The following is a 144,179-nucleotide window of genomic DNA, read 5'->3' as shown; positions in this document are numbered from 1 at the left end:
TGCAAAATAAAAGCGAGTTTTGTTAAACAGTTCTGTTCTGCTGTCCTTCTGTGCTCCACCCACCTACATGGACCGTTACAGTAAGATTTATTCCTAAAAATTTGAATGAGAAATTCAAATGGTATGTGGATTCCATGAACGATTTCACAAATTTTCAATATGCGTGCCGCCTGAGACACGGCACATGCCAAGTCGGTAGTCCAGCTCCTGCCAAACATGCTGCAGCATGTCTTTGGTAACAGTCTTTTCTGGTAATGGTGCATTTTTAGAGAATTCTCTGATAAATGCATGCTGCACAGTTTTGTTCGACTGTGTTTGAGTGTACTCTAACACACAAAACACCTTTTTTCCTAGTGAATGTCATTTCTATACCTAAAAAGATAAAAACAAAAAAACAAACACAAAATTTTGGCCTGTTTCCACACATGCTGTTAAAATTTGAGGTCAATTGAACAATAATTGGCAAAGTTATTAGTTTGTGAAATTATATCAATTTTTTTGAAACACCCTGTACCATTAGCTATACCTTTTACCTAATGTGTTACATTTTTATTGATTTGGCAAGGTGAGAAAATGAACAAGTAGTCAAAATGAGAGCAAAAGTTGATATGAAATTATGCTATATGTAGAATTACAAGTTATAAAATGTGACAAAAAATTGACATATTAAATATGGCACTGCATGACAATAAAGATAAGGCAGAAGAGTCACTACATATGAAAACAAGTGGGGTGGGATGTGGATTATTCCAATGAATAAATGTAAAGTTTCAAACACTGACAAGCATTTGAGAGACAAATCTGATGAAACTGATGAGGATATTGGGTGTAGGTTAGACAAGGAACATTGAGAATTACTAATGAAAAGGCAGGGTATCTAAAGCCTTACATGTGGCAGGGCAGGGCTATGACCAAACCAGGAAGTGACTAAGATCTAATAACAAAGATGTGACATGCAGCATTAACAGTAAGTGTGACTATGACACACCATGACCATGGTGCACAGAGCAAGAGGACACTGTTCACTAGCTAGCTAGCTAACTTTAACAGAAATACTTTCTACCTTCATTTTATTGACAGGAAAATCCAGTCTTTTGTATTGCACATTATGATATCCTGAGCTAAATACACTGTTTATAGTTTAATTAAAAGAATATTTTTGTTCTCAGTTCCCTTCAATGGACACATTTATCAGACAGAATCTGAGTGAGTGGAAAATAGAAAATATCATTCCCAAGTTGAATGCAAGTTAAACCTGTATGGAAGTGACTTGGAGGGATTCGGAGCATGAAAGCTGTTTAAATATCTGTTTACTACTTTTGTAAATAATTATCTGGATATTTTGAAATGTAATACGAAATTAAACAGGGGTTTTTTTTTTTGTTTTTTTTTTGTTGTAATTTTATTATGATAGTGCCAAGACTGAAGTTCTTCATCCAGGAGCACTACAGTATTTTTTTTTTTTTTGCAGTTTTATCTAGACAGGTTATCTTAAACCAAAACACCACTTTATGGTCCATTATCCTGTTGCTATCAGGAGGTTTGGGCCTGTTGTTCAGCTGTGGGCTCTGTGATTTGAGACTAAGCATGGCTGTATCTAAAGATTGAGCTATGTTACATGTAACTTGAACAACATATGTAAAACAATAGCCTACAGGTATCAGATGCTGCTATGCTACAACTTCCTCTCATGTAATATTACTCTGAACTTAGAAGTTGGTGCTGGATACACAACTCTTCTGGGCTCTATTGAGGGTTATGATAGCACTGAGCATGGATTTGAAGCATTACCCCTTTTTCTATGCAGCATATGTTCCTTCTTGGGTGGACTGGAGGGGCACTGAATATAGGCCTTGAATGATACTTCTACTCTCCCATTATTGTGATGGTAAGCCTCAGTTTGTTGTGACAGAGCGCATTGTATCAGTAGACTCCTCCATCAAATTGATTGTGAGGTTGTATGACGGAAGAGGATTTAAGAGACACAATTTTGCTTGCTGTGTGTCACCAGTATTTAAGCTTGATGTAGTTGATGTGAACTCCCTTGATGACCACCATGTTGTAAAGTCATACAAAGAGGGTGATTATAAATGTTATGTTTCCCTATCTGACAGGCTACTTTAAATCCTTTTTCTCTTGCATTATAGTTTTATGTAGTTTTGTGTTCTTGGCTAAGAATAATTTTAGCCATTCAAGTTTTTGATTGTATATCTTCCTGTCCATTTCCAACCAAGACTGACACTGTCATATATGGTACTCCTGTCCTCTGTTGCACATATTGAGACTATATCTGTTGCCCAGACTAAACAAAAATCTAGAAAGACTCAATGTTTGTTTTAGTAACCTAATTAACATAAAATAAGATCATACTGAATGCATAGCCAGCACCTTTGTTCTGAAGCTATGACTGTTAAATATTAAATCTATTCCATCTAAAGGGCTTATTGTAAATTAAACTATTACTGATCAGAAGTTTAATGTACTGTGTTTAACAGTAACTTGGATTAAATGAAATGTGTATGGAGCATGAAATGAAGCTACTCCACCCAGATACAGTTATACATCACCTAAGTGGCAGAGGAGGAGGCACTGCATGATGAATAATAATATTCTAGGTGTCACACAAAAACCTGGACATGAATTTGACATATTTGAAATTCCCTATACTTACATAACATTTAGCCACCAAAAAAAAAAAATCTACCTAAGTTATTGTCCTAATTATTATTTACAGACCATCATGGACATATTCTGAATTTCTTAATGAATGTACAAATTTCATCAAAGAATTACTTGTTGCAGACCTTAATATTCATTTTGGTCATCCACAAGATTCACTGAGAATAGTGTGTGTGTGTGTGTGTCCATTCTACAACATTGTAGATTCAGTAGGGGTTAATCGAAACATAAAAGGACCCACCCATAATGCTGGACATACTCTTGATTTAATACAAGTTCAGATTAAGTATTACATTACATTACAGGCATTTAGCAGACGCTCTTATCCAGAGCAATGTTCAAGAAGCACCTGGGGAGCAACTGGGAGTTATTTGCCTTGCTCAAGGACACTTCAGCCATGGATTTTCCTGCTGGTCCAGGGAATTGAACCAGTGGCCCTTTGGGTCCAAGGCTGCTTCTTTAACCTTTAGGCCATGGCTCCCCCATGTATAGAAAATAAACATACAATATCATACTTCCACATCTTGGCTCATTACCTCATCTCATTTAAAATGTGTCTTATTCATCATGTATGCACTTCACATACACTACTGAGTCAAACATACATTCACATCAGTGACTATACAATGTACAAAGTTTTATCAATAATCTCCCAGAGTTTCAACCTTGATTGGATAACCGCCTGTCTCCACAGATTGGGAGGACCATGATGCCACGATATCTCCAGGTCAAGGTGCAACATTTATATGTATATTGTTACTTCTTATGGGAATAGCATGGGGCCTTTCACACAAGGTTGATAAGCTGCATCTAGCACCAAATCCAGTGCTTCAATATTTCCTCATTTGCGATTTATCTTTCACTAATATTCCCCACTGGTCAGAACTATTTTCAAAATTTTACTACACTATGCTTGAAAACTTATCTTTTCCATGAACATTTCTCATACTGCTTAAGCTTTTTTCCCCCCTCACTCCTAAAAAGTGACCTTGGGATTGTGAAAGGTGCTACAGAAATTTAACTTAGTTATTGTTACTGTTTTCAAGTATGGTGGGAGTGTGATATAAACATTTTCATATTTAATTAAATAACTAATCATCCTAAATTATTTAATCACTGATGGGTAGCACAAACTCAGTGGAAAAGACAGCAGGACCTTCTGATGCAAGTAATGAGAATAAGACAGGATGGGTGGGATGAAGAACATAACATTCCTCAGACGATTACAAGTCTCTATTTGTCATAATCCACCCACAATGAATGTTTTCTTTTTGAGTTTTTCTTTCTATCCTTTCATAAAGAGTTGCTTTAACTGTAATGGGCTATAAGTTCAAAACAAATTAATTACACATTCAAAACTGTAAATTTATAAGCACAACAGCAAATCAGAAAAAGGAACAACACAACCAAAAACATAACAGGTAGTTCATGAATGCAAAATCAGGAACATCATTTCTATAGTTTTTCTCAATTGCTTGAACATACTTAAACATGCCCCATTTTCTAAGAACCTAAAATACAATCCCAAAACAATTCACTCAACCCATCCCAAATGCAAACATGAAACCCCAAATCGTTCACTTTTACATTTAGGCCCACTTTACACGGGGACGGTCTGAAACAAAAACGCAAAAGTCCGTTTTCGTTCTCACTTTTTTCCGCGTCTACACGACCGTTTTCAAGGAGGAAATCTGCGTCTATACGGTGACGCATAAATGTGTGGAATTCAATTGGATGTTGTAATAGAGTGTGCCAAGTGGATGGAGTAGTCAGTCAGAATGATGAGCAAAACAAGGAAACTATTTTTGTACAAAAATAGTTTTCTTTTTATTCTTAAGCCGGCAGTTAACACAAACAGGACAAAAAAAAAAACAAAACACTGATGACAAAACCAAACAAAAAAAAAATTTCTGGGACAAAACGCCCACACAAGCTAGGCTACTCTGGCATTACTCACACAGAGCTCAAGTCATGCGTCCTCTCCCTGCAGAGGCTGTCTCCTGAATGAACAGTGCAGCGCATATTTAAAAGACTACGTCACAGTCTTAACACAATTAAAATCAATCAACACATCTAGACAGATTTTAACAGTTCTAAACATTTTCACTGCATGCATTACACTCCTACAACAATGTGCAGACCTTAAATATTACAATAAACACTTACGTAAGATTTTTAGACCATTTCTCTCCGCTCTAATGAGCTGCTTTCCCGCGCATCGCGGAAGAAGCCTTGAAAAGCGCTTTCAGACCTGCATTCTGGTTTGGTCCCGCACCCGGAAGACTACAGCAGGTAAATGGCTACAAACATTTCTGGCTGATGTTAGATAAACTCTAGCAGAAAAGGATTCAGATGTTAAACGTGCGCACTTAATGAATCTTTACACGCTATTGTTTATAGTGAAAACTAATAAATGCTTGCGCTGTTTAAACCTGTGTCGCGTCTTTTACTATGAACACATGTACCAAACATTTCAGGTTTACATATCTAAAAGTTGTAACAAATGTACCCGTAACAAAACATACTTGTAAAGCCCCCATTACCAAACCCACAACAAACATACAACACAGATTGTATTTGGAATGTCTTTGCAACTGTGGTTTAGTCCATTGCACTTGACCATTGAAACATGACCAGCGGGAGGAACCGCTGTTTAGTGACGGACGCATTGCGCTCTGTCACAGATGTGCATGCCAGGCGGTGCTGTGAAAGACCTCCGCTATGTCTGCACGCATGCGCAACGTCTTCCGTCTTGTCTGATTTGCACATCTGCGCCGCGAAAACTTTGACTACTCTGGCTATGGTAAGTAAGAAAGTAAGTAAAAAAGTAAGAGCATACTATACCCGCCTCTGTTCATTAACGGTATATGCAGGGCCGTCGACAGGGGGGGACAACCGGGTATTTTGTCCCGGGCCCAGGCATGAGGGGGGGCCCAGAACTGGTCCCTCATGAAGATGGCATTAATCATTCTGTTTCATTCACTAGCGGCTCGTTAATAGGGGCGATTTGGGCGACGCACTCCCAAACAGGGAGGGAGATTTTTTTTTTTATCTACCAACAGTAATGTCATTGTCCAATCAGGTTAAGGTCGCGCCTGGTGTAGCCACGCCCTTTTGGGGCGATTTCTGTCAGGTTCAGATTTGCCCCAAAATCTCCCATTGACACTAATGGTACGTAGGTTTTTTTTCGAAAATCCTGCTCCCAATGCATTTTCTATTGGGTTTCATGTGCTCGCACAAGCAGCGTGCTTACGTCATACGCCTGTTGCGCCGCGCAAGTGTTGCCAGATTGGTTTTAAGTGTTGGCGGGTTTTGAACATAATTCTGGGCTGGAAAACGAAACTTGCGCGGGAAATGTGTGAACATTCTATGAAGATGGCGGCGAGTGTTGAGTGCAGCAATACGATAGCGTCTCTGAAAGAAGTTCCCTTTAGTCGTCGTACCAATGAGGAGAAAACGGCAATCAAACAGCTAGGACCTCCTAGACCGAATTTAAACATCAAGCAAGTGTCTACGAAGGGGGAGAAGACCGACTCAAGAGGTTTTAACAAGAACTGGTACCACCGGAAAACTTGGCTAGCTGGCTGTGATGTAGTCAATGCTCTTTTTTGCTCCCCTTGCGTTCTCTTCCACCCTGGAAGTAGCACAGCAGACGGTACAGTGATATCTGATATTTGAATTTACTAGGCAAAAGTTGTTTGTGTGTGTGTGTTACCAATGGCAGTTTAACATTGCCATGTTTTTGTTTTACCAATGGCAGTTTAACATTGCCATGCTTGGAATATTTCAGTAGCCTCAAGTTCTCTCTGACTTGGTGTAAATTAAGCATATTTTCAGTTTTTATATATTGTACAGTATATGTCTTCATTGGAGCCAGCAGCACCTTACCTTTTTTCCAACTTGTTAAGCCAAGTTGCACTGACTACAAAACCTTGTGTAACCTTGTGTGTGTATAGCTAAATAACTAAAGCCTTTTGTGTTCATTGACATGCTTGTAATACTTTAAATTTCCTTTTAAGGCATGGCTTTCTGGAGGAATTCTTGGGGAAAAAAGCTGCAGAATTTATTTAGAATTATTTGTTGTTAAAATGGTGCAATTCCATATAAAAAAAACCCACATAATTAAGCTGCACATGTTTGATGGTTATGCTTTTCTTCATCTTTTTCAAAACTTAAATAAACACTTGTTTTGGATTTATATCCTGCCACTTTAATTGCATTCTTTAGAATTGAAGAAATTAGAATATGTTTATAATTAAGAATTTGTATCTACTTATTATAGAATACTGGAATAATATGAGAAAATAAATGAGTAATGTAATATTAATTGATTGTGATGCCAGATGTTTTGCTTTGAAGGCTTCACAATGAATCTTCCTTAGTTTTAGCCTGGCAAGCCAGACTAAATGTGAATATTTGCCACTCGTAGGCAAAAATATTTTTGGCCGCTAGGCGGGTGGGTCTAGTTTACTAGGCTACCTTAGTTTGCCACCTTTAACTTGTTCAGTGTTGCCACCTATTGGAGAGAAGAGATATTGTCTATATTGATATCTGAATTTACCAGGCAAAAACAAGTTCGGCCAATTGATTTGCTACCTAGGTCAATTTACTTCAGTCCTGTGGACATTTATGGTCCGTGTAGACATAACGGGGGAAAATTGCCCCCCCGAAAAAAAATTCAGGAGCCGCCACTGCAGGAGAGGCTCAATGGGCTGGCTATGCTCTCTATAGAGCACGAACTTGCAAAGAAGCTGGACTTCAATGACCTTATTGACGACTTTGCCACAGCAAAAGTCCGGCGCATTGCATTTCGCACCCGAATAGTTGCAGACTAAGGAAATGTTCAAACTGTAAATATGTTGAAATGTTGAAATAAAATGGTTGACTGTTATAATGGGCTTGGAATACCTGTTATTTAAGGGTTGGAGTGAATGGAGACTGTGAAAAGAGGGGTTGGGTGTGGGTGGTTGCTGTGTGGCGATGTGCGTGCGCGCGTATGTGTGTGTGTGTGGGGGCACTCGGATTATTTGGGGGGGGCCCACTCAGATTATTTTGTCCCGGGCCCAGCCAAAGCTGTCAACGGCCCTGGGTGTATGTGCAGATTCGGTATAGATGTTCGAAGGACTCCTGGACGTTTATTAAAGCTGCCAGAGCAGCTTGAAGGTCCGTTGGATCGATGTAATCAGACATGCTCTTACTTTTTTACTTACTTTCTTACTTCCCGGGCTGGCATGTACAGTATATGACATATGTATGACGTAAACGCATACCTGACGTGAGCAGATCTGAGCAGAGTTTCGCGTATTGGGTAGTTTAGACGGATATGCAACGGGGGCTGTTTTTAACTTATCCACTTTGGAAGGCGTTTTCAATTTTTTCCGTTTTTCAGCCTCGGAAACGCCGTCCCCGTGTAGACGAAAGGCACTTCTGATAAAATATTTAGTCGTTTTTACCCGACAGTGTCCTCGTGTAAACGGGCCCTTAAACTAAAAATTTCAATCGAAAGTTTACACACACATGTAGTGCACCCAAAGGTGTGTGCATACATGTCATACATGTCAACCTATACGGAATGTCTGTATTTTATACGGATTTGATTCAATAAACGTAGTATACGGGCGTACAAATAAAGTTATACGGATTCTTTAAAAAAACTTCAATATTTATTTAGAGCTATAATCAATTCCCACGATGATAAGAGCGCATAACATTTACAAACGTACTGTACACCACAGACAGCACAAACGGCCAGTAAAGAATCTTATGAAATCGCGCGTTATCTTGTGGTAGCGAGACTTCATTCCACTTTTGATCATGCGCACACCGCATTGCGAGAATCCCGCCAACCCGGAAGTAACATTTTGTCTGAAACGCGTATTTCCACCTGAGCGACTTTTACTAGCGACTGAAAAGATTCTGAATGGGCACTCCGGCAAGATCAACACAGACACTTGCTGTGACATGCAGCCTAGTGAGGTATTGGTGCAGACTGCTAAAAAAGCTGTCATGGAGTACAATTCAGAACATTAGAGTGACACTTTATGTTTTTGTCAAACATTGGAGCTTTGTATTATTCTGAAGGTTTATTGTTATTAATATTGAATAAAAAGTAACTTGGATATATCATTGTTAATTATCATTCAAATTTTAGGTAAATTATTTTAATTTGCATCTTATATGGATTTTATAAGGGAAATACGGATTTTGGAGGTTGGTTATACAGGTTTGATTGACCAAAGGTTGACATGTATGACATGTCAACCTATACAGAATGTCCGTATTTTATACGGATTTGATTCAATAAACGTAGTATACGGGCGTATAAATAAAGTTATACGGATTCTTTAAAAAAAACTTCAATATTTATTTAGAGCTATAATCAATTCCCACGATGATAAAAGAGCGCATAACATTTACTGTACACCACAGACAGCCAGTAAAGAGTCTTATGAAATCGTGCGTTATCTTGTGGTAGCGAGACTTCGTTCCACTTTTGATCATGCGCACACCGCATTGCGAGAATCCCGCCAACCGTGAAGTCATAGACATATAAACATAGACGCCACCTTCTGCGTAGAATCATACGTCATCCTCGCCGCCATATTGGATGTGGCAAAGTGGAGATTCTTCACCCATCTCTGGTATAGCGTCTAGACAGTAGCCGAGAATAAAGATGCCTCATTCATGTGCTGCGTTTAACTGTACCAACAGGTTTACCGTCCAAACGAGTTCACATGGGATTACCTTTCACAGGTGAGACTGGAAAAATACTTTTCATTGTATTTGGTCATTATAACGTAATTTTACGAACAGATTTTCCTGACTAATACGCTGATAACACTTTGTGTTTTTGTCAAACATTGGAGCTTTGTATTCATTCTGAAGGTATATTGTTATTAATATTGAATAAAAAGTAACTGGGATATATCATTGTTAATTATCATTCAAATTTTAGGTAAATTATTTTAATTTGCATCTTATACAGATTTTATAAGGGAAATAAGGATTTTGGAGGTTGGTTATACAGATTTGATTGACGAAAGGTTGACATGTATGTGTGTGACTACATTTATGTTAATTTAATAAGCAGAAAAAAATTTATTTTGAGGGTTGAATATTATACCCACTAAAGTATGTGACAGTCGGTATTTTATTTTTCATGAATGTTGTGAGAATGATGGGAAAAATGTAAGCAGCACCTAGGCGGAACCTTTGTGGCAGGAGCTGTTGCAGTTTGGATAGCCTCAGGTGTGGCCTTCTGCCCACACCCCAGATACAATTCGGACAACAGACAGAACACTCAGTGTCATCATTGCTGCTACATTTTTATCTGTTTTTACTGATACATACTTTGTTCATGTGGTACCACAGTCTGGGACCCATAAATTCTGGGGGCTCATCCAGGATCTCGTGCCATCCAATAGCAGAGGGGAGCAGATCCAGTGATTGCAGAACCACGAGGCCAAGGCGAGGTGACGTGACTGCAATTGTGAAGACAGCCAGTGGGTGTCCAGGAGGGGAGATCAGAGCCAGACGAGGGTCCTTATTCTTTCAAGGGAACTGCACTGCTGCTTCTTCAGACCTGTGCATGTCATGTCCACTACACACAAACAGCTCATGTGGGGCATTAAAAAGAACTTGTACAAACTCTTAAGAAGAGAAGCTTACCAGCTTGCAAAGGACATCGCAACTGACAGGCAAGGAGCAACTGACTTGGAGTCTTCTGATGAAGAAAGTTGTGTGGACTATATCCTTAACTATATGCAGTCTGATGCCTTACTTAATTCTGAAGATGAGGGTATGGGTCAGTTGCTAATGTTAAATGACTTGGTGCATAACATCATTGAGAATCAAGATACACTTGTCATCACAAATGGGATAACACAGCAACATGAGACACTCACAGCCATTCTAGCAGATCACACCACACTAACACATGCCAACAGCAACACATCAACAACCAGAGACAGTACTACATGTCCAACAGGTGCCTCTACAGTTCATACTACACAACACCACATTAACCTCAACACAGACACTACCACTCACAGTGTAGACCAGCTCCAAGTAATGCATGAAGAGCTGGGCAAGAAGCTTCAACATTACAAGGATGTGGCTAGTACACCTCATGGCAGGCAACACAGCCTAGTTGAGCCAACATTACACCAGCCATCATGTCTCACACACTCCAGGGGTGACATCGAGAAAATGATTTCTCCTAAGGACCTACCTTATCTCCAGCATAGGGAATTTAAGGTACTGTACATGGCAAGGCAAGGCAAGTTTATTTATATAGCGCATTTCATACACAGTGGTAGTTCAATGTGCTTTACAGAGGTAAAAGCAAAACAGTAAACAATAGAAAATAAAATTACATAAAATAAAGGGGGAAGAAGAGAGAAAAAATAATAAGAATTAAACAATAGTAGAAATACAATAATAAAATGAAGTAAAAGTTCAGTAAAAACAGCAGAATAAAATAGAATAAAAGTTAAGTAAAGTTTAAAACATGCAGAGACTGTAAAAGTTAAGTAAAGTTTAAAACATGTAAAGATGATACAGTATTTATCAGTTAGCAGAAAGCATCTGAGAACAGCTTGGTCTTTAATCTAGATTTAAAGCTGCCAACAGCAGGAGCATTTTTAATGTCCTCTGGGAGTTGGTTCCATAGCTGTACTGCATAGTAGCTAAAAGCTGCTTCACCACACTTTGTTTTAACAACAGGCTTTACCAGTAAATTTTGCTGCTGCGATCTGGTAGATCTGATTGGGTTAGGCTGCTGCAACATATCAGAGAGGTAATTGGGCCCTGTATCATTTAAAGATTTGTACACCAGCAGCAATGCTTTAAAGTCAATTTTGTAGCTTACTGGAAGCCAGTGAAGGGACCTTAGAATTGGAGTAATGTGCTCTGTTCTTTTTGTTTGTGTGAGAACCCTAGCCACTGCATTTTGAACCAGCTGAAGTCGTTTGATGGTCTTTTTTGGCAGGCCTGTGAAAAGGCCATTGCAATAATCAACCCTACTAGAGATGAAGGCATGAATAAGTTTTTCCAGATCATTTTTTGACATAAGTCCTCTTAGTTTGGAAATATTTTTTAGGTGATAAAATGCCGATTTAGTGATTGCTTTCATGTGACTGTCAAAGTTTAGCTCGCTGTCAATGAAAACACCAAGATTTTTAACCATATATTTTGTTTTAATCCCCTTTGTGTCAAGAATAGTGGTAATCCTGAGTCTTTCATCTTTTTTCCCAAATAGAATTACTTCTGTTTTATCTGTGTTCAGCTGAAGAAAATTTTGTGACATCCAGTTGTTGATTTGGTCGATACACTGGTAGAGACATTCAAGGGGGGCATAATCATTAGGTGATAGAGCAAAATAAATTTGGGTGTCATCTGCATAGCAGTGATACAAAATTGAGTTGTTCTTGATAATTTGTCCAAGTGGGAGCATATAAAGGTTGAATAGTAATGGTCCAAGGATCGACCCCTGGGGGACACCACAGGTCAAGGACATTGATGTTGAGGCACAATTTCCCATGGTAACAAAGAAGCTTCTATCTTAAGTATGATTTTAACCAGTTGATAACTTTACCAGTCAACCCAACCCAGTGTTCAAGTCAATATAGCAGTATGTTGTGATCAACAATATCAAAAGCTGCACTGAGGTCCAGTAACACCAGGACCGATGTTTTGCCTGCATCAGTATTAAGACATATGTCATTTATAACTTTAATCAGCGCTGTTTCAGTGCTGTGATTGGCACGAAATTCTGACTGAAAGTTATCAAAACAGCTGTTTGATATCAAGAAGGCAGTTAATTGATTGAAGACAATTTTTTCAAGGATTTTCCCAATGAATGGTAGATTTGATATTGGCCTGTAGTTGTTCAATACTGAAGCATCCAGATTATTCTTTTTAAGTAGGGGCTTTACAATGGCTTTTTTCAGGGACACAGGAAAAATGCCAGTCTCTAGGGATGTATTTATGATCTGAAGCACATCTGTAATTATAAGGTGAAGAACAGACTTAAAAAAGTTGGTGGGCAGAATGTCCAATTCAGATGTTGAGGAACTGAGATTTTGTACAGTTTTTTCAAGAGTCTCATAATCAATCAAACAAAATTCTGACATTGTGTTGAAATTGTCTGTCTGTGTCACTGGTGATTGCAGCTTTTCAGTTATTTGCAACTGAGATATATTATGAGCAATATTCTGCCGTATTTTATCAATTTTACCTTTGAAGAAGGATGCAAACTCATTGCATTTATTAACTGAGAGAAGTTCAGGTGCTAATTGTGGTGGGGGATTAGTTAGCTTCTCTACTGTTGAAAATAGCACACGGGCATTGTTCATATTCCTGTTGATGATGTTGGAGAAGAAAGACTGTCTTGCTTTACCAATTTCATAATTATATTTACAAAGCATCTCTTTATGGATTTGATAATGGATGTGAAGTTTAGATTTGCGCCATTTTCTTTCAGTCTTCCTACATTCTCTCTTTAGCAATTTAACAGCTGGGTATTGCTTCCATGGTGCTTTCTGCTTGTCATTGACTCTTTTGATTTTGAATGGAGCAATATCATCCATAATTTGGGTCATATTTAAATTAAAAATTTCCAGTAAGTCGTCTACAGAGTCTGACATTTTAGTTGAGATCTGAGAGAGAGCTTGCTCAAAGAGAACACGTGTTGTCATTTATGACTCTCCTACCCATAGTCGTTGAGCTGTTCCGAATGTGAGGGGACATAGAAACATCAGAGAAAACACAGAAATGATCAGATAAGGCCAGGTCAACAACAGTAGTAGAAACAGTAAGACCCTTTGTGATAACGAGGTCAAGGGTATGACCACGAGAGTGGGTCGGTCCCTGTACATGTTTGAAGTTGTCAATAAGTGCAAGTAGTTCTCTGGCATAAGTGTTTTCAGGATTATCTACATGCAAGTTAACATCCCCAGATATAATAAGACAGTCAAACTCTAAGCAAATGACTGACGACAGTTCACCAAACTCTTCCAGAAAAACTTTGGCTGAATGTCTCGGAGGCCTGTAAATAGTTAATAACAATATGTTAGGAGAGCATGTAACAAGTGCACATAAGTGTTCAAAGGATGTAAAATCACCAAGTAAGGACTGTTTACATTGAAAAGAGGCTTACATTACAATGAAAAAAGGACGAATTTGTGAAATCGTTCATGGAATCCACATACCATTTGAATTTCTCATTCAAATTTTGAGGAATAAATCTTACATTGCTCAACATTAAGCCTGTTCAGTTTCATTTGCCTAGACTATGTAGTTTCTGGGATATTTACACCTCAAATTATATCAATTTTTTTTAAACACCCTGTATTAGCTAAATGTATGGTGGCCTGGATGACTGACTTCTGTTTTTGATGTGGGTGATTTAACCTGCTGCAGTGATGTAGCATTAAAAAAGAAATTATCAGATCAGAGTTACTCTTTAACTTAATACTTTTCCAGATCAGACATCCAGATTGCCTGAAGTTCAGTCAACATTCTTCTGGCAAAACAAGAGGGGATATGAGATGAGTAACCATATAAATACATTTTGAATCATCTATGATCACACCTCTTAATGACAGATACAGTCTCCACCAAAAGTATTAGAACAAGGCAAAACTGCTCCAACTCCTTCAAGTAAGATGGGTTGTGTTGGTGTACAGCAAGCTTCAAGTTATACCACAAATTCTCAATTGGATTGAGATCTGGGCTTCGACTAGGCCATTCCAAGACATTTAAATCATCTCATCTCATTATCTCTAGCCGCTTTATCCTTCTACAGGGTCGCAGGCAAGCTGGAGCCTATCCCAGCTGACTACGGGCGAAAGGCGGGGTACACCCTGGACAAGTCGCCAGGTCATCACAGGGCTGACACACAGACAACCATTCACACTCACATTCACACCTACGGTCAATTTAGAGTCACCAGTTAACCTAACCTGCATGTCTTTGGACTGTGGGGGAAACCGGAGCACCCGGAGGAAACCCACGTGGACACGGGGAGAACATGCAAACTCCACACAGAAAGGCCCTCGCCGGCCACGGGGCTCGAACCCGGACCTTCTTGCTGTGAGGCGACATCGCTAACCACTACACCACCGTGCCACCCGACATTTAAATGTTTACCTTTAAACCACTCCAGTGTAGCTTTAGCAGTATGTTTAGGGCCATTGTCCTGCTCGAATGTGAACCTTCATCTCAGTCTCAAACCTCTGACCAACTCAAACAGGTTTTCCTCCAGAATTGCCCTCTATTTAGTGCCATCCATCTTTCCTTCAAACCTGACCAGCTTTTCTGTCCCTGCAGATGAAAACGAGCCCCACAGCATGATGCTTCCACCACCATGCTTCACCGTAGGAATGGTGTTCTCAGGGTGTTGGGTTTGCGCCACACATGGCCAAAAAGATCAATTTTAGTCATCTGACCAGAGAATCTTCTTCCATGTGTTTGGGGAGTCTGCCACATGCTGTTGGGCAAACTCCAAACGTGTTTTTTTAAGCAATGACTTTTTTTCTGGCCACTCTTCCATAAAGCCCCACTCTGTGGAGTGTACAGCTTAAAGTGGTCCAATAGACAGATACTCCCATCTCCGCTGTGGATCTTTGTAGCTCCTTCAGTGTTATCTTTGGTGTCTTTGTTGCATCTCTGATTAATGCCCTCCTTGCTCGGTTTGAGAATTTTGGTGGGTGCCCTTCTCTTGTAGGTTTGTAGTGGTGACATATTCTTTCCATTTTGCTATAATGGATTTAATGGTGCTCTGTGAGATATTCAAAGTTTGGGATATTTTTGTATAACCCAACCTTGATCTTTACTTCTCCACAACTTTGTCTCTGGCCTGTTTGGAGTGCTCCTCGGTTTTCCTGTTGCTTGCTAGTGTTGCAGAGTCAGGGTCCTTTCAGAACAGGTTGATTTTCCAAACATCATGTGACACTTTGATTGCACACAGGTGGATCTTAAATCAACTAATTATGTGACTTATGAAGTGAATTGGTTGGACCAGCTCTTATTTAGGGGTTTCATATCAAAGGGAATGAATACCTATGCACACTTCAGATTTCATTTTTTTCATATTATTGTTTGTTTCACAATTAAAAAACAAAAACAGGTTGCATCTTTAAAGTGGTAGGTATGTTGTGTAGGTATGGTACTAACCCCCCAAAAATCCATTTAAATTTCATCTTGTAATGTGACAAAACAGGACAAACACCAAGAGGGATGAATATTTTTGCAAGACAGACAGACAGACAGACAGACGCGCATATATATATATATATATATATGCGTGTGAGTGATTACTACAAATACAGAGGCTTTTATGATTTTTCTTATCCACTATAGTCAAAAAAGATATAAGATCTCAGTATTCAGACTCTTGCATACTTCCCTCTCTTGTCTGATTTTATCTGATTTTATCTAATTTTATCTAATTTTATCTATTAGCATTACAGGCATGTTTCTATTGTGTCGCTACGATGCAGTGAACCAAACTCATATGTAAATCCCACTCTAAAGGGGCATGCCAATGTAATGAGTAATAGCTGACTAAATTTAGCATCATAAGGAGTACTATAAAAACAACCAAACTGGTCATTATTAAAATTAATTTCATTTATTCAGTTTCTCGTTCTTTCAATATTCATATTGCTTCACAGACAAAACAAAGGAAAATTTCAATACAAAATGTAGTACAGTTCTTTACAGTTCCCTGTGTATGAATAAATGTTTAATATGTCCAGTAGATCCCAAAGAGCTTCACTGGACTCCACAGATACGTATTACATATTAAATGATAAAGGCAGAAAAGATAAAGGTACCAAGGAACCAAGTAACAAGGAAAGCTTTTTCCTGAGATTGCACTATGGATAATTTCCACTCAAAAGTAAGGGGAATGAAGAACTCTTCTATGAATTGATTTGATGTGACTTGTTTCTCAAAATGGTCACTAAATTTGTCACTAAATTTAGATAAATTTATGTCAGAAGCCAGTGCCACATGAGGCTTGTGGTTTTGGCATCCTCTAGTGGTGAACAAAAAATAATTACTGGCCATTTCAGTAATATTTTACTGGAACTTTTATTGGTCTGGTTCACCGATTTTAAATGCATAGGTATACCAGTGTGATTCTTGTTCTTGATCTGGTGCCGTCCATTGTCTGAGAAGACCACCAGTACAGCATCCTTAGGAGAAGCAGAGAGAGAGAGAGAGAGAGATTTCTTTGTCATAGCAGTATCGTGAAATTGTTACTATTGACAAGTTTTCACTTATAAAAATAATTATGCACGAATATAACACATGATTACCAACACTAATAGATGCATATCTAGAGAAAATTATGTAACAAAGGAGGTGTGACATCTTCAAACACTATGCTGCTGCCTTACTTAATTTTTCCTGATTAGGGATATAAATCTTTAATGAGAAGCCAACACAGAACAAAGTAATAATAGTCTGCAAAGCTTTTCTTTGTGGACTGCATACAAAGATTTCTTTTAAGTGAACATTATGTTACACTCAAACTAAGCTTGACATTTAAGTGTGCTTATCTATTCCATGAATTTGATGCACACTGAAACATCTCAGTGTATACAAGGGGAAGATGTGCTGGAAACTTTCATTTTAATAGTACATAGAGAGCTATTTTCAGAAGTACAACCAAAACATACAACTAGTTTTAAATATATAAGTATTTCTGTATATTTTTTAAGCCCCTTCAGCCCATCATCATCTTTCAGCTGCTCCCGTTAGGGGTCACTACAGCAGATCCATCCATCCATCCATTATCTGTAGCCGCTTATCCTGTCACTACAGCAGATCTGTTCTGCAAATTTGATTTGGTATCGGTTTTTCATGGGATGCTCTTCCCGATGCAACCCTCCCCAGTCTATCTGGGCTTGGGAGCAGCACTAAGTATGCACTGTCTTATACAACCCCAGTGGCTGGGTACTTTACCTAATCTGCATGTCTTTGAACTGTGGGGGAAACCAGAGCACCCGGAGGAAACCCACACAGACATGGGGAGAACATGCAAACTCTACACGGAAAGGCCCCCTCGGCCATAGGGCTTGAACCTGCAACCTTCTTGCTGTGAGGCGACAGTGTTAACCACTACACCACCGTACCACCCCCTCTTCACCCCAACATATGTGTATTAATTTGCAGAATTCCATGTTTGAATTATCATTAACTGTGCATGTTATGTGTATTTCTATGCACCACATTCAACAGAGGATGATATTAAATTACACATAATGCTGTTTAATCATCTGCTTAGTTCTAAAATATTAAACATGGAGGGTTGAGTCCTTAAAAAGTAGACAATCCTTTTCAACATGTCAATTTAAGTTTTAACACACATACATGAACTCATAGACACCCACAATTGGCTAGTGTCACTGTGACTGACAGGGAAATCCCTCCTACACAGATTAAAATTTTGCTCTTTTGGACTCAGCCTTGGATGGCTTGCTTTTCTATTCCACCACATGGAAAACATTATTCCAAAAAACAAACAAACAAACAAACAAAACCCTAATGAGCAAGGTGTGGTAACAGTGGCTAAATAAATAAATAAATAGCATCCTGAAAAAAAAAGTGATTAAAAATCTTGAGTGAAACCATCTGTTAAAAGTGGGAATTTAGTATTTTCTGGTTGAAAAATAGTAAAGGGTTAAAAGTTAACTTAGTGAATCAGTTCAAACAGAGTAAAGATCTTAGAGACTGTTTACACTTGGTTTTAAAATACACCTTGGGTGATTGGGTCACAAGTGGAAAGTACTAAATCCATATGTAAACAACCACCAAGATGCATTGTAATTCAATCACTCAAATCACTTGCCAAGGTGGTCTGGGAAGCATTTGACCACATATATCATTTGTAGGGTAAATACTAATGCGTCCTGATGCATCCCCAAAAAGGATATATCTGGAAACTACATCATCAGTGCATTACATTAATAGCATTTAGCAGACGCACTTATCCAGAGTGACATACACCAAACCCAGAGCAGCCTGGGGAGCAGGTGCCTTGCTCAAGGGCACTTCAGCCATTCCAGCTGGTTCAGGGAATCGAACTAGCAACCTTTTGGTCCTAAAGTTGCTTCTCTAACCATTAGGCCATGGCTTACCCAATGCAGGATGTGGTGGTTGTTTTGGTCACAGTGTGCCAGCACTGAAAACAATGGATAGGAGCTCTGATGTACATGGTTGGAGTGCAAGAAAATAATGAAGGTATGTTGCAGGTTTAATGGTTTTAACATAACTGTGTGTGGCCCTTTGATATTCCAGTGGAAGTGGCATAGGCAGTAATGAATTCTGAACACAAGTGGTCAGCTGGAAACTGTGGAGACCCATGACAGGTGTAAATGGTGATGTGTCTTGGCTGTCCACTTGTGAGCTGGTCACCCAAGATGCATTTTAAAACCAATTGTAAACAGGGACTGAGATATTACATTGTTTGGTGTGGCAAGCATATCAAAAAATTGTCAAGAGAAAACTGTTTATAATATACATAATGATAAATAGAGAGAAGAACTTGAAATGTAATAAATGCTAAATGAATGATCCAGAAAAGGTTTGAAATTGATGCAAGGTTTGGCAGCTAAGCAACTAATTATAAAACAGATTATAGCAAGAGTGTAAAAGGGAGGTGTTGATTGTCTATGGTCTTGTGTTACACTTTGGTATAACTATTTCAGACTTCCTTTTCTTAGCACTCTGTCACACTACTGTGCAGACTGTTCAAATCTGGCCAACATACTGACAAATCTGGACTGAGCATTACCCTAGAGTGAGGAACAGCACCAATAGCAATGATGTCAGACAGATGGTGAGGAGGGCTGGACTAGGCAGCCTCAGCAGTGAAAATGAAGGTACAGAGGGCAAAAGTAGAAACTGTCCAGCAGGTAAGAGAGCGTTATCAAACACATCCTGCAGTTCTGCATGACCAACTTCCTCATTAGGGACAACTGGGAGAGAAAAAGCTGGAGTAAATATTCATATGGAGGAAATTCTATATATGGTCACTTATTCATATAGCAATGCATAAAAACAATTGAACTCTGTTGGACATAACAGCTGAGAGTTTATTTATTACCTCCACCAACTTTGTTGGAGGAGGTTATAGTTTCACCTCCGTTTGTTTGTATGTTTGCTTGTTCCCAATGTAACTCAAAAAGTAGTAAACGGATTTTGATGAAATTTTGAGGAAAGGTGGGCCATGGGCCAAGGAATAATTGATTAGCTTTTGGTGCAAATCCAGATATTTATGTGGATCCAGAATCCAGATACTGTATGTATGTGGATCCAGGATTTTTTGTCTGTTCCAAACATAACTCAAAGTAGTGAATGGATTTTGATGAAATTTTGAGGAAAGGCTGGCCATGGGGAGCCAAGGAAAAATAGATTAGATTTTGATACAAATCCAAATATGTGGCTTGGTGGAGGTATGCACACTACCGAGTGCCCTTCTGGTTAGAGTACATTTATTAGTAAAGCAAACTTGCAATCCTAGTTAACCATGAATTTTGTAGTATTAATTTTCCTATACAACACAAACAAAATTATAATAATATTTGTGATAATAATAACAGGCACTACAGTATGTTATAGGTTTACTTGTAATGCACACACTATACAGGGGGCTGCAAAAGTAGGTATACAGTAATGAAAAACAAAACATTCGCACAAAACATTATTTTATTGATTATACAAACATATCAATAATAACATATCAATAATAAACATATTAATCCCTCAAATGTTCAAACTGTTTGCCCCTGGCATTCACACACTCCACTAGTCGAGTGTGGATACCCATGCATACTCTGGCACAAAGGTCTTTATCAGCATGAGTTTCCTGGTAAGTCTCCCATATGAACTAAATCATGGCATCAACAGAACGTGGCTTGTGTGCGAAAACCCTATCTTTTAATGAATTCTAGTATTAAATGAAACCTAGCACCACTATTATAATACTGGTAATACTGGAATAATCCTTACTGTATACCTACTTTTGCAGCCCCCTGTATATTGAATCCCAGTGCTCTACAAATAATACACAAAAGCACGCCAACAATGAAACTGATATAGAAAAAAGTGTCAACATTTATATTCTGCTTTGTCATGCATTTAGTTTCAAGTTTACAAATCTCCTGCTAACAATGCAATACCCTATGGCACTTGATCCTTAGTTTACTACCTGATACTCATGTGTTAAAACTTACATTCACACTAGTGCTACTGAACAATGTATGAGAAAACTACAAGTGAATAAGAATCATGAGTAGTATGCAAACTACTTAAACTCAGTCTCAAACTCATATTTGGATATTCAAACTCCTTGTTTCAGTGTGATGATGGCAAATAAAAAAATAATTATTCTTGTTTGTTGTTTAAAAAATAAATCACTCACAAATTGCACATCAAGATCAGATTAGGTTTGGTTCAACTCACAATGGAAGCAGGTGAAATATACACTGGGAATGTTCAAGTATTCAAACCTGTAACATGAAAGTAGATGCGGACTAGTGAGCGCTCCTGGGAAAAGATCTCGCACTGATATGTACCCGAGTGCTCTAGTCGGGCTGATGGTATGGAGAAGAGCTTATCCATGCCAACTGTCACCTCCTTAAACTGATTCATCAACAGTGTCTTGATCTTAAAGGAAAAGTTGGTAGTCACATGAGGAAGGTTTTTCTACAGACATTTAAAAAATTATATCCTCCTATTTGACTTGGTTAGTCTTGACTTTCTTACACAAGAATTAATTGGATTCTGTGCATTAAAAACTGACAATTGAAAATGTGGTTTATAAATTGTAAATAGTATATATCATAATAATATAACTTTCCTTACCTTTGCATACCTCCAAACTATCTGTATGTCACTTGGCAAAACAAATGGCACATGACACCACATCTGAGTTCTATTGTTTTCCAACACAATGATTTCCTGCACTATCAACACACAAATAAACATAAACATTACACATATAGTACAGACAATAGGTAGGGCTTCTTAACTTGTCACATAGCAGCAAGGCTTCCCAAGCAGGAATTAACTCAGTCTGCATACCATTAGGGAGAGTGGTAAAGTGCATGATTCGCCTCACAGTAATTGTAACTGTGTTCAATGGAAATGAACATCTACAAGGCTACATGCAAATTTTATCTGTGAAAATGTGTCAAGTTTTCAAGAAAAGCAACATGGTATATGCACTAAACATGAAGGAAAATTGTGCATCTATAAAGAAGGGTTAAGGCACAAGAGACTTTCCAGTGCAATTCTTTCACCTAATCATTTGCACAAAGACCTTGAGTCCTCTCAGGGGTAATAAGATTCACACTTATACAGCCTACCCAAAAAGTGTTTTAAAAGTGATTTTATTCATGTTCATTCAACTATCAAAATATGAGAAAGAAAGAATTATCAGAGAAATCCATTCAAGTTTTGTTATAAGGGTAAATCAAGGGTGATGACATGGGTATTCTATTTTCCCAGTATGTGTACTATTACAATAGTAATTAACCACCGGACATTATGCCTGCTGGCTGGCCTCTTACAGTTTAAACATACTTCAGTGTTAAAATTGTATCATAAAGTAATATCATCTTTGTCCTATGACGAAATACAATACAATACAATATACACTCACGGGCCACTTTAATAGGAACTTGTTCTTGAGTCTAAGATTCCTGTTCTTGGCTAGCAGGAATGGGTCCCAGTGTGGTCTTCTACTGTTGCAGAAGATGCTTTTCTGCTCACCACGGTTGTAAAGAGTGATTATATGAGTTACTATATCCTTCCTGGCAGCTTGAACCAATCTGGCCATGTTCCTATGACCTCTGTTATCAAACAAGGCGTTTCCACCCACAGAGCTGTCACTCACTCAATATTTTTTTTGTTTTTCACACTATTCTGTGTAAACTTTAGAGACTGTTGTGTGTGAAAAGACCAGGAAATCAGCAGTTTCTGAAATACTCAATCCAGTCCATCTGGCACCAACACCCATGCCACAGTGAAAGTCACAGAGATCACAATTTTTCCCATTCTGATGTGTGAAGTGAGCATTACCTGAAGCTCTTGATTTGTATCTGCATGATTTTATGCATTGTGCTGCTGTCAAGGGATTGACTGATTAGAGAATTGCATAAACCAGCAGGTGTATGGGTGTACCTAATAAAGTGGTCAGTGAGTGTGTATTAGCATTTATTGGCAAAGATTAAAAAAAAAATTCACAATACTACTGTTTGATAATAGTGACTTAAGACTTTTTCATGTCCTCTTGAACTGCATGTACAAACTGTATGTAAAAGACAGACTAGACAAAATAGACTCACATGGACAATCCAATGGAAATTCACAGGAGTCATACTGACAAGTCACGCAGTTATAGACAGTGCCATCAGCCTGAAAACCTGACCAAATTGCAGAATTGCAAAACAACTGTTAACATGAACATGAGTGTTAACATATAGTGCGAATATTAATATTATATTTCATAAAATAATGAGAGTTTGGATAAATAGTCACCTACCACAAGGAGGGAAACATCCAGAAGCTGTGAAAAGCATGGGAAAAAGGTAAGCAAGTAAGGAGAGCTATACAACACCTTTAAATAGGTCTAAAAAGGGTCCCACTCATTTGAAAAAGTTCAGGGTATGAAAAAAAGAACAGGTGACCAAGAGGTGGTTTGCCATAAGTGAGTCTGAATCTTAACAAATATTAAGCTTATAATCAGGTTATTGTTGTATGGTAAATACACAGTAATTATTATATGTACACTAGTGTTTTACTGGGAAATATACCACTCGTATTTTTCATATGAATTACGTTCGAAACATTCAGTAACATATTTTCCAATATCTTCACTCGTGAGGATATCAATGAATTGTTTTGATTAACTTGTGTAGTTTTTGTTAGCTCATGTGTCTATATAATAAAAAGAAAATTACACGTTGGCTTGAAGATGTGAACTTTATCTTCTCATGTTGAAAAACTTGTATTTTTCATTAAAAACTACATCCTAGACCTGAGTGACATATTTTCCAATATCTTCATTCATGAAAAGATTGATGATGTCACTCCAATGTTTTCCTGCTGACTTGACACACATTGTCAAAATGGCAAATCGGTCCAAAATTAAAACATTTTTGATTAACTTGCGTATTTTTTCTTGTGGATGTGTCAATATAATAAAAAGATTATTACATGGTGGTGAAAATATATAAAGTTTATCTTCTCGTGTCGAAAAATATTTCACTCATTTGCTGCACTCACTCATGAAATATTTTCACCACTCAAAGATAAACTTCATGTCTTTGCACCACTGTGTAATATCCTCTATATATTAGATAGACACAAGTGTTTTACTGGGAAATATGCCACTCACATTTTTCATACAAACTATATCCAGGACACTGAGAACAATAATTGTGACATAAATCTCTATATGTCACTTGTAAGGAAAGGATGCATTGTTTTGATAAATTTGGTTACTTTTTGTTTGTGAATGTGTCTGTATAATAAAAAGGAACTCACATGTTGGCTTGAAGATATGAAGTGTATCTTCTCGTGTTGAAAAACTCATATTTTTCATAAAAATACATCGTGGATCTGAGTGACATATTTCCCAAAATTTCACTCCAGTGATGTCATTCCCAATGTTTTCCCACTAACTTGACAAACGTTGTCAAAATGGCGAACCAGTTCAAAATTAAAATTATTTTGGTTAACTAGCACTTTTTTTTGTGGATGTGTCTATATTAGGTAAAGAACATTACATGGTGGCGCGAAGATATGAAGTTTATCTTCTTGTGTTGAAAAATATTTCATTCATTTGCTTCACTCACTTGTAAAATATGCTCACCACTCGAAGATAAACTTCATATCTTCATGAGACCATGTAATATCCTCTATACATACAGTGTAAAGTGTATAGAACTGTTCAAAGGCAATTAAAAAAATAAACAGTACTAATAAATATGACCACTTAAGACCTATATTTCTTTTGAACACAAAGAAGAAAAGGGAACTGATCTCACCTCTAGGCAGACCAGTGGCCATTATGATGAAAGTGTCTGCAGCAGCTTGTAACTTAACTTCATACACTGTATCTGAGAAATATGAGGAAAGAGAAACATAGAGCTATACACAGTAACTTTTTTTATAGGAAGCTCGAGAATGTATTTGTATGTGTGTGGTGAATGGGCATTCATCTATCTATCTATCTATCTATCTATCTATCTATCTATCTATCTATCTATCTATCTATCTATCTATCTATCTACACTGTAAAACCCGATAAGGTCACTGAGCTCAAAAATTTTATTGAAACCGATTACGTAAAAATTTTTGAGGTAAGTAACTTAAATTTTTTAAGGTAAGATTTCTTAAAAATTACACTATAGTTACACTTAATTGTAATTTTTAAGAAATCTTACCTTAAAAAATTTAAGTTACTTACCTCAAAAATTTTTACGTAATCGGTTTCAATAAAATTTTTGAGCTCAGTGACCTTATCGGGTTTTGCAGTCTATCTATCTATCTATCTATCTATCTATCTATCTATCTATCTATCTATCTATCTATCTATCTATCTATCTAAATGATGGAAGACATGGAACTGAATGATGATGGTGGAACTTCATCAGTGGTTTAGTTTGGCTCAAATTAGATTGCAAGTTGTGTGTACAACAGTTTAAAAGAGTTGGTAACAATTGATACCATTATTCATATTCTGGTGAAATTCTTCCACAATAGGACTGATTTCAGCCCTCAAAAGCTCCTTTAGTACTGTGTCATAGCCTCTCCCTGAGAAAAGAACAAACCAACACTCAGAGACAGTGAAGCAAGTAAACACCAAGGGTCATAATCAGTGTTGATGATTTAAATTCAAATGATTGGAAAATCCTAAATTCTCAATATTTAGACAAAGGTTATACACATGCTCAGCTGACTTTGTCATGGAAACTCTTAAAACTTAAACTCTCCCAAGCAAAAATAATTCAAAGTCAAAGAGGTTGCAGAAAAGTTTAGACCTTTATTAAATCGATTAATAAAAGCCAAGTTCAGTCTGCAGAATGAACTGGTTCCAAATCTCAAATCATCCATTTTTATAGTGTTCCACCAAAATGCCAAACTTACGCTATATAAGGATAATTTTCAGCCTTGCTCTCCCAATATGTCCAAAGCCGACTGCACTGTTCTTAACTCAAGGACAGACCTCCCTGATTGTTCTTAATACTAAAACAGGCCACCTGTGCTAACTGAAAATATGTATCCAAACGAGACTTTTGTCATTCCAGTAATATACATCCAAACAAGGCTTGATTCTGGTTCAACACATGCTTCAGGGTTCCATTAACAGTATAAAGCTTTGACCAATCTATTTGTAATATCAACTTCATTAACTCTTTATTGAAAATCAACATGACTGGCTTTGAATCAAAATACAATCATCATAAACCAAATTATTGCTTATATGATGACATCAAGGCATGTGTGCATGGTTACATATGTGTGTGGTTACATTAAGGATATAAAATCACCACAATTTCCTGGATGGCTCAATCAAATGAAGGAAATCAATTGTGTATTGTTCATGACTACAAGGTTGCCAGATTTTATTGACTGAAGGTGTCTGAGACTACTGAGGTGTCTTTTTCAGTAGTGCCTAGAACATTGCCTTAAAACACAAGCACTTGTCTTTAAGCTTGTAAAAGTCTAGTATATTATCAGCAAATTGCTGTATAATTACTCCTAGCAGTTATATCAATGTACAATTGTATTCATTTAAAAATACGGCTTCCACCCACATTTGATAGCTTATAAAATTATCCAGCACAGGCTTTTTTTTTTAATGAGAAAGTGAAGAGGAAGAAAGTATAAACTGTTAGTGCTCAAGAAATTCTGTAGACTGTCTGGGATGATATGATTAATTCAAATTATTAGTGCCTTACTTATGTATTTCCCTCTTACAGGATTCCATCGTTGTTAACCCTTTGATGCAAAACATATGCACACCCCTTCTAATGCACAACATGGGTCAAAAATGACCCGCATTCATTTTCCAGGTTATTTCATGCTGACTGAGTTTTTCTTTGCTCTATCATTTGAAATCAATTTATTTTATGATTGAATATTCCAAGTATTCTTTAAATATCTTGTTTTTAATTACCACAAATCACACATCACACATCACATTATCTCTAGCCGCTTTATCCTTCTACAGGGTCGCAGGCAAGCTGGAGCCTATCCCAGCTGACTACGGGCGAAAGGCGGGGTACACCCTGGACAAGTCGCCAGGTCATCACAGGGCTGACACATAGACACAGACAACCATTCACACTCGCATTCACACCTACGGTCAATTTAGAGTCACCAGTTAACCTAACCTGCATGTCTTTGGACTGTGGGGGAAACCGGAGCACCCGGAGGAAACCCACGCGGACACGGGGAGAACATGCAAACTCCGCACAGAAAGGCCCTCGCCGGCCCCGGGGCTCGAACCCAGGACCTTCTTGCTGTGAGGCGACAGCGCTAACCACTACACCACCGTGCCGCCATTACCACAAATCATTAATTTAATTTTTTCTTTCCTACTTTATGAACAAAAATACTTTTTATATTACTACACATGGGTCATCCAAGTGTGATTTAAAATTAAATGTCTTAATACTATAATAATAATTTGTTTCAAGTAATTACTTTAGCAGTGAATGGGCCCAGTTATTTATTTATTAACTGTGTAGTTAGCTAAGCCAACTACAATAAAATTAGCTAACTAAAGTAGAATATGTCAACAGCTAGGTAGCTAATAGTAATTACTTGTAACTTTCTGACAAGTAATCTACTCACTCTCAAGGTAACCTAAACATAATCAAAAATTTTTCTAAGGTAATGTTAGAACAATTGAAAAACATTACTTGCATGTATTAGATGGGCAAAGGGCGCTGTGCTGAGCTGTGAAATGTCTGACACAAGCACAATTCACAGTTCCCACCAAACGCTGGAGTAAATGCATGCGGGTCATTTCTGACCCATGTGTGTAAACGTGATGTAGAATTACAAAAGCTGTGCTTGTTCATAACTTAAGAAAGGAAAAATAAAAATGATGATTTGTGCTAAACAAAAACAAGATATTTACTGCATATTTGGAAAAGTAAATGACAAAATGAATTTATTTCAAAAGTATATCATAGAAACACTCAGCCATACATGAAATAACCTGGAAAATGAATGCAGGTCGTTTTTGACCCATGTTGTGCATTAGAAGGGTATAGTGATACAAAAAGGGTTTTTATTCAAAAAGTAAGAAAGGAAAAAAATAAAATAAGGATGTATGATGATCAAAAACAAGTTAATTGAGGAATACCTTGAATACTGAATGATGGAATTAATTTATTGCAAAGATATAGAAGATAAAAACTCAGCTGGGTCACTTTTGACCCATGTTTTGCATCAAAGGGTTTAATGTATTTCTATGCACACAAAAAAATGAATTTCAACAAACTGTCAGCAGTACTGGAATTAATCCTGCTCCTCTCTTGAGCTGATGTGTGAGTTCTGAATTTGTGTATAACTGAGACACACCTCTCTGGCTAGTACACACACAAATCCTACACAATCATCCAAGTACATAGTTATGTCTGAGGTCTAAACACTGATTTATACAGTTTTGTTATTAACTTATTACAATTCTTCCGAGGTTGAATTTCTTACCTACTTTAGCTGCCTCGATTACTCTTGGATTGTTGTTGAATATTCTGTCCAGGGTTTTGAAACAGGCATCTATATTACGAATGTTGTATTTACTGAGAATGTGACCCCAGCACAGACGGACAATGTCATATTGATCTATAAAACACTGGAAACAACTTAATCCCACGCAAACAAATGACATTAAAAATAATAGCCTGAGTACAAACCCAAACATTCTGCTTACTGGTAGTGTGTTTAGATTTGAAATTCTTCGGATGTTCTATCATTAGTACATCACAATGCAAAAATAAACAACCTACTGATGAGAGAGTTCAGCAGAATAATGATGTTATGCTCAAGGATTAAGTAAAGTTTTCTTCAAAATCTCTTATAGTAAGCCCTGATGTGTGGCAGGCGGGAGATGATGTTCACACATTTTATTTTAAAGACTTTCGCTTTTCAGCTTCATTCATTCGCTCGCTACTCTCTCTGTCTCTCTCTCTCTCTCACACACACACACACACACACCATTAATTGACAACAGGTGCATTGACTTTGCCACTCACCTTCCCTGACCCCGCCCTCCATTCCACAAACCGACGCTTGGCCACGCCCTCGCTGTCACATGTCTACAATGTTTACGTTACATATCACATTTTGAATTTTAATGAGTGAAATTTGAAAATGTTACAGATTGGGGATAGGGACAAATTCAGGCTGCACTTGATTCATTTTAACTTTTAACAAAACTCAAAAGGACACCATTTAAAAATTAACAATGTTCAAGAGAACAAATGCATTTGTGCAGTTTGAAGATGAAAGGTGAACATATTGAATAATCTGCTCTTCTCTGCTAGGTATGTCTTTAATCCATTGTCTCAGGAGCCTCTCACACTGCACCATTTATCTGTTTTTCCTGCAAACCAAGATGGGGAGAGGAGACAGAGGGAGAACTAGTGAGGCACACAAAGATATGTTGGAGTTTGTGCTTATAGTGGCAGCTGTGTATGCATTTCTGAAGGAAAATAGAATTTAATAACACATTATAGCAAATATTAAAATGATGTTTATAATTTAACAGAATGGAGGAGGAATCTCATGACCATGACCACTGCAAATTACACAAAAGAGTAAAGGACAAGTTTTGTTTTTATAAAAATCTGAAAACCAGCCTGTGTGTGTGTGTGTGTGTGTGTGCACGCGCATGTGTATAAATAAAAGAGTGATGGTGAGTGAGAGAGACTACTGATAGGCCCCAAGGCAATTCCATCACATCCCGTATCCCCCAACCCCCCTACTCCTCTTTTTTCTCCTCCCGCACCCCCCCCCCCCCCAATTCTTCACTCTCTACTTCCTCCATCCTCTGTCCGTCGCTATAGAAACCAGACAGGGTCCCTAATATACGAAGTTAATATGTTTCCAGTGGCAGTGAGCAACTTGGGTGCTAATGCATTAATCTGTCTCCTCTAAGATAAGGCAATCCATAGTGTGCAGGAGCCTGTGGTGGATGACAAACAGTTTATCAGTCCATCACCTCTCTGTTTGCAAGTCAGTTGGGGTCATTCTGATTGGAAGTGCTCATTCAGCAAAATGTATTTTGGGTGTTCCTTTTTTCCTCCTTTTTTATTTGCAATTTGATATTCTTTTACAACAACACAGGTTGAACATTTATTAAGGATGCTATTTGGCTTCTCTGAAACATGGCAATTGCATATATTTATATTATCATAATTTGGGTTTAATTATGATAGTATCAAGAAAGAAAATACCTGGTTGGATGGCAAATGTAAAATATCTTTAACTCTAGAAGATAAAATGAAAAGTTTTACTAATACTGACACAGAAAACACTGCCAGATTGACGAATGTATGAACTAAGCTGTCTTTGCATAACATAATCTTATCCCTTTTCTACAGGGTGTTCAAAAAAATTCAGCAACCAATGAGAATACCAAGAAGCATTATATCTACCCTTTCTAATGTTAATGCCATTTTTCACCTGTAAGGAAAAGATATACAGTTCTATGCAAATACCCTAGGCACATGCAATGAAATGCTGTAGTGCAAAGATGCCTTCAAAAATAATGAAATTAAATATTTCGAAATAAAAAATAATACCATAAAGATCAGAAAGCAGTAATGCATGAAAAAAGTCAATGTTTGGTGTGAAATGACCCTTTGCGTTAAAAAATAAATAAATAAAAAGCAGTCTCAGGTACAGTTAGTGCAGTTTTATAAGGAACTGAGCTGTAAGTTTTACTGAGCATCTTACAGAATCAGCCACAGTTCTTCTGGACACTTTGACTGTCACACTTGCTTCTTATTTTTGCAGCAAAACCCAGTAGCCTTCATTATGTTTTTGTCTGAAAAGTGGTCTGTTATGTAATATGCTGCTTTCTTTACTGACATAGAAACATTTTTCTGTAAAATTTAATTTTGTGCTGGAAAACAAATCTTTGGAAATCTAAAGTGCTTTTGTACCAGTTCCATAACGTAGAATTCATAAAATAAAAATCCATCCATCTATCCATTATCTATAGCCGCTTATCCTGTACAGGGTCGCAGGCAAGCTGGAGCCTATCCCCTATGGGCGAGAGGCAGGGTACACCCTGGACAAGTCGCCAGTTCATCGCAGATAAAATAAAAATCTATAACAAAATTTGTACTAAAAAACAGAGTGCCTAAGACTTTTGCACAGTACTGTATATATAAAGAAGGATAAATAAATAAGTAATCAAGTTATAAACAAATATACACATATGTACTGTATGTAGTTTTATTCCCATTGATTTCTACATTTCCAGACACGCTGTGTACACTGGAATAGTTCAGGGTTCAATTTGAGCATTTTAATTATATTCATTCTAATAACTTTTGAACATGAAGACAACTTTGAAGAAGGTCATACCACGGGGTCACGACCCTTAGCTTTCTTCTGACCAGACCATTTCATAGGTCACAACACAAAGCCAGCCTACAGAGTGTGCCCCCTTTGGCCACCGTGGCAGTTGGGACCCAAATTAAATGCTCTCCTTTTAAAGTTTCTCTCTTTTCAAGAACCAATAATTAATGTTTTCAAGAACCAATAATTAATGTTTCAGTGTATTATTAACTATGAGAGTAAATATAATGGAAGAGAAGGCATAGGTTTAACAATATTTTGTGCTTATCTAAATTTGGTGAATCATAAAAGGCAAATATGAATAAACAGGAGTTAATGAATGGTTCTTGGTTTTCTATAATTGATGACCTTGCATGCTGCCCCGTTCCTGACCACCTCACCTGTGACCTGCATTTACATCACAGGTTAAGGGTCTCAGGGATGGAGATGCATGCTAAGAAATGGCTTTGGATTTTAAAAAGGCAGTGTCTGGGAGTTATGCTTCTCTATTGTGCTATACATACTGCATTTTTTTTTTCCTGAGAATTTATACTGTATGCAAGCTGCTGCTAATCCATAAATCCAGACACAAAGGAAAATGTGGTTTTGGATTATGTTTGCACCAAGCATTGCTGTGTCAGTTATAATAAAAACATCGGATGTCAATGGATATTTTTTGCTGCAGTGAGGATGTGTCTTCACAGAGGATGTAAACCCAAATCTTTCTAAGTTGTTTCAGCTCAGCTACATTTGCTGAATTCTAAGACAAAATGGGTGCATGTTTCTAAACATTTAGAAACAACCCCCTATTAAACGTGATCTCTAGACAGACAGACAGACAGACACACACACACACACACACACACACACACACACACACACAACATTCATTATATATTAAATTTAATCTAAACACCTATGTTATAAATTTGAAATAAAAGCAATGCAAAGGACCAGGAATGATGCACCTACACCAACACAGTCCAAATGGAATATAACATTATTTACTCGATCATAACATAAAATAAAGGCCAAAAATACAGTCCCTGCAACATCCTCTTTATGAGTAAAATACGAAGTAATTTGCATTTAACACTTAAAATACTTCCAATATTCCACAATGTTTAATTGATGCAGAAGTCCTTGGTTTATTTTGTACAAATACTACATTACGTCCACTTTATATCCAGAAAACAAAAAAAAGAGTATGGCACCCCCTGTGGGTAGACAGCTATCATTGACACAGGACTGAGTAAAAGGGATATGTCTATCTTTGTCTTCTCAAAATCTTTTCACTGGAAATCATTTTAAAACATCATCCCAGTGACAGTATGCCTGCTTCTGTGTACAAATGGGAACATTGTGCATAGACATGAAGTCACAGTTTTCTGGAGATGGTAATGAAATGCTGTGGAGTAGTTGCAGTACCTTAAATGGCAAAAAAGATGCCAAAACATCATAAAATGCTGACATATTAGTCAGGAGCGATTATTTGCTGAGACAACAAATCCATTATTTGAAAGATGTAGAAAGCAGGCAACACACAGACCAGTTTATCTTACCATTGCATGCTTTGTTCAGTCCACTCCATGTACAGCACTTGAGCCAGACTCACATCCTGCATATTCATATGTGCACAGGTGAGCATGCATGTAAATGGTGTGACCACAGTAAGCACTTTGCTACAGTCACATGCATATACTTGGTCCCATTATGCAAAAGCATTCACTAGTGGACAGCTTCTTGTACATCCTGAATCATATACAAGAATAGCTAGGCTGAGAGGTGAGGTGAACAGGTATAGAAAGAATATTACCATAGTGGTGGCATCTCACATCTGCAGAGTTGGACAGTAACAGTGTTTCAGAGGAACAATGCATTCTCACAAGAGCATATTGTCTCTTTCTCTCTGTGTCTCTATCCTTGATGACCAAGAGTCAACGGAAACAAAGACAATTAAAATAAAAATAAAATACAGATCAGGAATAACAGCAAATAGATGGTCATACAAAATCAAACCCCCACCCAAAAAAAAATCCTATAATCTACAGTGCCAAAAATACTGCAGTCTGTTAAAAACACATGCTACAAACATACCTGTGAGTGCACACGGGTTTGCGCTTTCCCCTCCTGCTAATGAGTCTCATTTCCTGACTTTGTCTCTTCCCTCATCTCACCATTCTCACCATTTCCTCTTTTCATCTTTCTACCCTTGCTCATATTTTTTTCAGGCACCATGTCTCTGTTACCCCCCCCACCCCATGTTCATACGCCTCTGTGTGTGTGTGTGTGTGTGTGTGTGTGTGTGTGTGTGTGTGTGTGTGTGTGTGAAGAGAGGAAATGTGTGCAAGACAGAGGGAGCAGGGAGGGGGCAGATGAGGAGAGAGGAGAAGAGAAGAGACAGCAAGGAGGAGAGGGGATGTAGGGGGAGGGTCAGGATCACAACGAAGCATCGCACTGATGAGAGATGAAGCAGAGGAAAATATCATCCCACGTGTTTGCATTTCTTAATCAATATGTAGACATGACCCTCATTTTTAGCTCGGCTCCTGTACAACAAAATGAGACAAACACTCATGCAAGTTTGCAAATACAAGATAACATATCTTCTCCGCTGGAGGAGATAGTCTGATATACTGAATTTAGTACCATAATTCTGATTAAGTAAAGGCCTACAGCTATGTTAACTTTCCATGAAACTCATTTGTAGGACAGAGCTGTGCAAATGCATTGGTAAAGGTAAAATATAATAAAAGGTACGTATGTGCTACGATTATAAAAAGGAGGCTGCAGATTGCAAATATGAACCTGACATTTTTTTAGCTCCTGCACTAAAACTTTAGCCATTATATGGTACATTGTGTTAAAGAGTAAGCCAGTCTTAGTGGATGTGTACTCATTAAATTTGACTTATGACATTCTAAAAGCATTAGAACAGAAGCAGGTTATTCCTCATAATGCTTGCAGAATGAGAAGAATGAAGACCAGCACAAAGACTCAAACAGTAGGGACTTATTGCAACTGCCATTCCAGCCAAGCATGGATGAAGGATGAACAAAACAGTAATGACCCTGTACCCTTTGCAATTAATGTAGCTGAAATCTTTTGTTCCAGAGCCAAAATGCCTGCTAGGCATCAGAGTTGTGGCTTACTGAAATAAAGGCATTCAGACAGTTGTGAGAAGGAACATGAAAGTAGTAGACAGTGAAAATGCTTAGCTATAGATTATTGAGTCTTCATTTAAATGTCACATAGGGAGCACTTTGTTTTCTTTATTTAAACCTTGCAAAGCATACAGACATTGTAACATGTCTAAACTAAACATATTGCTAATAAACACACACACACACACACACACACACACACACACACACACACACACACACACACACACACAGAGTTTATGGCTATATTTGCTGCAACTATTTTTTACTCACTGTTTTTCACTTGATATTTCCATCTGACCTGGCTGTGATGTGTCATAGCATTGTCTCATTTTCTGAATGCATTACACTGCAACCTTATGCAGAGGCCAATACTTGGATATGATTAACAGGCAATGACAGACATGTACATACATGCTAGGCATGAAACGGTTTCTGTATGGCATTTAGACTAGTGCACAAGATCACGAGTGGAAAACCATAGTGTGCTTGTATCATGCACGTGCAAAGTTTTTTAATGCTATATTTTTAGCTCTGGTCATTGGTCGGCTTCAGTCATCCCTACAGTTTGTAAAAATAATAGCGGCTGGAGAGGCTTGTGAAAGAGGTTTAGTGTAAAACTTTCCAAACACCCAAGACTTCTAAAATATGGGAGCACTTATAAATTATAGCAACACTAACACTATGCACGAGCCCATTTCTTAAATTCCCATTAGTAAGAAGATCTGTTTTCAATATTTTTTGTTCTTGTAGCTGCTCAATACACTCACTATTAAAGGCATAAAGTCTGCCTGCTGCCTTAGAATTTCCATTGAATAAGTGTTTGAGAAAATGTTTAGGCTAGAACCTGGGCTTATTCTATGTTGATTGATGGTGCTAGTATATGTATTCATATGGATTGGGTTTGTTGGACATGTACCTTGTCTAATTATTTTATTTCTTCCATTATTTTAAGCAGGGAATGCTATAAATAGATAATGTTTGAATAACTGTGATCACTATAATTAAAACTGTAAGTTAAAGGAATATAAGGAATATGTCTTCACGTTACATGTTATAATAATTATGATGTATTTGTTTTCTCCTCAGGAAGGCACGGTGGTGTAGTGGTTAGCACTGCTGCCTCACAGCAAGAAGGTTCTGGGTTCAAGCCCAGTGGCTGATGGGTGCCTTTCTGTGTGGAGTTTGCATGTTCTTCCCGTGTCTGCGTGGGTTTTCCTTGAGTATTCTGGTTCCCCTGAAAGACATGCAGATTAAACTAATTGGTGGCTCTAAATTGACCATAGGTGTGAATGGTTGTTCATTGCTATGTGTCAGCCCTGTGATGATCTGGCAACTTGTCCAGGGTGTACCCTGCCTCTTGCCCATAATCAGCTGGGATAGGCTGCAACCCTGCACAGGATAGTGGTTACAGATGATAGAAGGATGTTTTCTCCTCTTGCTCTCAGTAAATATAAAATGAACTTTGTCTGTTTGATTTTTTGAAGGGAAAATTAATCAGTAAAATAGTTGATTAATATATCAGTAGAAAAATAGTTGTTAGCACCAGCCCTAATGTTATTATTTTAATGTTTATACATCCAAAAAGTGCATTGTGCTGCTAATTTTATTTGTGGCTTTCCATATAAATCTTGGTGAAATTATTTCAGTTTGTGTACCCATACTTTCTAACATTTTCCACACATTTTAACAATACCACAATAATACTGATAACCATGATAATTTTGGCCACTATAATTTATTTTTATTTTATTTTATTTATTTTTATTTTTATTTTGAACATGTATAAAAATGTATGTAACTATTTGTATATACAAAAGAAAGAAAACGAGAAATAAATAAAATAATAAATAAAATAACATAAAGAGCTAAGACATTACAAAACACCGCACATTGTTCGAAAAAGGAGTGGGAAGAAGTACAATACTTAATTATGATATTACTTAATTATGATATTATATTTTCATACAATTTAATCTCTAATAAATACTATATATTCCTGGAAAGTGTTGCTGCTTACAGGAATCTGAAGCTCAAAAATGATCCTGGGTTCAGTGAAAGGAGAAAAATGAGAGGAAAAAAACATCAGACAATCTGATCTGCTGCAGATTATGTTGTTGGTACATAAACCTGATGCAGAATTCTATATTATATAATGTTGTAGGACTATGTATAATGCTATATTTATACATCTCCAACCATACAAATCCACAGCAAAGTGTGTGCACAAGAGTGTTAATGATTACTTATGAATTATGTGCGTAAAAGAAAGTTAAATCAGTAAAACAATACAATATGCCCTTCTTCCCCAAGGGGCTTTGTGTCAGTGCAAGGAGGAAGAGGTTGAGATGGAAAAGCAACTGGACACACAATACATAAATTACATTTAAAAATGTGAAAAGTTCACATGGTATTTTTTTTCCGTTTATAAATCAAGGAACACCAAAAAAAAATGTATATACAGTAAATGACAGTATATCTGGGTTCACGTTGACTATCATGCTAGATAGCAAATTTGTTCTAGATAGGAAAATTTGTGAAAATATAATTAGAAAATAACATACATTTTCTAAAATGATTTTTAAAATCAGTCCAGATGATGTTAAAATCTTTGTCATGTTTAAGTGAAAATGAAGGATTGGAGGGTTCATAGTTCATATGCCGTAACAATTGAAGTGGCTCTTAGTTTTGTTTCTGACACATTCATATTTAGAACTGTATGGCACCCAAAAAGAATTGGCTGGAGTCTCAAGAGGCCTAAGAATTAGTAGAATTAAAGCTATGGTAGGTAATTTATCTCATCTCATCTCATTATCTCTAGCCGCTTTATCCTGTTCGACAGGGTCGCAGGCAAGCTGGAGCCTATCCCAGCTGACTATGGGCGAAAGGCGGGGTACACCCTGGACAAGTCGCCAGGTCATCACAGGGCTGACACATATACCCCTTTTCCACCAAATCAGTTCAAGGGCTGGTTCGGGGCCAGTGCTGGTGCTGGTTCACAACTCGTTCAACTTGCGAGCCAGCTGAGAACCAGTTTGCTTTTCCATAGCTCGGGGTGCTAAGGGGAGCCACGTCATTACGTCGCTGTATACGTCAGTTATGTCGCTGTATACGTCAGTTATGTCACTGCATTTGCATAAACCTTGGCGCGAGCATCGAAGCAACAACAACACGGAGAAGAAGAAGCAGCAACAACAACAACAACAATAATGGATGACTTCGCGTTTGTACAGCTACTGCTTCTCGTCGCTTAAAACTGGCGACCTTTCGCGGTCTTGCTATTGTTGTTGGTCTTAATAACTCTGCCCCCCCCCCACCGACGTAAGCAGTTCTTTCCTCTGGCCCAGCAAAGAGTTGGTGCTAGCCTGGAACCAGTTTTTCTGGCCCCAGAGCCAGTTGTTTGTCAGTGGAAACAGAAAACCCGGTTCCAAACTAAGCACTGGCCCCGAACCAGCCCTGGAACTGCTTTGGTGGAAAAGGGGCATTAGACACAGACAACCATTCACACTCACACCAACGGTCAATTTAGAGTCACCAGTTAACCTAACCTGCATGTCTTTGGACTGTGGGGGAAACCGGAGCACCTGGAGGAAACCCATGCGGACATGGGGAGGACATGCAAACTCCGCACAGAAAGGTCCTCATCGGCCACGGGGCTCGAACCCAGACCTTCTTGCTGTGAGATGACATCGCTAACCACTACACCACTCTGCCGCCTACGTAGGTAATGTATTTTAGAAGCATTTTTGTTATATTTCTTGAAATTCTCTTCACATCCCAACATCAATGAATAAATCAAATGCTCTGACAGTTAACAAAAATCCCTCATCTGTGGCAGTCACAGGGCTGTACAGTGGTGCTTGAAAGTTTGTGAACCCTTTAGAATTTTCTAGATTTCTGCATAAATATGACCTAAAACATCATCAGATTTTCACACAAGTCCTAAAAGTAGATAAAGAGAACCCAGTTAAACAAATGAGACAAAAATATTATACTTGGTCATTTATTTATTGAGGAAAATTATCTGATATTACATATCTGTGAGTGGAAAAAGTATGTGAACCTTTGCTTTCAGTGTCTGGTGTGACCCCCTTGTGCAGCAATAACTGCAACTAAACGTTTCCGGTAACTGTTGCTCAGTCCTGCACACCGGCTTGGAGGAATTTTAGCCCATTCCTCCATACAGAACAGCTTCAACTCTGGAATGTTGGTGGGTTTCCTCACATGAACTGCTCGCTTCAGATCCTTCCACAACATTTCAATTGGATTAAGGTCAGGACATTGACTTGGCCATTCCAAAACATTCACTTTATTCTTCTTTAACCATTCTTTGGTAGAACGACTTGTGTGCTTAGGGTTGTTGTCTTGCTGCATGACCCACCTTCTCTTGAGATTGAGTCCATGGACAGATGTCCTGACATTTTCCTTTAGAATTCGCTGGTATAATTCAGAATTCATTGTTCCATCAATGATGGCAAGCCGTCCTGGCCCAGATGCAGCAAAACAGGCCCAAACCATGATACTACCACCACCATGTTTCACAAATGGGATGAGGTTCTTATGCTGGAATGCAGTGTTTTCCTTTCTCCAAACATAATGTTTCTCATTTAAACCAAAAAGTTCTATTTTGGTCTCATCGGTCCACAAAACATTTTTCCAATAGCCTTCTGGCTTGTCCACATGATCTTTAGCAAACTGCAGACGAGCAGCAATGTTCTCTTTGGAGAGTAGTGGCTTTCTCCTTGCAACCCTGCCATGCACACCATTGTTCAGTGTTCTCCTGATGGTGGACTCATGAACATTAACATTAGCCAATGTGAGAGAGGCCTTCAGTTGCTTAGAAGTTACCCTGGGGTCCTTTGTGACCTCACCGACTATTACACGCCTTGCTCTTGGAGTGATCTTTGTTGGTCGATCACTTCTGGGGAGGGTAACAATGCTCTTGAATTTCCTTCATTTGTACAAAATCTGTCTGACTGTGGATTAGTGGAGTCCAAATTCTTTAGAGATGGTTTTGTAACCTTTTCCAGCCTGATGAGCATCAACAACGCTTTTTCTGAGCTCCTCAGAAATCTCCTTTGTTTGTGCCATGATACACTTCCACAAACATGTGTTGTGAAGCTCAGACTTTGATAGATCCCTGTTCTTTAAATAAAACACGGTGCCCACTCACACCTGATTGTCGTCCCATTGATTGAAAACACCTGACTCTAATTTCACCTTCAAATTAACTGCTAATCCTAGAGGTTCACATACTTTTGCCACTCACAGATATGTAATATTGGATCATTTTCCTCAATAAATAAATGACCAAGTATAATATTTTTTGTCTCATTTGTTTAACTGGGTTCTCTTTATCTACTTTTAGGACTTGTGTGAAAATCTGATGATGTTTTAGGTCATATTTATGCAGAAATATCGAAAATTCAAAAGGGTTCACAAACTTTCAAGCACCACTGTAAAAAGCCCATCCAATCATTTCATTTGGTCTGCACGAAATGATTGGATGGCCTACTAGTGCATGTCAAACAATTAAAATATTGTGAAAAAGTTCAATATTTTCCATCCGTTATTTAAGAAAGTGAAAATTTAATATATTCCAGACTCATTACATGTAAACTAAAATGTTTCAAGCATTTTTCTATTTTAATTTTTATAATTATGACCTACAGTGCAAAAAAAAAAACCCATATCTCAACAGATTAGAGAATTTCATTTCAAGTTTGAGTAAAACAGTATAAATACCATGCATCTCTCAATCGAGTTCACGCAATCACAATCATGGGGAAGACTGCTGAGTCGACAGTTGTCCAGAAGACGATTACTGATATCCTCCACAAGGAGGTAAGCCACAGAAGATCATTGCTGAAAAAGCTAGCTGGAAAAGGTGCACAAGCAACAATGATGACTGCAGCCTTGACAGGATTGTCAAGAAAAGTCGATTCAAGTACTTGGGAGAGCTTCACAAGGAGTGGACTGAGGCTGGTGTCAGTCCATCAAGAGCCACCATGTACAGACGTCTTCAGAAAAGGGGCTACAACTAATCATCATCATCATCATCATCATCATCATCTATATAGCACCTTTCAGAGACCCATGGTCATTTTACAGGAAGAAAAAAATTTGCTAGTCTAAACAGAGGAAGAGGAAGAGAAGTATTCATGGAAAAGAAAAAAGTATTTAAATCACATTTGAAGGTTGAGAAAGAAGAGCAGTCAGGGAGAGAATTCCAGAGCTTGGGGGCCATGGCACTGAAGGGCCTGCCTCCCAAGGTGGGTAGTCTGGTGCGTGGGACAGTAAGTAAGTTGTAGGAAGAGGACCTGAGAGAAGGAGAGGGAGAGTAGGGGGTCAGGAGTTCACTGAGGTAGAGGAGAGCCAGGTTATGTAGAGCTTTAAAAGTGAGAAGCAGTGTTTTGAATTTTATCCAGGACAGGACCAGTAACCAGTGTAGCTGTGAAAGGATGGGGGTGATGTGGGCCATGCGTTTTGTGTGAGTGAGAACTCTGGGTGATGAGTTTAGAATGTACTGTAATTTTTGAAGGGACTTTGCAGGCAGGCCAATGAAAAGAGAGTTGCAGTAATCAATATGGGACATAATTAAAGCATAAACCAGAGTTTGTGCATCATTATTACATGGGAATGGCTGAAGGCGTGTAATGTTACAGAGGTGAAAGAAAAGAGTCTTGGTGAGGCATTTAATATGCAAGTCAAAATTGAGATGTGGATTAAATAACATGCCAAGATTTTTTTACCACTGTAGCAGGCTTAGCAGGCACACCATCAATGCTAACTGAAACATTGGAACATTTGTGATGTGAGGATTTGGGGCCAATCAGTAAGACGTTTGTTTTATCAGAGTTTAGCTTGAGAAAGTTGCCATGCATCCAGAGTTTTACATCAGAAATACAATATATTAGTTTACTTGGGGGGGGGGATGTAAGCTGAGATACAATTGAATATCATTGCCATAACAATGAAAGTTAAGGTCATGACTACAGATTATCTGGCCAATAGGTAGGATGTAGATTAAGAAGAGGAGGGGCCCAAGTACAGAACCCTGGGGCAACACCACATGTGACCAGAGAGTTGGAGGACTTGTGTGGACCAAGTGTGATAAACTGTTGTCTATTATTGAGATATGACCTGAACTACTATCATCATCGGCTGTCCATCGCTAGCGATGATGACTGCTTCATTAGGATGCTCAGAAACGCACATGGGCTGCGAGGCCTGCACCAGGGCAACAGAGTCATCCACAGCAGTGGCACGAATGGCCTGGCTGAGCTACCATGGAGCGTCTGGCTTCGTGAGCCCTCATATACTCCCTTTGACACTTGTCTTCAATTGTGGACACTGAGCTTTTAACTATGCTTCGCCATGTTGTTCGATCCGAGGCATCCCTTTCCCACATCTGATCGATAATTCTGGCATTCTTCATGTTCCTCTTCAAGACATCTTTGTACCTCAGTTTCTGTCTTCCTTGTCTCCTCTTCCTGAGGCTCAGTTGTCCGTGGAAAATGGCTTTGGGTAGTCACGTGTCAGGCATGCGCCAGATGTGTCCAGCCCAATGAAGTTGGGAGGCTGTGATCAGGGCTTCCATGCTTACTGTATTGGCTCACCTGAGGACTTCTACATCAGGGACCTTGTCCTGCCATCTTATTTTGAGGATTTGATGCAGGTGTCAGAGTTGTAACCTGGTCTGTTTCTTGAAATGTTTATGGTAGAGCACCATGCATTTGGTGGCATAAAGCAGAGATGGTAAGACTGCGACCTTGTATAGTTTCAACTTGGTGGTTCTCTTGATGTCATGGTGAGACCATAGTTGCTTTTGTAATGCACCGAAGGCTTTGGTGGCAGCTTGAATCTGGCAGTCTATCTTCAAGTCTGATGAGTTTGTGTTGGTAACTGCACTGCCTAAGTAGATGAAACTCTCAGAACTCCGAAGAGGCATTCCATTGACCAAAACAATGTTGTTTGACCTTGCCTGTGGTTCAGGTGAGGGTTGGTACAGGAGTTCTGTTTTCAGGGTATTGATTTTCAATCCAAAGAGGGTTGCAACTGTGGCAAAGCGATCAACGATTTCCTACATGCCATCCAAATCTGTTGCTACAAATGCAGAGTCATCGGGGCTTCTGGTTTGAAGATGTAGTGAGAGGACGTGAGTGGAGAGGCTCCCAACTAACTTGGATATTTTACCTTTAAGACCTTCATTGTGCTCCACTTTTTGACTACCAGCAAGTACTGGAACATAATATGGATGTGTTTGGGTGAAGAAATGTAATCAAAACAAAGTAACAACAAGGAATACAAACTTACACAACACGGGCCTCTTCACTAACTGGAAAGCTAGCTAAAATGGCTTCCAGCACTGCCTTAACATCCGATGATGCATCTCTTGATGCAAACGAGCCAGTTACAATGCAACAGCTGTCCACCTTGCTGGAAAACCACCATGCCAAGATGAAGGAAGATATTACAATGCTGGTAAATACTTTGTCTGAGTCTCTACAGGCTTCTGTGGATGCACTACAAAGAGCCGTGAGCTCCTTTAACAAATTACTTACAGAGACAGAAGTGATAGTAGGAGAAAACTTTGAGCGGCTTACAATGGCTGAAGAGACAATTAAGTCCATACAGACTCAAAATAAACTTCTTCAAGATCACATAGAAGACCTCGAAAACAGGTCCTGATGGTCCAACTTTCATTTTGTCAACATACTGGAGGGTAGCGAAATCAGTAAGTAGCTGAAGCAGTTCATAGCAGACTTGTTAATGGAGTTGGTGGGACCAGAGGTGTTCAACAAGCCACCTCTGATTGACCACACTCATCACACTGGATCCGCACCAGAACGAGGATCTTCCAAGTCCATTGTGTGCATCCATGACTGCTTGGATAAGGAAAAGGTGTTACGATGTGCCATGAAAAATGAGCTTAAGTACTGTGGCATAACTTTGAGAGTGTAGAGAGCGGCGTTCAATGACATCAAACAGGCACTCTATAGAAAAGGTATCTGCTTTGGTCTGATTTACCCGACCCACCTCCATAACACCTTTGAGGGACAAACTGTCTACTTTGACTCCCCCTGAAGAGGCAAGAGCCTTCTATGACCAATGGATTGCTGGTACAGAGGACTGCTTCAAAGTAAAGTCACACAAGCAGGTGTGCATAATACTTGGACCAAGTGTATCATTATACGTGAGTGTTTTCTGTTTCTCACCCACTCACTTGCTCTTTTCACCTCTCATGTTTTTTGGTGGTATTACTGGTCTTCATCCCTCATTTCTATCAATGTAAAGCTGACAGCACTGGTTGCTGTTAGTCTCTCTTTATATATATATATATATATATATATATATATATATATATATATATATATATATACACATACCGCCACAGATAAGAGGTCTGGAAGGTTTGGATAAACATTGAACCTGTTGCATGCTATTGTATTCACCCTTGATACTGCTGGGGTTACTGGGATGTTACAAATTGGTCTTATACACTCATCTCATCTCATTATCTCTAACCGCTTTATCCTGTTCTACAGGGTCGCAGGCAAGCTGGAGCCTATCCCAGCTGACTACGGGCGAAAGCCGGGGTACACCCTAGACAAGTCGCCAGGTCATCACAGGGCTGAAACATAGACACAGACAACCATTCACACTCACACCTCCGGTCAATTTAGAGTCACCAGTTAACCTAACCTGCATGTCTTTGGACAGTGGGGGAAACCGGAGCACCCGGAGGAAACCCACACAGACACGGGGAGAACATGCAAACTCCGCACAGAAAGGCCCTCATCGGCCATGGGGCTTGAACCCGGACCTTCTTGCTGTGAGGCGACAGCGCTAACCACTACACCACCGTGCCGCCCAACTCTCAACATATTTCACAAATTAAAAACATATCTAATAAGTTGACTGTAATTCCATCTGAAATTAATGTCTTTAAAGACTATTATTCTAAATTCTATCAATCAGAAAGCCCCTCCAACAATATAAACATGGAAAAGTTCATATAGGATATTTTATTTCCTAATATTGATAACGACCAACAAAGGAAACTCGATCAGGCGTAAGATGTAAATGAGATATTGAGTGCAATTAAAACTGTGCACAGTGGCAAAGCGCCTGGGCCAGATGGTTTCCCCATTGAATTTTATAAGACATTTTCAGATAAATTGTCTCCACTTCTGCTCAGTATGTTCAATGATTCACTAAACTGAGGTGTCTTGCCACAAACTCTTATAAATGCATTAGTCACTATCTTGTAAAACCTGGAAAAGATGCAAATGAATGTGGATCTTATCGACCAATATCTCTTCTTAATGCAGACTATAAAATTTTAGCAAAGGTCTTGGCAATGAGGTTTGAATTGGCTATCCACCAAGTGATTTCTGATGACCAGACTGGTTTTATAAGAAATCGTCATTCTTTCAGTAATGTCCTTTGCTTTTTGAGCATTATCCATTCTCCTGCATCTGGAGAGGTACCAGAAATGGTTGTCTCTCTAGACGCACAAAAGGTGTCTGATAGGGTTGAATGGCCATATCTGTTAAGGATTTTGGAAAAATTTGGATTCGGCCCTAAATTTGTGGCATGGGTAAAACTTCTTCATTCCTCTCCTAAGGCCTCCATTATTACGAATGAATAAAACTCAGAATATTTCAATTTACAGAGAGGTACTCATCAAGGTTGCCCTCTAAACCCATTATTATTCTCCCTTGCTATTGAACCATTACCCATTGCTCTCAAATTATCTCCACACATTACAGGAATTTTCAGAGGACACAATGAGTACATACAGTGGTGCTTGAAAGTTTGTGAACCCTTTAGAATTTTCTCTATTTCTGCAGAAATATGACCTAAAACATCATCAGATTTTCACACAAGTCCTAAAAGTAGATAAAGAGAACCCAGTTAAACAAATGAGACAAAAATATTATACTTGGTCATTTATTTATTGAGGAAAATAATTCAGTATTACATATCTGTGAGTGGCAAAAGTATGTGAACCTCTAGGATTAGCAGTTAACTTGAAGGTGAAATTAGAGTCAGGTGTTTTCAATCAATGGGATGACAATCAGGTGTGAGTGGGCACCCTGTTTTATTTAAAGAACAGGGATCTATCAAAGTCTGATCTTCACAACACCTGTTTGTGGAAGTGTATCATGGCACAAACAAAGGAGATTTCTGAGGGCCTCACAAAAAGCGTTATTGATGCTCATCAGGCTGTAAAAGGTTACAAAATCATATCTAAAGAGTTTGGACTCCAACAATCCACAGTCAGACAGATTGCATACAAATGGAGGAAATTCAAGACCATTGTTACCCTCCCCAGGAGTGGTCGACCAACACAAATCACTCCAAGAGCAAGGCGTGTAATAGTCAGCGAGGTCACAAAGGACCCCAGGGTAACTTCTAAGCAACTGAAGGCCTCTCTCACATTGGCTAATGTTAATGTTCATGAGTCCACCATCAGGAAAAACCTGAGCAACAATGGTGTGCATGGCAGGGTTGCAAGGAGAAAGCCACTGCTCTCCAAAAAGAACATTGCTGCTCAGCTGCAGTTTACTAAAGATCATGTGGACAAGCCAGAAGGCTACTGGAAAAATGTTTTGTGGATGGATGAGACCAAAATAGAACTTTTTGGTTTCAATGAGAAGCGTTATGTTTGGAGAAAGGAAAACACTGCATTCCAGCATAAGAACCTTCTCCCATCTGTGAAACATGGTGGTGGTAGTATCATGGTTTGGGCCTGTTTTGCTGCATCTGGGCCAGGACGGCTTGCCACCATTGATAGAACAACGAATTCTGAATTATATCAGCGAATTCTAAAGGAAAATGTCAGGACATCTGTCCATAAACTGAATCTCAAGAGAAGGTGGGTCATGCAGCAAGACAACAACCCTAAGCACACAAGTCATTCTCCCAAAGAATGGTTAAAGAAGAATAAAGTTAATGTTTTGGAATGGCCAAGTCAATGTCCTGACCTTAATCCAATGGAAATGTTGTGGAAGGACCTGAAGCGAGCAGTTCATGTGAGGAAACCCACCAACATCCCAGAGTTGAAGCTGTTCTGTATGGAGGAATGGGCTAAAATTCCTCCAAGCCGGTGTGGAGGACTGATCAACAATTACCAGAAACATTTAGCTGCAGTTATTCCTGCACAAGGGGGTCACACCAGATACTGAAAGCAAAGGTTCACATACTTTTGCCACTCACAGATATGTAATATTGGATCATTTTCCTCAATAAATAAATGACCAAATATAATATTTTTGTCTCATTTGTTTAACTGGATTCTCTTTATCTACTTGTAGGACTTGTGTGAAAATCTGATGTTTTAGGTCATATTTATGCAGACATATAGAAAATTCTAAAGGGTTAAACAAACTTTCAAGCACCACTGTAGTCTCATTATATGGCGGCACAGTGGTGTAGTGGTTAGCACGGTCACCTCACAGCAAGAAGGTTCCGAGTTCGAACCCAGCGGCCGGCGAGGGCCTTTCTGTGTGGAGTTTGCATGTTCTCCCCGTGTCTGTGTGGGTTTCCTCTGGGTGCTCTCGTTTCCCCCACAATCCAAAGACATGCAGTTAGGTTGACGTGGGGTGGCCTTGGGCTGAGGTGCCCTTGAGCAAGGTACCTGACCCCTGACTGCTCCCCGGGCACTCTGGTGTGGCTGCCCACTGTTCTGAGTGTGTGCGTGTGTTCAATGCTTCAGATGGGTTAAACACAGAGGATGAATTTCACTGTGCTTGAAGTGTGCATGTGATGAGTAAAGGTTTCTTAGTTCTTATATGCTGATGATTTATTAGTTTACATATCTGACCCTCATATTCCTGTATTAGTTGGAATTTTGAACCAATTTGGCACATTTTCAGGGTATAAATTAAAAATTTCAAAAAGTGTATGTTTTTTTATAAACAATTTGCTGATGAAAACTCCAGAAATACAATTACCTTTTCACAAGTGTAATTCTGAATTTAAATATCTTAGTGTTCACATTACCCATAAATTTGAAAGCTCATATGATAGAAATTTATCCTGCTTGATTGATAAGATAAAGGCAGACTTCGACAGGTGGAAGATGATTTATAGTGGTGCTTGAAAGTTTGTGAACCCTTTAGAATTTTCTATTTCTGCATGAATATGACCTAAAACATCATCAGACTTTCACACAAGTCATAAAAGTAGATAAAGAGAATCCAATTAAACAAATGAGACAAGAATATTATTATTGGTCATTTATTTATAGAGGGCGGCACGGTGGTGCAGTGGTTAGCGCTGTCGCCTCACAGCAAGAAGGTCCTGGGTTCGAGCCCCGGGGCCGGCGAGGGCCTTTCTGTGCGGAGTTTGCATGTTCTCCCCGTGTCCGCGTGGGTTTCCTCCGGGTGCTCCGGTTTCCCCCACAGTCCAAAGACATGCAGGTTAGGTTAACTGGTGACTCTAAATTGACCGTAGGTGTGAATGTGAGTGTGAATGGTTGTCTGTGTCTATGTGTCAGCCCTGTGATGACCTGGCGACTTGTCCAGGGTGTACCCCGCCTTTCGCCCGTAGTCAGCTGGGATAGGCTCCAGCTTGCCTGCGACCCTGTAGAAGGATAAAGCGGCTAGAGATAATGTGATGTGATGTGATGTGTGATTTATTTATAGAGGAAAATGATCCGATATTACATATCTGTGAGTGGCAAAAGTATGTGAACCTTTGCTTTCAGTATTTGGTGTGACCCCCTTGTGCAGCAATAACTGCAACTAAATGTTTCCGGTAACTGTTGATCAGTCCTGCACACCGACTTGGAGGAATTTTAGCCCATTCCTCTGTACAGAACAACTTCAACTCTGGGATGTTGGTGGGGTTCCTCACATGAACTGCTCGCTTCAGGTCCTTCCACAACATTTCGATTGGATGAAGGTCAGGACATTGACTTGGCCATTCCAAAACATTAACTTTATTCTTCTTTAACCATTCTTTGGGAGAACGACTTGTGTGCTTAGGGTTGTTGTCTTGCTCCATGGCCCACCTTCTCTTGAGATTCAGTTTATGGACGGATATCCTGACATTTTCCTTTAGAATATGCTGGTATAATTCAGAATTCATTGTTCCCTCAATGATGGCAAGCCATCCTGGCCCAAATGCAGAAAAACAGGCCCAAACCATGGTACTATCACCACCATGTTTCACAGATGGGATAAGGTTCTTATGCTGGAATGCAGTGTTTTCCTTTCTCCAAACATAACGTTTCTCATTGAAACCAAAAAGTTCTATTTTGGTCTCATCCATCCACAAAACATTTTTCCAATAGCCTTCTGGCTTGTTCATGTGATATTTAGCAAACTGCAGCTGAGCAGCAATGTTCTTTTTGGAGATCAGTGGCTTTCTCCTTGCAATCCTGCCGTGCACACCATTGTTGTTCAGTTTTCTCCTAATGGTCGACTCATGAACATTAACAATAGCCAATGTGAGAGAGGCCTTCAGTTGCTTAGAAGTTACCCTGGAGTCCTTTGTGACCTCACCGACTATTACACGCCTTGCTCTTGGAGTGATCTTTGTTGGTCAACCACTCCTGGGGAGGGTAACAATGGTCTTGAATTTCCTTCATTTGTACACAATCTGTCTGACTGTGGATTGTTGGAGTCCAAACTCTTTAAAGAAGCACCACTGTATATATTTTTAATGGGCAGAGTGAATTGTATTAAGATGAATATTTTGCCTCAATTTTTATATCTATTTCAATGCCTCCCAGTGTTCTTGCCAAAATGCTTTTTTACTACTTTGGATAAACATATTTCAGCTTTTTTATGGGATAACAAACAACCAAGAATAAGCAAAACAATACTAGGAAGACACCGATCTCGAGGTGGACTATCATGTCCCAATTTTAGCTATTACTATTGGGTTGCAAACATACAGAAAATAACATATTGAATTAAACATCTTGAACTAAATTGGTGTCTCAGTGAAGCTAATTCTTGTCCCTCTTCTTCACTCCTTGCATTAGTGACCTCTAAATTGCCATTCTCTCCAGAGAAATATTCCTCCAACCCCATAGTAATCACAACATTAAAAGTTCTAGCACAGTTTTGCAGTAAATTTGGTTTCACAAATGCAGAGTCATCTGGATACAGCTGTTCTCACATGCAAATTTGCCGAGTTTTGGTTGAGGACTTGAGTCTGGCAACATTGAAGAGTTTGCCTTCCAATCAAGTTCTGATGTAGACTCCTTTATCTAGGTTAGTGCCCATAGTCTCTAGGACTGCTGTAAGGTAGAGTATAAACAATGTTGGGGCAAGAACACATTCCTGTTTGACACCATGATTGACAGGAAAGGCTTCACTAATGTCTCCTCTGATCGAAACCTTCCCAGACATGTTCTCATGGAAGAGCTTAATGAGCTGTATCAGTCTTTCCTGGCATCCATACACTTCTAGTATCTTCCAAAGTATATCCTGGTCACTGGTGTCAAAGGCCTTTGAGAAGTCTACAAAAACCATGTACAGAGGTTGACATTGCTTGATGGCTTTCTCTTGGAATTGTCTCAGAGTAAAGATCACATGTGAGGTAGATCTGCCAACCCTGAAACCGCACTGACTTTCTGGAAGTACATCTTCTGAGATATTTTTAATTCGGTTTAGAACTATCTTGGCCAGAATCTTGCCTGCAATGGAAAGCAGAGATATGCCACAGTGGTTTCCACATTCGCTCCTTTCTCCTTTCTTTTTGTAGATGGTCACAATTAGTGTATCTTTGAAGTCTTGGGGAAGACATGTGTTCTGCCAAAATGCATTGTACAGTTTTAAGAGTGCAGCTGTTAGGCTGGGGCTGACTCGCTTCAGCACATCAGCTGGGATGCCATCTTAGCCAGGTGCTTTGCCACATCTAGTATCTTTGAGTGTTTTCTCAAGCTCATCTGATATGATGGGTACACACAGATCTTCTCTTGTTGGTCTCATCTCAAGCCAGCGACATGTCTCAGGATCGGCTGACCCTTGCTAGCTTAGGAGATTGGAGAAATGCTCCTTTGACCTTCTTTGTATGTCTTCCAGGTTTGTGTGGAGTATACTTCCATCAGCACTTTTCACTGGTGCCACTACATTGCTTCTTGGTCCATAGAGAGTCTTCAATCCGGCAAATAATCCATGGTAGTCCTTGCTGTCTGCCAGTTTCTGTAGTTCCTCAGCTTTCTTGCACCACCATCTGTCTTTCATGGCTCTGATTTCTCGCTGCAGTTTCACTTTAATATCTTTGGAAGCTTTCATGCTTTTATCGGAGTTCTCTTTCAGATGTAGGTTGTAAATTTTGCATTTTTCTTCTCACAAAGCTTGGATAGAATTGGCCTGTTCTTGAAAACAGTCTGGTGTACTTTTCTTCTGCTGTCCAAGTATATCACTTGCAGTTGTGTACACAATATCTTTCAGCCACTGCCACATGTCCTCAACATTTTTTGTGTCTTCTTGATTAGGGGCATTTTCCTGTAGAGCAGTTGTAATAGCTATTTTGAGTTTGCACTGTGTCTCATCATGCTTCAACTTGTCTATGTCTAGTTTCTTATTTTTTGTGGAGGCTGCTCACTTGTGTGTAGGAAATACAAGTCTGAGTCTCAGCTTTAATTGGACCATATACTGATCTGTTGAGCATTCAGCTCCTCGCATTACCTTTGTTGACAGAATCTCTTTCATGTTGGATCTACAAGTCATGACATAATCAAGGAAATGTAAGTGTTTAGATCTTGGGTGGCACCAGGTGAAGTATTTTTTGTCTGGTTGGCGAAAGTAGGTATTTGTGATGCATAGTTCACATTGAGTACAAAAGTTGAGCATGAGTTCACCATTTGCATTCCTATTTCCCTTGCCAAATTTCCCAATAGTACCTTCATATATTACATGATCATTCCCTATTCTTGCATTGAAATCTCCCAGTAGCAGAAGCTTCTCTACTTGAGGTACCCTGTGTACTACATCAGCTAATTTGTGATAGAAGGCTTCTTTTTCTTCATCAAAATAGGTCATGGTAGGTGCAGACACATTGATCAGGTTTAGGTAATGATCATTCCCTGTGGGTACATGTAAACTTATGATTCACTCAGATATTCCCACTGGTAGTGATGGCAGTTTGCTAGCTATCTTATTCGAAATGGCAAAAGCAACTCCTGCATTTTTTCTTCTGTCCATATTCTCTCTCCAGAAGAAGGTGTATTCACTCTCTTGCACTTATCCTTGGCCTTCAAGCCTTGTCTCTTGGAGTGCAGCAATGTCAATGCTGTAGTGATCTAGTTCCTTCATGATCAGAGCTGTTCTATGCTCAGGTCTCTTATCATTGTCCAACATGATGCAGACATTCCAAGTCCCAACTATCAATTTCATATTTTTCATCTTTTTACCACTATTATGGAGACCTGCTGGCTACAGTGAGCCAGCCAGGTAAGGACTGGGTAAGCTTTCTTTACCCTACCTTTTGTAGGGGCTTCCCTTTCCAGGACAGGAAGTGCTCTCCCTAAATAGGGCTGCCTGGACACCCCTAATGCTGCCTTGGCCTGCTGTTACCCAGAGCTTCAGCGAGGCTGCAACCATTAAATGCAAGCTGCCTGTGTGTAAAGTTCCTGCTAGCAACTTCCAGCTTCTCAGACCTGCTGCTATCGCATTTACTCCATCACCACAGGGCTTTCTTTCTCCTTTCCTAATGAAGTGCCTTGGTAAGGTAAGACAAACGATGTTGTGCCCCCATCGTGTTGTCTCTCTTGACCTCCAGACCTGATGCCAAGTGGTGCACAAAAGTGCCACAGACCTGACAGGTATGGAAGTTGCCTCACAGTGATAACTGACTCGCTGAGTGATGCCATCCATTGGCCATTTGAGTGGCTCTTCCACATGCCATCAGGTGGTGTGCCATTGACCTTGTTGGGTTCATCTGCCACATTGCACCAAAAAGTGCCCTGCTGCCAGCACCTTATTGGTGATATACTATTTAACCCATACCTGGAACTCAGGCAGGTGCTACCACTCTGGGTCAGAGTGAACCTGGGAGCAATGGTGATTAAGGAGTAACTCCACTTTCCCCAATACTCAAGTCCTCCTGGACCTGAGACTCACCACCGGTTGCAGTTTAAAGTCATGCCCAGGACTATATGCAGTTTAAAGTCATACCCTGAACCACTGTAAGGCTAGATCAGAAATTCCAATGGAGGAAAGATGAGAAATGAGAACATTGTGATTGACTGTGTCAAAAGCTGCACTTAAGTCTCAGAAGAAAAGGATATTGAAAAACCCATTATCAGCCAACTGGAGGAGATCGTTAACCACAACTATCGCATTCCTAATATCAAGCCACTCCTGAACCAGAGACAATCTCAAAAGCATCTTACCTGGGATAGGGAGAGAAAGAACTGGACTGTTGCTCAGTGGTCCAAAGTCCTCTTTTCAAATGAAAGTACATTTTGCATTCCATTTGGAAATCAATGTCCTGCAGTCTTGAGGAAGAGTGGAGAGGCACAGAATCCAAGGGGTTTGAAGTCCAGTGTGAAGTTTCCATGGTCTGACATGATTTGGGGTGCCATGTCATCTGCTGGTGTTGGTCCACTGTGTTTTATCAAGTGCAAAGTCAATGCAGCCATCTACCAGGAGATTTTAGAGTGCTTCATGCTTCCATCTGCTGGCAAGCTTTATGGAGATGCCAATTTCCTTTTCCAGCAGGACTTAGCACCTGCCCACAGTGCCAAAACTAATACCAAATTGTTTGCTGACTATGATATTACTGTGCTTGATTGGCCAGCCAACTTGCCTGACTTGAACCCCATAGCGAATCTATGGGGGATGGTCAAGAGGAAGATGAGAAACACCTGACCCAAAAATACAGATGAGCTAAAGGCTGCTTTCAAAGCAACCTGGACTTCAATAACACCTCAGCAGTGCCACAGGCTGATCACTTCCATGCCATGTCACATTGATGCAATAATTCATGGTAAAGGAGCCCCAACCAAGTATTGAGTGTATAAATGAACATACTTTTCAGAAGTTGGACATTTTTGTTGTATAAATCCTTTTTTGATCGATCTTAGGAAATATTCTAATAATCTGAGATACTGGATTTCTGATTTTCATGAGTTATAAGTCATAATCACCAAAACTAAGACAAAAGAAAGGCTTGAAATATTTCACTTTACACATAATAAATATAGACTACATGAAAGTTTACCTTTTTGAATTAAATTATGAAAAAAAACCAGAGCTTTTTCACAATATTCTAATTGTTTGAGATGCACTGGTATATGCCTGTCTCTCTGCACGTACTCTGCCAGTGCACTCATTGTATGAGACCAGAATCTTTCACAAGGCTAGGCAGGCATATTACTCAAGCTAGTGAGCTAGTCACACAAGAATGGCAGAGAAAGGGCAGCCAAAATTTCCAGTTACATTTAACATTATACCTACAACAGCTTGCGCTGCTAAAAAAAAAAAAACAGAAAGAAAGAAAGAAAGAAAGAAAGAAAGAAAGAAAGAAAGAAAGAAAGAAAGAAAGAAAGAATTAAAAATGGTTATGATGAAAAAGAGGTTGGATAAAGCAAGAGGTCAAACCAGATTGCACATTCGTATGGCTTTTCAATGATGGTGGTGTAGCGCGGATCAAGTGTGGGTGGAGCACAGAGGACGGCAAGACAACGTTTGGAGGCAGAGAAGGCTTATTTATTTTTCCAACTTTTCAGTCGAAGCAGCGTAAACACACACACACCCATACACACACACTCTGCATCCAATCCCGGGTTGCGCTCCCTCTGCTCTCTCTCAGCCTCCTTAAATAGGGAGCGGTTTACTGGGAAAACACACACAAAACACAGGTTAATTACCGTCAGGTGTAGCGATTCTGCCACTCACCTTCCCTGGCTCCACCCTCCTGTCACAGACTGGCACTTGACCATGCCCCCGCTGCCACATACCCCCACTGCCCGACTCAGGCCGGGCGCCCATCCGGCCCGCAGCCGACTCCCCCCCCTTGACGGGAGAGGAAGTCCGCCACGACCATCTGCGCCCCCGGCCTGTGGACCACCTTGAAGTTGAAGGGTTGGAGTGCCAGATACCAACGGGTGATCCGCGCGTTGGCATCCTTCATGCGGTGGAGCCACTGGAGGGGCGCGTGGTCCGAACAGAGGGTGAAAGGGCGCCCCAGCAGGTAGTAACGGAGGGCGAGGACCGCCCACTTGATCGCCAGGCACTCTTTCTCAATTGTGCTGTAGCGCCCCTCATGCACTGACAGCTTCCGGCTGATGTATAGGACCGGGCGGTCCTCCCCCTCCACCTGCTGGGACAAAACAGCCCCCAGCCCTCTGTCCGACGCATCCGTCTGTAACAAAAAAGGGAGAGAGAAGTCAGGGGAGTGTAAAAGTGGCCCCCCACACAGTGCAGCCTTTACCTCAGAGAAAGCCCACTGGCACTGCTCCGTCCACTGGACCGGATCTGGCGCCCCCTTTTTAGTGAGGTCAGTCAGCGGGCTGGTGACGTCTGAATAATTAGGTATAAACCTACGATAGTAGCCAGCCAGCCCCAGGAACTGTCTCACCCCCTTTTTGGTCTTGGGCCTCGGGCAGGCCGCAATCACTGCTGTCTTATTAATTTGGGGATGCACCTGCCCGTTGCCCAAGTGGAAGCCCAGATACCGTACTTCCACCCGCCCAATCGCACACTTCTTCGGGTTGGCAGTGAGTCCCGCCCGCCTCAGCGACCTAAGGATGGCCCTCAGGTGTTGCAGGTGCTGCTGCCAGTCATTACTATAAATGATAATGTCGTCTAGGTAAGCGGCCGCATAGGTGGCGTGGGGGCGGAGGACCCAGTCCATCAGCTGCTGAAACGTAGCGGGCGCCCCAAACAGCCCAAACGGAAGTGTGACGAACTGGTGTAAGCTGAACGGTGTAGAAAAGGCCGTTTTCTCCCGGGATAATGGAGTCAAGGGGATCTGCCAATATCTCTTCGTCAAATCCAGTGTCGAGTAAAAGCAAGCCGTGCCTAGTCGATCGAGCAGCTCATCAATACGAGGCATTGGGTACGTGTCGAATTTAGACACCGCGTTGACTTTTCTATAGTCCACACAGAACCGGACCGAGCCGTCGGCCTTGGGAACCAAGACCACTGGGCTGCTCCAGTCACTGTGGGACTCCTCGACGATGCCCATTTCGAGCATGGCCTGAAGTTCTTCCCGAACCACCTTTTTTTTGTGTTCGGGTAATCGATAAGGACGGCTACGCACTACTACCCCCGGGGGCGTCTCTATGTGGTGTTCTATGAGGTTAGTGCGACCGGGCAGGGGCGAGAACACATCCGAAAACTCGGCCTGCAACTGGGCGACCTCCGTGAGTTGGGTCGGGGAGAGGTGGTCTCCACAGGGGACCGGAGAGGTACGCGATGCCAATGACCCTTTTTGGACCTCTGGCCCCAGCTCCGCCTTCTCCGGAACTACCGACACCAACACTACGGGGACCTCCTCGTTCCAGAGTTTCAGCAGATTGAGGTGGTAGATCTGTAGTGCCCCCTCCCTGTCCGTTCGCCTAACCTCATAGTCGACGTCCCCGACTCGCCATGTGACCTCAAAGGGTCCTTGCCATTTGGCGATTAATTTGGAGCTCGACGTGGGCAACAGGATGAGTACCTTATCTCCCAGAGTGAACTCTCTAAGGCGCGTGCCCTTGTTGTACAGGCGGGCTTGCCGTTCCTGGGCCTGCCACAAATTCTCCTGAGTTAGGTGGGAGGAGGGGGGGGAGAAAGAGAGAGAGAAGAGGAGAGAGAAGACGATGTCGCCAGTTGTCCTGCCGCCGGAACAGCCGCCAAATGATCCTCCGCCAGTCCTATGGCCTGATCCAGTGAAGCCGGGCGGTGGCACTGGACCCACTCCGCGGTTCCGGCTGGTAAGCGGGCGATGAATTGTTCCAGCGCCACCTGGTCGATGATTCCCTCGGCGTCGCGATCTTCGGCCCTCAGCCACCGCCAGCAGGCGTCCCGGAGCTGCTGGCCGAACGCAAACGGGATGCCGACTTCCTCCATCCGCAGCGCGCAGAAGCGCTGGCGCTGCTGCTCGGGCGTGCACCCCACGCGCTGGAGGACGGCCCGGCGAAGGTCGGCGTAGGCCAGCCAGCAGTCGGTGGGGAGCTGTAGTGCGGCCAGCTGCGCCTCTCCCGTCAGGAGGGGGAGGAGGCACGCCGCGCGCTGCTCCATCGGCCACCCCGAGGCTTCGGCGACCTGCTCGAACAAGGTGATGAAAGCCTCGGGGTCGTCCTGTGGGCCCATCTTGGTCAAGGTGAGGGGAGACGGGCCCGCGGCCGGGCCGCTGGTGGACCCCGCCGACGCGAGGAGACGCCGGAACGCCTCTCGATCTTCCTGCTGGGCCAGCACCAGGGCTTCAAAGCGGCGCTCCTGCTCCTTTCGGAGCGTGATGAGTGCCTGGTGCTGGGTCTGCTGAGCCGTGGCGAGGGCGTGGACCAAGTCTGCGAACGGGGAGGATTCCATGGGGCTGCAAAGCTGGTGCTCCACCTTCCCGGGTTTCGGCACCACTGTAGCGCGGATCAAGTGTGGGTGGAGCACAGAGGACGGCAAGACAACGTTTGGAGGCAGAGAAGGCTTATTTATTTTTCCAACTTTTCAGTCGAAGCAGCGTAAACACACACACACCCATACACACACACTCTGCATCCAATCCCGGGTTGCGCTCCCTCTGCTCTCTCTCAGCCTCCTTAAATAGGGAGCGGTTTACTGGGAAAACACACACAAAACACAGGTTAATTACCGTCAGGTGTAGCGATTCTGCCACTCACCTTCCCTGGCTCCACCCTCCTGTCACAGACCGGCGCTTGACCACGCCCCTGCTGCCACAGGTGGCCACTGAGGGAGTTGAAGAGCCTGAAAAGTGATGGTTGCTAAATTTCTGGTAGACAAGTAATTATCTTTGTTATGTTTTGGGGGGATTTTGTTATTTTCCTTGTCCTCCAGCAATAGTTAGGCAGTCCACGTTCATGTGTTTTGGAGGACTGGTTTTGCAGGGAGGGGTGGGATTTTTTTGGTTGGATACTTTTAAAATCTAGCTTACTCTTTCTTATTTCTCCAATGTTGCCTACCCTACTTTACCCTAGGTACTTTAGTGAAGCCTTGTCTCTTTGAACTGTCTGGTGTAGATTCTCAATGTCATTAGAAGCTTTTTTTAAATAAAAGGAAGGATAATGTGCTGTCATTTTTATCACCGTTTTCATAGTCACCACTCGAGGTAATAGCTCCAAATATTTGTTTGAATAACATGGAATTAGGCCTCAGTACCTGCAAAATAAATAAAATCTTTCAATACTCAGGTCAAAACACCTCTTCACACAATCCTACAACACCACCTAACCCTCTTTTCATCTGTAAAGCCCTTATCTTGTGTGCACTGTGTCATCTTTTCCATTTATCATCTATTTTGTTCTAATTAATTTATCTACCATAGAAGCCCAGCGCCATCCAGAACACCTTTTTATGTTTCTGTCTTACGTTATTTTCCATTTTAGTACACATCCTCCAGTGTACTGTATATAAAGCTCACAGTTGGATTTTTCAAATGCAATTTTTTTCTCTCTCTCTTTTTTTGTTTCTGTAATTGTGTGGGGTTTTTTCTGAGTTACATAAGTAGTGTTTCAGTGTTTTCATGTCTGATGTCTGTCTGTGTTTTTTCTGGAATGTTCAGCAGGGCATGAAGTGCCCCCATAATCGCATGCAATTTGTAAAGTGTCTGTAAGTGTGAGAAAGATACTAGAAATGACTGTTTGTTGTTTATTATTATTATTATTATTACATCTCCGCTCTTATTCCTAGCTGCAGTAGTATAGTAGGAATGCAATAGATGATCACGTGCTGCCGCAGGGAAAGCTAGAAGGCTGTACAGTTATCTCCAGGCCATTTACGATGTGAAACCATACAACCAACTACCTCAATCTGTGGCACACAAAGCTCTTCTCCATGTTGAAGCTGCCAGGGAGCTCATCTTAAGTTCCTCAGAAGGTCTGTCCAAGGAGATGGCATGATAGTTTTCTTGTCCATTTACTTCAGTGTTATTTTTTCAAAATTATTACAAACGTCAACCTGATTTTCATTTTTGTGAAATTTAATTTACATAGTCTTTTTACAGAATCCAGTATATCTGATCCCAATATTACAAACTTTAAATGGCTAACATTTTTTATGGTATTGCCCTCCTGTGGACCAACTAGAAAATGTAGCAAGTCTTCCTCCTTTTCATGTGGCGCACACACACACACACACACACACACACACACACACACACACACACACACACACACACACACAAGCAAATGCACACATCATAACAGATGATTTGATATCTTCTTTACGCCCGCTTTACAACTTTATGCCATTGAAACATACTACTGCAGAATTAAATTAATATTAAATACACATACATCCCATACACACAGGATACTCTGATCACCATTATTAGCGCTTTATAGTTTTGGCTAGTCATTAAGATTTCGATTAAATGTGGATTCTGTGCACTGTTACTGCAATCAGGTCAAGTCAATTGTAGATAAGAGACCTCTCTTGAGCTCCGTCAGGCATGTCCCTCAAGTCCTTGAAATGATCATTTGTCTCTTTATGGGTATGTTCAACATTGCTGCTAAATTAATTTTCAGTCTTCAGTCTCTTCAAGATTAAGTAAATAGTCTTACACATTGATCTAATTATGGTTACTCTGGTTTTCTATTAAACTGCAGTCTTTCATTGGTTATCTCTCATTACCTATATCATGTTGAAATCCTTACAAAAGCTTGCTTTTAAAATCACACATGGATTTTATCACTCTCAAACTCAGATCTTCCATCATGAAGTCATTCAGTGTCTATAAAACTCTGAAAATCCTTACCTCAGTAATTCAAAATTCCTGTTCAATTTATTTTCTTTTAATACCTAAAACCTTGGGCGGCACGGTGGTGTAGTGGTTAGCGCTGTCGCCTCACAGCAAGAAGGTCCGGGTTCGAGCCCCGTGGCTGGCGAGGGCCTTTCTGTGTGGAGTTTTCATGTTCTCCCCATGTCCGCGTGGGTTTCCTCCGGGTGCTCCGGTTTCCCCCACAGTCCAAAGACATGCAGGTTAGGTTAACTGGTGACTCTAAATTGACTGTAGGTGTGAATGTGAGTGTGAATGGTTGTCTGTGTCTATGTGTCAGCCCTGTGATGACCTGGTGACTTGTCCAGGGTGAACCCCGCCTTTCGCCCGTAGTCAGCTGGGATAGGCTCCAGCTTGCCTGCGACCCTGTAGAACAGGATAAAGTGGCTAGAGATAATGAGATGAGATGACCTAAAACCTTCAACTTTTCCCCATATACTGTAATTCTGTATTTAAACTGTATGATGTGCTAATCCTTCCAGCCCAGTATTATGCTAATTATTATATTGCTGTATCTGGTGTGTATATATATATATATATATATATATATATATATAAAATGTATTTCTTAAATCAGGGGTTTTCAAAGTGTGGGAGAGTCAGCCCCCCCCTCGGAGAGCAAATAAACAACCGCGCCCCCCCCCTTACAATTTTTGTTGTTGCTATACTTAATGTTCTATTCGTATTTTTAAAAAATGGTTGTTGTACACATTATTTTTTTATTTTTCACATTTTAAACATCTGTGCTTTTTAAAACATCTTGTTTTACACATTTTAAACATCTCATAGCATCGTTAGCTAGCACCTCTTGGCAGACAACACACTGTGGCAGTGGAGCATCTTCAGATCCAGTCCATGAAAATCCAAACTTTAAATAATCGTGGTCATACTTCCTTCTTTTTTCAGTCCCCCAGGATTTCGCGGGCCTTTTTTGTGATTGTTGCGGGCTAAAATGTCTGATGTTGCGGGGGGTTTTCCAAAAAAAAATTGCGATGAAAGTTGCGGTGTTTTTTAGGTTTTTGTTGCGATTACATTGTGGGAGGAAGTGAAAGTTGCGAGAAATTGTTGCGATTTTCTCTTTTTGTGATTAAAATTGAGTGATATGTTAAATATTAAGTTATTACTGAAAAACTTTTGATTAAAAAAACAAAGACACTGAGAAATGGTCCTATAAACAACTTTACCAATATAAAAGATTACCAGGACTACAAAAATGCAGAAAAATAGGCTTTACTTATCCAAATGCACCTGTTGGTTCAAAAGTTAAAGTGCATAGAACCTCACAGCACAACATGAATTTACCTTAAAATATAATATAAATGCCTCAGCTATCATATAAGAAAAAAAACTATTAATACTAGTACTGTGTACAGTCAGTCTATCCTGAAGACTAAATTAAACAATAATTATAAACTAATTAAATAAATGGCTCAGGCTTCATAGAAGAAAAAAACAATTTGAACAGAATCTCACAGTATGATGCTGAAGCTGCCTAAACAATGGAAAATAAAATACCATTTTGGCAAAAATGTTGGCATCCATTAATTTCTTGTATTAAGTAAAAAAAAAATAAAGTGCACACAATCCTTCACTGTAAACATAACACACTTTCAGTGTTGCCAGATACTGCTGACGTTTTCCAGTCCAAATATGTTCAAAACCCGCCAAAATGCACTTGACACCTCCCAATCTGGCAACACTGCGCGCATGCTGCTTCTCTTGAACACACGGAAGTAAGGCGGAAGGTAGTTTGCCGACGTCACCTCAAGACGACGCCAATGATTGGTCAAATTTGCGGGAAAGTTGCGGTGATTGGATATAATTGCAACACTGCCCTGAATTCGCGGGGATTGGTTGAATTTGCACTGAAGTTGCAAATCGCAACATCCTGGAGGCTCTGGTTTTTTTGCTTGGCCCAGACTTTGTCTCCTCACTCACTGTAGCTTTAGGTACTAAAATCGATCCATTTTGTCTCTCACGTTGCGCCCCCCCCTGAAGAAGTCTGGCGCCCCCCAGGGGGGGCGCGCCCCACACTTTGAAAAGCCCTGTCTTAAATAATTTTTTAAAATTTAATTATATATATTTACCTCCAAACTGGATAATGTATGACATTATACAACATTGGCAAGGCTGTGTGTGTATACATATATATGTGTGTATATATATATATATAATTCTTAGGCATACTAAACAAATATTTGTTACATTGGTAAAAAAAAATTAGTTTTTTCTCTCATTTTCTTGTGGTATCTTTATTCTTTAAAATGTAAGATTACCTTTTTAAAAAAATCTTGCACTTAAACTCATAATATTTTGTTTTAAGTATGTATGTATCAATCAAAGGCAGCTTGGTGGGGTAGTGGTTAACACTGTCGCCTCACAGCAAGAAGGTTCTGGGGTTGAGCCCACTGGTCAATGGGGGGGGCCTTTCTGTGTGGAGTTTGCATGTTCTCCTCATGTCTGTGTGGGTTTCCTCTGGGTGCTCCAGTTTTCCCCACAGTCCAAAGACATGCAGGTTAGGTTAATTGGTGGCTCTAAATTGACCGTAAGTGTGAATGTGAGTGTGAATAATAGATGTGTCACGTTCATTATGTCTTCTTATTAAATCAAGTCATTAGTTTTCTTTTGTTACAGACATGTAAATGTTTTTTCCTTTACCTGACATGTTTCGACGGTGTAACTTCCGTCTTCATCAGAGGGTCACCCGGATGTTGGTGTGTGACGTGCTTTTGTAATCAGCTGATGTTACGGAGGTGTGCCCTCCCTGTCAACATTGAAACATGTCAGGTAAAGGAAAAAACTTTTACATGTCTGTAACAAAAGAAAACTAATGACGTGAGTGTGAATAGTTGTTTGTCTCTATGTGTCAGTCCTGCGATGACCTGGCGACTTGTCCAGGATGTACCCCGCGTCTCGCCCATAGTCAGCTGGGATAGTCTCCAGCTTGCCTGCGACCCTGCACAGGATAAGTGGTTACGGATAATGGATGGATGGATGGATCAATCAATCACACTAGCACAGGAATCCAAATGAAATTCCATTTCTGAACACACCATGGCCTACAAACATGGCCACCATGGACTACAATCCCCAGCACCACACTCCTCGGGATGTTCACACTCACTGAGTTCTAATCATGCACACCTGTTTTCAATCATGCACACACCCTTTATAAAACAGACTTTGAACAGTAACTCAGTTGTTTTTATTATCTTGCCTTGCTACCTGACTTTGAGTTTTTGGATATGCCCTTGTATTTAGTGGTGGTCAAAGCGAGGCTTTGTGAAACACTGAAATGTTCCAAGCAATCGTGCTGGCATTATTTCGATGTTTTACCCATCTTTGAAAAAATAACCACATGGGTTTTGAGGTTGGAGTGTTGGCTGCTTTAATGTGCTTTCTTTGTGGAACATGTTTCATCTACGGCAGAATGAAGTTTCAGTTAATGTACAGTAACTGATTCTGCTAATAGAAAATGAAACTGAATAAGGGAAGATAAAGAAACGATGTCTCACATTAACAATGCTGGGGCTCAAACCCCCACCCCTTCAAGCAGTAACACAGAGCCTTAATCTGCTGAGTGACGACTACTGCTATAGCTATGCATCTAGCCTATCACACACTAAATCAATCACACTGTCATGTGGGTGAAACACATCAAAGCATCACTGTAGTAAACCCCTGATGTGGGTGGAGTGCTGAAGCACGGCAGGCGGGAGATGATGTTCACACACCACTTTATTTCTTGTACTTTTGTTGCTTTTCAGCTTGACTTGCTTGTTTGCTGCTCACATACACAGACAGGTGCACACCCACATGTGTTCTGGTTGGGAGCGATCCCCTCTCTTCACTCTCTCCTTCCTTTTCTATCCTCCACCCTCACTGCAACAAACACACATACACAACATTAATTGACAACAGGTGTATTGACTTTGCCACTCACCTTCCCTGGCCCTGCCCTCCATTCACAATCCGACACTTGGCCATGCCCCCACTGCCACATACCCCCACTGCCCGACTCAGGCCAGGGAGCTGTCCGGCTTGAAGCAGACTCCCCCCCCCCCCAACGGAACAGGAAGTCTGTCACCACCATTTGCGCCCTCAGCCTGTGGACCACCAAGAATTTGAACAGCTGGAGAGTGAGATACCAATGGATGATCCATGCATTGGCATCCTTCATATGGTGGAGCCACTGGAGGGGCGTGTGCTCTGAACAGAGGGTTCAGCAGGTAGTATCAGAGAGTGAGGACCACCTAGTTGATGGTCAGGCACTCTTTTTCATTGGTGTTGTACTTACTTTCACACATCGAGAGCTTGCGGCTAATGTACAGCACGGGACGTTCCTCACCCTCCACCTTCTGGGACAAAACAGCCCCCAGCCCTCTGTCCGATGCATCCATCTGCAAAATAAAGGGGAGAGAGAAGTCAGGGGAGTGTAGGAGTGGCCCCCACACAGTGCAGCTTTTAGCTTAGTGAAGGCCTGTTGGCACTGCTCCGTCCACTGGACCGGATCTGGTGCTCTCTTTTTAGTGAGATCAGTCAGTGGATTGGTGGCATCTGAATAATTAGGTATGAACCTCCAACAATAGCTAGCCAGCCCCAGGAACTGTCTCAATCCCTTTTTGGTCTTGGGCCTCGGGCAGGCCACAATCACTGCAGTCTGATCAATTTGGGGACGCACCTGCCTGTGACCCAAGTGGAAACCCAGATACCGTACTTCAACCCGCCCAATTGCACACTTTTTTGGGTTATCTGTGAAACCTGCATGCCTCAGCTACTCTAGGAAGGCCCTAAGCTGTTCAAGGTGCTGTGGCCAATTGTAAATTGCTGTAAATAATGATGTCATCGAGGTAAGCCACTACATAGGCAGCATGGGGGCGGAGGATCTTGTCCATGAACCACTGAAATGTAGCAGGTGCCCCAAATAACCCAAAAGGAAGTGTGATAAATTGGTGTAATCCAGTGTGGAAAAGGCCATTTTCTCTTGGGATAGAGTCAAGGGGATTTGCCAATATTCCTTCGTCAAGTCCAGTGTCAAATAAAAGCAAGCAACACCTAATTGATCAAGCAACTCATCGATGTGAGGCATTGGGTATGCATCAAATTTAAACACCATGTTGACTTTTCTGTAGTACACACAGAACCTGACCGACCTGTCAGTCTTGGGAACCAGGACCACCGGGCTGCTCTAGTCACTGTGTGACTCCTCGATTATGCCTATTTCGATCATGGCCTTGAGTTCATCCCAAACCACCTTTTTTTGTGTCCAGGTAAGCAGTAAGGGTGGCTATGCACCACGACTCCTGGTGGCATTCCAATGTGGTGTTCTGTGAGGTGGGTGCACCTGGGAAAGGGTGAGAACACATCGGAAAATTCCTTTTGCAATCTGGTAACCTCTCTGAGTTGGGCCGATGAGAGGTGGTCTCCACAAGGGGCTGGAGCAGTTTGAGTCATTACTTTCGTTTTTACCTCAGGCCCCAGCTCTGCCTTCTCCAGAACTACTGACACCAATACCACAGTGACTCCCTTGTTCCAACATTTTAACAGGTTGAGGTGGTATATTTGCAGTGCCCCGCCCCTATCCATTCGCCTCAACTCGTAGTCAATGTCCCTGATTCACCGGGTGAGCTCAAAGGGCCCTTGCCACTTGGCAACTAATTTGGAGCTCAATGTGGGTAATAACATGAGTACTTTGTTTCCCAGGGTGAACTCTCTAAGGTGCATGCCCTTGTTGTACAGCCGGGCTTGACGTTGTTGTGCCTGTTGTAAATTCTCCTGGGTTAAATGTGTGAGGGTGTGGAGGTTTGCACGCAGATCAAGAATGTATTCAATTTCGTTTTTACTAGGTGAAGGTCCCTCCTCCCAATTTTCCTGCAGCACATCCAAAATGCCACAAGGCTTACACCCATATAAACAATTCAAATGATAAAAATCCTGTGGAGGCTTGCAGGACCTCTCATACTGTGAATAACAGGGGGTCAAGCCATTTATCCCAATTACATGCATCTTCACTTACAAACTTCTGATTTAAATTTTTAAGTGTCTCATTGAATCATTCCACTAAGCCATCTGTTTGTGGGTGCTAGACGCTAGTGCTGATATATTTAATTCCTAATAACCCATATAGTTCGCGCAGTGTGCGTGACATAAATGTAGTGCCTTGCTTAGTCAAGAGTTCTTTCGGAATCCCAACCAGGGAGATAACACGGAAGAGTGCCTCTGCAATACTGCATGCTGAAATATTGCGGAGAGGCACTGCTTCCAGATATTGCATTGCATAGTCCACTAGGTCTAAAATAAAGTGAGATCCCCGTACTGACTGATCTAATGGCCTGATGAGATCTATGCCAATTCTCTCAAAGGGGGTCTCGATTAGAGGGAGAGGATGCAAAGGCGCTTTTGGAGTGTACTAATTAGCATTTGTGGCATGCTGCACCCCACCGATGGACATCTCCACGAATCCCTGGTCAATAGAACCGGGCCATTATTCAGGCTAGTGTTTTATCTTGTCCTAAGTGTTAGGCCATTGGATTAAAGTGAGCCGCATGGAATACAAGTTCCCTATGGCTCTTTGAGGTTAACAATTGGGTTAACTGTTTGCCAGTTTCAGTGTCCTGCTTTATTATATATTTAATTCTATACAGTTGCATTCAGTTTAATGAAGGCCTTACACAGCTCTATTTAGTACTCTCACTGTTTATTTGTTATTGTTATAATTGTGTATTATAGTGTGTTTTTTTATTTTAGAATGTATATTGTTTTGTATTTGTAAATTGTCTGTTAGGGGTGGTGAGATTAGGATCCAGAAGCAGAACACACAGGCAGTAATCCAATAAATAATGAGATTTAATCCAGGGAAAGGACGTGGCAAAAAAGGTAAACAAACAAATGGCAAAAATAGTCCAGGTACAAAGAGACAAAAAACTTGACAAAAACACGAGACAGACAAGGACAAAAACACTAGAGCAAAAAAAACGTGAACTAGAAAAAACCCTTAGTGCAAAAACCATGAACTAGAAAAATAGCTTGAGTAAAAACCATGAAGCACAATAAAGGCACAGAAATGGCTAGAATAGCAAAACAAGACATTCTGGCAAAGTCAGGGTCTGAGAACAGCTCATTTATACACAGCAGAGAGAACCAGGAAGTGAAATGCAGGCTAGATGGAATTCCCCTCCTGGATCCGGATTAGCGCTGACCTGGGAGATAAGTAATCTCCGGAGTGGAAGTCCGGGGCGGAGCATGACATCGTCTCGCTTGCTTTTTTTTTTTTAATGTTTTTGAAGCAAAAATTCTAATGTACCTGTACTGCAGTGTACTTGTGTAAATGGCAATAAACTGTATTCTCTATTCTCATCACTCAATACAGCCTATCCTTAATAATAGTGAAATATGGGAAGGAGGGTGTCACATTTGGCTGGAGAGATTGACCATTGATTACTCTCACTTGGTCAAACGCATGACGCAGAGTCTTGTCTCATGACTGCTCTAACTGGAAATCCTCAAGGGAATCCTCGAGAGAGGGATGAGGGGCAAGCTGCTCCTCACTCCTCATATCGCCCTGACACGGCACTGACGTAGGCAGCTCTGTGACAGCGTCCCCAGTCAATGCCACACTGGGATTCCCCTGTGACATATTATCACAGGACCCACCCCCATTATATGCTCCATTAAGCTTCTAAACAGTCCCCAGAATAAGCGGGTGGGTAAGACATGGGTTAACCGCCACCTTTATGCTATGCTTTTCTCCCCGAAATAGAATGTGGATGGACACTAATGGATAATTGTGAATATCCCTGTGTACACACATAACCTTCGCCACTTGTGCTCTCCCCAGTGCCTCACCTTGCACCAGGCTTTGGTGGATTAAGGTCTGATTACAGCCGGAATCCACCAACGCATGATACATATCCCCTTGAACACTCAGCAGTATACAATACTCTCTGGCCCGATCGAGGGTGGCCTCTGGTGCATCAGGGATCCAGACCACAGCTCCCACATCCATTGTGGAATATTGACCCTGGAGATGCCCGGGCTCCCCACAGCGCCAGCATACTGGCCCAGGCTTCACCTCTGCACCTGCATTATGGGAGTCACTCACCTGGGGGGGAGAAGACACAGACACAGAAGGGAAAGACGGGAGGACACCACGGGTGCGGCGGGCCAGCTGGGGGGGGAGCCAGCCCTTGCCTCTGTGGTGGGGGAACAGGGCAGGGATGGGAAGAGGAGAGAGGGGAGGAAGGAGAAGGAGAGAGAGAAAGAGAAGAGGTGACATGTCCACCTGCCGCCGGAACCACCACCAAATGGTCCCCCGCCAACTTGATGGCTTGATCCAGTGACACTGGGTGATGACACTGGACCCATGCCACCATTCCTTCCAGAAATCACATGATGACTACTTCAGTGTCACCAGGTCAATGATCCCCTTGGCATCACGGTCGTCCACCCTCAGCCACCATCGGCAGGTGTCCTGGAGCTGTTGACCAAATGTGAATGGCCAGCCGACCTCCTTCAGTGTCAGCATCCATAAGCGCTGACAGTGTTGTTCCGAGGAGTGGCTGACACACTTCAGGTCTGTGTAGACAAGCCGACTGTTGGAGGGAGCTGCTGTGTGGTGAGCTGTGCCTCTCCAGCCAGTAACAGAAGTAGGCGCCACTTGCGCTGCTCGACCAGCCACACCCATGCTTTGGCCACTTGCAAAAAGAGCGATATAAAGGCTTCCAGCTCATCGTGCATTCCCATCTTTGTGAGGATGACATGGGGAAGGTCTGCTGCAGTGGCAGTCAAGACCCCACTGACACGAGCAGGTGCTGGAACGCCTGGCCAGCTTCCTGCTGGGCCAGCAGCAAGGCTTTGAAGCGTTGTTCTTGCTCCTTTTGGAGGGTGATCAGCGCTTGGTGCTGGTTCTGTTGGGTGGTAATGAGGGCATGGACCAGGTCCTTGAATGGGGAGGACTCCATGTGTCCCTTCAGTATTCCTGGCTTTCACCACCACTGTAGTAAGCCCTTGATGTGGGTGGAGTACTGAAGCACAGCAGGCAGGAGATGATGTTCACACACAACTCTATTTCTTGTACTTTTGTTGCTTTTCAGCTTCATTCGCTCATTTGCTGCTCGCTCTCTCACTCACTCACTCACTCACTCACTCACTCACTCACTCACTCACTCTCACACACACACATGTTCTGGTCAGGAGTGATCCCCTCTCTTCGCTCTCTCCCTCCTTTTCTATCCTCCACCGTCACTGCAACAAACACACACACACACACAACAGGTGTATTGACTTTGCTACTCACCTTCCCCGACCCTGCCTTCCATTCACAAACTGACACTTGGCCACACCCCCACTGCCACAATCACTTAGCCATGGTCACATGACAACATCATTTTAAACCACACTTTGGAGCAGTGTTTTGAAAATTCAGAAGCTTAACACAGCATCGAAACATCAGTATCAAGTATTCCATCCCTACTTGTATTATTGTTCGCTGGTCACCTGATTATTTGCCTGTTCCTGTTTACATCTATTTGCTTCATGTTTTGGATCTGTTTGCCAGTTTCTTTTATAAAACTCTGAACTGCATTTGCGTTCATCTTTGACTCCGTTGCATGACAGTATGTATGTACTGTATGCATCATTATTATTATTATTTTTTAAACTGATTATGTAAGTGTGCATCCTACAGGAGTTCCTGAGAGACACTACATGTCCCAAATGCATCATGCCTCATATCAAAATCACAAAGCCTAGTGACTGCACTTTACCCTGCCTTCATGTCCTACTGTTGAAGAGAGCACTGGGAAGGGGAAAAAGAGACTCATGAGTGCTTCAAAGTCTTGGCCCAGTGGTACACTGCCACATTGATGCCAGAGCCTCCATTAATGCACAACCATGTGGATTTCTTTACCCTCTTCCCTTTCCCCCCACTCCCTTTTCCTGGATGCAGCTCAAGTTCCTAATCCCCTTGTGAGGCCCCCTGACCGCTCCTCTCCCTCGCCATTTGTCTTCCCCAATGCTCTTCTTTTTCCCCTGTCCCAAAATGCCCCCAAACACATTGATGGTTGTTCCTGTTTAGCCTTATTTTTCTCCTTATTCTGGATAACACCACATTTGTTTTATGAACTGAAATGTATGCGAGAGTGAGGAATGATTTTGGACCAAGGTCTTTCCCCATTTTATTTGTCATTAATCAAGTAATATAATTAATAATTTAACCTAGTTGTAACTTTTTAACATATTCAATAATACATTGTTCAAATATGTTTTCAAGAACACAAATACATTACTTGCAGCAAATCAAAGCTGAGCCCTGACACTGAAATGCATTTTTTAAAAATTATAGTATTTTAATTTTCACATTGTTGCAATAATATAAGAGTAACACAAGTATGTTCTTAACGGAGAGTTAAGAGTTAAAAGAACACCTTATATCACATCAGTTATGAGGCTCCTTTGTCTTATTCATAATCATCATCATTGCAGCAATAAATAATAGCAAACAACTTATCTTTATGAAGAATGATTTATGGTCTGAAAAATATGACTCATAACATTTATTAGTTTCTCATTCCTGATAGTGATTTTTTTTTTTTTTTGTATCTGCTGATAAAAAGAATTCATGAGGAATGACATAAATTTGAAACTCAGGCTCACTAAATTGCTTGTGCAATTACCTTGGATGTTGTAAGCAATAGTTACAGTGTAGCATGTACAGAAATCATACCATTTCTTTTTTAAAAATCTTAATTTAGCATCAATACATACAATTTTTTCATATTCAAAAAGACTTATCTATATATGATGGTGTGTGGGGAAAAATAAAGTTGTTAAAAAAGGTTGTCATAGGAACAGGTGCCGTGGTAACCACTTGGCAAGGTGCCAAGCAGTCACTACGGCAGTGCTGTCAGTCATGTTTGGGTGCTAAACATGTAGGTGGCACAAAGATTGGATGGGTGTAATGTGGAAGCTGGGGATTTACATTTTCATTTACCTTGCTTTGATGTAATGAATGTCAGTGGGTCATTTGCACTTTAAAACAACATTTTTAACCCATTTATATTGATATTAAGTGAGAACTTTCAAGAATATGGGCAGAAAGTACACAGTATATATAAGTAAATGGCACGTTTCTTCCAAAATATTTTAGTTATTTGCCAAAGCTCAAAGTCATGGGATGGCACTCATCACCAAGCATTTATTTCCATAAATATTAGTCATATACTCATATCTGCAATGAAGCCAAGATATATTAAGAATTTTAAAATACATACAGTGCCTTGAAAAAGTATTCATACCCCTTGAACTTTTTCACATTTTTCCACCTTACAACCACGAATTTAAAAGTTTTTATTGAGATTTTATGTGATAGACCAACACAGAGTAGCACATAATTGTGAAGTGAAATGAAAATGATAAATGGTCTTCAAAATTTTAAACAAATAAAAATCTGAAAAATGTGGTGTGCATTAGTATTCAGCCCCCTGTACTCTGATACCTCTAAATACAATCTAGTGCAATCAATTGCCTTCAGAAGTCATCTAATTAGTTAATAGAGTCCTACTGTGTGTAATTTACTCTCAGCATAAATACACTTGTTCTGTGAAGGCCTCAGTGGTTTGTTAGAGGACACTGAAGAACAAACAGCATCATGAAGACCAAAAAACTCACCAGACAGGTCAGGGATAAAGTTCTGGAGAAGTTTAAAGCAGGGTAAGGTTATAAAAAAATATCTCAAGCTCTGAACATCTCAAGAAGCACTGTTCAATCCATCATTCAAAAATGGAAAAAGTATGGCACAACTGCAAACCTACCAAGACATGGCCGTCCACCTAAACTGACAGAGCGAGCAAGGAGAGCACTGGTCAGAGAAGCAGCCAAGAGGCCCATGATCACTCTGGAGGCGCTGCAGAAATCCACAGCTCAGGTGGGAGAATCTGTGCACAGGACAACTATAAGTCATACACTCCACAAATCTGGCCTTTTTGGAAAAGTGGCAAGAAGAAAGCCATTGTTGAAAGACAGGCATAAGAAGTCCCATTTGCAGTTTGCCAGAAGCCATGTAGGGAACACAGCAAATGTGGAAGAAGGTGCTTTGGTCAGATGAGACCAAAGTTGAACTTTTTGGCCTAAATGCAAAGCGCTATGTATGGTGGAAAACTAACACTGCTCATCACCCTGCACACACCATCCCCACTGTGAAACATGGTGGTGGCAGCATCATGCATCAGGGATGCTTTTCTTCAACAGGGACAGGGAAGCTGGTCAGAGTTGATGGGAAGATGGATGGAGCTAAATACAGGGCAATCCTGGAAGAAAACCTGTTGGAAGCTGCAAAAGACTTGAGACTGGGAAGGAGATTCACCTTCCGGCAAGACAATGACCCTAAACATACAGCCAGAGCTACAATGGAATGGTTTAGATCAAAGAATATTCATGTGTTAGAATGGCCCAGTCAAAGTCCAGACCTAAATCCCATTAAGCATCTGTGGCAAGATTTGAAAATTGCTGTTCACAGACGCTCTCCATCCAATCTGGCTGAGCTTGAGCTATTTTGCAAAGAAGAATGGTCAAAAATTTCAGTGTCTAGATGTGCAAAGCTGGTAGAGACATACCACAAAAGACTTGCAGCTGTAATTACAGCAAAAGGTGGCTCTACAAAGTATTGACGCGGGGGGCTGAATACTAATGCACATCACATTTTTCAGATTTTTATTTGTTTAAAATTTTGAAGACCATTTATCATTTTCATTTCACTTCACAATTATGTGCTACTCTGTATTGATCTATCACATAAAATCTCAATAAAAAACTTTTAAGTTCATGGTTGTAAGGTGGAAAAATGTGAAAAAGTTCAAGGGGTATGAATACTTTTTCAAGGCACTGTACAATAGCTCTATTACTATCACATGAAACATTCCATGGATCAATTGGCAATCCATTCATTAACTGAAAAAGTGGTTTCAGATGAAGAAATGTCTTTCATATGGCCAAAAGGTGAAACATGTTAAAGCAATTTGATTTGGGATTTACAGTTTGAGCTGAGGTGAATGTATGGGTCATGCTATGATGACTTTAGAGAGGGAGAAGGGAAGTTGAGTTACTGCTTATACCGTATATACCTAGCTAAGGCTTTTGACTCAATCAACCATAATATTCTTCTGCAAAAACTTACCAGAATTGACCTGTCCAGTAGATGCTAGTTTGCCAGTTATCTTGCTGATCATGTCCAGTGGGTGAAGACTGAAAACATTATGTCAGAACCACTTACCATATCTAAAGGTATGCCTCAAGGCTCCATCTTAGGCCCTACCTTGTTCTCCATCTAAGGCTACGTTCACACTGCAGGCTGAAGTGACTCAAATCCGATCTTTTCGCCCATATGTGACCTGTATCCGATCTTTTATTGACAATATGAACGACACAGATCCGATTTTTTCAAATCCGACCCAGGCCGTTTGGATATGTGGTACTAATTCCGATTCCTATCCACTCTTTTCATATGCGACTTCAGTCTGAACCGCCAGGTTGCATTCATCCGACTTACACGTCATCAACAAGCCACAAACGTCACTATTCTGTGCTGAAGTAGGCGGCGGGTCTCTCAAAAAAAGTTACAACAACATGGCGCATAATCACGGGCGCAGATAGAGGGTGGGACTCGTCCCACCCAGATTTAAATTCACCTCGTTTGGTCCCCCCCACTTATAGGGAGGAAAAAACGTCTATGCTGTCTTTCTTTGCATAAGGCAAACCTCACGGAAAACTCAAATGACTAATTACCATTCGGTTTATTGAGGTGCACAGCAGTGTATACATAGTTGCAACAACTCACATAAAACAAAACAAAGACTGATATTCGGTTGGTTGAGCTGTGCAGACTGCACAGGTTGCGAGCTCGAGCTTGGTTGCTATGGTAACCCACAACAAGTTTGACAGGCATATCGGGGTTGGGGTTGGTTTGCTGGCAGCTTTGTCCCCCCCAGTTTTTTGTCCCCCCCAGTTCAAAAAAACGTATCTGCGCCCCTGCACGCGCATGACATCAATGCGAGGGACGCTTCGGGCTGTGAAGGTTCTGAATCTTCTCAATGGAAGGACGCAGAGGTTAGGGAGCTGATTTCCATTTGGGGGGATACAGCTATTCAAGCTAGATTGGATGGGTCATACCGCAACCGGGCGGTTTTACTTCCGTAAACACTGGCCATGCTCACTGCGTGTGACGTCATCGTATCCTGCAATGCGCATGCGGAACACTTTTAGGTCGCTTTTCGTTCATACTGAGGATCACATACAAGTCGCATATATTTGTTAATGTGAACGACCTCACAAAAAAATCGGATTTCACAAAAAAATCGGAATTGAGCATTAAGCCTTGCAGTGTGAACGTAGCGTAAATTAACGATGTGACTCCTGTGTGTATGCTGACAATGCCATCATATATTCAACTGACCCTTCCCTTTACTCTACACTCTTCAACAAAGCCTCACCTCCATCCAGCAGTCTTTTCACAACCTTTACCTGCGTCTCAATTCTAAATGTATGGCTCCCTAAAATTAAGCCTTATTTCACCCATTTCATGGTTTCTGCATTACACTACATTATAGCAGTATGATTCAGTTTCCCAGAATCCTCTGTTGTGCTTTTTCTAGCCATAGTATGTTTTTTCTTTAAACCTTTTGACTTTAGACCAATCTCTTAACTGTTTCATTGATAGTGGTTGGCTACAAACCAATAAGAGTTTAGATTTTAGACGTCCTATCAAAGTACTAATTTTCCTGCTTGGAGGAAATATCCAAGAGTTCCCCAAGACCAAGTGAATGCTGGCTACATCTTCTTCGCTCTGCAGGCAAAACTAATGTTTGGAGATTTAAACTTTAAGTTTAGCCCAAATATTATATAGCAGTTAGGAATGTTTCGGTTATTTTTTTTGTGCACCTTAGTACGAAAAGTTTCAGATAATTGATGGGGAAGCTGAATTCCTCCTTTGACTACGATAACGTAGTCCTCACCATAACTTATTTTGGAAGTTAACATTAACCAAGGGTGAGTGGATTAGCCTGCTTGGCACAAGATGGATTGTGAGATCTTCAGAGACAGTGCATGTGCCGTGAGAACAAAGGAGAAACAACAGACAAGAGAAATTCAGATAATGAGTGAATTTCCACTGGTAACCTGTGCAACCACTAATCAAAGGCTTGCCTGGACATCTTTCTACTGTATTGTTTGCTTTAGCATGCTATTACGCATCTACAACACGAGGTTGAGTGAGTACTCTGGCTTTGAAATTGAAACTAGTGAAGGAACAGTGACAGGGCAAGTGACAGTGTAAAAGCAGCCTGTGTAAACTAGTGTGATTGACACACAATTCCTTGACTATTACTGGATTACACTACATGTGCACCAACGCAATGACTGGGCCCTAATGTGGTTAGCTCTATATTCCAAGTGCTTGGTTAGGTTCATATGGTACCATTCTATCTCACTTGAACTTTCACGAACACTGTGGGTTACGTTGTGATAAAGTTACAGTGCGTTAAGCATAGTGGGTTACAAAATCGCTATGAGTAGCATATTATTTCATCTTGTAATTGATTCTTGCTACAGTGCAAAGGGTGAAATCATTTGTTTTTGTTAACTAAATAATTGCATACTAACATGGCTTCTCAGAACTACAACACCCAAGAACCACAGTGCCCTCTATCACCTGCCTATTAATTACACCTGTTTCATCAGCCCTTGCTACTTAAGCACCTCTCACACTCACTCAACACGAAGTATCATTCAGTGTTCATTCCTGTCGTACCAAGTCTTTACTGTCTGCCTGCTTTATTGTGTTTTCGACCCCATTCTCATATCTTTCTCGTCTCTCTCTTGTCCTGCCTATATTGCCCAGTTTACTGATCGACTGACCCTTACCTGTCCCTTGACTTTGATTCTCATCTAGCATTTTGGCTTTGTTTCCAGTTTGCTTTTCCTGTTCTCCCCCGCACATACATTCTTAACTGCCTGCACCCTGACAGGATTATTCGCCTGAATGAATGCAGCAGAGGAGGCAAAGCAGAATGCTCTGAGTGCTCAGGGGCACCTCTTGGACATCAGCAGATGCTCGTTGATCTAAACACCAAGATGGCTCAGCTTGCTGCAGTGATGTCACAAGCCCTCCTAATGTGCCCTGAAGCCTCCCCGAGTCCCGTGCGACCACTTCCATGCCCAGAGAAATATGCTGGGATGCGCTCAGCTGTAAGGGGTTTTTGCTTCAGTGCTCCATGTACTTCTCTACAATCCAACACATCTCCGATGAATGTAAGATCGCAAGATTTCTTACATTTTTGACCAGCAAAACGCTACAGTGGGCCAGCACAGTGTGGAGGAGTAGAGATGAGCACACTACTTCCTATGTTCATTTCCTCAAACTATTCAAGCATGTGTTTGATCATGAGCCTGAGGGAATTGAGGTCAGTGGTAGTCAGTAGGCTATCACACAGGGCTCTAGAAAAGTTGCAGACTATGCCTTGGATTTCAGAACTCTCGCAGCAACCAGCAGATGGAATGAGCTGGCACCAAAGGATGTGTTTTGCCAAGGGCTCCACCCTGAGGTATTGAGTAAACTGTCATGCCAAGATGAACATCTCGGCCTAGACACCCTGATTGATCTTGCTATTCGGCCGGATAATCTGCTCTCCAGTCACCCGTCCCTCAGGGAGGAGGCTAAGCCAGCTTTGACCACCGACTCTCCCACACCCATGGAAGTCTCACAAACCCATCTGAAATACTCTGAACAAGAAAGGAGGAGAAGAGAGGGTTTGTGTTTTTACTGTGAGAGCTCCAGTCACCAGATTATACAGTGTCCAGTCTGCCCTTTTCATACCAGCTCTGCTGAGACCATGTCTGACCCGGTGAGTCCAATGAGATCATTAAGAGTTCAATCTTTGAAAGTTCCTGTTGTATTGCTAAAACTGCCTTCCTCCACCCACGTGCTTTCTGCATTTGTTGACTCAGGGGCAGAGGGGAATTTCATTGACAGTGCAGTCATCCAGAAGTTCAATTTGCCCACAAACCCTCTGCAGAGTCCACTCAGCATTAGGACAATCAACAGAAGCCCAATAGGGGATGGCCTCATCACCACTCGGACCACTCCTATGCACATTCAGGTGGGAACCCTCAATTCAGAACTAATCTCACTCTTAGTGACTACTATTGTTCATCATGACATCATTTTGGGGTATCCATGGCTGCAGCTTCATGATCCACTTATCTCCTGGCAAAATAAGGAGATTCTCCAGTGGTCACCTACTTGCTTCCAGAATTGTCTCCAGCGTCCTCAGCTAAGTCTTTCCTCCACCTTGGTAGAGAGTCCCCAGCCTGACTCCCTGGAAAGGGTTCCTGAGTGTTACCTGGACTTAGGGGAGGTCTTCAGTAAAGGTAAGGTGTGTGGCCTACCACCACACCGCCCATATGACTGTGCCATAGACCTCCTACTGGGCATGTTTCCACCACGCAGTCACATATACCCCCTGTCCGAGACAGAACAGGCGGCAATGGAGGAGTACATACAAGAGGCCCTCAAGCAAAGGTACATACGCCCATCCACATCACCAGTGTCAGCGGGATTCTTCTTTGTGAAGAAGAGCGGAAGCAGCCTCTGACCATGTATAGACTTTCGAGGACTCAATCAAATCTCCATTAAGTACCCATATCCTCTTCCACTGGTACCCTCGGCTCTGGAACAACTCCATATGGCCAAGGTGTTCTCCAAGTTAGACCTATGCAGTGCCTACAACCTGGTCCAAATCCGAGCAGGAGATGAGTGGAAGACAGCCTTCAGCACCAATGCTGGGCATTTTGAGTACCGGGTAATGTCATATTGTCCCTCTTCAGTGCCAAGCGTTTTCCAGTGTCTCATTAATGATGTGATCCATGACATGTTAGGAAGATATGTTGTGGCATACATCGATGATATCCTGATCTACTCCCCAGATGAAGAAAGCCATCTCAAACACGTCAGATCAGTGCTCAAACACCTGCTGGAGAAGGCCAAGAAGTGCAAGTTCCACACACATCAGATCACCTTTTTGGGGTACATAATCAGTGCAGAGGGGATCAGTATGGACCCCTCCAAAGTCTCTGTGGTGGCTTCCTGGCCAGTACCCACTTCAGTCAAGGAGCTCCAATGTTTCCTAGGTTTCGCCAAGTTCTATCGTTGTTTCATTAGAAGTTTCAGCACTATCATGGCGCCCTTGACCTCCCTAATAAAGAAGGGACCCAAGTGCCTCCACTGGACTCCCACAGCCAAAGAAGCCTTCAAAAGGCTCAAGACTGCCTACACCACAGCCCCAATCTTTCAACATCCTGACCCTACCAGACCATTCACGGTCAAGGTGGACATCTCCAAGACTGGTGTAGGAGGGGTCCTCTCATAGCACTTCAGCAAGAAGCCCAAGCTCCACCTGGTAGCATTCTTCTCAAAGAAACTCACCTCGGCTGAGAGGAACTATGACATCGGGAACAGAGAGCTACTAGCTATCACGCTCACTCTGGAAGAATGGAGGCACTGGCTGGAGGGAGTCATGCACCCCTTCATCATACTTATGGACCATAAGAACCTGGAATACTTCAAGAAGACAAAGAGACTTAACCCACACCAAGCCCAAAGGGCTTTGTTTTTCACACTCTTCCACTTCACAATATCCTACAGTCCAGGCACCAAGAACACTAAGGTGGACACTCTGTCACGAATCTTCAACCCATCTCCTCACAACCCTGAACCTCATCCCATCCTTACACCAGAATGCTTCATCCAGGCAATCACTTGGGACCTAGCCAAGGAGATAAGGGATTCACAACCACAAACTACTCCACTGAGCTGCCCTCCTGGCCACCTGTATGTCCCCAACCATCTCCGAGGTAAACTCATCACATGGGCACATCCATCTCCTGCCACTGGCTACCCAAGCAGCCATCGAACACACCAACTGCTGGGGAACAAGTACTGGTGGGAGAATATGCTGACTGAGATTATCTATTTCATCTCATCGTGCACCAAGTGCGCACAAGCCAAGGTACCTTGAACCCCTCCTGCTGGTAAACTATGCCCTCTCCTGGTACCTCAGAGACCCTGGTCTCACCTGGCCATTGACTTTATCACTGATCTACCAGCATCCCAGGGTAACACCACTGCCATGGTCACCATTGACAGGTTTTCTAAGGCACTGAGACTCATCCCATTACCTGGCATCCCCACAGCCTTCCAGACCACTGAATTGTTGTTCCAGTATGTATTCAGATACTTTGGCATCCCAGAGAACATAGTCAGTGACCGTGGTGCTCAGTTCATCTCTTGACTATCGGCCTGTTTCATGGCATGGTTAGGAGTCTCAGTGAGCTTCACGTCCAGAAATCATCGCCGGTCTAATAGCCAGGTAGAGAGGGCTAACCAGGAGATTGGATGTTTCCTTAGAATTTTTTGCATGCATAACCAGGGGTACTGGGCTTGAGTCATTCCATGGGCCAATTATGCACAGAAATATTTGAAACACTCTGCAATGCAACTAACACCCTTTCAGTGCATGCTCGGCTACCTACCCCCCCATTCCCATGGGACAACTCACCGGCATGGGTAGAGGCAGATGAGGAATGGTTCTCTTACAGCCAATTGATTTGGGAGGAGGTTCACCAGCGCATAGAGTCAGTCAATGCCAATTATAAGGAATGCACTGACAAGCACAGAAGCAGCAACCCTGCATTTTCTCCAGGTGACTGGGTATGGTTGTCAACTAGAGAGCTCAAGGAACCCAATACTTGCAAGAAGCTACAGGCATGCTACATTGGACCCTACAAGATGCTCTGGTGCATCAATGAGGTTTCCTACAGGCTTGAGCTCCCACCTCACAGCCGCTTAGCACCCATGTTTCATGTCTCCTGCCTCAAACCTGATATCCTAGGTCCCCTGTCTGGGAACATGCTCACTCCAGATCACCCATCACTATGTCTAGAAGGGGAACCCATCTACCAAGTAAACAAGATCCTAGACTCTAAAAGCAGAAGAGGTCAACTAGAGTACCTGGTAGAGTGGGAGAGCAGTGGACCAGAGGAACAAAGTTGGGTGGGAGCCAAGGACATTCTGGACCCTCTCCTGACTCAGGAGTTCCATAGCCAACACCCTGACAAGCCTGCACCCAGAGGTAGAGGGCATCCGAGGAAGAATGTAGCTCCTGGAGGGAGCTCCTCGGGGGGGGACAACAAAGTAGAAACAATGGATAAGAGAAATTCAGATAAGCCTAGGTCACAACCAGCCATACGTGAAACTACGGCCAGTCTACGTGCAAAAAATGCAAGAAATGCACGGAGGGCGCACGTGTGACCTGCTGATTTTCGAGCCATAGACTGGCCGCAGACCGGCCGTAGAGGTTCTTTGTCATGTCAAACAAACTCTACGGGCGCTTACGTTTTTTTCAGGTTGCAAGACAAACTTACGGCCAACATGCGTCTTTCTCCACGAACCAAAAAAACGCAGCGATTTGGGAAACGCCAAAAATCGCATGGCCAAAAAATCGTACGTCCGGTTGTGACCTAGGCTATAATGAGTGAATTGCCACTGGTAGCCTGTGCAACCGGCTAATCAAAGGCTTGCCTGGACATCTTTCTACTGCATGGTTTGCTTCAGCATGCCATTATGCATCTACAACATGAGGTTGAGTGAGTACTCTGGCTTTGAAATTGAAACTAGTGAGGGAACGGTGACAGGGGTCTGTGTAAAAGCAGCCTGTGTAAACTAGTGTGATTGACACACAATTCCTTGACTATTACTGGATTACACTACATGTGCACCAATGCAACAACTGGGCCCCAACGTGGTTAACTCTATATTCCAAGTGCTTGGTTAGGTTCATATGGTGCCATTCTATCTCACTTGAACTTTCACGAACACTGTGGGTTACATTGTGATAAAGTTACAGTGTGGAAAGCATAGTGGGTTACAAAATTGCTATTAGTAGCACAATATTTCATATTGTAATTGATTCCTGCTACAGTGCAAAAGATGAAACCATTTGTTTTTGTTAACTAAATAATTGCATACTATATTTAAGTGCCATTGATTTGTTGTTTATTTAAGAACATGCTATATATATTCATTCTAATTTCATTCTAAAGAGGCTTTGAATTTAACAAGGGTTGAATTTGGTAAAATAAATATTTTCAATCTCCTTGCATGGTTGCAGAGTACTTCATTTAGGATAGGCCACACCTGGTATAAGTGTAAAAATAATTTAATTGAATTTCTGAATTATAGTGTATGCCGGGGACACTAGTATTGTAGTTCTTCACTGGCGGCACTGTGCTAGATATTTACCTTATTGACACTGACATAGCAGTTTATTACTTGCATAGTGCTTACCATTCCTAATTCTAGTATAAAAATCCTTGCATCTGGCAGACAGGAAGCCCAGTAAACTCACCAGCTAGAAACCCAGGTTTCTGTTTGAGTGTGACCCCAGTGTATGATTAGACACTAGGGAAAAGGTTTTTGTTTGTTTGTTTTTAAATGTATCTTGTTTGATCAGGAAAAACCAAAACATCCTCAATCCCCAAGATCTTCAGTGCAGATGGCTCGGTATTAGTTTGTCAGCTCTTAAATATCTTGGCTTCCGGTTGGATTCATCTCTCTCTCTCTCTCTCTCTCTATTATATATATATATATATATATATATATATATATATATATATATATATATATATATATATATATATATATATATATGCGCACATCAATAAACTTCAATCTAAAATTAGACTTTGCTTCTTGTATTGGGACAAGGCTTCCTTCATGTATTCCACCAAACACATTCCTGTTAAAATGACCATTCTCCCTCTGTTTGATATCTGTGATTAGTTTATCAAATGGTATCGAAGAGCAACCTCAGCAAACTGAACACATTACATCACTCAGCAATCTGTTTTGCCACAGGTGAACCTTTCACTCACCATTGCAAGCTCTATAAAACTGGTGGAGTGGCCCTCTATTAGGTGGCTTCAACACTGTTTTGTAAACTAGTTGCAACCAATCTTGGGGAAAGTCACCTTGTTACCTCTCAAATCTCTTGCATGTTTCCAGTAGCACATATTGCCTAAGTTCCAGTGTTTTTTTTTTTTATTGTGCTCACCACTCCAAAGATCCGTACTGTTTTGGCCATAATTATTTTGATTCTGCTGCTGGAAGTGATTGGAAGTCACTACAAAACACACTCAAACTCACAGCTCCCATATCACTAAATATCTTTAAACAAAAACTACATAATTGCAATCATGGTTGTGTAGGTACAGTCACCACCTACTGTCTAAGAACTATAACAGTCCGTCTAAGGACTACAACTCCCATCAACTAACTTCCGCAGTGACCTACGTCACGGCTGGGCGGGATAACCTACGTCACTTCCTCCATGAGCCTATAAGTGACCCGGAAATCCGCCATACTTCCTCTTTTGGCACTATGCTGCGTGAGCTCAGCACACGGACACAAGGAGGACCGCTCGCTTAGAGCAACCCAGATAAAGACGTCTTTCTGGCAAGAATCAGAATTTAGCGCTTTTCTTTTACTTACCTTTGGCCACGGTAAACTCTAGAATCGCGCGATTTTGGACTCAGGTTGAGTTACAACCGGTTTTTCATTTGCTCATTATAAGTACGTACGACTGCAGCCCAAAGCAGTTAATTTTAAATTAGAAGTGACCGGATTCCTTCTAATTAAAGCGCTGTGCACATTGTTTGATCAGAGACTTCTTTTCATCACGAACAACCACGCGTCGGACCAAGAAATTCTCTGTGCTTCACAGAGGCCTCCACAACTGTGAAACTCCAAAAGTCTCGGAACATCTTCTCATAATCTTGCGTCGAGGCAAGATACTGAAGTAAGATTAGCATTTTGGACAAAAAGACTAGTCTTAGGAATTTGTTTTATTAAGTAGTGTGAATTTAAACTCAGGACTGGTTTAATTGTTTACACTGTAGACACGCAGCGTGTTGAATTGATGATTGTTCTATTTGTGTTGATCTCTCAATTGTTTAATAGATAGGTTTTGCATGCTTTTTCTATTCCTTCCTAACACTCTTAATTTCATTCTTACACATATTTTGACCTCATCAAGATCTCAGTGGGGCGGCACGGTGGTGTAGTGGTTAGCGCTGTCGCCTCACTGCAAGAAGGTCCTGGGTTCGAGCCCCGGGGCCGGCGAGGGCCTTTCTGTGCGGAGTTTGCATGTTCTCCCCGTGTCCGCGTGGGTTTCCTCCGGGTGCTCCGGTTTCCCCCACAGTCCAAAGACATGCAGGTTAGGTTAACTGGTGACTCTAAATTGACCGTAGGTGTGAATGTGAGTGTGAATGGTTGTCTGTGTCTATGTGTCAGCCCTGTGATGACCTGGCGACTTGTCCAGGGTGTACCCCGCCTTTCGCCCGTAGTCAGCTGGGATAGGCTCCAGCTTGCCTGCGACCCTGTAGAAGGATAAAGCGGCTAGAGATAATGAGATGAGATGAGAAGATCTCAGTGGATTTAGTAATGTTATGAGCTAGTGGGTTAGCTACCAGCTAACTCTTTTGTTCTACTTAGAAACACGTGGTCACCTCCCCCACACACAAACACACCACGGCTAACATTCCTTTGTCTTAGCTAGCAACCTAGAGCTAATTCTTTTGTTTAGGCCATAGGCCTCACAAACACATCTTAGCTAGCAACACAAAGCTAGTTTTTTGTCTCCACCACGTGGGTTAGCTACCGGCTAATCCTTTGTTCTCCTCGAATCCCACGTGGTGACCCCCACACCTCAGATAACACACACACACAAACACACACACATACCTCAGATAAGATTCCAATCACTCTCACACACCACTCTCTCACACACACACACACACACACATAACACACACACCGTTTATGCTTGCTTATATGTATATATCTGCTGACTTTATTGAATGTACATCATTGTTATAATAAACTTAATTATTATTGAAACTGTGTGTTTATTTGTTGTACCGATATTTTTGAAGCCATCCAATCTCAAAAGAATTCCAAGGTGCATACGAGTTATGTAATACGGTAAGTGATCATAATAATTTGGAATATACCATAATTTAGCTGTTTGGTAATTTATTATTAAGCACCAAAATTAATGGTATTATTTAATGAGACTGATTTAATGATTTAATGAGACTGATTTAATGAGATTGATCACTTAATTACAAATTGCACCTACAGTTGATTGCAGTACTTGTAAAATTTTTCTTCTGTTGTATGATTCTATGCATGTTATATCGTAGAATTACCATACAATACTTGTTTTTGTGTGGACTGTGCTTAGTTATTCTCTTGCTGACACCTCTTGGCCAGGTCACCATTATAAATGAGAACTGGTTGTCCATTGATTTTACCTGGTTGAATAAAGGTCAACTAAAGTTATTTGGCCACTACAAAGAGAAAGTATACCTGGAATGTTAGAGCCAGGAAAGACAGATGAACTGGTGAAATATGAAGGCCACTTCCTGAAGCAGAAGAAAAACGGAGTGTTTCTTCACCAAGGGTGAGGATATGTTTAGAAGAACACTTAAAGGGTCATAAGAAAAGCCCGGGGGGGGATTTTAAACTGGTTTTCAGTACAAGTTAATAACATGCATTGCAACACTGCAGCAGCACTTCAAATATTAATCCATGTGGTAAAATAGCTATTGTATGTTTTGTACTCATTGATGTGATCACCCTGTATTTAATGTACTAAACTTGTATAAACACTACACATTACAAATTTTACACTTAAATGTTTTGAGAAACTACTTACCTTCCCTCAAACAATATAGCATTTTTGTTTCCTGGACATACAGTGCAATACTAGTCATTATTATTCTAATATTTTAGTATAATAAGGAAGGCTGTAACACAATAAAATAACATATGGAATTAAGTGATCATCAGGTGATAAAGAAACTTCAAATTAAAAAAAATCCTGATGACGCTTTGTACACTCAAGGCAAGTTCTCAATCAGATTGGCAACAAGCGTTAGCAGTGCATGGCCAGATAATTGAGGAGCAACAACAAATGGCTAAGCAATCCACACACAGATGCAACCACGAGTTGCAACTGTGCCACCATCCTCGGCTCCCCCCTCTTCACAAACCCTGACAAGTACTCCAGTAACCCCTGGGGTTTTTGCTTCAGTTCTCCCTGTACTTCTCACTGCAGGAAGGAGTGTCTGAACAATGCAAGGTGGCTCAACTCATTAACTTGCTCATGGTCCTGAGTAAAATCAGTACCGTTGAGTATGCTTTGGAATTCAGAACACTGAACTCAGAGTGGGTGAAATGAGCAGCTTGGATCCTGTGATACTCACTGTACTTGAATGTTATGACACACAGATATCCCTGGATTCACTCATCGACCTCTCTATCTGCCTGGACCAGCTATTTCATAACCATTAGTTTTGCAAGATAGCAGGAAAAATCACTTTGTGTGGAGTTTGCATGTTCTCCCCATGTCTGCATGGGTTTCCTCCAGGTGCTCTGGTTTCCTCCACAGTTCAGACATGCAGTTAGGTTGTAACTGGGGTGGCCTGAAGTACCCTTGCTCAAGGTACCTAACCCCTAACTGCTCCCTGGGTGCTGTAGTATGGCTGCCCACTGCTCTGGGCATGTGTGTTCACTGCTTCAGATGGGTTAAATGTAGTGGATGAATTTCACTGTGCTTTTGTGCATGTGACAAATACTTAAAAGCTTTCCCTGACATCAGTCCCACTGAATGCATGCAGACTGCCCAAGCCAAGCTCAGTTATAGCCTCAAATGACAAAAGGTCTGGACTCTGCCTCTACTGTGTTTACACTCAGCACTAAATTTCACAGGGCTCATCAAGTCCCCAGCCATGTTCATCACAACCACCAAAGGAGCAAGCCATTCTCAACCAACACCTATTTAGAGTCCATCTACAGTAAATACTTGTCTCCTTAAGCATTTTCCATTCCTATTCAACTTCAAGTCAACACCTTATATCATGAGATTATCTTCTTCCTCATAAGTCCTATCCAATTATACCACAGTCCTTAGATTCTCTTGGATGCAGTCACATCATCCCCATATTTCCTGGTCCAAGAGAAATCAGCTGGTCTCCACAATGTTGGTGGTCATAACTGCGGGTACATGGACATCTCAAGATCCACTGACAGCCCTGACTCCTCCTGCAAAGTGTAATTCCCCCTGAACACCAAGAATATGCTGAGTTGTTTAGCAAAGCCAGTGGGCTGCCTCCTCATTGTCCCTATGATTGTGCCATTGACCTCATGCCTGGAACCACACCACCTTGAAACCATATCTACCCTTTTTCCAGTGCAGAAAGTCAAGTGTTTCAGGAGTACATCAATGAAGCTCTTGTGCAGACCTATGTAAATTTGACCCTCCACCTCATCTGCATCAGCTGAATTCTTCTTCCTGCATATACCATATGGGCTCTCTTGCACACCCCTCTGTCTTTCAGTGCCTAATAAATTGTTTAATCAGAGATATGCTGGGAAAAGTTATCATATCTTGATTTACTCACCAGCCAATGAAACCCATGTAAACCACATGAAACAAGGACTATCAGCTTAAAAAGCTTCTGTACATCAAGGGTGAATTGTGTGAATTTCATGTCTGAAATGTCATTTCTTGGCTACAGCCTTGGCTTCAAGAAGGCCTCCATGGACCAGCACAAGGTCTCTGCTGTTAGTTGTCCGCTACTGTTGACTGCTCTTCATGTTTCATAGATGCTCTCAGATGGAACCTGGACCAAAAAATAGTATGTTCTAATTGGGGCAGACCCTGGGGTTTTCAAGCTAATCAGAAATTTATGTACCCCGAGAACTAATGGAAAGACTTGTCACCCAGGCAATCATAAAACTTACCAACTGCTCCTCAGTAAATACTGGCGGCTGAACATGCTAAGTGACATCCACAAAATATCTCCTCACCGCTTGTACCCAAGCCAATGTTCCACATAGACTGCCCATTGGTAAACTAGTACCATTTGCCATTCCCACAATGGCCCTGGTCACACCTTGCACTTGATTTCATGACATCCCCCCCCGACTCCCAAGAAAGCATGATGGTTGTAGTCAATCGGTTTTTCTAGGTCACGTCATCTGATTCCCCCAAGTCTATGCACAGCCTTTTAAACCTCAGAGCTATTGTCCAACCACATATTCAGATATTTTGGCATGCCAGAAGACATTGTGAATAACCAAGGAGCATGACTTTTATATTCTGGGTCTGGAAAGAACTTATGGAAAAGCTGGAAATCAGTCTCACCCCTTGATATTACCCCCAAGCCAATGGACAAGTTGAATGAGATAATCAGGAAGTTGGCAGACTTTTGTGGTCATTTTGCGCTTACAAATAAGAGGATTGGTCTTATTTCCTTCCCTGGACAGAATATGGATGAAACTCACATTTAGCCACTCTGCTAACACTCTTCCAATGCATCTTTGATTGCCAACTTCCTCTGTGTCCCTGGAATGCTATGGATGAGTGGCTCAAGCAGGGTGAAGTGTGGGAGACTACCCACCAATGTCTAGAACAAGTTGCACAGAGCAACAAGGAGTTTGCCAACAAATATTGGGTAAATATTTTTGAATATCAGCCTGGAGGTGTCTGGCTCGCCAGCAGGGATTTAAAAGATATAAATTGGTTCTGGGACAATGAACACACCACAGGTCTATAAATATGGCCAACAACAAGAACGCTGATAGAAATGTTTGGCATGCTTGAAACTGGTACAAGCTATTCTGATTGCTACTTGTTTTGGCTAGTTAAATCCTTGAGATTTATCTTTGCTCATACATCTGCTCTGTTTCCATAAGGTTATTCTGATCAGTGATGTAATGCTTCATTATCCATTGATGTTGCCCTCTAACACACAGCTAATGTAGCTTCATCAATGACATAATCCTATCGCTACAACACACTCCTGAATGTGATGTATAATATTACACACACATACTGAGAAACATCTCTCAACAGTTGTGCCTGGGTCAGTGACTGCTTTGCTCCTGGATATCTGTGAAGCAGAAACTCCTAGGTGGCAGAGGTCAACATTCCTAGATCATACTTTGTCAATTCAACCTCCTTCAGTACAGGCAGATTGAAGCCTATCAAGCACCCAAACTTCTTTGTTTAATGTCACAATCACCAGATTACAAATTGCACACAGCTGGACTCAAATGCCACCCACATATAGAAGCATTGCCTTTTAAATCCTGTTTGTGAATCACCTGACCTACTGCCTGTCCTTGACCATGTTTAAGCCAAGTGGGGGGTTTTTTCCCCCAGATTTTTTTTGTTTGCTAAATTCCACAAGTGTAGCTATCTTTGCTGTGTGACAGTTTCTTTTCATCCTCTTCTCTTTCCATGGAGTACAAATATGAAGCACAGCTGTAAAATCCTTTTGTCCTCTAATACTATAATAAAACGTGTACAGACTGGAGCTATACACATTAAGTACTGTATATCAACATACATAAACTGTTAAAAATAAATCAAACATGATTAGGGATATAAATTTTCAAAAGTCTGGAACAGTTGAAGTCTACTATAGGGCACCACACACACACACTTGAGGGATATTTAGAGTTACCAATTCACCTACTAGCATATTTTTGAGTGGTGGGAGAAAAGCTGATAATCTGCAGGAAACCCACAACATGGAGACGTGTGAAACTCTACACAAACATTAGCCTGAGGTCAGAATTGGAGAGATGATCCTGGATCTATAAGGAAGCAACACTACCCCACCTCTGGCATGGGATGATCAAAATAAACATGGTTGATCTCAAATTTGTTTTGCAATGGTAAGATCAGTCTCAACCTCAGTTATGAGCCTTATTGAAAACTTGTTATATGAATTGAAATGTAGAACACAAACCTAAACTTAGGATTGTTTATTCATCTTTGGTCACTGGTTTATTCTGATCAGTGTTCCAGTGGATCCAGAGCCTGTGCTAGGAACATTTTATAATGAGATGGAAAAATTTTACCTGGATGGGATGCCAGCATAGTCCGTCTGCCTACCTACATGTTTTCAGATGTGCGAGCACACTGAAGAACCCAAAGAAAACTAATGCAAACAGGGGAGCACAGGCAGAACTCTCCAGACAATAAGAGCTCAAGTTCAAACCAGGGACTGTGGAACTGTGAGGCAGAAATGCTACCTACTGAACCAGTGTCATCCTCCTGAAAATATATAGAAACTTCAAATGTGGTTCAAGTTCCCTCTGTGTTTCCAGTCTTGTTACACATTATAGGAAGACCTCAGAGCTTTGCAGAAAAAAATGCACCATTTAAGAGAACATCCTGTGCAAAAAGAATGATTGATTACAATATTACATTACACAGAACATTAGTGCTGTTAAAAATTCAATACATGGGCACACTATAATTGATCTCTTTGTGTTGTCATTCTACTAAAAGTGCTACTTCAATTGTACCAACACTTTTGGCATATTTGATAGGTTTGAAAATTTTAAATTCCACTTTACACTCAGCATCTGTGACTGTTTGTGCTTATGCACCAAACAGCAGTACAGAGTATATGGCTGCCTTGCAGTTACTGGAAGGGATGCTGACTGGGGACTCCATAGTTCTCCTGGGGGACTGCAATACTCACATGGGCAATGATGGAGAAACCTGGAGGGGGTGACTGAGAGGAACAGCCTGCCTGATCTAAACCTAAGCAGTGTTTTGTTGTTGGACTTCCGTGCTCATCATGAATTGGCCATAACAAACATGTTCGAGCATAAGGTGGTTCATAAGTGTACCTGGTACCAGAACACCTTCGGCCAAAGATTGATAATTGACTTTGTGGTCTTATCAGATCTGGGGCCATACATCTTGGACACTCCAGTGAAGAGCGGAGCAGAACTATCAACTGATCACCACCTAGTGGTGAGTTGGATCAGATGGTGGGGGAGGCTGCAGGACAGATCTGGTAAACCCAAGGGTGTAGTGAGGGTGAACTGGGAACATCTGGCAGAGTCCTCTGTGAGGTCTTCAATTCCCACTGCTGGAAGAGCTTTTTGTGCATCCCAGGGGAGGTTGGGGACATGGAATCCGAATGGGCCATGTTCAAAGCCTCCATTGTAGAGGCAGCTGGGAGAAGTTGTGGCTGAAAGGTCATTGGTGCCTGTTGCGGTGGTAACCTAAGAACCTGCAGGTGGACATCAGTGGTGAAGGAAGCCATTAGGCTGAAGAAAGGGGCCTTTTGGGCTTAGTTGGCCCAGGGATCCCTTGAGGCAGCAGGCAGGTACAGAGAGGCCAGAAGGGCTGCAGCTTTGGCAGTTGCTGAAGCAAAAACATGGGTGTGGGAGGAGTTCGGGGAGGCCATAGAAAAGGACTTTTGGTTTGCCTCAAGGAAGTTCTGGCAAACCATTCAGCAACTCAGGAAAGGAAAGCAGGGCTTGCCTCAGGCTGTGAACAGCCGGGGAGAAGAACTGCTGACCCAAACTGGGAATATTGTCGGGTGGAGGAAGAAGCACTTTTGAGGAACTCCTGAACCCATCCTACACATCTTCCTTGGAGGAGGTAGAGTCTTAGGACTCTGGGGAAGCTTCACCCATATCTCTGGCAGAGGTCACTGAGGCAGTCAAGAAGCTCCTTGGTGGCAAGGTGCCAGGGGTGGATGAGATTCACCCTGAGATGCTGAAGGCTCTGGACATTGTTGGGCTGTCTTGGTGGACACGCCTCTTCAGTGTCACATGGAGGTTGGGTACAGTGCCTGTGGAGTGGCAGACCAGGGTGGTGGTTCCCCTTTTCAAAAAGGGGGACCAGAGAGTGTGCTACAATTATAGGGGTATCCCACTGCTCAGCCTCCTTAGGAAAGTTTATTCCAGGGTGCTGGAAAGGAGGCTCCAACCAATTGTTGAACCTCAGATTCAGGAGGCACAATGCAGATTCCATCCTGGCCATGGAATGGTGGACTAGCTCTAACAGGGTTGTTGAGGGGTTCATGGGAGTATGACCAGCCAGTCTACTTTTTTTTGTAGGTTTGGAAAAGGCTTATGGCCATGTCCCCTGGGGGCTTTTGTGGGGGGCCCTGCAGAAGTATGGGGTATCGGGGCCATTGCTAGGGGCCATTGCTATGAGCCATCTAGCCCTTTGTGCAACCAAAGTGTGAACGGTGTCCAAATTCTCAGCATAAAGTCAAACACATTCCTGGTGAGTGTTGGACTCTGCCAAGGCTGCCCCTTGTCACTGATCCTGTTTGTGATATTCATGGATTGAGATCTCAAGGTGCAGCTGGGGTGAGGAGGGTGTCTGGTTTAGGAACCTCAACTACATCAGAACTCTTTGCAGATAATATGGTTCTTTTGGCTTCTTCAGAGTGTGACCTTCAGCAAGCACTGGGACAGTTTGCAGCCAAGTGTGAAGTGGCTGGGATGAGTCAGCACCTCCAAGTCTGAGGCCATGGTTCTCTGCTGGAAAATGGTGGAGTGCTCCCTCTGGGTTGGGAGTGAGTTGCTGCTCCAAATGAAGTTCAAGTATCTCAGGGTCTTGTTCATGAGTGATGGTAAAATGGGGCATGAGTTGGATGGGCGGATTGAGGCAGCATCAGCAGTAATGCAGAGATTACTGACTGGTAGAATTTGGCATTGGCACAATTGGAACAGAACTTGACTCTATGAACCCTAGGATATTTTCAGGGTTATTTCATTACCCCTTTCTTTTTAAACTTTTAAGCTCTTATCTTTTGGTCATTCTCAGGCTTAGCCATAGATGCTGTGTGTGTGTGTGTGTGTGTGTGTGTGTGTGTGTGTGTGTGTGTGTGTGTGTAAAAATATAATATACATTTTTTTATCCCCCCCCCCCAGAAGAGTCTAGGTTATCCAGATCTTCCAACATTTGATAACCCACACACCCATACACGTTTTTTTTTTAATTAACCCTTTATATCAAGGGGAGAAAGATTTGTTTTTACAGAATCATTTCAGAATTGTGTTGGGGAGATTTTCTGAAATCTGGCAATACAAGAATCATGACTGTGGAATAGCCTGCGGCAATTTGCAAAAAAATATGTAGTTAGTACCTGAAGGAAATGAATGCCATTGTATTTGCTGTGATTTCAAAAAGGAATTACTTGACAATGCTCAGAATATTGTATTGCACCAAGAAACAACTAGTATCAGAAAGGGTAAGTTCTGCTGTTTATTTTATTGTGGTACATTCTAAAGTGACTTATTCAGCCAAGAAGCAAGAGTACTTAAATGGGTGAAGAAATTAGATAAGATTAAAAATATTACTTTACAGAAGTTTGATCTGTTTTTGTAATGTGATTACTTTGGTATGCACAAGTTTCAAGTTTGTCATGCATTTTAAAAAGTACAATGTACAATAAAAATGCAATAAAATACCCTTTGCCCAGTGACAAGTTAAAGATCTGTGAACATAGCAGAAAGCTGACTGTAACAGGAAAGATGAAAGCTGACAGTAACAGCTTTACCTGCCTTAATAGATTTTAAAAACTCTGCACGCCAGCCTGTTGTTAGGGTTTTGCTGGGATTCGAACCTGGTTCGTTGGTGTGATAATCCAGCAAACCCCCACTAGGCCACCAGGGGGATGACTCAAATGCAGAGGCGTGAGGCGGAAGTAGAAAAAGAATCAAATGGTTTATTTAAACTATATACACTATATACAGGGCAAAACAAAAGACAAAAAAAACCAAAGAGTAAATCCAAAAGAAAAGCAAAGTGCAAAAATTCAAAAGCTAAGAAGATCAAAAACACAGTACAAAGGAAACTGGAGATAAACATAACAGCACAAAGACTCCGTGACAAGAGGACTGAACTCAGGGGTATAAATAGACAAACTAATTAAGGACACAGGTGAAGATAATTAGGCAATTAACACAAACACAAAACACAGGAACAGTGGCGGCCTCTAGAGGCCAAAATAAACACGACATGAAAAGGAAATAACAGCGGCCTCTAGAGGCCAAAACAGTCCTAGTCCTAACAGGACCCCCCCCTCTAGGAGCGTCTCCTGACGTTCCCAGGGCGATCCGGATGGGCCGAATGGAAGTCCCGACATAGTTCTTTATCAAGGACATCCCGAGCAGGAACCCAGCAGCGCTCCTCAGGACCATAGCCCTCCCAGTCCACCAGATATTGCAACCCGCCGCGGACCCGGCGGGAGTCAAGCAGGCGATTCACAGTGAACACAGTCTGCCCCTGGAAGATGCGGGGGGGTGGGGGGTTCCTAGGGGCAGGGGCATACGTAGACGTCAGTACGGGCCGTAACAGGGAAACATGGAAAGTGGGGTTGATCCTCAGAGTCCGGGGCAACTGGAGCCGGTAGGAGACAGGGTTCACCCTGCGCACCACCTTGAAGGGGCCAATGTAGCGAGGAGCAAGCTTGCGGTTCTCCACCCGCAGTGGAAGGTCCTTAGTGGACAGCCAAACACGCTGCCCAGGGCGGAAAGCGTGTGCAGGTCTCCTATGGCGGTTGGCCTGAGTCTGGTTGGTTCTGGAGGTCTGTATGAGGGTCTTCCTGACCATGCTCCAGGTCTTGCGACACCGTCTCACATATTGGTTGACCGAGGGCACCCCCGCGTCCTCCTCCTGGTCCGGGAACAGAGGTGGCTGGAACCCGAATTGGCACTGGAATGGCGACAGCTTGGTGGCCGATGACTGCAGGGTGTTGTGGGCGTACTCCGCCCATGGCAGCCAGGTGCTCCACGATGTCGGGTTATCCATAGCCAGGCCTCGCAGGGTGGTTTCCAGGTCCTGGTTGAGCCTCTCTGTCTGACCATTGGACTGTGGGTGAAACCCAGAGGAGAGGCTGGCAGTGGCTCCGATGACCTTGCAGAACCCGTGCCACACTCGGGAGGAGAACTGGGGCCCTCGGTCTGAGACGATGTCCTGTGGAAGACCAAAGACTCGGAAGACATGATTAAACAAAAGTTTCGCAGTTTCAAGAGCAGAGGGGAGTTTGCACAGTGGTATGAAGCGGCAGGCCTTGGAGAATCTGTCAACTAAGACCAAAATGACCGTGTTACCTTGTGACTCAGGGAGACCCGTGATAAAGTCGACTGCCACGTGGGACCAGGGACGCCGGGGAATGGTCAGAGGATGCAGGAGACCCTGGGGACGCTGTCGTGGGTTCTTGGTTCTGGTGCAAACCTCACAGGACAGGACAAATGACCTTACTTCCTTCTCCATGTTAGGCCACCAGAAGCGTCTTTTCAGGAAGTCCAGGGTCCTCCGAGCTCCCGGGTGGGCGGTGAGAGGGGAAGAGTGACCCCACTGGAGAACCTTGGCCCGGGCTTGATGTGGGACGTACAAGAGGCCTGGTGGCCCCGTCCCAGGACCGGGGTCCTGGCGTTGGGCTCGTCGGACAGCCTCCTCAATACCCCAGCGGACAGGGGCCACAATCCGGGACACAGGGATAATAGGCCCGACTTCATTCTCCCTGTTAGTGGCAGAGAACAGTCTGGACAGTGCGTCAGGTTTGGTGTTCTTGGAGCCGGGGCGGTATGAGAGGGTGAAGTCAAACCGACTGAAAAACAGGGCCCACCTAGCCTGTCGAGGGTTCAGTCTCTTGGCTTGCTGGAGGTACTCCAGGTTCTTGTGGTCAGTCCAAACCAGGAATGGATGTTGTGCTCCCTCCAGCCAGTGCCTCCACTCCTCAAGGGCCAGTTTGACCGCTAGCAGTTCTCGATCCCCCACATCGTACCGGGACTCAGCAGGACTCAGGCGGTGGGAGAAGTAAGCGCAGGGGTGCAGCTTTCCTTCCGAACGTTGAGAGAGCACCGCGCCGACACCACTGTCCGAGGCGTCCACCTCCACGATGAATGGTTGGGAGGTGTCCGGGAGAACCAGAATGGGTGCCGTGCAGAAGCGGTCCTTGAGGTCTTTGAACGCCTTTTCTGCCTGAGGAGACCAGCCATAAGATCCACCTGTCCCTTTGGTGAGGTCTGACATGGGTGCTGCCACAGAACTGAAGTTCCTGATGAACTTGCGGTAGAAGTTAGCGAATCCTAAGAACCGCTGAACCTCCTTAACGGACTTGGGAGTAGGCCAGTCCTGGACGGCCAGGGTCTTGGCAGGGTCCATTTGGAGTTGGCCTGTCCGTACAATAAATCCCAGAAAGGAGACCTCGGGAACATGAAATTCGCATTTCTGGGCCTTGGCGAACAGATTGTTCTGTAGCAGCCTCTGGAGAACCTGGCGGACATGGTGGCGGTGCTCCTGCACGGTCTTGGAGAAGATAAGGATGTCGTCGAGGTAGACAAAAACGTATAGGTTAATCATGTCCCTTAAGACGTCATTGATTAGGGCCTGAAAAACAGCTGGTGCGTTGGTGAGTCCGAAGGGCATCACCTGGTATTCGTAGTGCCCAGACAGGGTGTTAAAGGCAGTCTTCCACTCGTCTCCCTGTCGGATATGGATGAGGTGGTATGCGTTCCGTAGGTCCAACTTGGTGAAGACGGTGGCGCCTTGGAGCAGGTCGAAAGCTGTGGACATCAGCGGAAGGGGATATCGGTTGCGCACAGTGATCTTATTCAGGCCCCTGTAATCAATACATGGTCGGAGCCCCCCATCCTTCTTGCCGACAAAGAAGAAGCCGGCTCCAGCAGGTGAAGTGGAGGGTCGAATAAACCCAGAGACCAGGGCATCTTTGAGGTATTCCTCCATGGCCTTGCGTTCTGGCTGAGAGAGTGAAAACAGTCTGCCACGAGGAGGGGTAGTCCCAGGGAGCAAGTCGATGGCACAGTCGTAGGCCCGGTGCGGAGGAAGAACGGCGGCCCTGCTCTTGCTGAATACCTCCTTGAGATCCCAGTACTCTGTGGGAACTTGAGATAACTCGGTGAGATCAGGGGGCTCGGCAGGAGACACAGGAGAGCTAGAGAGCAGACAAGAGGCATGGCATGCAGGGCCCCATTCCACAACCTGGCTTGTTACCCAGTCTATGCGAGGGTTGTGGCGAGTAAGCCAAGGAAGGCCTAGAATAACTGGGAACTCAGGTGAAGGAATCAGGTGCAGGGATATTTCTTCCTTGTGACCTTGAGACTGGAGGAAAACTGGAGAAGTAACTTGGGTGACTCTTCCATCACCTAACGCTTGGCCATCGAGGGCAGACACAGACAGTGGGACTTCAAGAGGTGCAGTCGGAATATTGATGCTTTGGGCGAAGTGAATATCCATAAAGTTCCCAGCCGCCCCTGAGTCTATCAAAGCTTGACAAGAGTGGACAGACTCACCCCAGGAGATGGAGACCGGGATGTAGATTCCTTGGCCAGGGAGTCCGGGAGAGAGGGTAGGCCCCGTCACAACCCTCCCTCGGCTGGACGGGGCGGTCCTTTTCCCAAGAGTTCGGGACATGATGCTCGGAAGTGACCAGGATTGCCACAGTAGATGCAGCACTTGTCTCTCCTTCTGTGCTCCCTCTCAGATGCGGAGAGGCGAGTACGACCCACTTGCATGGGTTCTGGACAGTCACTGAAGGAGGTAGACGGTCTCCAGGTAGAGGTAGGGAGGCTGGGGGGGCTCAAGGCTTGGTGGCGTTCTCTCATCCTGTTGTCCAGACGAATAGCATGTGAGATGAGGGTTTCGAGGTCACTTGGGCATCCAATAGAGGCCAGACCGTCCTTGATGGGGTCAGACAGACCATGGTGGAAGGCTGACACCAGGGCAGTCTCGTTCCATCCACTTACTGCTGCGAGTGTTCGGAACGAGATGGCGTAATCTGCGACGCTTCCTCCTTGCCGGATGGACATGAGCTTTCGGGCTGCGTCGGTACTGATGTCTGCCTGATCGAAGACCCGAAGCATCTCTTCAGAAAACAGCTGGAAATCAAAGCACTCAGGTCCCTGTCTTTGCCAGATAGCAGTAGCCCAGGCTCGCGCCTTACCAGCTAATAAGGTGATCACAAAGGCAATCTTGCGGCGATCCGTAGTGTAGGTGGTAGGCTGAAGCTCAAAGGTGAGTTGACACTGGGTAAGGAACTCTCGACACTCACTGTGCTTGCCGTCATACCTCTGTGGTGCAGGAAGGCTGGGTTCGCGAGGTGAAGAAGGCAGCATTGCAGGAGGCACTGGAGCAGGAGTGGGAGCTGGATCAGGAGCAGGAACTGGATCAGGAGCAGGAGATGCAGGCAGAGATGTCAGCTGTGCCAGGGTTTTCCCAATTTGCTGAAGCAGTTCCTCGTGGCGAGCGAGGGCCTCACGTTGGCTGGTGAGCGTACGTCCATGAGCGTCCATGGTCGTCCATGGTCGCTCCGAAGCGTGTCAAAGCTGCCATAATTCCCTGAAGGTTGGCCGGGTAGACAGTTGAAGCAGCCTCTGCTGAGTCGGTCATGACGGAGTCTTTCTGTTAGGGTTTTGCTGGGATTCGAACCTGGTTCGTTGGTGTGATAATCCAGCAAACCCCCACTAGGCCACCAGGGGGATGACTCAAATGCAGAGGCGTGAGGCGGAAGTAGAAAAAGAATCAAATGGTTTATTTAAACTATATACACTATATACAGGGCAAAACAAAAGACAAAAAAAACCAAAGAGTAAATCCAAAAGAAAAGCAAAGTGCAAAAATTCAAAAGCTAAGAAGATCAAAAACACAGTACAAAGGAAACTGGAGATAAACATAACAGCACAAAGACTCCGTGACAAGAGGACTGAACTCAGGGGTATAAATAGACAAACTAATTAAGGACACAGGTGAAGATAATTAGGCAATTAACACAAACACAAAACACAGGAACAGTGGCGGCCTCTAGAGGCCAAAATAAACACGACATGAAAAGGAAATAACAGCGGCCTCTAGAGGCCAAAACAGTCCTAGTCCTAACACCTGTGTCATCTGATGTGTTCCGATGAATGTGTTCGCAGCAGGAATTTGTCCCTGTGCTGGTGGCTCCCCAACATGCTCAAAATGGGCATAGTGTTCAACTGGTCTGGGAATGAAGCGGTGGTGTTGGTAAGGCCACCAAGTTTTGTTTTATAGCCCATTACAGTTTGAAGTCTGCCATAAGCATCTTGAGTATTCATGGCATAAGTTTGTCCTGGTATTGTTTTTTTGGCTGACCTAATGGCTTTCCTCAACTTGTACCTGGCTTCCTTATAGCACTCATGATCCCCTGCTTTCAGTGCAGTGGACCACTCTTTTAGCCTCTGACAGACAATGTTATTAATCCATGGTTTCTGGTTTGAATAGAAGCAGATGGTATGAGTGGGACTACAGGTGTCCACACAGAATTTGACTGTCAGTAACTGTATCAGCATACTTGGGTTATCTGGATCTCTGAAGACTGACCAGTCAGTCAATTCAAAACAACATTTGGAGTTTAAGCTCTTCCTCTGCTGACCAGCACTTGACTGTCCTCAAAGTGTGTTTCTCCCTCTTTGCTACCAGCTTGTAGACAGGAAGCAAGAGCACAAATGAATAGTCTGATTTCCCAAAATGAGTCCATGAAAAAGACCTGTACATTCCTTTTATGGTGGAATAACTGTGATCCAGGGTTTTATTTCCCTCCGTAAAACAGCTGACGTGCTGATGATACTTCAGTAGTACTGATTCCCACCCATAAAACTGGCAATGTTCTCAACCTGGTCTTCCTCAGAAACTGCTCTGCCTCATTTACCCCATCCATCTGTCTGACCAACACTTAATTTCTTTTTCCCTTCCCTCTTCCTCTCCACCCATCTTCCACCCTCCTACCCCAACTGTTAGTCCATCATAACATCCACTCCCCCTCTCTCTCTCTTTCCAATCTTGCCTCCTCTGTCACTGCTTCCCTTCCCCCCAAAATCCTTCTCCAGTCTCCCCACTGAATCTGCTGCACCTTCTCCGATCTTCTCTCTCTCTCATCACTTGACGCATTATCTTCTCGTCTCCAGGCGAACAAGATCTTCCCCTCCTAGTCCCTGGAGGTCTGAATCACTGCTCCAACAGAATCAATCTATGTGCAGCAGAGAGGAAGTGGAGAAAATTCAGGGTCCCTGATGACCTACCTCGCTATCAGTCCCTCCTTGCAGAGTGCACAACTTTGCTTAAATCAAAGTTTTATCACTCAAATTCATACTATCTCCAACCCTTGTCGATTGTTTGCTGTTTTCTCATCTTTCCTCAACTCTCCATCAGCTGCACCTCAGTCCTCCATCGCTGCAGAGAACTTCATGGTCCTTTTTTTTTAGGAAAAGATCACAGCCATCTGCAACTCTTTCACCATGCCTGTCACTTCCCCCTTGCTCTCTCTCTGCCTTTTACCCTCTTTCTTTCCACTTCTGATTGTCTCTCAGCTCCTGCTCTCTCACCATCTGACCACCTGTGCCCTTGACCCTATCCCCTCATCTCTCCTCCAGACCATCACTCCTGACATCCTCCCTTTATCACTTGTCAACTCCTCCTTGTTCTCCAGACACTTTCCTGCCAGCTTCAAATGGGTCCACATCACTCCTCTGCTGGAAAAAAACCCACCATAGACCCCTCTGTCATCCAGAACTATTGCCCCATTTCTCTTCTGCCCTTCCTATCAAAGATGCTTGAATGTGCTCTTGCTAACAAACATGCCTCTTTTTTTCCTCTCACAGAACTACTTTCTGGATCCTCATCAGTCTGTCTTCTGAGCCAGACACTCAACTGAGACTGCACTTCTCTCCATCAGTGTGGAACTTCATGCAGCATGTGCTGCCTCCCTCTCCTTTGGCCTGATTTTCCTAGTCCTTTCTGCTGCATTTAACACTGATTATCACATCCTATCATCCTTATCAGCTCTAGAGATCTGTGGGACAGGTCTAGACTGGTTCAATTCCTACCTCTCTGGGCCACAGCACCACACCCACTTACCACTGGTGTCCCTCAGTTCAGTCCTCAGTCTGCTTCTCTTCTCCCTCTACACCCAGTCTGTAGGCCTAATTATCTCTGCTCATGGTCTATCCTACCGTTGCTATGCAAATAGCATCCAACTGTTTCTCTCTTTTCCTCCTTCTGACACACAGATCTCCACTCGCATCTCTGTTTGCTTGTGTGACATCCAGAGCTGGGACAATCACCTGAAGCTCAACCCAGGCAAGATGGAGGTAATCTACATTCCCACTCCATCCTCTCCACCCTTGGACATCATCTCCCTGGGGGACATCTCTGGGTCATCTTCACCCAGTGTGAAGAACCTAGGGGTCATGTTCAATGACTCACTCTCCTCCTCAGCGAACACTGCTGCAGTGACCCAGACATGTAGACTCCTCCTCTACAACATCTAAAGGATCTGCTCTTTCCTCACCACCTACTCTATTCGGCTCCTGGTCCAAGCACTGATCCTCTCCCACTTGGACTATTGCAACTCTCTCCTTGCTGGCCTTCCACCATCTGCCATCAGACCCTGCAGCACATTCAGAAAGCTGGAGCTTGCCTGGACTCCAACCTCCCTTGTTCTTCCCATGTCACCCCTCTGCTTGCCGACCTGCACTGGCTACCTATCACAGCTCATATCAAATTTAAGACAGCTCTCCAGGCTGTCAAGGGGTTAGCACCAGCATACCTCTAGAGTCTGATCTGCCCTTACACACCAGCCAGATCCTTACACTCTGCTACTACTGGTTGCCTGGCCCCTCCTCCTCTCCACTCTTGCCCAGCCCACTCAAGACTGCTTTCTGTCCTGGTTCCCCATTGGTGGAATTACCTTCCCATTAAGATCAGAACTGCTGACTCCCTGACCACCTTCAAGCACAGACTAAAGACTCTCCTCTTTAGGCTGCACCTCTACCCTGTTTCCCTGCCCACTGTGTAACTGCATACCGGTCTAGACCAACCCAGGCTGTGTCTGTCTATCCTGGGGTTAACCATTTGAGTTCTCTATTAGTTATATTTTGTATGGCTGGTTTGTTTCCTTGGCTGTTTGCTGAGTATTGGTACTTCAACAGAATATTACACTAAGGATTACTGTCACTTGTTCAGTTGGCACTAGAACTTTCTTGTCTAGAAATTCAGCACTTTGAGTACCTGACTTTTGCACTTGTTGTATGTCACTCTAGATAAAAGCATCTGCTAAATGTAATGTAATGGGACTTGTTCATGGCCCTGGAGTTCACCCTGAGCACCCAGGATATGGGGAGAGGAGAAAGGATGGAACTGGAGTTGATCACCTGGTGTGAATGACCCCAACATTAAACAACTACTGACCTTGGTCTACCACCCATAGATAGTCTGGTGGAACGATTCAGCCAGACCCTGAAGAGGATGGTTTATCAGGTGGTAGATAATGAGGCATGAGACTGGAAACCGTCCTTTGTCAAAACTTCGATGGAGTGGAACAACCAATCATGTTTGCCAGCTGTCAGCTGACCCCAAATGAGTAGCGCTATGCTGCCATGGAGCAAGAAGCAATCAAGTGGGCAGTGGAGGAACTGCACTACTACCTGGTGGAATGCCACTTCATGCTGATCACAGACCATGCACTGCTTTGGTGGATGTCCTTTGCCATTTGGGAGACTCCTCAGACATGTACTGGGTTCACCCACTTTGAGTTCTGGTTTGGCAGGAGGCCCAGGGACTTGCTTGACATTGTCAGAGAGGCCTGGGAGGAGCAGCGATCACCCTTCAGGTCAGTGGTTAAGGGTTTTGTTCCCCCCCCCAAAAAAAAAATGCAGGCCCAGATTAAGTCATGCCCATTGCAAAGGAACACCTACAGGTGGCCCAGGCTGAGCAACATCACATCTTCAACTGCCCTGTCTAGCCCAGGGAATTCAATCCTGGAGACTGCACATGCTTGCTCCTCCCCAGTGTTAACTGCAAGTTCCTGGCTTTTTAGCAAGGTTTCTTGGTGGAAAAGTAGGCCCAGTCAACTACCATCTGCAGCAGCCTGGTAATTATGCACACAGTTATACCACAGAAACCTGCTGAAATGTTGGGTTGAGCCTTGTCCTACTCTCACAGTAGCCTCTGTCCCTTTGTCCAGGTTGATCAAACAGGTCCACATTGAAGAGGACTAAACTCCCACCCAGCAACAAGACCTTTGGAAGCTGGAGGACTAGTTCAGGGACATGTTTTCTGCAATGTCTGGGCTGACCCACCTTGTTCAACAAGACATAAAGACCCTTCATCATACTGTTGTCTGACTACAGCCCTACTGAATCCTGGACCATCTACACCATCTCCGGGAGGTGCTGTCTGAACTCCACAGAGCTGGGCTGACCACCAACCCTTGCAAATGTCATCTGGGGCTCATAGATGCACAGTACCTTGGCTACCACATCAGCCGAGGCTTTCTTAAACCACATGAGTCTGAGGTGGAAGCCATCAGAAGTTATCCCAGTCCCACCACCAAATGCCAGGTATGTGCCTCCTTGGAGTTGGTGGGGAACTAATAGATGATTCATCCCTAACTTCTCTTTAGCCTGGACCTTTCAGATTTCACCAGGAAGGGTGAGCCAGAGAAGGTCCAGTGGAATGAAGAGACCGAACGAGCCTTCCAGTGCCTCAAAGCAGCACTTGCTAGATCCCCAGGGTTTAGATACCATGACTTCAGCCTCCCATTCCTGGTCCACACAGATGCCTTGGAGACATCCTTTTGTCAAACCTTCAATGGAGCAGAGCAACCCATCATGTTCACCAGCCATCACCTAACCCTAAATGAGCAGTGCTATGCCACCATGGAGCAAGAAGCCATCAAGTGGGCAATGAAGGAACTGCGCTACTACCTGATGGGATGCCACTTCATGCTGGTCAGACCATGCACTGCTTCAGTGGATGTCCTGAGCCAAATGTCCCAACAATCTGGCAACTAGGTGGTTCCTTTCTTCTATACAAGACTTCTCGTTTCAGGTCAAACATCACACAAGGGTTCAGCACAGCAATGCAAATGGTCTCTCCAGGACGTTTGCACTTCTGGCCCAATCTCCCATCACTGCAGGCACAGAGATGGGGGGGTACTGTAGTGACTTACCAGTGGCATACACCCTCAAACAAACATTCCTTGCTATGGTGCTGAATTGACAACACCCACCACCTCCCCATGCTCTGCATTATGGACCGACAGCATGCATATAGCTAGAATGTGAGCCCTGTTGACTCCACTTTACTGGAATGCACTAATTATCTACTATCCACAAGGTACTGAGAGAGTATAAAAAGATGACATTGCAGGTCACAAGCAAGTAAGCTCACTCTTGCCATACAGACTGTCCTAATGCCTGATTCTTGTGCTTCCAGACAGTGGAAACAAGAGCCTCCTACCCACAGCTCCCTCAGATGCCTCAGAGATGCTCCAGCAAGCAAGAGCCAGCCTGCACTTCACGCCCTACTGTCCCATCCTAGCAGCAAGAGCATGCACACACATTCACTGTAATATCACTTTTGAAAAAACAAAGAGCACCCCCCCACCCCACCCCACCCCCCGCGACTGTAAAAATGGATCCCAGGACTGTTTTCAGCACCTCCTTGAGAGATTATGGCAAATTTGTAATCAAAGTTTTCCATCAATATTTAGCATTGAGCAACTGGTAGTTTGGGAAGAATGTGCCCAAATTATGAGCTGGACTTAGACATGTGTTGGCACATAAGGCATTGAAGCTGAACCAATGAATAAATCTGATACAAATTGCAAAGCCCAGGATCTCTGAATGTCTGTCTGTACATAAGAAAATGTGGAAGTTATGTTGCTCTAGCCCAAGAATGATGATTGGGGGGGTGAAAGTCTCATCTCATCTCATTATCTCTAGCTGCTTTATCCTGTTCTACAGGGTCGCAGGCAAGCTGGAGCCTATCCCAGCTGACTACGGGCGAAAGGCGGGGTACACCCTGGACAAGTCGCCAGGTCATCACAGGGCTGACACATAGACACAGACAACCATTCACACTCACATTCACACCTACGGTCAATTTAGAGTCACCAGTTAACCTAACCTGCATGTCTTTGGACTGTGGGGGAAACCGGAGCACCCAGAGGAAACCCACATGGACACGGGGAGAACATGCAAACTCCGCACAGAAAGGCCCTCGCCAGCCACGGGGCTCGAACCCGGACCTTCTTGCTGTGAGGCGACAGCACTAACCACTACACCACCGTGCCGCCGGGGGTGAAAGTATGAACAGAAATTAGGTTTTGGGCACTTGTTTCAAGGTGCAGTAGAAGGGTACAATGCATGATGGGCTGGCCATCCATGGCATGAACAGGCCTGGTTCAATCAACTGTAGCATTAAAGCATGTGTGCAGAGCCATGGCCTCACTTTCATTTATAAATGCCTTGAGACCTCAAGAATAGTTAAGCATTAACAATAAATCTAATATACTAATTTTTACAATTAGTGATTTTTTTTTTAATATAGAGGTAGCAGTCTGAGTGAATGACCTTGACATCCGTAAAGTCACAGCAGGAAGTCTATCGGTCTCATTGCCATTTCCGCTATACTAAAACAGAACTGACTGCATATGGTTAGTTTTTTCTTTTTTATCAGACATCTAGTTTTAAGTTTGTTTACCTGACGTGTTTTGACGTACGTAACTGTCGTCTTCCTCAGAGTGTCACCGGATGTTGTTGGTGATGCATCTTATCAGCTGATGTTTCCGAACACTCCGTCAGATCCTGGTTCATCCCAAAGACAGAATACATCCGGATAACAAATGCAACACCATATATGAGATTCCATGTCAATCATGTAATAAAACTTACATCGGGGAGACAGGAAGGAGCTTCACCACAAGGAAAAATGAACATAAAGAGTGCAAAAAGGAGACAGCTACAAGACAAACCCGAACAATAAAAGAAAAGGCACAACAGGAAAATTACAAGTCAGCCATAACAGATCACTGCAAAAAAGAAAATCACATTATGGACTGGGAGAATGCCAGAGTCATCCGCACAGAAGATAAACATCAGCGCTGGATCAGGGAGGCCATGGAGATCCGAAAGTGGAGCCCGAGGACCATCAACCGGGATGAGGGACCATACATGCTCTCCCATACCTGGAGTGCCATTTTGCAGGGGAAGAACAGACAGTAGAAGGCCTGACCAACCTGTCAAACCAGACAGGAAGGTCATGCCTTCGGAAACATCAGCTGATAAGATGCGTCACCAACAACATCCGGTGACACTCTGAGGAAGACGACAGTTATGTACGTCGAAACATGTCAGGTAAACAAACTTAAAACTAGATGTCTGATAAAAAAGAAAAAAACTAACCATATCTAATATAAGACATAATGAACATAATCGAGAGAACTGACTGCAACTCCAGTCCTTCATTTTGAGCTAATTTATCGCCATGCCACATAGATGTGTTGCTGCACCTGCCAGCAACACAACAGAAGGTGGATTTACGTTGCATTCATGGCCCAAGAATGTTCAAACTGCAAAGATTTGGACGCGTTTTGCAAGAAGTTCACGGGCACATTGGGCACCTACGAAGTGGTCTCTCCTCTGCTCTGCACATTTTACTGAAGACTCATACGAGACCTCTGATCTGTTGGAGCGTTGGCTGTAAGCCTGTATTGAAAGAGGGTGCAGTACCAACAATTAAAGAAAAAGGGAAGTTCAGTTGCACTAGTCTTCCCTTAGTGAGCCGAGGGTTGTTGCTAAAACCCGGGATGGAATAGGATGTGACCTCCCCGCGGTTGTTGCTAAAACCGGTGACGTCTTATTCCATCCCGGATTTTAGTAATTGCCTGAGCCAAGCAGTAATGGAGTACTCCATATGGACAAAATAGAGCATGAGTGGGCCAACTATTTTATTTCTAAACTGGATACTGCTGCCATCTCACCCTTGTGTAAGAAGCGAATGAACGGAGAACTGCACGAACAACTGAAAGTCAGATTGTTTCAAAACGATCGGCCTTCAAGAAGCGAGAACACAGATGGGTAAGCTCTGACTCTCATTTGGATATAAAACAACAAACATGTTTACTTGCATTTAGATTAATACATGTAACTTGTATTGTGTATTTAAGTTACCGATAATTTGCTTCAGAATGTGATTTTATCTCAGTTCATCTGAATATTTAATTAGCCTTTTACGTTTTCAGTGAAAAATGCATGTACATGTATGTTACATAAGTTGTAACACCTATCCTGTTTTAATGAGTCAACCCACAATCAATGAAATCAAATCAGTCTAAGGCCCAATCCCAATTCTAATTTCTACCCCTACCCCTACCCCTTCCCCTCCCCCTTCCCCTTGGCCCTTCCCCTTGAAACTGAGCTACAAGGGATAGGGCTTGAAATTCAACCCCTACGTATTGGGATAGCCCTTCAACGATCACATACGTCATCGCGTACCTCCGTCAGCATTTACGTTAGCAAAACGCAACCAAATGCGTCACTGGCTGCGACCAGCCGCTACAGTCAGAGCCAGAGGCAGAACCAGAAATCTCTGCTGGCAGGGTGTGATTTGTTAACTAACACCACTGAATGGGATATCTTTGGCGCTTCGTGCACCACATCCGACAGAATGAGGTGTCAGAACACTCATGTAAACAATAAAAGCGAGAATAACAGAACAAAACGTACGCAGTCAAGCAACCGAAAACAATACTCACTCCCAAAGCTTTTTAGCAGCAGCTTGGATTTCAGAAATCGCTGCTCATTCTCAGCTCGAAAGTGAATCAAGCGGCGTGTTTCCTCTGGATAACAACTTAAAACACGTAAATAATGGAGAAAATACATTTATGACAATCTTTCGCCGCGGGAACCGCCATCTTTCTGAAATCCGCATGAAATCTCGCTGAAATCCGCATGGCATTGTGGGAAATCACTCAAACCCCTTCGTTCGGAGTCAGCTCCAGGAAAATCTCCGTTTGGAGGGGTACAGAAGCCCTACCCCTTCCCCTACCCCTCCGCGTTAACTGGGATTGGGATACCCCTACCCCTTCACGTGAACGCGCAAAATGGAGGGGAAGGGCCAAGGGGTATGTCCAAGGGGTGAAATGGGATTCGGCCTTAGTTGAGCAAGTTGGTAACAGTATTTCTTACTTTCACCATAATTTTTTATTGATATGACTTTGGTCTATAGCTGTCAAAGGCCTTGGCCTTAAAACCGGTTCCTGCAGTGACATCAAGTGCTTAGCAGGGCAGCTCAAATGCCAACTTTGCGGGGTTTTTTTTTTTTTTAACATTCATTTATAATTTTATTTATATAAGGTTTTGCGTGTCTGCTTTAAGCTCTTTGGTTAGGTTCTTTTCAATGAAGCTCTTTGCAGCTCCAGTGTCAATGAGGGCTGGAAAAACAGACTGGGTTTTTGGTGTTGGATCACTGTTATGACAAAAGACTTGATGCAGGGGTCTGTAATTTTATCAAGAAAGGGCTGGCTTCACTTGTTTAATCAATTTATCTTCGTGTCCAATCAATTATCAAGTGTGCAATTTATAAATTTGGATGTACTGAAAGCCTGCAGCCCTACCAGCCCTGTGTATTGTCAGGTTCAAAGAGTGACACAAATTCAGAGTGGAAAAGAGACAATCTTGAGAAATGGCGTTCATGGTTTCAAGTGATGTGACAAAAAATGGCTTTGCCTTTATATTGCAGGATGTGTACACTTTGTTTTGCAAACCTACATACACTTTCCTATCATATGAAAATACAACATAAAAATTGCACATGCATATTTAGGTATATACAAGCTTCAGGTCCTAATCAGTGGTATGTAATTTATATTTCAGGCCCGTCTCTACCAGGCCTCTGTGTTTGTCTGCAGTGTAAATCCTTCACCCCAGCCACAAATTCACAGAAGAAATATGAAAATGGGCCACTGCTAATCACACAAGCCTGACACATGGTTTCAGTACAGTGAGCAATTAGTTTAGGATAAGCAAGCAAGCAAGAAAGAAATGTTACTTCTAATACAATGTTGTGATACAGGTTGCAATAATATCAGAATCAGAAAGTTTATTGCCAAGTACATTCTCACATACCAGGAATTCGCTTTGGTGGTTGAACAGTTAAGATAAAATAACTTAAAATGGACAAAAGTGGTAATATAAATAGAATAAAAATAAGTAGGGACCTAAAATGTACAATCTGAAAAAACAGACGTATTTAAAGAGTATGTGCATGGGTTGTTTAGAAGTCAAAGCTGTAATATCTATACTACTCAAGGAAGTCTGGCTCTGTCTGTTCACCTGTGCAAATCAATACGGCTAGACGCACATACTCCATACATTGCACATAGATTGGTGACACCCCAGAGGGGCCCAAGACATTTTTTTAATTTTCCAAAACATGGGATTAATGCTAATCCAACACACTACTCATTTCCCATAGGCTACATGCTTGCGTTAACACACTGCTAATCCAAGACACTATAATTTCCTATAGGCTATATGCTCCTGCTAACACACTGCGTGTGCACAGCCTTGGCAGGGACCCCCTTCCCAGACTCGCCTGAGTTTTGATTGTATGAGACCTTGTAATCAGCACTCCTTGCCGAAGATTTGGCCATAGCAGAAGTCTGTCATTGCGCTACATGTAAATTGCTATATGGTATTAAGATGCATCATCCAGTTGAAAGCAGTCTATTATGTTACCGCCTTATTTTTTTATAAGCGTGATAATATGGCAGCAGGAAGTTGGATAGATCCATCATATAAACTTGCCTCCCTGCAAATAAAGCTTCAGTTACTATCTGGTAAACGGTTTCTGTGAATCTGTTTACACTCTGATGTGCAAATGTGACAGTAATGGCTAATGTTACATTTGACCCCTGACTCCTTGGCTGCCCAATTCCAAGCAGCTGCATGACCAAACCCAAGGACCAACACAGCTCCTGTGAAGAGCACCATTCAGAGGAAATCCAGTTCATGGGCAATAACTACTAGTGATGTACTAAATAAATTAGTAATGCATTGATGACACATAACCGTATTAATTGAATGAAACTTGACCTGACTCAGAGACTTTCATATCTTGTTACATAACCAACTGAGAGAAATAAGATTAAAAATAAACACGCACGAATGGCAAATGTGGTTTAATTCTTCCTTAGGTTCCAGCGTTCTTTCAAACCCATCTCTAGGTACTGCCTTTTGACGTGTTTGTGCAATTATCAAGGACAAGAAGTCCATGGTTGCTAAAGATACAACCACAAATAAGTTAGGATTATACTACTTACCATATTACCAGTGATTTAGTACACAATTAAAAAAAAAAAAAAGCAAATGATGCATGAACAGGATATTTAAACAGATTACAAATTATACAAGGATTCAGCGATTTCTATTAATGAATACAAACTATCAACTAAACATGTTTACAGTATATAGAATTTTGATAAATTATAAGTCGTGGAGTCACATTTTTGAGGCTGTTGTATAAAGATGGGGTTTTGTGTCCAACCTATTCAAAGTTTATCTTATACTTGTATAATAAATAAATCTTGGTATGAGTGTGTATGTGTGCCTGTGTGTGCTTGTTACATGAGCCATTGCATGCAAGGTAGATGGAAGAAGAGCCTTTTTGTGGAGCAACATTTATTGAGAAATATTCAGCCCCTTCCCCCACCTGCCCTTCTACCCCTTTGACTGGCCCCACATTGGTGATGCCTGGCTGACCACAGCACCCCTTAAAGGGGCCAAAGGTCAGGCAAAACAGTCTGGTGTCATGGCAACCTAGCTGCCATCAACCAGACTAACTGAAAGGGGGTTCTCAGGGGTAGGTCAATCAAACAAAGCTCAAAACCACTTGCAGGCTTTCAAATGAGACAGGAAAACAATACATTCAGGTTTTGTTCAGATAAACTCAGTGAGCAGCAAACCATAAAAATTAACGATGGCTATACTGTAATTTCTGTCATGGGTTTGTGTATCTTTAGTTGTAGCACACATTCTTTAAATATTACATATTTCATTTACATATGAAACCTTAACTACAACTTGGTCTCTTTGGCCATGTTCACATCTTATATCCCATCTTGATAATATATATGTAAATGTGTAATAGAATCCGAATCAAATATACAAAAGCTTTCAGAAAATTACAAGACTCCTGAAATTCTATACTAGGATACAAGTCTTATTTGATTGAATAGCTGAGTTATTAGTAAATGTAATACTGTGTGAGTGATACTTTGCGTAGGGCTACTGTATATGTGAGGTGTGTGTGTGTGTGTGTGTGTGTGTGTGTGTGTGTGTGTGTGTGTGTGTGTGTGTGAGAGAGAGAGAGAGAGAGAGAGAGACTGTTCTTGTGTGCAGTCAGTGTGGGAAGGGTGGTTTAGTGGATAAATGGAAGATAAATGCATTTAGATCAATAACATACTCAAGAGATGAGTGTGATACTGAATGGGTGGGTGAGTGAAAGAGACCAAGACAAAGGGAACATTTTAAACTTAAAGTTTACATTTTTATAGTCACATAGTCTGGGTACTATAGGTACCATATCTTGAACTGAACTTGGATGAATTGATGAGGCAGTAGGAGAGGGAGAAAGAGCCAAAAACCAGAAATCTGTTGGATTGGAGAGGGAGTGGAAAAACGATGCTCTTTACACCTTAACATTTTAATCTTTGACCTCCTGGTTTTGATCTTTTATGCTTTTTGAGAGCAGACAGGCTTCAGTTTAGAACTTCATCTCAAACTATGCCCATATCAACTTCCCATTTATGCCCTCTACAAATCCCAATTTCACACATACTGTTAAAAGACTCCGGTACCATAACATACACATGCATATGCATATACAGTGGTGCTTGAAAGTTTGTGAACCCTTTAGAATTTTCTATATTTCTGCATAAATATGACCTAAAACATCATCAGATTTTCACACAAGTCCTAAAAGTAGATAAAGAGACCCCAGTTAAACAAATGAGACAAAAATATTATACTTGGTCATTTATTTATTGAGGAAAATGATCCAATATTACATATCTGTGAGTGGCAAAAGTATGTAAACCTCTAGGATTAGCAGTTAATTTGAAGGTGAAATTAGAGCCAGGTGTTTTCAATCAATGGGATGACAATCAGGTGTGAGTGGGCACCCTGTTTTATTTAAAGAACAGGGATCTATCAAAGTCTGATCTTCACTTTGTGGAAGTGCATCATGGCACGAACAAAGGAGATTTCTGAGGACCTCAGAAAAAGCGTTGTTGATGCTCATCATGCTGGAAAAGGTTACAAAACTATCTCAAGAGTTTTGACTCCACCAATCCACAGTCAGACAGATTGTGTACAAATGGAGGAAATTCAAGACCATTGTTCCCCTCCCCAGGAGTGGTCGACCAACAAAGATCATTCCAAGACCAAGGCGTGTAATAGTCGGCGAGGTCACAAAGGACCCCAGGGTAACTTCTAAGCAACTGAAGGCCTCTCTCACATTGGCTAATGTTCATGAGTCCACCATCAGGAGAACACTGAACAACAATGGTGTGCATGGCAGGGTTGCAAGGAAAAAGCTACTGCTCTGTAAAAAGAACATTGCTGCTCATCTTCAGTTTGCTAAAGATCACATGGACAAGCCAGAAGGCTATTGGAAAAATGTTTTGTGAACGGATGAGACCGAAATAGAACTTTTTGGTTTCAATGAGAAGCGTTATGTTTGGAGAAAGGAAAACACTGCATTCCAGCATAAGAACCTTATCCCATCTGTGAAACATGGTGCTGGTAGTGTCATGGTTTGAGCCTGTTTTGCTGCATCTGGGCCAGGATGACTTGCAATCATTGATGGAACAATGAATTCTGAATTATACCAGTGAATTCTAAAGGAAAATGTCAGGACATCTGTCCATGAACTGAATCTCAAGAGAAGGTGGGTCATGCAGCAAGACAATGACCCTAAGCACACAAGTCATTCTACCAAAGAATGGTTAAAGAAGAATAAAGTTAATGTTTTGGAATGGCCAAGGCAAAGTCCTGACCTTAATCCAATCGAAATGTTGTGGAAGGACCTGAAGCCAGCAGTTCATGTGAGGAAACCCACCAACATCCCAGAGTTGAAGCTGTTCTGTACAGAGGAATGGGTTAAAATTCCTCCAAGCCGGTGTGCAGGACTGATCAACAGTTACCGGAAATGTTTAGTTGCAGTTATTGCTGCACAAGGCAGTCACACCAGATACTGAAAGCAAAGGTTCACATACTTTTGCCACTCACAGATATGTAATATTGGATCATTTTCCTCAATAAATAAATGACCAAGTATAATATTTTTGTCTCATTTGTTTAACTGGGTTCTCTTTATCTACTTTTAGGACTTGTTTGAAAATCTGATGTTGTTTTAAGTCATATTTATGCAGAAATATAGAAAATTCTAAAGGGTTCACAAACTTTCAAGCACCACTGTACACTTGCTATTCTGCTTCTTTAATATGTAAATTTTTTTAAAATTGTGTCCTAACCAGTGGATATGTAGATGTATTAATTTTGTTCATGGTTGTGATATTTTGAGGTTTGAGAGATTCATAGGTTACTGTGCTCATCATTAGCAATTACTGTTAATCATTTTACTATTATACACAGTTTGTCATGAAATACAGACTGGTTGCCTGGAAACACACATTTTACATGTGCTTGTGGGTGATAGTTCCTCTGATTTCAAGAGGATTCTTGTGCATCAAGGCACAATTACTCTTTAATCCTTAAGTAGAATCCTTTTAAACAGGTTTGTTACTATTTTGGGAGGAATCAGCAGTAAATGGTTATTTTAAACCAGAAATCAAAAAGTAGCCACTTTTAAGTCATTTCTGACCTTGTGATGAGAAAATATCACAGCACCACCTACCATATGTTATGCTTTTGCCAGGTTTTCACTGATCTTGACTCCTTCTCCATCCCTAAATCACAAGTTTGGACAGTATGCTGACGTTTAAATTAAAACCAAAAACAAAGATTTGTAAATACTTTTAAGCTGCATTGTATTCAAATCAGTAAAATTAGATTAGATACAGGGATGAGAATTTTCCGCCGATCAGCGGATTTCCGTCTTTTTCAGACCAAACTGATCGTTTTTGAGATCAATGTAAATCTGTTGAGAAATTTTTTTGGGGGGATATGGTTAACGATCTGTGGTCCCCTTATAACGTCTTGATTTTTAGTGGGCTCCGGGTTAACACACTCGAGTCTTTCGACATGTCGTAATTAACATTCACTTTTGCAACAGTGTTCGACTTATTTGCATTAGAATTTTCGGGAAATCCCATTGCGTGCAGTGTATAAACACAAGTGCGCATGCTCTCCACGCGTGGCTTGCAATCGCCGTTCACCGACCGTGCACACTGTTTGACGATACGCATTGGTAACATCGGAAAGACGCGTATTCAGGCGGGATATTTTAGTATATCGACAATGGCAAAAGTCCTAGATAAGAAAGAAGAGGATCGAGCGAGGGAGATTGATAAAGGTGCAGGAATAAAGAACTGTTTTCGATGGGCTTGGTTAGAAAGAACACTGAATGTCGATCACAACGAAGCTTGGTGATCACATATGGAAAATAGACGTCCCAGGAAAAGTACTTTGCTCATTGTGTTCTGACATGATAAACTACGCTAGTAGAGGGGCAAGGACTATCGAACTTCACATATACACCAAAAAACACAAAGGTAGGTTGAAAATTATTTTGCCTGTTCAATGATTCATTATATTATTTATAATGTATATCGCACGGATCAATGCCATGGTGTGTGGTGTTTTAATATATATCTCAAATACATGTCATTATAAGTGTATCTTTTATAAATGGGGTTAGCTTATTTAATGTAGCATGTTGGGGAGAATCATAGTATCATATCTATATTTCTGATAAAATTTTAGGTATGATACCATGTATAACTCTCCTACTTATTGCTCATTTTATGGGGGGAATTGCTGGCATGTGCCGCGCAGGAGCTTCTGCCCAAATTTTTTAGGCCAAGATGAACTTATAGTTTTTGATTTAAAAAAAATTTCCAATATGTAATTCCCATTGTACATGCCTGTTCTTTAATTCAAAATCACCATTTTGATCTTCAAATTGACCATATGGTATATGTATTACATTATACAACATCCTGTCCAGATAAAACCTAGTTAGTACACACAACAGTTGAAAGGGAAGTGATAAGTGATGTTGAATGTTGCCTGCTTAATATGCAAGACCTCCTGCTACCATGATAACATCAGAAGAAAGCTTAAGAGAATTATATGATAGAACTTTTGTCTGGTTTGCACTTCATTTTAAAGGATTAGAGTATTCAAAGACATGAATAGCAAAAATGCAGAAATATAATACTGTAGAGCTCGTTTATATTAAAAGGTGCATTGAGTTTTTGAAATCATCAAATGTGAATTGATTAAAAACAAGTCTCTTGTACCATATTAATCATTTTCACCTGGTAGTCCACTAAGAAGGGGAATTTATTTCCAAATAAATTGCAACTTTTTGCTGATAAAATTAATGGTTTGGGGGTAAAAATAAAAAATAGCCAAAAATCATTAGCTCCCGCCCCCTGGGCCCCGCTGGGTGCCTGCGGCCCCCAACCCCCCGGCTTTTTTCAGACTTTTTTTTTAATATTTTTCATTCTCATCCCTGTAGATAGAGCTTTATTGATCCCTTTGGGTGGGTTCCCTCAGGGAAATTAAAACCACACATTAACTGATGCTTTACTTCATGAATTTTTATTTTTTAAATAAACACATTTCAATTTTGATTCTTGCAACTATTTTTAAAAAAGTTGGGATGGTAAAGCTAGCTGAGAGAGGTTTGCAACTTTGCAAGCTTTCAGGGTTTAATTGACGTGAAATTGACAGACTGACCAAATATTTTGGTGAGATTAATTTATTTGCATGCAAGCCTGAGATGGGACTGAAGTTAGATTACTTTTGTCATCCCGAAAAACTACAAATCTCCGTGAGGCAGGTATAACACTAAGTTGACAGCCTACATTGCAATCTTTCATAAATAACATTGGCACAGATGTACACTCTGCTGTCGGATTGTTATTGTTTTCCTGTTAGCTCCTGAGACAGATCATGACTTGTCTCGAAGTAAACATGCATGCTCAGACTTTTTTCCCTCTCCCCCACAGCGCTGCAATTCAGTTTGCACACAACTTGGAATATGAATATGCCAAGCTAACATAACCAGAACCATACTAGTGTGCACACACATCTAATGCTGGGGGATGCTAGCAGACAAGGAAGAACTGGTCAAATAAATTAACTTGGATGCCCCTGACACAAACTGATGCAAACTTGGGTGGTAAACTTGCCAACAAAGCAAGACAGCAACCACTACAAGACCACTTATTACTAATCCCAATGTCCAAGTGTTATCTTGCAAGTTTTCTAACATCACCTCGAGATGTAGTAAGCAGCTAAGCCTCTGTCAAAATGGGCTGATTTGACTTAATGATCAAAAGCTAGTGAGTCAACATCTTTGCTAACACAGTCAAACATCAAGCAAGTGCAACAACACATAGCAAGGCAGCTAATGTCTCATCTCATCTCATTATCTCTAGCCGCTTTATCCTTCTACAGGGTCGCAGGCAAGCTGGAGCCTATCCCAGCTGACTACGGGCGAAAGGCGGGGTACACCCTGGACAAGTCGCCAGGTCATCACAGGGCTGACACATAGACACAGACAACCATTCACACTCACATTCACACCTATGGTCAATTTAGAGTCACCAGTTAACCTAACCTGCATGTCTTTGGACTGTGGGGGAAACCGGAGCACCCGGAGGAAACCCACGTGGACACAGGGAGAACATGCAAACTCCACACAGGAAGGCCCTCGCCGGCCCCGGGACTCGAACCCAGGACCTTCTTGCTGTGAGGCGACAGCGCTAACCACTACACCACCGTGCCGCTGGCAGCTAATGTAATATTACTTATTACTTCAATAGAAAGAAGCTGATAGAGATCTGTTTGGCATGCTTGTAACTTGTTTTGGCCAGTTTGCTTGCTGATTTGTTTTGGGTTGTTCAAGTTAAATCCTTGAAACTTATCTTTGCTCACACATCTGTTCTCTGTTTTCATAAGGCAATTCTGATTAGTGATCTAATGCTTCATCATGTTGATGCACCCTGTCACACATTAGACAACACGGCTTCTTAAATCACATCTTCCAATCATTTAGCTTCAACACACTCTTGAATGTGGATATGTACTCATGTTTGTCTTTCAGTAAACTGAGAAACATCTCTGAACAGCTGTGTCTGCGTCAGTGCTGTTGCTCTTGGATCTGTGAGGCAGAATCTCCTTGGCAGCAGAGGACTATATTCCTAGATCATACTTTGTCAATTCGACTTTTTTCAGTACAGACCGATCAAAACGTATCACAAGCCCAGCATGGCGTTTTATCTTGCAGTCTTTTATCGGTCTTGGCTCTCCCCAACAAGTAAAGTCCAGTTCAAGATTTACTCTTGTCCAGTCTCTTCCTCAGTCACTCTCCCTTTTTCCTGTTCCTGGCTTTCTCTTGCAGTCTAACCACAATACACGTTTCCACTGTGTGATGGTCCATATCAGATGTCTGAGCCCAGAGAAGTCAATGGCACCCCTGGACACAGTTAACTTAAGTCTTACTTTTTGCACAATAAAATTTTAACTGGTATTTGTGGATGTAACTCCATATTGGCAAAATACTCCCAAGCCAATGTGGTTATATAAGCTATAGATAAATGATGGTTCTTGATACTGTGCCATCTGAGGAAATGGAGATCATGGATGTTCACCTTAGGCTTGTGCCCTTTCCCTTTACACAGAGAAATACCTCCGGATTCCTTGAATTATTTAATGATATTTTGTACCATAGAGGGTTAAATATCCAAAACCCTTCCTAGATTTCTTTGAGGAACATTGGTTTTTAACATCGTGGCACGGTGGTGTAGTGGTTAGAACTGTTGCCTCACAGCAAAAAGGTTCTGGGTTTGAGTCCAGTGGCTGACTGGGGCCTTTCTGTATGGAGTTTGCAAGTTCTCCCTGTGTCTGTATGGGTTTCCTCTGGGTGCTCCGGTTTCCCCTACATTCCAAAGACATGCAGGTTAGGCTAATTGGTGGCTCTAAATTGACTGTAGGTGTGAATGGTTGTTTGTCTCTGTGTCAGCCCTGTGATGATCTGGCGACTTGTCCAGGTTGTACCTTGCCCATAGTCAGCTGGGATAGGCTCCATCTTGCCTGCGACCCTGCACAGGATAAGCAGTTATGGATGGTTTTTAACACTTCAATAATTTTCTCATGCATTTGTTCACAAACTGGAATTCCTTGGCCTATCTTTGCGACTCAAAGACTAGGCCTTTTCTAGTCACTGATTTTGTACCAAATCACGATCACCTGTTGACATCATATATTTCAAATCGCATCATTATTTTATCTGTTTTACCTGTGTTGAAGGCCTGAAACGCAGGAATGGATGTATATTAACAAATTAAATGAAGTTGTCCAGACAAAACATGAAATGTTTTGCAACAAAATACCAGTCTAAATAAATTAAGAAAAAAATGCCTTTTTTAAATTTGCATTTTCCATTCCATACCATAACAACTTTTGCTGATGTGGGATGTACCACTCTGCTCACATTTTTCTCAGAACAGTTTGATGACCAGCTTTATAGAAAGTTGCTTGACCACAAGTAATGTAGAATGCTGAACAGCAGACTTGGTGACATAGCTTATTATTTTCTTCTGAAGCTTTAGATAGTATTTGTCCATGGAAACTTTAATGACAAGCATTTGATTAATCAGAAAGTCAAACACAAACATCCTCTAAATTGCTTGCAACCATCTCATCTCATTATCTCTAGCCGCTTTATCCTTCTACAGGGTCGCAGGCAAGCTGGAGCCTATCCCAGCTGACTACGGGCGAAAGGCGGGGTACACCCTGGACAAGTCGCCAGGTCATCACAGGGCCGACACATAGACACAGACACTCACACCTATGGTCAATTTAGAGTCACCAGTTAACCTAACCTGCATGTCTTTGGACTGTGGGGGAAACCGGAGCACCCGGAGGAAACCCACGCGGACACGGGGAGAACATGCAAACTCCACACAGAAAGGCCCTCGCCGGCCCCGGGGCTCGAACCCAGGACCTTCTTGCTGTGAGGCGACAGCGCTAACCACTACACCACCGTGCCGCCCTGCTTGCAACCAGTATCAGCAAACACTGGCTTTTGTTATACAGGCAAACTAGCAAAAATGTATACTTGCTGCTGGAAAAAAAAAGAGTTTCTCATTACCACCATTTATTTTAGCTAACACATGCATTTCATTTCAAATAGGAAGAGACACTGTTGGTGGCAATTCTGGATGCATATAGAGATTCTCTTTGCATCATATGTTAAGTATTACTGAATGATTTTAGATATATTAGTCATTATTTTCATGTTAAACTTATTGGTTCAGTTTTAAAAATAAAGGCCACTATAATGAGACTGAATGCAATATTAAAATAGCTGCAATAATAGTGTAGAAGAGGAGACTGTTTGCACATATTTAAAAGATTTCACTGAACTGGTCTATATACTTACCTTTGTCTACATGGTAGCTAGCTAGCCTTTCTCTACTACAATACAAAACCTAAGCATAATTTTTCAGTTAATACTGGACTATTGCCATTTTGATAGGTGGAGGCAATTTGTTTTTTAAATAAACATTTCACATGTTGGTATTTTCATTGTCATAAATTAATGCACTATGGTAAAGTACTTGAAGTGCTGCAAAAGGGAGTGTGATGTTCAAAATCAAACAAGGCAGTGGGATTTTCATTATTTTGGTTCAAAAATGCTTAGTGTACAACTTTCTAACTTGTGGGAAACAGAGGAACTGGAAGCAGGCTTCAGAACTTTTTTTTTTTTATTTCTCACTTTTCAGTGGCAACTCACACATGTACATAAGCACACAGGTGGGGTGATGCAGCTCTCTTTCTCATTCCTGACTGTCTGAAAGACACAGAGATACAGGTTAATAGACAGCCAGTAGTTTGACACAGGTGCACCTCATCACGTTACCTGCTGGTTCAACCTGCCTCCTTGTCGTTCACAGCCGATGCTCGACCACGCTAATGCTCAACCACGCCAATGCTGCCACATACCCCCATCACCCGACTCCAGTTGGGGAGCCGTCCAGCCTACAGCTGACTGGAGCTGGCACCCCCTTTTTAGTGAGGTCAGTCAGTGGGCTGGTGATGTCCAAAAAGTTAGGCATAAACCTTCGATAATAGCCAGCCCCAGGAACTGCCTCACCCTCTTTTTGGTCTTGGGTCCCGGGCAGGCTGCAATTGCTGCAGTCCTATCAATTTGGGGATGCACCTGCCTATGACCCAAGTGGAAGTCCAGATACCATACTTCCACCCATCCAATTGCACACTTCGGGTTTGCTGTGAGCCCAGCATGCCTCAGTGATCTCAGGACCACCCTAAGATGCTGTAAATGCCACTCCCAATCATAACTATAAATGATTATGGGTGACAAATTGGTGTAAACCAAACAGAGTGGAAAAGGCCGTTTTCTTGCAGGATAATGGAGTCAAGGGGATCTGCAAATATCCCTTTGTTAAATCCAGTGTCAAGTAAAAGTGAGCCATGCCTAACCAAACAGTTCATCAATGTGAGGCATCGGATATGTGTCAAACTTAGATACCGCGTTGACTTTTCTATAGTCTACAAAGAACCGGGCCAACCTGTCAGTCTTGGGAACCAAGGCCACCGGGCTGCTCCAGTCACTGTGAAACTCCTCAATTACTCCCATCTTAAGCATAGCCTGGAGTTCATTCCGAACCACGTTTTTCTTGTGCTTGGAGAGCCAAAATGGGTGGCTGCACACCACCACCCCTGAGGGAGTCTCAGTGTGGTGCTCTGTGAGTTCAGTGCAACCTGGGAGGGGTGAGAACACATTGGAGAATTCCTCCTGCAAACTAATCGCCTGTGCTCTCTGGGATGGTGAGAGGTGGTCTCCTCCACAGGGGACCAGGGTGAATTGGGCCACACTTTTTAGACTTGCCTCCAGTCCCAGCTCTACCATCTCTGGAACTACCATCGCCAGAGCCACAGGAACCTCCTCTCTCCACAGTTTCAGGAGATTGAGGTGGTAAATTTGACATGTTGCCCCTATCTGGCCATTTGACCTCATAGTCGACCTCCCCAATTCACTATGTGACCTCAAAGGGCCCTTACCACTTGGTGAGCGATTTTGAACTTGAGGTGGGCAGTAAAATGAGGACTTTATCTCCCAGTGCAAATTCCCTTAGCTGTGCCCCTCTGTTGTACAGGCGAGCTTGACATTCTTGGGCCTGTAGCAAATTCTCCTGGGTTATTTGACTCGGTACATGGAGTTTTGCTCTCCGGTCAAGAATGTACTGAATTTCATTTTTGCTATGAGAAGGCCCCTCCTCCCAATCTTCTCTAATGATGTCTAAGACCCCACGGGGCTTGCGCCCATACAGCAATTCAAATGGGGAAAGCCTGGTGGAGGCTTGTGGGACCTCACGCACTGCAAACAGGGTTGAACCACCCATCCCAATTTTTAGCATCCCTGTGAATGAACTTGCAAATCATGTTCTTAAGTGTTTAGTTACAGTAAATCATTTGACCAGCCCGTCTGTTTGGGGATGATAAACATTAGTACGAATTGATTTCATCCCCAATAATTCATACAAAATCACTGTGTGCTGAGATATTGTGGAGAGGCACTGCTTCTGGATATGACGTTGCATAATCCACTATGATTTAATACAAAGCAATACTCATGTACAGATCAATCTAATGGCCCGATGAGATCCATGCTAATTCTTTCAAAGGGGATCTCAATTAGTGGCAATAGGCGCAATGGTACTTTTGGTGTGGCCGCTGGATTTACCAGCTGGCATTCACGACATGCCGCACACCACCTGCGGACATCGGCGCTACTCCCTTGCCGATAGAAACAGGCTGTGAGATGATTGTGTTTTTATTCTGACCCAAGTGCCCAGCCATAGGATTATGATCTACATGGAATAAAAGTCCCCTACAGCTCTTTTGGGACCAACAACTGTGTCATCTTTTCTTTAGTTTGAGTGTCCTGCTTCTAGAAATGCCATGAGGTGGTCCTCGGCCAGTCAGACCGCCTCCTCCAGCAACATCATTCGGTGATGCCGGATCCACGCTGATGTCTTGCTCAGCAGCTGGGCAACAAACTACTCCAGTGTCACTCGCTCGAGGATGGACTCTGTCATGCTTGCCAGCCAGCAGCCACTGTCGGCAGGCATTCCGGAGCTGTTGTGCGAATGCAAATGGCCGGCCCACTTCACCAAATGCCAGCGAGCAGAAGTGCTGGCATTGCTCTTCTGGGCCGTGGCCGACCCGATGTAGGATGTTTTGCTTCAGGTGGAGGTACTCCAGCATGTTGGTGGCCAGGAGCTGCAAGCTGGGCTTCCCCCAATGGGAGCGGCAATAGGTGAGCCACCCGCTGTGAGGTTGGCCACGAGCTCACCTCCACAACATGCTTGAACAGCTTGAGGAAAGTGTTGGGGTCGTCTTGCGGCCACATCTTGGCCAACTGAACAAGCACGCTGGCTGCAGGGATGATCACTGGAGTACCCGTGGACTGGATCCAGCTCCGGATCACCTCCTGGTCTTGTGCTGGTGCTTCCAGGCTCTGCTTGAAGCCCAGACCCTGGTCGACTGACAAGGGTATACTGCTGGCACTGGAGGTCATGGGCAAGCGTTTGGAGCTCTCTGACTGGTTTGGACTCCATGGTGGAGTTTGTTCCTCAGTCCTGGGTTTTGGCACCAGTGTAACAACTTGTGGGAAACCAAGGAACTGGAAGCAGACTTCAGAATAGATGTGGTGTTTTCTTACTTTTTTTTCAGTGGCAACTGATACACAAGTGCACATGTGGGGTGAGGCAGCTGTCTCTCATTCCTGACTGTCTGAAAGACACACAGAGACACAGGCTAATAGACAGCCAGTAATTCAACACAGACGCATCTCATCACAGGTTACCTACTGGTTCAACCTGCCTTCCCATCATTCACAGCCAATGCTCGACCATGCCCCTGCTGCCACACTTACCTAAAATGCAGCCCACTTCTAGCAACCAAGTTTTGTAGATGCTCACCATTTCTCACCTCATGCTAACATAAATTAAAAAAAAAAAAAACTTCAATCATATACTAATTAAATACAACAGAATTCATTGGAGGTTTATTTTTTCACAAATGGGAACAATGCAACTGTGGCTATAATTTAAGTCTATGCCAGCTGTGAGATGCACACTAAAAAAGCACACCTATCGATCGTGCTACATTTTTATATATGTATAAGTAAAGCATAAAATCCACAGAAATATCTATTTCGTAAAATGGGGGCCTCCATGGCCGACGTGTTCCTATCGGATTCACTTTCCGATGGTTCGAACTGATACATGTAGAACCGTATAGCAGTAGCACGTACACACACACACACACACACACACACACACACACACACACACACACACACACACCAATTTCAGGACTATCACAGTCAGGTGTATTCCTATCTGAAGAATCTCCAATAAATCTGAATGAAGAGGCCATTGCAACCACTCTCGCCTGTCAAGTCTGGCTTTGGTCTATAGCTGTAAAAGGCCTCAGCCTTAAAACTGTTTACTGCTGTGATCTCATGCACTCAGGGCTGGCTGGCTCAGCGGGGCAGCTCGAATGGCAACTTTGTGTTCAAGTTTAACTAAATAAATAAATAAATAAATAAATACACACACACACACACACACACACACAGCATACAAGAGTCAAGGATGGAGATACTATCCACTCAGAAATGTATTTTAAAATAAAGGTTCTGTGTATCTCCTTTAAGTGCAAGTATGAAGCTTCACCCTGCTCATACCTGCGGTGTAGATTCTATGCAGTAATATAAATCAGCCTTTATGCTGCTTTCGGTACAATAGCTTGTATGTAAATAAAACTCAGTTGTATTTTACATTTATGTAAGTGTGAAATTGTTTTTGGCTGTTGGAGCCTGTGTGAAGCTGATTATACAGATGTACAACCCCAATTCCAAAAAAGTTGGGACAAAGTACAAATTGTAAATAAAAACGGAATGCAATGATGTGGAAGTTTCAAAATTCCATATTTTATTCAGAATAGAACATAGATGACATATCAAATGTTTAAACTGAGAAAATGTATCATTTAAAGAGAAATTAGGTGATTTAAATTTCATGACAACACATCTCAAAAAAGTTGGGACAAGGCCATGTTTACCACTGTGAGACATCCCCTTTTCTCTTTACAACAGTCTGTAAACGTCTGGGGACTGAGGAGACAAGTTGCTCAAGTTTAGGGATAGGAATGTTAACCCATTCTTGTCTAATGTAGGGTTCTAGTTGCTCAACTATCTTAGGTCTTTTTTGTCGTATCTTCCATTTTATGATGCGCCAAATGTTTTCTATGGGTGAAAGATCTGGACTGCAGGCTGGCCAGTTCAGTACCCGGACCCTTCTTCTACGCAGTCATGACGCTGTAATTGATGCAGTATGTGGTTTGGCATTGTCATGTTGGAAAATGCAAGGTCTTCCCTGAAAGAGATGTCATCTGGATGGGAGCATATGTTGCTCTAGAACTTTGATATACCTTTCAGCATTGATGGTGTCTTTTTAGATGTGTAAGCTGCCCATGCCACATGCACTAATGCAACCCCATACCATCAGAGATGCAGGCTTCTGAACTGAGCACTGATAACAACTTGGGTCGTCTTTCTCCTCTTTAGTCCGAATGACATGGTGTCCCTGATTTCCATAAAGAACTTCAAATTTTGATTCGTCTGACCACAGAACAGTTTTCCACTTTGCCACAGTCCATTTTAAATGAGCCTTGGCCCAGAGAAGACGTCTGCACTTCTGGATCATGTTTAGATATGGCTTCTTCTTTGAACTATAGAGTTTTAGCTGGCAACGGCGGATGGCACGGTGAATTGTGTTCACAGATAATGTTCTCTGGAAATATTCCTGAGCCCATTTTTTGATTTCCAATACAGAAGCATGCCTGTATGTGATGCAGTGCCGTCTAAGGGCCCGAAGATCACAGGCACCCAGTATGGTTTTCCGGCCTTGACCCTTACGCACAGAGATTCTTCCAGATTCTCTGAATCTTTTGATGATATTATGCACTGTAGATGATATGTTCAAACTCTTTGCAATTTTGCACTGTCGAACTCCTTTCTGATATTGCTCCACTATTTGTCGGCGCAGAATTAGGGGGATTGGTGATCCTCTTTCCGTCTTTACTTCTGAGAGCCGCTGCCACTCCAAGATGCTCTTTTTATACCCAGTCATGTTAATGACCTATTGCCAATTGACCTAATGAGTTGCAATTTGGTCCTCCAGCTGTTCCTTTTTTGTACCTTTAACTTTTCCAGCCTCTTATTGCCCCTGTCCCAACTTTTTTGAGATGTGTTGCTGTCATGAAATTTCAAATGAGCCAATATTTGGCATGAAATTTCAAAATGTCTCACTTTCAACATTTGATATGTTGTCTATGTTCTATTGTGAATACAATATCAGTTTGAGATTTGTAAATTATTGCATTTCGTTTTTATTTACAATTTGTACTTTGTCCCAACTTTTTTGGAATTGGGGTTGTGTAAGCTCAAGGCCATGGGGCTTTAATTCTTCCACATTTTCTGTTTTAATTTCAAACTAAGGCAGCATATTATCAATTAATCATGTACCATCAGTGTTGTAGTCAAGACGACTTAAATCAACACCAAATCATGACCAAGAGCAGAGTGCAGCAAGACAGTCAAGACCAGTGCAAGTCCCACACTGCATGACACACTTGGAATAAAATGTGGAACTTGCAGACCATAGGCACTTCTCAAATTTTATTTCAGAAGATTTGGCTGGCATATCCTCTTGCTCCCAGACAGCCACATCATCTCCTGTCTCCCACATTCATTTTCTTGGAGTGTGTGTGAAGGGGGGTGGGGAGGGGTGACCACCATTATCAGTAACAAAAATTTCAAATTAGCAATGAGTCACTTTACTGGTTGCATTCTGAGCAGGAAGTTTTGCACAGTAATGGTGTTAACAGATAAATTAGACAATGCATGGGCTATTTAGTGATATCCTGCAGTTGGGGTCTTGAACATTCTTGAAATAAAATCCCAAGTCCTCCATGTCTGAGACCAAGAAATTTAAAGTGTTTTTGAGACCAAGACTGAGCTCAAGTAGTACAGTATAAAACTACATTATAGGGTTCTTTGTTTGTGACCACTCAGTGCACAAGGCTGGTCTTTTATTATGTCTATATTCATCATTGACCTTCTGTAAGTTTATGCTTTTAATACCTTTTTGTTCTCTGCATAGCTGTATATATAATCACAGACATTGGTTTTGATTGTATATTTTGCATTATTGGCATTCAAAATAAATTGCATGCACTTCTATCCACCTGTATTTCTGTTTGTGACTCTAGAATATAATATAGGTGGAACTATGGTCTGTTTGGCCATTATGGGGCTATCAGCAAAACTGGTTTCATAGTCTGTTGAATGTACTGCAGTGCCAAAACACAACGCAGGAAAGGCATACAGCATTCAATTTGGCCAATTATATGCCAACCATATTCTATACGGCAGTTGGAATATGTAAATATGCATCCTTCAGAGCAATGGTTGGAGAGCTGTGGTCAGAACTCTCTATGGTTAGAGCTGCCTGTTGTTTGTTCACCAATCCCATCAATCTGGTTTTTGTAGCACAGAGAACAGCAGTAATTTTAATGAGACATTTAAGTCTCTCATATCCAAAATGATGTGAATTAGAACATTTAAAAATAAGAGACTTTCCATGTACTATTTCTATTGCCTATTTTTCACTTATGTGGAATGGACGGGCAATTTAGTGATATCCTGTTGACACGAAACAGCCCCTGTGTTCTGTGCTGCTGTGGTCCCCCTACCATATTCCATCTTTGAAACCAAACTCTGTGGGAATGTTGTGCTGGCATATATGAGTGCCGACGGGCAATCTGTTGCATCATGTCTCTTTTTTTTTTTTTGTTCTCGTCTCAGACAAGAGATGCAATCTTTTAATGCTTCCTGGTCCTCTGCATCAAATACCTGTCAATGTTGCAACAGTAGCTTGTGCAGTGTTGTTTTTACTTGGCTCCACCATGATAACTTTGTCATGTGTGAAACTGACATTGGCAAACCTTTACGAAACAATTGCAGCCAACCAAATTCTTATGCAACCTTAATGGCCAGTAGCAAATGTGGTACGGTATAAACATCGTCAGTGTGTTAGTTTACAAACCAATATATTAGCTCTTCTATATTCAATCTGTTTGCATCACAGCTTTATGCACAAACCATCAGCAAGTACTACTAGGTAAGTTGTCAGCATCTCTCCTGGAGGCAATGATCTCAAGCTTAGGGTTTCTGCCTCTGTCATATCTCAGCTTCAATGCTCTTAAACATACATTTGTGGTGTGTGTGGGTTGTTTTTTTTTTGTCCTCAGAAAAAAGTACCACCGTTATGGAGCTCAAATCCATGAAGGTCTAAGTCACAAGAATTTGTCAGTGCCTGACCTACCCTCAGGCACAGACATACCATAGTGGTCATCGATCCCCAGGTATATAACCTGAGATGTAAACATCTGCTTTCCAGTTTCCAAAGAGTGCACATGGCACTTGTTTGAACATGTCTCAAATAACACACCGTGTATCATCTTCATTTTCTTCCTATCTCTCCTGGTCAAGGGTGACTGATTGATATAGCACATTTGCAAAAGGGACATAATACTGCAACATAAATGTATTTGGATATCGTCTCTGGTAAATTTATGAAGAGGATTGCTCAACAATGGCTCATACCCATAAGTAACTTAATAATTGCTGTGTTATAAAATGTACTATATAAATTATAGCTCTGCTGTCTTCAAGAATCCTAAATCCTATTTACCGGCTTGTGCTACACCCACAAACATTCATTGTGATATACTAGTATCATGTAATATTTATGAAATAATTTCAGGTTTCCTTATCACTGTATATCATTATACACAAGTGCATATAGCAGAAAAATCATATGGCACATCTGTGAGATCAGAACAGATTGGGTCAGGATGGGTTTTTTTTTGTTTCAACACAAGTTGTTTGCACTGGAGGAGTATAACAAAACAACAAAAATATCTCATCTCATCTCATTATCTCTAGCCGCTTTATCCTTCTACAGGGTCGCAGGCAAGCTGGAGCCTATCCCAGCTGACTACGGGCGAAAGGCGGGGTACACCCTGGACAAGTCGCCAGGTCATCACAGGGCTGACACATAGACACAGACAACCATTCACACTCACATTCACACCTACGGTCAATTTAGAGTCACCAGTTAACCTAACCTGCATGTCTTTGGACTGTGGGGGAAACCGGAGCACCCGGAGGAAACCCACGCGGACACGGGGAGAACATGCAAACTCCACACAGAAAGGCCCTCGCCGGCCCCGGGGCTCGAACCCAGGACCTTCTTGCTGTGAGGCGACAGCGCTAACCACTACACCACCGTGCCGCCCCAACAAAAATATGTTAACCCTAAATTTAAAGTTACACAGAAGCATGAATTATACATTAATACCAGCTATGTGGCAAAATGAGCAACACACATTGCTGCGTTTACATAACACCCAGACGTCTGTCTCTCATCCCTTTCACAGAGAAGGAAAATAATACAGTTTGGAAATATTGGGGTTGGGGTGATGGAGACTGACCAAAGCACTAAAAACAAAGGCAGAGACATGATTTATTAATAATTAACTGAGGAATTCTCTATGGCCACCTAAAACACAATCACATGGTAACCCCCAACATACTGTACTACTGCTGCCACATACAGATGTGCTCCAGGATTAATACGGTTAGCGAAAAATAAGACTAGCAGTGAAAAAATCACATTAACTGAAATAAAAATTACAGTTTTCGGGGAAAAAAACTGCATGTCATTTGACTGTGGGGGGAAAACCAGAACACCCAAAGGAAACCCACACAGACACAGGGAGAACATGCAAACTCCACACAGAAAGGCCTCTCTTCAGCCATGAGGTTCAAACCCAGAACCTTCTTGCTATGAGGTGAAAGTACTAACCACTGCACCACTGTGCTGCCCAGAGGAAGACAATACACTTATTTAAAACAGCATTTGAGATGCTGTGGTTGCTGCTTCAGCAAAAGTTGATCATGAACAGATCAAGAAACTTACAGACTCCATGGATGGAAGGCTCATGGCAGTTACTGAAAAGAAGGGTGGCTATATTGGTCAGTGAATATTTTTGAAAGGCCAAAAATATCATGTAATTGTCATTTTGTGTTGCTTATTACACTTACTCTAAAGATGGAGAATAAACAAGTGATTTTTGTGAAAAATGGAGGAGCTGCAAAGATCCACAGTAGAGATGGGAGTATCTGTCCATGGGACCACTTTAAGCTGTACATTCCAGAGTGTGGCTTAATGGAAGAGTGGCCAGAAAAAAAAAAGTAATTGCTTAAAGAAAGCACATTTGGAGTTTGCCCAACAGCATGTGGCAGACTCCCCAAACACATGGAAGATGATTCTCTGGTCAAATGGGACTAAAATTGATCTTTTTGCCCATCATGAGAAATACCATGTGAGGTGCAAACCCAACGTCCTGAGAGCACCATTCCTACAGTGAAGCATGGTGGTGGCAGCATCATACTGCGGGGACAGGAAAGCTGGTCAGAACAGAAGGAAAGATGGATGATACTAAATACAGGGCAATTCTGGAGGAAAACCTGTTTGAGTCAGCCAGAGGTTTGAGACTGGGATGAAGGTTCACATTCTAGCAGGACAGTGACCCTAACCATACTGCTAAAGCTACACTGGAGTGGTTTAAAGGGAAACATTTAAATGTCTTGGAATGGCCTAATCAAAGCCCAGACTTCAATCCAATTGAGAATCTGTGGCATAACTTGAAGATTGCTGTACACCAAAGCAACCCATCTAACTTGAAGACGTTGGAGCAGTTTTGCCTTGAAGAATGGGGAAAATATCCCAGTGACCTAGATGTGCTAAGCTAATAGAGACATACCCCAAGAGACTTGCAGTTGTAATTGCAGCAAAAGGTGACTCTACAAAGTATTGACTTTGGGGGGGGGGGGGGGGGGGGGGGGTGAATATGCACACTCCAGATTTCTGTTTTTTTAATCTTATTGTGTCACAATAAAAAAAAAAAAAATTGAACCTTTTAAAGTGGTAGGCATGTTGTAAATCAAATGGTGCTAACCTCCCAAAAATCCATTTTAATTCCAGCTTGTAATATGGCAAGACAAACAACAAGGGGAATGAATACTTTTGCAAGTCACTGTATATATTCCCTTGAGAAAGAGAACTCACTTTTCCTTTGTTAAACATTAAGGTTTGAGGTTCAATAACATTTTTGGATTGACTTAGAGCATTGCATTTGTTCAACAATAAAATTAATCCTGAGTAAAACACTGCCTAATAATTGTGCATGCAGATTAATAATAATAATAATAATAATAATAATAATAATAAATCTAAACAGTCCTTACACTTAAATTCCCTGAGAAAGAAAAAGGCTTAGTGTCTTCTGAACACACCTTTTGCTATACATACTTACTGGAAATAGAATGTTGGCAAGACGATATATCTTTTGTAAATTATGTCAAATTTCTTCAGAATCAAGAAGGCATTGAAGATTAGCATTGTAAAGTTGAAATCATCCCACTAGTACACCAATCAATAGACATGGATTTGAGAGATCATGTTGGTGGCAGTTTACTATGGGACAGTTTGCAGGTGAATGACATGGGCATTAAATGGATGTTCATTTATCAGAAACAGTTGTGCATTAGCCAGTGTTTAAATGTGCACTTTAATTCTGGACTATCTAGTGATAGTGGTTGAGTTAAAGTTCTATATCTAAGGAAACTCATCTCATCTCATCTCATTATCTCTAGCCGCTTTATCCTTCTACAGGGTCGCAGGCAAGCTGGAGCCTATCCCAGCTGACTACGGGCGAAAGGCGGGGTACACCCTGGACAAGTCGCCAGGTCATCACAGGGCTGACACATAGACACAGACAACCATTCACACTCACATTCACACCTACGGTCAATTTAGAGTCACCAGTTAACCTAACCTGCATGTCTTTGGACTGTGGGGGAAACCGGAGCACCCAGAGGAAACCCACGCGGACACGGGGAGAACATGCAAACTCCACACAGAAAGGCCCTCGCCGGCCCCGGGGCTCGAACCCAGGACCTTCTTGCTGCGAGGCGACAGCGCTAACCACTACACCACCGTGCCGCCCCCTAAGGAAACTCAATGCTGAAAATGAGTGGGGATTGCGAGAATCCAAGTGGGGACATATTTTTATGAGGATTATAAGAAATACAAAAGGCCTTGAGTGGGAACACAAATATCCTGCAAAAAAAAAATGCCCTGTTTTTCCGGTGAGTATCATCTGAAGCCTCAGTAACACAGGGCAGACATGTGTATGGCCTCATTATCTAAAAATATACCTAAAAATTAAATTAATTAAATGAAAGGGGCTTTACCATAAAATAATTAGACTTCAAATACAGCAGGCTAGAACAACAACTTCTTGGATGTCTGAATCCCAACAGTAGACCATATCTGTGTATTGGGAAAAATTTACTAGATTTGTCCTCAGAAATTATATGCCGCACCAAATCTTCATCTGGCTTTTGCCATTTCTGTTTTGTCTAGATCACATCACTACTATTTTAAATGAATCATCACAGGTCCTCTTTTATATGAGGGGCTGTATGATAATAAAGCAAATATGTTATAAGCATTTCCATGTGAGATGAGATTGAGCTGAATTAAAATCTTACAATATTATTTGCACCCAGTGGTATTTAATAATATCATATCATATACAACCCCAACTCAGAAAAAGTTGGGATAGTATGTTGAAAATGAAATTAAAACCGAAAACAATTTATAAATAGGCTTTGACCTGCACTGCACTCAAAACAATACAATAACACAGTATTTGATGTTTATCTCATGAATTTTATTTTTTCAAATGTATTTCAATTTTGATTCTTGCAACACATTTCAAAAAACTTGAGACAGTAAAAGCACTTACCACTTTATAATGTTGCCATTCCTTCTCACAACACTTAAAAGATGTTTAGGGACTGAAGATATGAAGTGATGAACTGTTATTTTGTCCCATTCTTTCTGCAAACAGGTCTTAAGGGGTACAAAAGTACGGGATCATTGACGACATATTTTTTTCAAAATACCTCAGACATTCTCCATTGGGGACAGAGGGGACAGGTACCCTCTTCTTCCACAGCCACGCCTTTGTAATGTGTGCAGAATTTGGTTTTGCATTGTCTTGATGAAATATCCCTGGAAAAGATATCGTCTTGACGGCAGCATATGTTGCTCCAAAATCTCGGTGTATTTTTCTGAATTAATGCTGCCATCATAGAAGTGTAAGTTACCTTTACCAAGGGCACTGACACAACCCCATATCATTACCTATTTTAGACTTGCTGTTGGTAACAGTCTGGATGGTCCTTTTTTGTCTTTGGTCTGACAGAGTGTGCATTTCTTCCAAAAAAAAAAAAGACCTGGAATACTGATTCATCTGACCACAATACAGGTTTCCACGATCTGAGGGATCGGAGATCAAGGGTGTTCAGTTCAGTATGCACCAAAATTCCTCCAAATTCCATGAACCGTTTTTAATATTGTGCACCGTAGAGAGTGAAATATCCAAATCCCTTCATATCCCTTTGAGGAACATTATTTTTAAACATTTAAATAATTTTCTCATGCATTTGTTGACAAACTAGAGATCCTCGGCCACCTTTGCTCCTCAAAGATTAGGCCTTTTTCTGGATACTGATTTTGTACCAAATCGTGATTACATTTACCTGCTGACATCACCTACTTCAAATCACATCGTTATTTAATTGTTTTACCTCATTACTTGCCCTAAATTTCCCCTGTCCCAACTTTTTGGAATGTATAGCAGGCCTGAAATGCAGAAATTGATGTAACAAATGAAATAAAGTTCACCAGACAAAACATGAAATATCTTGTGTTCATACTGTCAGCAATGGAATACAAGTCAAAGTACATTTTAGAAATAACTGCTTTCTTTTTTCATTTGCGTTTTCCATACCTTCCCAACTTTTGCTGATTTGGGGTTGTACCACTCTGTTCTCATTTTATAACATTTTCTCAGAACAGTTTGATGACTAGTTTTATAGATAGTTGCTTGACAACAAGTAATGTAGAATGCTGAATAGCAGACTTAGTCATATAATTTATTATTTTCTTCTGAAGGTTTAGATATTTGTCCATGGAAGCTTTCATAACAAGCACAAACATCCTCAAAATTGCCTTCAACCAGTATCAGCTAGTTGTATAACTAAAATGCAACTCCTGGAAGGCTGCTCTTCAACATAACACTTTCAATTTGGACTCAAATTCTAATCGTCATCCCAAACTAAAAACCACATCACATGCATGTCATCCATTCATCAGATAACAATCAGCAGACTTGAAACTGACTCACATGTCTTCAATCACACATGCACACATGCTTCAAATAGACAGACTCTCAGCATTCTGTACAAAGTTTCACTCATAGTTTGTCTATCATTGAATGCATTGTGCACAATATTCCTGGTTTTTTGTTTGTTTGTTTGTTTGTTTGTTTGTTTGTTTGTTTGTTTGTTTTTACTCTGATTTGTTGCTTAACTTCAATGTATGTTTTGACCCTGTTTATTCATGTTTGCTTTTCACCTGACCTCTTGCATATTTGTTGAAAGTGAGTTGAATTTGCCCTTTTGTTTTGTGTGCCATTTTCTAAATAAATCCTGCAATTGAATCCAAATCTCACTGTTGTGACAGAAATTTTTGCCAAACGTGGATCCAACAGGATTAAAAGAGTTTTCAGCATGCATTGACAATCCAAAGTAAAGTGGTAGAGAAGCAACAACAGCAGTTAGCAAACATTCTTGTTATCTCAACTGTTCTTCCAGATGCACCAGCTTGCTTCTACAGCACAAGTCGCTCCACATTCCATACCACTGCTCATTACAAGACCAATTATTTTGAAACCTTTTTGTTTCTCAGGTACCTGCTCTGTCACTCCAGCACTACTTGACACAGGGGCCACAGTCAACTTCATGGACCCAACCCTGTCAGAACTCCAGAAAGAGCTAATACTGTTTGTTTCCTTTCCCTATGAAAGGTCTGGATGGTCATCTAATAGGAGGAGGAAACAACACACACGTTTTCTTCACCTTTTATGTGGAAAACAAAATCCTAAGATGGTCACCCTACTGTCACCAATCATGCCTGAAATTACCCAGCACATTCAATGCCAACACCTCCATAGAAAGTCCAAAACCTGAACCCATAATAGAAATACCGCCTTGCTATGCCCAGTTCAATGAAGTTTTCAGTCCAAAGGTCAAGGCATGTGACCTGCCACCCCTTTGATCAGGGAAGGACTCAGGGAGGAGTGTTTTATAGATCAAACTAAGATCAGGGCAGTCCTGGACTGGTCCATCCCAAAGATAATAAAAGAGCTCAAAAATTTCTGGCTTTGCAAATTTTTTCATAGATGATTCTTTCAAAGGTTCAGTACAGTGGCAGCACCACTCATGTCCTTGCCAAATGAAGGCCAGCACAAACTAACATGGAATGGTCAAGCAGAAAAGTCTTCTTTTCACAAAAACTTTCTCCCACTGAATGTAATGATGATATAGGTAACCGAGAACTCTTGACAGAGAATTGGTATTGGAAGAATGACAGCACTAGCTGGAGGAAGGAAAACACCCCTTTTTTATCTTCAAAGATTGCAAAAACCTACAATACCTGAAAACAGCTAAGAGGCTAGCCCCTAGACAAGCCAGGTGGGCATTTTTTTTGCTTGTTTTTGTTTTTTTCCTTCCCAGTTCCACTTAATCTTTACTTATCCTCCAGGCTCCAAAAATACCAAAGCAGATGCCATCTCTTGAGTTTATCCCTCACTCCCCAGTACAGATCATGCAGAACCAATCCTCCATGAATTCATTGGGGTTGTTACATGAGACATTAACCAGAAAATGACCTAAGCTAATAAGAACATGCGCTCCTAGTCTGTCCAGCTTCCAAGATCTTGTGCCACCTCAATTTTGAGAGACCACAACACCCCTGGTCCCACATTGCTGTAGACTTTCACAGACCTTCCACCCTCCCAACAGCACACAGCCATTCTAGTTGTCATAGACTGTTTTTCAAAATCCCTGTGCCTCATACCCTTTCCGCCATTACCCTCAGCCTTTCAAACAGCAGAGCTCATTTCCATCCAGTGTTTTAATACTTCAGTTTCCAGAAAATATTGTGTCAGATCATGGACCAACTCACATCATAAGTGTGGAAGACCTTTATGGAAAAGTTGGGAACCACAGTGAGCTTAACCTCAGTGTTACACACCCCACAAACTAATGGTTAATTGAAAAGAACAAATCAAGAGATTAGAAAATTCATGAGAACCTTTTGTGCAAATAACAAGGAGGGCTAATCTTGATATCTCCCCTGTGCCAAATATGCCCAAAACTTTGTTCAGCATCTGCGCAGATAATTTTTTTTTTTTTTTTACATTTTGGAATGAATTCATTCCATTATTCATAACCACTTATCTTGTGCAGGGTCACAGGCAAGCTGGAGCCTATCCCAGCTGACTATGGGTGAGAGGCAGGGTACACCCTGAACAAGTCACCAGATCATCACAGGGCTGACATATTGAGATAAACAACAATCCACACTCACGGTCAATTTACTGCCAACAAATTAACCTAACCTGCATGTCTTTCGACTGTGGGGGAAACCCGGAGCATCCGGAGGAAACCCGTGCAGACAACAGGCAAATTCCACACAGAAAGGCCTCGGTCAGCCACTGGGCTCAAACCCAGAATCTTCTTGCTGTGAGGTGACAGTGCTAACCACTGTGCCACCTTGAATTCATTCCAATCAGTAATTCTGAATGTACTGTTTACATGAAAGTGATCAGATAGATGTGCATGTTTATATGTCTCAATCATATAATCAGAATAGAATTTCTGACATGCACACAATCCCATATAGCTGGCTTACACTGCTCTGGAGAGGAATGTAGTGATTATTTTATCATGTTTCTTTTATCTACTTTATTAACAACTAGAAAGAAAAATTCTCCTCATAGAAATGCTGAACATGGTGGCACGGTGGTGTAGTGGTTAGCGCTGTCACCTCACAGCAAGAAGGTCCGGGTTCGAGCCCCGTGGCTGGCGAGGGCCTTTCTGTGCAGGGTATGCATGTTCTCCCCATGTCCGCGTGGGTTTCCCCCCGGGTGCTCCGGTTTCCCCCACAGTCCAAAGACATGCAGGTTAGGTTAACTGGTGACTCTAAATTGACCGTAGGTGTGAATGTGAGTGTGAATGGTTGTCTATGTGTCAGCCCTGTGATGACCTGGCGACTTGTCCAGGGTGTACCCCGCCTTTCGCCCATAGTCAAGTCAAGTTTATTTGTATACCGCTTTTAACAATAAACATTGTCGCAAAGCAGCTTTACAGAATTTGAACGACTTAAAACATGAGCTAATTTATCCCTAATCTATCCCCAATGAGTAAGCCTGTGGCGACGGTGGCAAGGAAAAACTCCCTCAGACGACATGAGGAAGAAACCTCAAGAGGAACCAGACTCAAAAGGGAACCCATCCTCATTTGGGCAATAACAGACAGCCTGACTATAATATTAACAGTTTTAACATGAGGACAGTTTCGTTGATGTTATAACTCTTCATTGATGGAAACTTGAGTGCAAAACTGTTCATGATAACTGCAGTCCTAAAGTTAGCAAGACAACTGTAGTCCTCAGCCATAAAAGCATTACTGTAAGAGTCCAGAGCATCCTCCAGGTATAACCCTCAACTGTCCTCATGGGGCCGTCCTTCACAGGAGCGGTGCGATAAAACTCCGACCAGGCCCATAGTCAGCTGGGATCGGCTCCAGCTTGCCTGCGACCCTGTAGAACAGGATAAAGCAGCTAGAGATAATGAGAATGAGATGAGAAATGCTGAACATGAGAAGGTGAGCACAGGAAATGCCATCCTGTACAGAGCTATATCTTTGCTGTCTATTCCATATTACTAGAACATTTATATTGGCACAATAGTTTTTTTTCTCAAGAGTAATTCCATTTTACTTTTTTAACTGAACATGAGTCAACGTAAACATTTGACTTGCAACAACAGACAGTGGAGATCTTGGCATAATCGTCCAATACTTCCAGAAGCAGCATGTGACATTGTACATGCTGTTACCGCAAGACTAGAAACAAACAAACAAAAAACTCACTGCATAAGGCATACTTAACGTGCACAGGTTACAGGTGCAGAAGGCAATCCATTTGAGCAATTACATGGCTAATACAACCCCATTTCCAGAAAAGTTGGGATATTTTCCAAAATGCAATAAAAGCAAAAGTATGTGATTTGTTAATTTGTATGAACCTTTATTTAACTGAAAAAGTAAAAAGAAAATATTTTCAATAGTTTTACTGACTGACTTAATTGTATTTTATAAATATAAATAGTTAGAATTTGATGCCTGCAACATCACTCAAAAAAAAAGTTGGGACAGAAGCAAAATAAGACTGAAAAATTCATAGGATATTCAAGTAACACCATTTTGGAAGATTCCACAATAAGCAGGTTAATTGCTATCATGATTGGGGATAAAAGGAGCATGCACCAAAGGCTCAGTCTTTGCAAGCAAAGATTGGTTGTGTCTCACTCCTTTGTGCCAAAATTTGTGAGAAAATTGTTAGTCAGTTTAAAAAGAACATTTCTCAATGCAAGATTTTAGGTCTTTCAAACTCTACAGTACATGATATTGTGAAAAGATTCAGGGAATTCGGAGACATCTGTGTGTAAAGGGTAAGGTTGGAAACCACTGTTGAATGTGTATGGCCTTCAAGCCCTCAGGTGGCACTGTCTGAGAAACCATCATGCTAGTGTGACCGATAATATGGGCTTGGGAGTACTCCGGAAAACTGTTGTCACTTAACAGTCCACTGCTGCATCCAGAAATGCAACCTGAAACTGTATTATGCAAGAAGGAAGCCATTCATCAATTTTATGCAGAAACAACGGCAATTTTTCTGGGCCTGAACTCATCTCAGATGGACTAATAAGACAGTGTAAATGTGTGCTGTGGCCAGATGAGTCCACATTTCAGCTTTTTTTTTTTTTTTGGGGGGGGGGACCAGACATTGAGTTCTCAGTGCCAAAGGTCAACATGACTATCCAGTCTGTTATCAGGGAAAGGTGCAAAAGCCAGCATCTGTGAAGGTATGGGGGGGCATCAGTGCCCACAGCATGGGTGAGTTGCATGTGTGTGAACGTACCATTGATATATTGGGGCATATATTGGGATTTTAGAGAGTCCTATTCATCAAAGCAATATCTCTTCCTGGGAAGTCCATACGTTTTTGAGCAGGACAATGCCAGGACTCATTCTGCATGGGCTACAACAGCGTGGCTTTGTAGACAGAGTGCATGTGCTTGACTGGCCTGCTGCCAATCCAGATCTGTCTCTTATTGAGAATATTTGTGGCATCATGAAGAGGAGAATCAGAGAACGACAACCACGGACTGTTGAGCAGCTGAAGTCTTGTATCAAGCAAGAATGGACAAAAATTCTAATTGTAAAACTGCAACAATTAGTACCTTCAGATTCCATATGATTAAAACACATTGCTAAAGGAAAGGTCATGTAACACAATGGTAATAATGCCTCTGTCCCAACTTTTTTTTTGAGTGTGTTGCAGGCATCAAATTCTAATTTTGTTTATCTTTACAAAATACAATTAAGTTGGTGAGTAAAACTATTGAAAATCTTTTCTTTGCTGTTTTGTCAGTTAAATAAAGGTTCACACATGCAATTAACAAATCACATATTTTTGTTTTTATTGCATTTTGGAATATATCCCAACTTTTCTGAAAATGAGGTTGTATTTTTTATCAAATGGATTATCAGAGGTCTATACCACTGCTTTCAGTCCAGTTAAATTCTCTGATCAAGCTATTTACTTAAACAAATTTCATTCCAATCAAGCTTGAATCCAATTATTAATCGGATTAATTATTAGGATCCATGTAAATGTAGCAATTCTGAACGAGGTTTCAATCCTAGCTTGTCTAGCATCAAATCAAAGCCTTCTGTTCATTGTGCACAAGAGTCATGTTTAATTTTCCCTGGCTTGTTCTTTAACTTCAGTTTAGGGTTTACACTATTTTATTACTGTTTGCTTGATATTTTGCACGTTTGTTGAATACAAGTTGGATTTGCCCATTTTGCTTTGTCTTTCTAATTTAAACCTGCAGTTGAATAGAAATTTCACCATTGTGAGATAAAATGATAATAGTTTTTCTAGAATTCTTGATTTTGTGACAAAATTACAATTTGAGTTAAAGAAAACAGTTTTGCTTGTCCAATGTTGCATCTAATGTAATTCTGATGTTTTAGTTGATGTGATTAAAAAAAAAAAAAAACTGTCTTCATGGTTTTCTTATTATTGTAATCTATGTAAATACTAATGTGTTCAGTAATTACCTTTTAAATTTATATTAATTAATGTCATTATGTTGTCAAAATTGCTGAAAAGTAACAGTTCTTGGTAGTGGACTATATCTGTCCTTGGTTACATAATTATATATTTTCATTTGTACATTGTTTGGCATTATAATATAGACAACTGAAATATTCATGTCTTAACCACTGACAGCATACCATTCTGAAATGTCACATGATGATCTATTACAGTGTGGTTTTGGTTCAAAACAGGAGCTACACTCTAAAGATTAAGTGCCTTAATCATAAGCCGCACATTGGACACCACTGGAACATCTATTTCTGTGGGATTTGCATAACATGGACCATGACAGCATGAGTGCATCAAGCACGGTCATGTGATGTCAGTTTTCCATAAAGAATGCCATAGCCTTGAACAAGCTTCCATTCCATGTATAATGTGCCCTATATAATCATAGCCATTGCTGAGTAATTTTTTTATTAAGCTATAGGGCTTGAAAGCATCCCTTGCTGCATTGCCACCTCAGATAATTGATCATTTCACCTTCAGAAAAGTCTCTATGCCATGGAATACTGCTTAAACAGAGTGAAGTAGTTCCTTTTTGAATTGTCCATATATTTGACTCTGATATATTGGGATAATCCTTATGTTGGGTTTCGAGGTTAAAAGCCTTGTCCAGAATAAATAGAATTAGCATGGTAGTGCAGAGCACAGAAGCTAAAGGGCAAGTTATATTACATTCTAAGGGTATGGTATTAAATAGAGAAGACAACTTTGTAAATAGATGAACTCAATGGTTTTGTGTTCAGTTTAAACAGACCTAACACTTGCATGTTTAGAGAAAATTCAAAAGGTTTATGTGAGCACAGTAAATCACGCATGCAAATAAAATACCATACAAATGAATGTGTCATTAGTGAGAGATTTTTTTGTATAGACCGGAAAGTTTAAGCTATTTCATGTAAATGCAGTACGATTGCATTTCATCTCATCTCATTATCTCTAGCTGCTTTATCCTGTTCTACAGGGTCGCAGGCAAGCTGGAGTCTATCCCAGCTGACTACGGGCGAAAGGCAAGGTACACCCTGGACAAGTCGCCAGGTCATCACAGGGCTGACACATAGACACAGACAACCATTCACACTCACATTCACACCTACGGTCAATTTAGAGTCACCAGTTAACCTAACCTGGATGTCTTTGGACTGTGGGGGAAACCGGAGCACCCGGAGGAAACCCACGCGGACACAGGGAGAACATGCAAACTCCACACAGAAAGACCCTTGTCAGCCACAGGGCTCGAACCCGGACCTTCTTGCTGTGAGGCGACAGCGCTAACCACTACACCGACGATTGCATTTAGTCCTGCAAATATTTATGCCTATCATAACACAGCATAGTGCAGGAACTTCTTCAGGTACAACAAAGTAGTATATAGAAGTGTAGTAAATAGTAATATATCGAAATTTAGACAAGAGTGCTCTGAGAGCACAAAATCCCCCATTGGCAACTATGCCATAACTCTGGTAAAATGTGACTGAATTGAACAAAATTGCAATATGCATATTGCCAACATATAACAAAGAATCCTGTCAAGTTTCATGAAATTCCTCCAAAAACTGTGAGAGGAGTTGATTTCAGAAGGCGAGTACCCTTCCTGGGGCAGACAGACGGACGGATGGACATCGCCATGACATAATCCCACTTCGGGCCTTTCGGCCAGCAGGGGATAATAAAAGTTGTGAGGGAAGTTGATTTCAGAAAGCAAGCACACCTTGATGGAATTGCGAAAGTACAAGTTTGTTAATAATCAGGGGCATAACTCTGGTAAAACTTGCCCAAATTAAATGAAATTTCAATATGTGTATAACTGTCATATAACAATGCATTTTACCAAGTTTGGTGAAATTCTGGGTGGCACGGTGGTGTAGTGGTTAGCGCTGTCACCTCACAGCAAGAAGGTCCTGGGTCCGAGCCCAGCAGCCAACGAGGACCTTTCTGTGTGGAGTTTACATGTTCTCCCCTTGTCTGCGTGGGTTTCCTCCAGGTGTTCCGGTTTCCCCCACAGTCCAAAGACATGCAGGTTAGGCTAATTGGTGGCTCTAAATTGACCGTAGGTGTGAATGTGAGTGTGAATGGTTGTTTGTCTCTATGTGTTAGCCCTGTGATGACCTGGTGACTTGTCCAATGTGTACCCCACCTCTCGCCCATAGTTAGCTGGGATAGGCTTCAGCTTGCCCATGACCCTGTACAGGATAAGTGGCTACAGATAATGGATGAATGGATGGATGGTGAAATTCCTCCACAAATTGTGAGAGGAGTTGATTTCAGAAGAATGTACACTCTCATGAAATTGTCAACGCACAAGTTGTTTAATCAAGGGTCAAAACTCTGGTAAAATTTTCACAAACAAAATTAAATTACAATATGCGTATTACCATCATATAACAAGGCCTTTTGCCAAGCTTCAAGAAATTCATTCAAAAATTGTGAGAGGAGTTGATGTCAGAAGGCAAGCACACCTTCATGAAATTGGGAAAGTACAAGGTTGTTAATCAAGGGCCACAACTCTGGTAAAATGCGACTGAATTGAACAAAATAACAATATGCGAACTACCGACATATAACAATGCCTTTTGCCAAGTTTCATGAAATTCCTTCACAAATTGTGAGAGGAGTTGATTTCAGAAGGAAAACACACTCATGAAATTGTCAAAGTATAAGTTTGTTAATCAAGGGCTGTAACTCTGTTAAAATGTGACCAAATTGAATGAAATTGCAATATGCGTATTAGTGACATATAACAAAGAATCCTGCCAAGTTTCGTGAAATTCCTCCAAAAATTGTGAGAGGAGTTGATTTCAGAAGGTGAGCACCCTTCCTGGGACGGGCAGACAGACGGATGGAAATCGCCACGACAATCCCCCTTTGGGCCTTTCAACCAGCGGGGGATAAAAAATTAAATACAATATTAGTGATTGCTCAACAAGGTCAATCAGGTGGCATAGGGAAACAGAAGACAAAGATGGAGAAAGGCATTCAAGGAGCTGGAAGAGGGCACCATTTCTAGGGAAAACTCCACTTCCCAAACACTAGACAATTATTATGATTAGATACTGTTTATTTCAGTTCCTAACTACAAACAGGTAGTGTAGTTAGAACTAACCTTTTGAAGGCACAGAAACATTGGAACTGGAGGATCATGAGAGGACTGTGCTAAGTGGGGGTGGAGGAAGAGGAGGAACACAATGAATGGATTGCACTCTAAAATCGAACACCAGAGAGTAAAGCTACAGTTTGTCCAAGAAAGCATCAATCTCTGCACATAACTGCACATTGTGGAAAAAAAACGAAGCTGACATGTGGGTCTGTAAGTAAGCTCTAGATATATAGGTTACATCCCCTTTATCAGGCCATCTTAGATTTGTGCAATCCTGAAGTTACAGTAAATAAGTATCTTTATATCTGGACCTGAGCACATGAAAAGTGATGCTGGGCTATAACTAGAAAGCATAAGTTTACAATTGACTCTTAACAATATTTGAGTATGGATGAAGTGTGATGGTAGGAGAAAGAAGAAAAATGACTCAGTGCCCACATGGATGGCCTATTTTTCATACCACTACAAGGCAAATATGCACTGATATGCTGTAATGGAATACCTGGAGAAATACATGGGAGAACATTTGCAGAAGAAAAATGGGGTATTGCAAGAAATGGCTAATAAATTAGAAAATATTGAAATAAAGGTACTAAATACCGTGAAGTGGAGAGAAGCTGGGGTTTCATTTCCAGTATGGCTGTCCATCATCCCATGTTCTTCCCTTACTTTATTTTTCTGCTCTCTCTCATTAATCACAGTCTTCTTCGCTGAATCCTGCTCCCTTCTTGTGCTCTCCCTTCTCTGCTGGTGCTTTTTCTGTCTCTCTCTCTCTCTCGCTCTTCATCACCCTCTTTGCAGACACCTCTCTCTCTCCTTCTTCCTTCCTTTCCTTTATGAATAAAATGGGAGGAGGGAGAGGAAATTTATACTGTAAAAAACGGACAAGCGAGGATTCAAGTGGAGACCAAATCTCTGAATGAGAAGCATGCTTGCCCAATGAGTGATAGAACTGAGACAGGGGGTGTTAATATGAAAGCAGGAAAGAAAAAGGAAAAGGGGGTGGCTCAGGAAGAAATATCTAAGTGGGAGGAAAAAAGGAGGAGTGTATCAGAGAAGGGGACTCACCCTCCCACTTTTGCCTTCATTTTTTTTCCACCCCAAATTTCCACTCTTTTGTATCAGTGATGTTAATAGCACACTAGCATGCAAATATATTATGAATTTTATTTCATTTTAATTCCCCAATTATTTGCTACATTTTCATTACTGGTGTTCTCTCATGTGCACAACTGTGAAATTAACTGCTCCAATATTTCCTGCAAGAGACATGCACAAAACAGAGACAGTGAGAAGCTTACAGACTTGCACATGGGACAAATAGGTGTATTGGGGGATATTTCAATAAATGCAACTACAAAAGTATGCATGTATATAAACATCTCATCTCATCTCATTATCTCTAGCCGCTTTATCCTTCTACAGGGTCGCAGGCAAGCTGGAGCCTATCCCAGCTGACTACAGGCGAAAGGCGGGGTACACCCTGGACAAGTCGCCAGGTCATCACAGGGCTGACACATAGACACAGACAACCATTCACACTCACACCTACGGTCAATTTAGAGTCACCAGTTAACCTAACCTGCATGTCTTTGGACTGTGGAGGAAACCGGAGCACCCGGAGGAAACCCACGCGGACACGGGGAGAACATGCAAACTCCACACAGAAAGGCCCTCGCCGGCCCCGGGGCTCGAACCCAGGACCTTCTTGCTGTGAGGCGACAGCGCTAACCACTACACCACCATGCCGCCTGTATATAAACATAAGTTAAATATTTATATATGTAGCAAAATAAAATTGCTAAAGTATATTTTAAATAATAGACAACTACAATCTGAGATTTGCAGAAGATCTGTATTTTGTTAATGACAAACAATGCATATTTTAAAATATAATACAGTGCAAACAAAATAGTTTATCATTAAAACTTTGCTTGCTTAGTATTTAATATGGCAATACAAAAACAAGAAAGAATGTTTCAGTATATCCAGTGCTGAACAATTAATTATATGAGTAACAAACTATTCATGAAATATTAGAAATTTGGGATACTGAGGGCAAACTGGTGACTATCATTTACAATATTCTACAATGACTATGCCTATTAAACTGTTTTTTTCTTTTTACATTTAATGGTTTAAGAATAAAATACCAGTTTGTGTACACAATTATCATAGAGTCATTCATAAACAACATCTTTTTATAAACTAAAAATAATTACATATGTAAGCAAGCCAGACTAGCATTAAGCAAAAAAAAGCCACATTCAAACCTCAAAATCAATTTCAGTTTCTCCTTGACTGCACTTAAACAACTGGAAAGGATGAAGCACACCACACTTTACCCCACATGACTGCAAAGATACAGATGCCTGAAGTGCACTGGAAATCCATACATGTATCGATCTGCATTAGAGCCAGTGCTGCTGTACATATAAGAAAGCAGATAAAACAAAGAAAGGCAGAAAGACATACCTACAGGCAAAGAGTGTGTGTGTGTGTACAGTATATGTATATGAAACAGCAAGAGAGAGAGAGAAAGAGAGAGAAATAAAGGGTGTGTTCCAGAGTGTCCTTGCGTGTTTATGTGTTGTGAAAAAGAAGATTGAAAGGGTGAATGTTTGTGGGTATGGGGGAGTGTGAGCATGTAAGAGTACAGATTGCTTATCCTGCTGCTGATCTTGAAAGGGCATGGTTATTGATTACATTAATCTCACTGTGAAATCAATATGTTTTCCAAGATGGAGTGTGCTGCGTGTGTGGCTTTAGCCCACGCAGTCTTTATTGATACAAGAACCTAGAAGTGGCCCATTTAAGTCAATAAAGAGACACAGCCCATAAATGCTGAGAAATATGAAGCTGAACCATTATAATTAGATTCTGAAGCATTTTGCATTTAATACAAGCATTTTTTTTTTCACAAAACATAGTTTGGCATAATCTTCATACCAAAGCCTTCATACAGAGGGTATAAAAAGTGTACAGACCCCATTAAAATGATAGGCTTTTCTACTGTAAAAAGAGAGAGAGAGAGAGAGAGAGAGACTACAATAAATAATTTCAAAACTTTTCCCACCTTTAATGTGACCTATAACCTGTATAATTCAACTGAAAAACAAACAAATTTGTTAGGGGGAAGAACATAAAAAAAACAAAAAAAAAAACTGTACAATAAG

At 41.9% G+C, this 144,179-nt stretch overlaps 1 protein-coding gene and 1 long non-coding RNA gene across 2 annotated transcripts; both read right to left on the bottom strand.

The window, feature by feature from the left end:
• Positions 1–19,479: 19,479 nt before the first annotated feature.
• spaca6 (sperm acrosome associated 6) lies at positions 19,480–32,905 on the bottom strand. The gene is made up of 9 exons (XM_060920785.1): positions 32,844–32,905; positions 28,423–28,577; positions 25,426–25,512; positions 24,744–24,815; positions 23,237–23,260; positions 23,040–23,117; positions 21,556–21,656; positions 21,201–21,357; positions 19,480–19,667 (listed from the first exon to the last, which is right to left on the bottom strand). The coding sequence occupies exons 1-9, from the start codon at positions 32,903–32,905 to the stop codon at positions 19,480–19,482; spliced, it is 924 nt and encodes a 307-aa protein (XP_060776768.1).
• A 29,833-nt stretch (positions 32,906–62,738) lies between these two features.
• Positions 62,739–141,899, bottom strand: LOC132885902 (uncharacterized). Its single transcript, XR_009654639.1, has 3 exons — positions 141,604–141,899; positions 63,649–63,751; positions 62,739–63,233 (listed from the first exon to the last, which is right to left on the bottom strand). It is a non-coding gene; the product is annotated as an uncharacterized LOC132885902 (long non-coding RNA).
• Positions 141,900–144,179: the final 2,280 nt, after the last annotated feature.

This window comes from Neoarius graeffei, chromosome 5 (assembly GCF_027579695.1).
Source record: "Neoarius graeffei isolate fNeoGra1 chromosome 5, fNeoGra1.pri, whole genome shotgun sequence".
Taxonomy (NCBI): Eukaryota; Metazoa; Chordata; class Actinopteri; order Siluriformes; family Ariidae; genus Neoarius; species Neoarius graeffei.
Note: the sequence above shows the minus strand (reverse complement) of the source record. Positions and strands in the feature narration are given on the sequence as shown.

What these genes read in the sequence shown, in the direction of transcription:
- spaca6 (XM_060920785.1), bottom strand. Translation starts at nt 32,905, where the DNA reads ATGCAGGATGTGAGTCTGGCTCAAGTGCTGTACATGGAGTGGACTGAA. An exon ending in TCACCAGAATATGAATAATG is followed by an intron (nt 24,816 to 25,425) that starts GTATCAATTGTT and finishes CATATTTCTCAG; the next exon opens with ATACAGTGTATGAAGTTAAG. An exon ending in ATTTCCATTGGATTGTCCAT is followed by an intron (nt 21,657 to 23,039) that starts GTGAGTCTATTT and finishes GTGTGTTGATAG; the next exon opens with TGCAGGAAATCATTGTGTTG.